General features: G+C 40.7%; 4 protein-coding genes and 4 long non-coding RNA genes across 9 annotated transcripts; 3 read left to right on the top strand and 5 right to left on the bottom strand.

The window, feature by feature from the left end:
- Positions 1-13,717: 13,717 nt before the first annotated feature.
- On the bottom strand, positions 13,718-14,320 carry LOC125380000 (keratin-associated protein 5-4-like). The gene has a single exon (XM_048395963.1). The coding sequence runs from the start codon at positions 14,318-14,320 to the stop codon at positions 13,718-13,720; it is 603 nt and encodes a 200-aa protein (XP_048251920.1).
- A 19,397-nt stretch (positions 14,321-33,717) lies between these two features.
- LOC124135000 lies at positions 33,718-42,431 on the bottom strand. Its single transcript, XR_006861190.2, has 3 exons — positions 42,362-42,431; positions 41,368-41,501; positions 33,718-33,770 (listed from the first exon to the last, which is right to left on the bottom strand). It is a non-coding gene; the product is annotated as an uncharacterized LOC124135000 (long non-coding RNA).
- Positions 34,933-80,638, top strand: LOC124134999 (Fanconi anemia group J protein homolog). Its single transcript, XM_048396077.1, has 32 exons — positions 34,933-35,084; positions 35,841-35,957; positions 36,074-36,185; positions 37,331-37,375; positions 38,045-38,176; positions 39,759-39,844; positions 41,115-41,314; positions 42,283-42,372; positions 47,039-47,132; positions 48,768-48,890; positions 50,744-50,839; positions 52,950-53,085; positions 53,910-53,956; positions 55,274-55,423; positions 55,780-55,940; positions 61,621-61,666; positions 62,669-62,705; positions 66,681-66,742; positions 67,273-67,410; positions 68,620-68,739; positions 69,372-69,443; positions 70,746-70,869; positions 71,149-71,246; positions 72,091-72,126; positions 72,684-72,811; positions 74,140-74,207; positions 74,669-74,780; positions 75,421-76,567; positions 77,458-77,515; positions 78,128-78,259; positions 79,308-79,456; positions 79,570-80,638. Exons 2-32 carry the CDS (start codon positions 35,859-35,861, stop codon positions 79,603-79,605), a joined length of 4,134 nt encoding a protein of 1,377 aa, XP_048252034.1. The 5' UTR covers positions 34,933-35,084; positions 35,841-35,858; the 3' UTR covers positions 79,606-80,638.
- A 1,526-nt stretch (positions 80,639-82,164) lies between these two features.
- Positions 82,165-83,647, top strand: LOC125380035. Its single transcript, XR_007221009.1, has 2 exons — positions 82,165-82,465; positions 82,579-83,647. It is a non-coding gene; the product is annotated as an uncharacterized LOC125380035 (long non-coding RNA).
- Positions 83,648-86,406: 2,759 nt separating this feature from the next.
- LOC124134998 lies at positions 86,407-92,220 on the bottom strand. The gene is made up of 2 exons (XR_006861189.2): positions 92,082-92,220; positions 86,407-86,544 (listed from the first exon to the last, which is right to left on the bottom strand). It is a non-coding gene; the product is annotated as an uncharacterized LOC124134998 (long non-coding RNA).
- A 19,314-nt stretch (positions 92,221-111,534) lies between these two features.
- Positions 111,535-115,240, bottom strand: LOC124135038. Its single transcript, XR_006861194.1, has 2 exons — positions 114,973-115,240; positions 111,535-111,667 (listed from the first exon to the last, which is right to left on the bottom strand). It is a non-coding gene; the product is annotated as an uncharacterized LOC124135038 (long non-coding RNA).
- A 3,942-nt stretch (positions 115,241-119,182) lies between these two features.
- LOC124134997 (cell cycle checkpoint protein RAD1-like) lies at positions 119,183-132,287 on the bottom strand. Of its 2 annotated transcripts, XM_046500146.2 has the most exons (9): positions 132,093-132,228; positions 131,173-131,353; positions 128,950-129,105; positions 125,334-125,428; positions 124,327-124,438; positions 123,048-123,170; positions 122,477-122,541; positions 120,310-120,454; positions 119,183-119,502 (listed from the first exon to the last, which is right to left on the bottom strand). In XM_046500146.2, the coding sequence occupies exons 3-9, from the start codon at positions 129,079-129,081 to the stop codon at positions 119,464-119,466; spliced, it is 711 nt and encodes a 236-aa protein (XP_046356102.2). In that variant the 5' UTR covers positions 129,082-129,105; positions 131,173-131,353; positions 132,093-132,228; the 3' UTR covers positions 119,183-119,463. The 2 variants fall into 2 exon arrangements, with proteins under 2 accessions (XP_046356102.2, XP_046356101.2); XM_046500145.2 differs by lacking the exon at positions 131,173-131,353 and having other exon boundaries at positions 132,093-132,287.
- A 239-nt stretch (positions 132,288-132,526) lies between these two features.
- LOC124134996 (zinc finger protein 883-like) lies at positions 132,527-143,856 on the top strand. The gene is made up of 6 exons (XM_046500144.2): positions 132,527-132,637; positions 134,119-134,236; positions 135,939-136,015; positions 136,868-137,062; positions 140,692-140,947; positions 142,027-143,856. The coding sequence occupies exons 1-6, from the start codon at positions 132,617-132,619 to the stop codon at positions 143,499-143,501; spliced, it is 2,142 nt and encodes a 713-aa protein (XP_046356100.2). The 5' UTR covers positions 132,527-132,616; the 3' UTR covers positions 143,502-143,856.
- The last annotated feature ends 323 nt before the right edge of the window (positions 143,857-144,179 follow it).

Raw genomic sequence — 144,179 nt, 5'->3', positions numbered from 1 at the left:
CACGAGTCGGACATCTCTAAATACTCCGTGCAAACAAATACTGACATTGTACAGGTGTACTATTAAAGTAATGAAAACAAAGCATTGTATTACAAAACAAAATTAAAACGGTGTTTTTCGTCATTACAAATGTGCAAAAGGAGACACATGACATATTAAAATCCTTGTTTGGGAAATTCTTGTATTAATGTCTGTATTACGTTAATAATGTTGTCTGTATTACGTTAATAATGCTGTCTGTATTACGTCAGTACTGATGTCGGTATTAGGTCAATAATGTTGTCTGTATTACGTCGATGATGATGTCTGTATTAGGTCAATAATGTTGTCTGTATTAGGTCAATAATGTTTTCTGTGTTACGTTAATAATGCTGTCTGTATTAGGTCAATAATGTTGTCTGTATTACGTCAATTATGATGTCTGTATTACGTCGATAATGCTGTCTGTATTAGGTCAATAATGTTGTCTGTATTGCGTTAATAATGCTGTCTGTATTAGGTCAATAATGCTGTCTGTATTACGTCAGTACTGATGTTTGTATTACGTCGATGATGATGTCTGTATTAGGTCAATAATGTTGTCTGTATAACGTCAGTACTGATGTCTGTATTACGTCAATAATGATGTCTGTATTACACCAACAATTGTGCCTTCTTTGCCTCAATAATGCGGTTTGTATTACGTCAATAAGGATGTCTGTATTACGTCAATAATGTTGTCTGTATTACGTCAATAATGATGTCTGTATTACACCAACAATGGTGCCTTCTTTGCCTCAATAATGCTGTTTCTATTACGTCAATAAGGATGCCTGTATTACGTCAATAAGGATGTCTGTATTACGTCAATAATGTTGTTTGTATTACGTCAATAATGATGTCTTTATTACACCAACAATTGTGCCTTCTTTGCCTCAATAATGCTGTTTCTATTACGTCAATAAGGATGCCTGTATTACGTCAATAATGATGTCTGTATTACGTCGATGATGATGTCTGTATTAGGTCAATAATGTTTTCTGTATTACGTCGATGATGATGTCTGTATTACGTCAATAATGTTGTTTGTATTACGTCAATAATGATGTCTTTATTACACCAACAATTGTGCCTTCTTTGCCTCAATAATGCGGTTTGTATTACGTCAATAAGGATGTCTGTATTACGTCAATAATGATGTCTGTATTACGTCAATAATGATGTCTGTATTACACCAACAATTGTGCCTTCTTTGCCTCAATAACGCTGTCTGTATTACGTCAATAATGTTGTCTGTATTACGTCGATGATGATGTCTGTATTAGGTCAATAATGATGTCTGTATTACGTCGATGATGATGTCTGTATTAGGTCAATAATGTTGTCTGTATTACGTCAATAATGATGTCTGTATTACACCAACAATTGTGCCTTCTTTGCCTCAATAATGCGGTTTGTATTACGTCAATAAGGGTGTCTGTATTACGTCAATAAGGATGTCTGTATTACGTCGATAATGCTGTCTGTATTAGGTCAATAATGTTGTCTGTATTACGTCAATTATGATGTCTGTTTTACGTCGATAAAGCTGTCTGTATTAGGCCAATAATGCTGTCTGTATTACGTCAGTACTGATGTCTGTATTAGGTCAATTATGATGTCTGTATTACGTCAGTACTGATGTCTGTATTACGTCAATAATGATTTCTGTATTACGTCGATAATGCTGTCTGTATTAGGTCAATAATGTTGTCTGTATTACGTCAATTATGATGTCTGTTTTACGTCGATAAAGCTGTCTGTATTAGGTCAATAATGCTGTCTGTATTACGTCAGTACTGATGTCTGTATTACGTCAATTATGATGTCTGTATTACGTCAATTATGATGTTTGTATTACGTCGATGATGATTTCTGTATTACGTTCAATAATGTTGTCTGTATTACGTCAATAATGATGTCTTTTTTACACCAACAATGGTGCCTTCTTTGCCTCAATAATGCTGTTTGTATTACGTCAATAAGGATGTCTGTATTACGTCAATAATGATGTCTGTATTACGTCGATGATGATGTCTGTATTAGGTCAATAATGTTGTTCTGTATTACGTCGATGATGATTTCTGTAATACGTCAATAATGTTGTCTGTATTATGTCAATAATGATGTCTGTATTACACCAACAATGGTGCCTTCTTTGCCTCAATAATGCTGTTTGTATTACGTCAATAAGGATGTCTGTATTACGTCAATAATGATGTCTGTATTACGTCAATAATGTTGTCTGTATTACACCAACAATGGTGCCTTCTTTGCCTCAATAATGCTGTTTGTATTACGTCAATAAGGATGTCTGTATTACGTTAATATTGATGTTTGTATTAGGTCAATAATGTTGTCTGTATTACGTCGATGATGATGTCTGTATTAGGTCAATAATGTTGTTTGTATTACGTCAATAAGGATGCCTGTATTACACCAACAATGATGCCTTCTTTACATCAATAATGATGTCGATATTACTTAACAATGATGGATTATGTCCCTTAATAATGTTGTCAGTATTGCGTTAACAATGATGCCTTCTTTGCGTCCATAATGCTATCTGTATTACGTAACAAGGATGCCCTTTTTACGTCAATAATGATGTCTGTATTACTTGACAGTGATGCCTATTTTGCCTCAATAACGATGTCAGTATTACGTCAGCGATGATGCCTTCCTTGCGTTGGAAATGCTGTCTGTTTTACGTAACAATGATGCCTTTTTTACCTCAATAGTGCTGTCTGTATTACGTAACAAGGATGCTGCCTTTGTCTCAATGATGTTGTCAGTATTACGTTAACAATGATGTCTTTTTTGTCTTAATGATGTTGTCAGTATTACGTCAGCAATGTTGCCTTCCTTGCGTCGGAAATGCTGTCTGTATTACGTAACAATGATGCCTTCTTTACGTCAATAGTGCTGTCTGTATTACGTAACAAGGATGCCGCCTTTGTCTCAATGATGTTGTCAGTATTACGTTAACAATGTCAACGAACCCGTGAAGATCCCGGGTTAGAATTGGTCTCCAGCAACCTTGTCGTAAGAGGCGACCAACGGGATCGGGTGGTCAGGCTCGCTGTCTTGGTTGATGTATGTCATCGTACCCCAATTGCGTGGATCGATGCTCATGATGTCAATGACTGGATTGTCTGGTCTTGACTCGATTATTTACAGATTGCCGCCATATGGCTGGAATATTGCTGTGGCCGCCTAAAACAACAAAGAAATGATGCCTTCTTTGCGTCAAGAATGCTGTCAGTATTACGTCAACAATGAATTGTATGCCCCTTTTATAATTCGTTTTATTAACTACATCGATAATAAAACCTAAAAACTCTTCTTTTGCTCATTGTTCCTTTTTGGGTGTTGTGTAACTTTGGATTGCAGATTTTCTGCAAAATATGTTTCGGGATAATGTATAACATAGGTAGAAATCTGTCCCTGTATGTATGATGGATACTTCTTAATTATTTGCCACGCTTTTATTATTTCAACAATGACAACCGTTATCATGTGCCTCGGTAACACTGGTACTAACATGAAACAGTTGTCTTTACCTTGAATGTCTTGCATAAGCAGCAGGGATAGTGACGTTTGTAAAGTAAAGTTATTATTTATTGGTGGCTAACTCACATTCATTTCGAAGTAATGCAGTATTGCACGCCAACATTTCAACAACGTCACACCAATAGCTCTGCAACGTCACAGCAGTACTTCCACGTTGCCCTTGCAATGCTTAAGCAACGTCACAGCAATATTTCTATAATGGCACAGCATTAACAGTGTTTAAAATTACCGCAGTGTTCGTGTTTCACATTACCACAACATAAGTGCTTAACATGACCGCAACATTAGTGTTTAACAATCACCGCAGTGTTTAACAATACCGAAACATTACAACAGTTTCCAAAAAAGTTTAACAGTACCGCGGTATTGCAACCGTTTAATTCAGACTCTCTTTTAGTACATAACAGTTATTTTAAAACAACTTAAATATATTATTTTATCAAAATCGATTGAGCAGTGGTAAAATGGCATAAAACGGCTTGCGTTGCTCACCAGAACAGGGAATGGTGCTTCAAAACTTGATACAATATACGCATATACTTATGACTAAACACAAGACAGCAAAGTGTATGAAACGTAGTATCTCCCTCACCACCCTATCTTCATTTCTGTTACGATAAACTTATTCAACGTTCAGCACTGACATCAAAGCAATGGGTTTAGGGTGATGGAAATGCCATGTTTCAGGTTTAATGATAATGCAACGGTTCCGTGGCGTTACATTTACTGAACGAATTCGTTGCAGCGTTAAAATGTACTTTACAATTCATCAAAGTCCCTGCCCAGTGGGCCTCGAACATATTCACAATCAAATCTGTTTAATTGCAAAATACATCAACTACAACAAACGCCTTTGTTTTAAATCGTTCGTGGGGGTTGCTTGATAAAATGATGTATGAACATTTTACACAGCCTCAAAGTAGCTGAAAGTTGTTTGCCATACAGTCCATCATGGCCATATAGCTATCGCCATACAGTTCATCATCGCTGTACACTAGTCCCGCAACACGAAAACTGATGAAAATTCGTGGGAAAATGTCGTTATGATTAATTGTTTGTTTTCCGCTAGCTTGCTAATAACTAGAGGCGGGCAAACACGACAGTCGCAATCACACGGTTGGAAGTGGTAATGAAATCGCCATTGGACAAGCAGTTTCACAAAGCCTTGTTGACAAGTGCTTTTATTTCGCGATACGAGCGTGAGTTTTGCCATCTAATATGGCTGCCACATGTTCACACGGAGACAGTGATGTATTCAGCTGATTAACGTGCAACGCTGTTAAACCCACACGTGTCGATCCCTCAAGGTACGAGAGTCACCGGCGTAACTGACTTCTGGCTCCACTTACGTTTAATGCTTGTTTCTGCAGAAACATCGCAGCGTATCTGCCTCCGCTTACGTATAATGCTTGTTTCTGCAGAAACATCGCAGCGTATCTGCCTCCGCTTATGTATAATGCTTGTTTCTGCAGAAACATCGCAGCGTATCTGCCTCCGCTTACGTATAATGCTTGTTTCTGCAGAAACATCGCAGCGTATCTGCCTCCGCTTACGTATAATGCTTGTTTCTGCAGAAACATCGCAGCGTATCTGCCTCCGCTTACGTATAATGCTTGTTTCTGCAGAAACATCGCAGCGTATCTGCCTCCGCTTACGTATAATGCTTGTTTCTGCAGAAACATCGCAGCGTATCTGCCTCCGCTTACGTATAATGCTTGTTTCTGCAGAAACATCGCAGCGTATCTGCCTCCGCTTACGTATAATGCTTGTTTCTGCAGAAACATCGCAGCGTATCTGCCTCCGCTTATGTATAATGCTTGTTTCTACAGATACACCGCAGCGTATCTGCCTCCGCTTACGTATAATGCTTGTTTCTACAGATACAGATACACCGCAGCGTATCTGCCTCCGCTTACGTATAATGCTTGTTTCCGCAGATACAAATACACCGCAGCGTATCTGCCTCCGCTTACGTATAATGCTTGTTTCTACAGATACAGATACACCGCAGCGTATCTGCCTCCGCTTATGTATAATGCTTGTTTCTACAGATACACCGCAGCGTATCTGCCTCCGCTTACGTATAATGCTTGTTTCTACAGATACAGATACACCGCAGCGTATCTGCCTCCGCTTATGTATAATGCTTGTTTCTACAGATACACCGCAGCGTATCTGCCTCCGCTTATGTATAATGCTTGTTTCCGTAGATACAGATACAACACAGCGTATTGGGGTAACGAATATATACAACGCGATGTATTAGGGTTTGTTTTTTTATAAAATGTAAGGTTTTACAATTAACGACGTGTAACAATTGCAAGTACAAAGCGCAGCGTATCGATAGTAACAGTAATATTAATGGATATAAAACTTAAATAAATATACAGGGAATAAATTACAAAATTGCAGTTAGATACAGGGTAACGTATTACACGTAATGGTTTTAACGGGTATAGATACAACACTACTACGCTTTAAATTGCGCATCGACGATGTAGATACAAGGGTTTGTATTGTGCTTATCGGTTATAAATATACTGAGTCAAATTAAAAACTTCACATTTTTAAAAGTAATCCCATATATGATATACAACGGACAAATGTATCAGAGAAGGTAATTTTTAATCATTAATGTCCAAAGAAGGATTTTAATTAACGGTGGTAACCATAATTTGTTCCAAGCACATACGGTATTCGGTAATAACATCAACAGTTTAAATCATAAGTCCCAAGCACGAGAATCTGATGGCACACAAGTTCAGTAGCGTGTATGGCCACCATGCGCGTTGACAACTGCCACAAAACGCCTCCGCATGGACCTTGTGATGCTCGTGAACACATGATTCGGAAGACGACGCCATTGTTGCTGCAAAATGGTGCCAAGATCTTGCAAATTCTGTGGTTGGATCTGGAGAGTGCGCAGACTTCTGCCAAGAGCATCCCAGACGTGTTAGATGGGATTGAGGTCGGGAGACCTTGACGGCCAGTCCATGACGTTGACTCCCGCATTCTGCAGGAAATTCCTTGTCAAAATTGCTGTGTGGGGTCTGGCATTGTCGTGAAGATCAAACCGGGTCCATGTGCTGCCATAAAAGGCAGAAGTTCTGGAGCAGCGTTGAGGTTGCCACGGATGACAAGAAGCCTGGAACGTGCATTGCCACAGAAAGCACCCCACACCATGACACTTCCGCCTCGAAATCTGTCAACTTCCTGTACACAACACTGGGCGTAACGTTCATGACGGTGCCTCCACACCCACGCCCTACCATCAGCAAATCGAAGATTAAATCGGGATTCATCACTGAAGACGACTTGATTCCAATTCCATCGTAAGTGTCGCTGTGCCCACAATTGACGTTGACGTCTGTGTAATTGAGTCAGAATCGGCCCGCAGTATGGCCGTCGTGCTTGAAGGTGAGCAGTTCTCGGACGGTTTCGAACAGTTTGCGCACTCCGTCTACCCCTAAACAGTTCCTGGTTGATGTAGCCGTCAAAAATCGGTTACGGAGGTGACCTAAGACAATCTGACGATCCTCTGCATGTGACGTCACACGTGGTCGACCTGGCCGAGGGCGATCAGCGGTGGTACCCGTTTGCTGTAGACGCGTCTGTAAATCATAAACAGTCCGTCGACTACAACCCATCATCCTTGCGACTTCAGCTACGGACGTTCCCGTCTGCAACATGGCGATGGCACGTTCACATTGCACATTTGAAAGGCGTGGCATGACAAATGGCCGTAAAGACTTGTTTTCTTGTGTTTGTTTTTTTGTTAATGACTGCTAACAAGTATGGCTGAAAACACGTGCGTTATTATGGCCACGTGACCAGTTGCACGTGAAAAACCACTATTGCCACTATAGTGCTGTGCACATGATTTTGATCGATTCACCTGCACAAAAACGGGTGTTATCTCAAGACAATACGTGGCCATTACTGTTTAAATACACAATAAGGGCCCACAATGATAACTGGTCAAAATGTTAAAATTTTAGAATTGTGAAGTTTTTAATTTGGTTCAGTATACAATGCTTTGAATTTATTTTGTCGGCTATAGATACAACGCTTTGAATTGATTTTATCGGCTTTAGATACAACGCTTTGAACTGCGCATCATAGCTGTAGATACAGCGCTTTGAATTGATTTTATCGGCTATTGATACAACGCTTTGAAGTGAGCATCATGGCTATATATATACAATGCTTTAAAGTGTGCATCATTGCTGTAGATACAACGTTTTAAACGCATGACTACAGGTAAAAGGTGATGCATTGACAGCAACTGTTATACAACGCTTTAACGTGCGCATCATGGCTGTATATACAACGCTTTGAAGTGCGCATCATGGCTATAGATACAACGCTTTGAAGTGCGCATCATGGCTATAGATACAACGCTTTAAACGCATGACTACAGGTAAAAGGTGATGCATTGACATCAACTGTTACACATGTGTATTGCTCTTAAATGTAATAAATACGCCACTCCTTAGTGAACGTAACCATACAGATGCAAAGCTGCGCATTGCGAAAAAGACTATTTGCACCGCTGTATAGTGTTAGCCCAATCTGGATACAATGTAATGGTATTGCCGATGTTTATGCGAAACAGTGATCCAACAAAGTGGATTACATTAACCGTTGTTTATATGGTCACTGATAAATCATAATGGTTATCTCATCCAACTTTCACTGGAGGCGACCACAAATAAATAAATATTTCTTTTTTTTACCCGAACATGGCACGGCGATATCTCCATTGGCCCTTCAACATGCAATGTATAAGGCGCCGCAAATCACTGTGAAGAGTTGCGTCCCTTTGGTATGTTAGTCATATGACCCTGCTCTTGGGGCTTCATCAAAGTGGTAAACGTAAAAGAACTCCATTACTTCGGGATTTTCTCCTACATTAAACTAACACGAAATCTCCTCGCACACTCGCATAGTAAAATAACACAAAAATAAAATAAATTGTAATTATTTATAAAATATATAACAACAATCTGACTGTTGTATGCTTAATATTTGTCTAGTTTTATTGATATATTATAATCTACACTATAATGTATATAAACATTTAGCAAGTGCATTTTCAAATTTCTACAAAGACGCATTATCAGTCATTCTAGTTGATATTTTGAAATCCAAGATGGCAGCTTAATGGCGTCCAATATCACGGGCTCAATGGAATTTTGATTCTTCAGTATTCGATGAACAAAATTAAACCAAAAAATATGACCTTAGCAAAAATCCCTGCAAATCCATTTTTTGGGACATTTCGCCCCATACTATACGTTAATGCCCCATGTTACAGCGTCTGATCTGAGGTTATTCCGAGTTCCCTCTTTATACTTTTTTTTGAGTAGGGGTTAAATTTATTTCGTTGATGAATTGCAATTGTTAAGGATTTAATTGTAATTGTTTGTTTTGGGTTTTTTAAAAAGTGGAGTCATTTAATAATTTGTCGCCCATTTGTTTCTGTTTCCCTTTACACGTTATCAAAATAAATAAGAGCCAGGGGGATGCTATGTTCTTCTTGTGCTTGTCATTGTTAGTTTGGTTTGTTGTAAACAACCAGACAAAAAGTAGTAAACACTCATGTTTACTGTTGGCTAAAATCAACACCAACAAGACATGGTTATTCGATGGCGTTGTATCTTACACGGGTGTCATAGTTATGTTTTGGACCTTACGTTTGCAGTGTTTTGGCAACTGTTTTCAGTGTAGTAACGAACGATAACGTTTGTAATTGTTTGGTCGCATCCAATTTTCAAATGTATGCATTGTTTTACCTGGCAGTTTATATTCGTTTTGGTTATGATGATGACGTCATGCTTTTTTTCGTTCCCCCATCTCCAGGTAATGAAATCTCTACTTCATTCTCATTCTTTATTAATCCCTTTCGATGGTCTAGATGTTATTCTGGACTGTACCTTGAAGAAGCTTCGTGAAGACTGTCACGTACTGACATCGTTTCCAACAGAAATAGACTTCTCCAACTTGGAACAGTCACCGATCCTAATAACCAAGCGGAAGTGACCAGGCAGCTACTCACATTCGGAATAACTCGTGTCATTCCGGACACGAAATCAAACGAGATGTGACGAATGCATTAATTCCGGTTCATCCAATCCGAACATCCCGTGCCGTCCTTCACCGCAGGTGATACGTTGTAGTCGAGCGCATTATCGGATTATACTATCGTGTCCTCTTCACCCGCATTTCGTGACAAATGGGGGTAAACATCTTCAGCTCCCTCCCCCAACAGGCCCGCCCCACCCTCGGGTTAATTGTCTAGGCAGGTGGCGCGTGGCCGAGTGAACAGACGGCCATCGGCAGTATCTCTCTGACAATGGGAATCCGAGGTTATTTCACAGATAACTCCGTTATAAAGACAAAAGTGGTATAGTGGAGCTCTTGTAACCTAATATGGTTGAACAGTGATTAGGATTACGCTTGTTTCGATGGTTTTGAATTCATTAGATCATTTTCGATTTTTTTAATGATGGGTCTAGCTGTCTGGCTTGAAATCCCATTACAGAACTGTTAAATCAAATATTTTAGTGAAAGTTCAGCCTGTGATCAATACAAAACATGTTAGCTTCATTCGACTTAAGGTAACAAAACGACATCCCTTTTTGGGTACAAGCCTCGACGAAACATTTGAAATACCACAGGCTTTCCAAGGTGAACTCGGAGTTTAAGTGAGTGAATAGACACTTTTTATTGTTTGGGTTTTTGAAAACCTTTTAATTTGTTTTTGGGTAGGGTGGTTTCGTATTCCACACGAAATATACATGCGGGATCATAGATATAAGTATAGCTTCCCGAAAGTTTAACCGCCATGGTCAGCATCAACCCTACACCAACAGTACACCTAGTCTCCTACAGTACACCCACATCCACACTGTACACTCCGGAATCCCACAGTACACCCCGGTACTCTTCAGTACACTCCGGTACTCTTCAGTACACACCGGTCTCCTACAGTACACTCCGGTCCCCTGCAGTACACTCCGGTCTCCTACAGTACACACCGGTCTCCTACAGTACACTCCGGTCCCCTGCAGTACACACCGGCCTCCTACAGTACACTCCGGTCCCCTGCAGTACACTCCAGTCTCCTACAGTACACTCCGGTCTCCTACAGTACACTCCGGTCTCCTACAGTACACTCCGGTCCTCTACAGTACACTCCGGTCCCCTACAGTACACTCCGGTCTCATACAGTACACTCCGGTCTCCTACAGTACACTCCGGTCCCCTGCAGTACACTCCGGTCTCCTACTGTACACTCCGGTCTCCTACAGTACACTCCGGTCTCCTACAGTACACTCCGGTCCCCTGCAGTACACTCCGGTCTCCTACAGTACACTCCGGACCCCTGCAGTACACTCCGGTCACCTACAGTACACTCCGGTCTCCTACAGTACACTCCGATCTCCTACAGTACACTCCGGTCTCCTACAGTACACTCCGGTCCCCTGCAGTACACTCCGGTCTCCTACTGTACACTCCGCTTCCCTGCAGTACACTCCGGTACTCTTCTGTACACTCCGTTCTCCTACAGTACACTCCGGTCCCCTACTGTACACCCCGGTACCCTGCAGTACACTCCGGTCCCCTGCAGTACACTCCGGTCTCCTACGGTACACTCCGGTCCCCTGTAGTACACTCCGGAACTCTTCTGTACACTCCGGTCTCCTACAGTACACTCCGGTCCCCTGCAGTACACTCCGGTCTCCTACTGTACACTCCGGTCCCCTGCAGTACACTCCGGTCCCCTGCAGTACACTCCGGTCTCCTACGGTACACTCCGGTCTCCTGCAGTACACTCCGGTCCCCTGCAGTACACTCCGGTCTCCTACGGTACACTCCGGTCCCCTGCAGTAAACTCCGGTCTCCTACTGTACACTCCGGTCTCCTACTGTACACTCCGGTCTCCTGCAGTACACTCCGGTCTCCTACAGTACACTCCGGTCTCCTACAGTACACTCCGGTCCCCTGCAGTACACTCCGGTCTCCTACAGTACACTCCGGTCTCCTACAGTACACTCCGGTCTCCTACGGTACACTCCGGTCTCCTACAGTACACTCCGGTCTCCTACAGTACACTCCGGTCTCCTACACTACACTCCGGTCTCCTACAGTACACTCCGGTCCCCTGCAGTACACTCCGGTCTCCTACAGTACACTCCGGTCCCCTACAGTACACTCCGGTCTCATACAGTACACTCCGGTCTCCTACAGTACACTCCGGTCTCCTACGGTACACTCCGGTCCCCTGCAGTACACTCCGGTCTCCTACTGTACACTCCGGTCCCCTGCAGTACACTCCGGTCCCCTGCAGTACACTCCGGTCTCCTACGGTACACTCCGGTCCTCTACAGTACATGCCGGTCCCCTGCAGTACACTCCGGTCCCCTGCAGTACACTCCGGTCTCCTACAGTACACTCCGGTCTCCTACGGTACACTCCGGTCCCCTGCAGTACACTTCGGTCTCCTACTGTACACTCCGGTCCCCTGCAGTACACTCCGGTCCCCTGCAGTACACTCCGGTCTCCTACGGTACACTCCGGTCCTCTACAGTACACTCCGGTCCCCTGCAGTACACTCCGGTCTCCTACAGTACACTCCGGTCTCCTACTGTACACTCCGGTCCCCTGCAGTACACTCCGGTCCCCTGCAGTACACTCCGGTCTCCTACGGTACACTCCGGTCCTCTACAGTACATGCCGGTCCCCTGCAGTACACTCCGGTCTCCTACTGTACACTCCGATCCCCTGCAGTACACTCCGGTCCCCTGCAGTACACTCCGGTCTCCTACAGTACACTCCGGTCTCCTGCAGTACACTCCGATCCCCTGCAGTACACTCCGGTCTCCTACAGTACACTCCGGTCCCCTGCTGTACACTCCGGTCTCCTACAGTACACTCCGATCTCCTACAGTACACTCCGGTCCCCAGCAGTAGACTCCGGTCCCCCACAGCACATCTTTGCCCGCACAGCAGACCTGATCCCCCATTGCACACTTGATTCCCCACAGCACACTTGATTCCCCACAGCACACCTGGGACCCCCACAGCACACCTGGGACCCCCACAGCACACCGGGGACGCCATAGCACACTCCGGTCCCCCGAAACAGCTGGGACCCCCACAGCACATATGGGACCCCTACAGCACACCCCGGTCCCCCACAACACACATGGGACCCCTTCAGCACACCCCGGTCCCCTACAGCACACCTGGGACCCCCACAGCACACCTCGGACCCCATAGCACACTCCGGTCCCCCGAAACAGCTGGGACCCCTACATCACACCCCTGTCCCCCACAGCACACCTGGGACCCCCACAGCACACCACGGTCCCCTACAGCACACCCCGGTCCCCCATAGCACACCTTGGACCCCTACAGGACACCCTGGTCCCCCACAGCACACCTGGTCCCCAACAGGACACCTGGGACCCCTACAGCACACCCCGGTCCCCCACACCACATCTCGGACCCCACAGCACACCTGGGACCCCCACAGCACACCTGATCCCCCACAGGACACCTGGGACCCCTACAGCACACCCCTTTCCCCCACAGCACACCTGGGACCCCACAGCACACCTGATCCCCCACAGCACACCTGGGACCCCTACAGCACACCCCTTTCCCCCACAGCACACCTGGGACCCCACAGCACACCTGATCCCCCACAGCACACCTGGGACCCCCACAGCACACCTGGGACCCCTACAGCACACCTCGGTCCCCCACAGCACACCTTGGACCCCCACAGCACACCTGGGACCCCGACAGCACACCCCTGTCCCCCACAGCACACCTGGGACCCCCACAGCACACCACGGTCCCCTACAGCACACCCCGGTCCCCCATAGCACACCTTGGACCCCTACAGGACACCCTGGTCCCCCACAGCACACCTGGTCCCCAACAGGACACCTGGGACCCCTACAGCACACCCCGGTCCCCCACAGCACACCTGGGACCCCACAGCACACCTGATCCCCCACAGCACACCTGGGACCCCTACAGCACACCCCGGTCCCCCACAGCACACCTGGGACCCCATAGCACACCCCGGTTCCCCATAGCACACCTGGGACCCTCACAGCACATCTTGGACCCCCACAGCACACCCCGGTCCCCCACAGCACACATGGGACCCCCACAGCACACCCCGGTCCCCCACAGCACACCTGGAACCCCATAGCACATTCCGGTTCCCCACAGCACACCTGGGACCCCCACAGAACACCTGGGACCCCCACAGCACACCTGGAACCCCATAGCACATTCCGGTTCCCCACAGCACACCTGATCCCCCACAGCACACCTGGGACCCCCACAGCACACCTGGGACCCCTACAGCACACCTCGGTCCCCCACAGCACACCTTGGACCCCCACAGCACACCTGGGACCCCCACAGCACACCCCGGTCCCCCATAGCCCACCTGGGACCCCCACAGCACACCCCGGTCACCCACAGCACACCTGGGACCCCCACAGCACAGTTGGGACCCCCACAACACACCTGATCCCCAATAGCACACCTGGGACCCCCACTGCACACCAGGGACCCCATAGCACACCTTGGTCCCCACAGCACACCTGGGACCCCTACAGCACACCCCGGTCCCCAACAGGACACCTGGGACCCCCACAGTACACCCGGGACCCCTCACGAAACGCAAAACCATGTAAACCATGTTTGAATTAAACAGTGAAATATATTCACTGAAGAAAAAAGTTAAATGATCATCACATATGTTGAATCTCAAGAACTGGTTATAATTCTTATGACAAACCCCGAAACAAAGTCAACACAATTGTCTGTAACCGAGAACCTGTCCCACGTCATCAATCAGACTAAGGGCGACAACTCTCAGTAACTGTCCACCGCGTTACGTGCTAGAAGTATTTACATAACATTGCTAGCATCATACGCGAGCTGCCTTCCTTCCGGGGTGGTCTTATGCGTCTCGCTAATAGCTGCTATTACCGGCCATTGTGTCGCGTGGCTTGTGTACATATTCTTTCGCCTTTTTCTTGATAAAACGTAGATAGATCAGTTCTTAGAGAGAAAATGGCGCTGATTTCGATGGCCGAACAAAGACCCGGGGCAGATCAGGATGATTTATGGCCGTACGCCTTTCCGGCTATCATTTTTGTATATCAAATCACGGTAAATGCGCCACTTTCCGTTCTCAATGTGTAAGGTAGCCAGCGAAGGCTCTTAACTGTCAGTCGTTTGTATGCACAATCGCGCCGAGCCGTTCGCGTAGTGTCAAATTTCGGGCCAATATGTCTAGGTACAAACTTAGGCCCAGCTAAAGGCACTTACGGGCATTGATTTTTCATTAAGTATATTTCGACATGTCATTTTCCCCAAAGGATAGGAGAGCAGTTTCAATAGCCTTGGTTTACCTTCGCCAAATTTTGTCGCCACAGTGTTTACCAGCCATACGGACTGGTGTAATACAACACCAGCTTGGCATAGGGCTGGCCGTTGGTGTTTGCGAAATAATTAATTACATCAAGGGAATCGCCAAGGTAATTTTCAAGCTGTTTACATACTTTACTTTATGTGCCAAAATTCGAAGTGTGTTAGAGATGTTATCGCAAATGATAGACACATCAATATCACGCGGCGAAGAAAATTGAAAGCGTTTTTCACTCTTATAAGCATGGCGTCATTTAAATGTATGTGCGAATATAGATTATATGTTTTACGTGCCCTCGTGAATATTTTTCACAGCCACCGCGGCAAAATGTAAAATTATTGACGACTTTCGATAACGATTGAAAAGAAAAATCAAATTTTTACAACGAGCACTGTTTGTTTTCTTGTTAGAAACTGTGCCTGTTATCCTTGTTGATTAGAAAACATTGTTTTGTTGGAAAATACTCATGGCCGGTCGATGTACTGCGGATTGAATAGCTAAGAGACATAATAGCTGAATGTAGCGTCAATGATACGTGATACGCGTGCATTAAGACTCTGGATAGTGTTAACAGGATTCAATATTTTGGAAGTAGTTTTATCAGGTTCGCTGGCGTTGCAGCTAAACCTACACGATATGTCCTGTTGTTCTGAATGGGTGAATGGCGATAGTTTAACGCGCATTCATATTCAAGAGTCAATAGTTTTCAGAGCAAAAATGCCACCCTAACGTAGATTGATATTAAATAAAACACTTTTGTGCTTGAAACTTTATGAGTCATGGATTCTATGCCACTCACTGTCAAGCGTCTGTGAGAGCACTGATAATCTACCTGCCAGTCGCTGTTCGCTTTCCTTCCACATTGGGCGTCTGCGCGATGTAACTGAAATACTGTTCAAAGCGGTTTTAACTGTTCGAAGCGTTACTCACTCAGTGTTCCCGGCCTTTCGAGCTAGTGTGAGAGGAAATCCCACAGTGGCGCAGGTTGCAGAGTGTTGGATTCGAATGTACGAACAGCGGATCCTGGCATGACTAAGGGACGCAACACTATTAGTTTGGTTGGTTTGTTGTTTAACGCCGCACTCAGCAATATTCCAGCTATATGACGGCGGTCTGTAAATAATCGAGTCTGGAGCAGACAACCCAGTGATTAATATCATGAGCATCGATCCACGCAGTGGGGATCGATGACAAGCATCAACCAAGTCAGCGAGCCTGACCACCTGATCCCGTTAGGACAAGCATAGTCGCCTTCTACGGCAAGAATGGGTTGCTGAAGACCTATTCTACCCCGGATCTTTACTAAATAGCGAATTACGCGTCTGGACTATACGAGCTCTTGATAAGTTTGTATTTCCAGAGCGATATTCAGCATACCCTGCCGATAACAGAGAACTGGAGACAAAGTTCCAGCGTTGATGTTGGTCGCTGTACGGAGTTACGTCCCTTAGGCGTGTCGGGATCTTATGATCGTGCGTTTGAAAACCAGATTCGCCATGATTAAGATCATTGAAACAACAGGAGAGAAATGTGACTCAACTGTCAGCGCCAAGAAGGTTATCAAAGGTTGAATTTCAACGTTAACAAAGATACAATTATGGATAGCAACTTCTTTATTTTACTGTATCAGCGATCTTTGGTATAGATCCTTATACTGTTGTCAAGCAAGGATTGACAAAAATATAGTTGTTATCCCTTAATTTTGTCTGCTTTGTCATCCATCAAGTTATAAAAAATGCCACTGAAACAAATCAAATTTAATGTCGTACGACGGATGGTTGCGAAGCTACTGTTCAGAGATGGGCAGCGGAGTTCAAGAGTGAGTGAGTGAGTGAGTTGGGTTTAACGCCGCTTTTACCAGTATTCCAGTTATATCGCGGCGTGTCAGCTTAATGTGGGAGGAAAGCCCGAAGTGATGCAGGTCTCAGACGTTTACCACTTCGGTGAAACCCACGAGCACGGGTATGATGCTAACAAACTTAGAAACACAATCGGGGCGAACCTGGATTCGAACCCACAATCATAGGTTTCTGGCATACCCAAGGGACGCAACTCTGCACAGCGAATCGCGGCGCCTTGGACGACTGGGCCACCCGTGTCCCCGCGGAGTTCAAGAGAGGAAGAGGAGATGAGGGCGCCTAGATGATGACCGAATATCAGGGAGACCTTCAACTGAAAACATATACTACATGATGTGATTATGGATAATCGACGACTGACCACAAGTCACATGGTCAATACAATAGGCATCGGTCACGAGAGAGTTGAGAATATTCTTAAGAATGAACTGGGCATGACAAAAATTTCGGCACGCTGGATCAGAAACGCTCCAGGTTAAGCATCTCTTTTGAGAATGTACGTCATTTCGAAGCAGACCCAGCTGGTTTTCTTGAGCGATTTGTAACCATGGACGAGCCTTGGGTTGACCACTATAGGCCAGAGACTAAAGAACAGTCAAAGAAATCTAACTTCTCCGACGACGAAGATGGCAAATCTGTTTTATCAGCTGAAAAATGTGATGGCTTCGGTTTTCTAGGATTCCTACTGGTTGATTACCTTCGAAACGGTCAGACCATGTGTGGCCATTATTATGCTAATCTGCTAAGGCGACTGTGAGCGAATATCAAGGCTAAACGGCGTAGAAAGCTAACTAAAGGTGTGTTGTTCCACGATCATTCTCCGTATACACCAGATTTGGCACCGTCAAAATCTCACCTCTTCTCAAACCTGAAGAAAGAAATGTCTGGCAAGCATTATGCAAATGATGATGACGTTACTTCTGCTGTGGAGGGCCTTTTACGTCACCAGGAGGAAGCCTTCAACACCAGTGGGAGGGATCCAGGCACTCCAGCATCGTTGGCAGAAGTGTGTTAAACCCGGAGGGGATAATGTTGAATAATTAGAAACCACCACCATCATAATTAGTGTCAGAACATTTCAGCCTCCTCGTATCAAGGATCATTTCATAAAACAGGAAGACAATGTAAACTTTGCTTTTGTAATGGCTGAATAGTGCGTTCTTTCCGCGAGTAAAGGACCCGTGAAGATCCGGGGTAGAATAGGTCTTTAGCAACCCATGCTTGCCGTAAAAGGCGACAATGTTTGTCGTAAGAGGCGACTAACGGGATCGGGTGGTCAGGCTCGCTGACTTGGTTCCTCATATTAACAACCACTGGTTTGTCTGGCCCACACTCGACTGCTTACAGGCCACAACGAAATAGCTTAAATATGACTGACTGCGGCGTAAAACAAGATTCACATCAGTTGTCAGACCAGAATTGATTTTTGTACAGGTGGTCGTGATGTAAGCAGTACTTTTGCTCACTTATTTTGCTGACCGTAGCGTAAATTTATATTTTCTCACGGATTTAGGACAAAGACTTTTGTGTCCCTGGATGAATTAGAAGGTCCAAGAGACGTAACGCATTGACGTTTTCTGCGTGTGCCATGGCTGAAAAATGAACATGGCTGCATTAATCTTGTGAAAAGTTAAGTTTTATCTTATATGAATATTCCGTCTCGTAATTTTATGCTTCCATTTGAAGGGCGGTTATGTTTATTATGTAGTATTAATAGAAAATTGAGCTTGTGTTGACTTTTGTATTGTCGCAGTTACTGTTTAACGGTGTATATTTTGGCGTTTAACGCTGGTTGTGGCGTCGAGGTGACGGTGGCGGTTGCCAACTTCTGCTCGATTGCAGTAAGTTGAATTTAATGTTCTTTGAACAGCATTACAGTTGTATTCGTGGGACAAATGCCCGGCATGAAGCAGGCGTTAGGCGATTGCAACCTATGATGCTGACAAGCAAAGGACCATACTCAGAGATTCCAACCATCGAACATCGGATCCTGGCACGACTAAGGGCAATTGTAGCGCCTTAGATGACTGGGTAGCCTGTGTGTCCTGTGTCCACAAAATGGTCACAGCGCTGCGTTACTCCCAGTATAAGACTCCAGACATCCGTAGGATTAACATTTCTTTGTTAGAAGATCTATTTTGGAAGGGTTGGTTACGAAGAAGATAGTTCTTTAAAAAACGAAAACACACACACACACACACACACACACACACACACACACACACACACACACACACACACACACACACACACACACACGTGCATGCACGCCCCTACTTAAGTGTAATGATCTTGAACGCGCCGTTGAACCCCATTTCCCCACCGTATAAATTAATCTTCTTGTATTAAATTTTGTACACGTTTCCAGTATCCAAATATGTTAACCAATATAAGTATCACGCGAGGTATTTTGCTGTGTCTTTGTGGGGCTCGAACTGATTATGAGAGAAATTATTCGTGTATGTGGACATAAAATGGAGCCACATATTTCATCAGTCGGACATCTTGTCAAAAGGAATTAAATCTCGTCGCGACACGAGAGTCTCACGAAATACTCATCAAATCGTACCTTCACATCAAAAGAGCGCGTGTCAAGGGATACAACCGTCATGACGAAAGGTTAGCCCTAGGGATTACGAAGTAACAGCGAGTTGATCTTAGCGTTAAAGTTTCATTGTGTGGGGCACGCGCGGTGCTAGATATGGACGTTAGTCTACCAAGGAAGTGTGAATAAATAAGTTTTGTGAGAACCAGAAAAAGATGTATGACAAGCATTGTCATCGAGGTGTCGCCAATGCAGCCATTAAGATAGTGCGGGTTTGGTTTAAGAGCCACTCGCTCTGATTTGGACTTGTTCGGGCACCGCATGTGACATAAAATGAAGCTTCGGGCACAGATGCAGTGATTTCGGAATGAATATGATGTGTTTATGGCATTTATTTGCAATACTGGCGTAAAAGACCCACTTATAGGCAACTGTGTATATATAGTTGTCCAGGAATACAGGATCGACACACTGTGGTGAACTCTGAACTAGTTTATATCGTCACGCGATCCATCATGGATCTTAAGTGCCTATAGGTAAATCACATTGCATAAATTACACCAGGTGCTTTAGCGCGATACGAATTTGTCAGAAGTAGTAATTTCTAATGATTTATCAGAAAAAAAGTATCCTCAACTGGCTCTAGAGAACATCTGCAACTGGCATGAAGCAGCATTGAGAAATTAAAAATACATATAATTTCCGAAGATAATTGTATGACATCTAACACGTTGATATTTTCTATCTACAGTAACTTTTGTGGTTTTGTTTGTCGTTCTTTTTCCTGTTCTGGGTGACGTTAAAACTTATTAATGTTCGTTTTTGTCTGTCGTACATAACGAACGACTTATTGTGTCGATGAATATTAGGGACTTCTTTTCAACGTTGTGTTGTGACAGTTTATTTAAATTTTATTATTTGAATAATAGATTATACTTAAAGAATAGACAATATTAACACAATATTCATAATGACACTTGAAGGATTTGATCTTATTCAGATCGATTGATATTTATTAATTTGTGAAATGTTATTTTCAATATACCTGGTAAATATGATATATATTTTCATAAAAAGCAATTCTTATAAAGTATTATTTTGTATTCATGTATATTTATTTACGTCTGGGGAATATGTTGGTGAAATGGACAGAACATGTAATTGTAAATTCGATTCAGTTAGACAATCACAGCAAGTTTATTTTCTCAATAGGTTTCAATAAATGCTATTTGTAGGTAAACTAGCTTTACCTGTATAAATGACCCGGTTCAGCATCAGCCTGACTACTAAACCACTCAGTCAAAGTCACCTCCTTCGGCGCCATAGAAGAGGGACGTTGTAACGTCTTCTCTTTACTTTTCGAATATATCAATGTCTCGCGTCTGTATGAGACATATTCACAATTTTGTGGCCCGGAATCAGAGTCTCCGTGTTAACTTTACGAGACAAGACGGCATAAACGTCAAGAGGTTTACATTATGAGCCAGTGGTCCTCAGTGAGTGCTGTTATTATATGTATGACGCCAAAATGGACATACCTTTTATCCTTATGAGGGCATGAAAATATATTTCTCTTGCTCGTTTGTGACACACATGGCGGTGTTAACTACAGTGATGTGTGACAAAACAGAAGAATGCACTTGAGAGCGGTCTGAGTGTACGATGATGGTCACCTGGTGTTGACTTACTGCCCTGAGTGCGGTACGCTCAACTTTGTCAGCGCACAACGATGAAAGTAAGGGGATAAGAGAGCACCTCTGCCACACACCTAAATCGTTAACAAATCTCACCGTAACCTACTTTGCAGCATGCACTTGCAAGTGTTACAGTGAGGGAGGGAGTATGGTTTTACGCCGCTTTTAGCAATATTCCAGTAATATCACGGCGGGGGACACCAGAAATGGGCTTCACACATTGTACCCATGTCGGGAATCGAACCCGGGTCGTTTTAACCACTAGGCTACTGCAACTGTTACAGGGTTTCAAGGTGTTGATGACGATGATAATGATTATGCGTCATCCTCATATCAGAAAGTTAAATCACGAACTCCAAAGTTATCATCGGTCGACGATGATAAACAAAAAAAACATGAACAAATATGTTCAGTATGACAAACAGATGACAAGGAAACGAAGCGAATGTGTAGGTAAAAAAACAAATAAAACTGTCTTGAACAATATGCTTTCATTGATGTAAAATATGCCAGTTACATTATGACTTATCACAAACACGGTGTATCCGGCATACCAAATTCGATGTTTCCGTCATCTCGTCATGTCGTAGATGCTTTCAGTCCTTAATTACAAAGGCTTCACGGATTCGTGTGCCTAGGTGAACTTTGGAGAGACAGGAGGGCAGTTTGTCATGTGCGTCAGCAGCACCCGTCTTGGCTAGCCGTCTCCTTACTTCCATTATCAGGCGGCGTTTTGTATTACTTGGGGTACGAATCCACCGATCCTAACTTTCACAAATGTGTAACAAACTTAAAATTATGTGGTCATTTTTCTTATTTTACTGAAAATGTTAATATCGCGGGCACAGGTCCTTTAATGTTTCCCGCAACTCAAATGGTGTAAAGAGAGTAGGTCTGTAATATGTTGATCTTACTGGTTCCGGGGTTGTTTCCTTTGCTTTACAAGTCATGTGTTTTCTTAGTTTACCATACCGTACTTTTTACTATGGATGGTGACCACTTTGAAAAAAACAGATTTTGCAATTTTGGTATATTTTATATTTTCGTTTCGACAACCGACCGCGTGTTTTGCGGAAACAACTCACTAATCAATTAACAAAATAAAGAGTCTAATAACCGAAGTGGACGTCGGAAAACGATTTTGGTCATTGTTAAAGTATGGTGTTTCCTCTTGTCCTGAAACCAGATGCCAAACATGCTTTGGTCACGACATATTCCTTTACTTTGAACTTTGCGCTAAATGTAAATAAACGAATCGTCACATGCATTTATTTAGTTTGTTTCAAAGAAATGTTTTCCGAATGTAGATTTATTGAACACTAAGACATTTCACTCTTGTGTAGAATGACATGTACTAATATTATATATTATATAGTTTAAGTTTAATATTCAAATTTATCCTAAGTTCATATATTTTGTGTAATGGATTGCGATGTATACAGTCAGTATCATTACATGGATCACAATATGGAGTTTATAGGCCCGGTACTATTAGTATGAATTTTATGGATCACAATACGCTTATATCCCCATACTGTAAGTATCAATGACATAGATCACAACATGGAGTTTATAGCCCCATACTGATAGCCCCATATCAGTTAGATGGATCACAACATGGAGTTTATAGTCCCATACTGTAAGTATCAAATTACACGGATCACAATATGTTTATAGCCCCATACTGTAAGTATCAATTACACGGATCACAATATGTTTTTATCCCCATACTGTAAGTATCAATTACACGGATCACAATATGTTTTTATCCCCATACTGTAAGTATCAATTACACGGATCACAATATGTTTTTATCCCCATACTGTAAGTATCAATTACACGGATCACAATATGTTTATATCCCCATACTGTAAGTATCAATTATACGGACACAATATGTTTATATCCCCATACTGTAAGTATCAATTACATAAATCACAATATGTTTATATCCCCATACTGTAAGTATCAATTATACGGACACAATATGTTTATATCCCCATACTGTAAGTATCAATTACATAAATCACAACACCGAGTTTATAGCCCCTGTGCGTTTAGTATCAATTACTTTGATCAAAATATGGAGTATATGGCCCCATACTGTAAGTATCAATTATACGGACACAATATGTTTATGGCCCCATACTGTAAGTATCAATTACATAAATCACAACATGGAGTTTATAGCCCCTATGCGTTTAGTATCAATTACATTGATCACAATATGTTTATATCCCCATACTGTAAGTATCAATTATACGGACACAATATGTTTATGGCCCCATACTGTAAGTATCAATGACATAAATCACAACACCGAGTTTATAGCCCCATACTTTGAGTATCAATAACATTGATCACAATATGTTTATATACCCATACTGTAAGTATCAATTACATAAATCACAACACCGAGTTTATAGCCCCATACTTTGAGTATCAATAACATGGATCACAATATGTTTATATCCCCATACTGTAAGTATCAATTACATAAATCACAACACCGAGTTTATAGCCCAATACTTTGAGTATCAATAACATGGATCACAGTATGTCTGGTGACAATGAGCAAGAGCTCATTACTGTTAAGGCATTTTTCCGTTCATATAATTTTCGGATTAACGAATCGTAGTTATTTCTATTAAAAGTGTAATTTAATATAAACATTCCAAAAAGTTCGGAAATGGTTTCCGGACTAAAGAGGTTTAGCCGAGTGTACTGTAACACTATGAGTCAGATGTTCCTTTTTCATGTATTCCCTTGTGTAACAGATTATTGTGACAACCCGGATGCGTCCATGATATATACCTGTCTCGTGTGTTGGTGACGTGCAAGTAAGTATTTAAACATAGACATCCTCCCTGTCAGGGCAATCTGTGAGTCGATTTGAGAATGAAATACGCCATCTTAATGTCTCTTCTGGCAACCATTCTCATTTAGTTTCGAAGTTCTCCCATTTTTTGCGGATATCACTTTCGACAAATAGTTTTTGAAAACATCGAAATATGTGACAAGGGCCATGAACATACAACGGATTTTGTTTCTTTTAATGCTTCATTTAATGCTTCATTTCAGACACATTGTAACTTAGCTATCACATGTGATTATTTAGTTAGTAAATTAGACAGCTTTTACAAAGTGAGTGGATTATGTTTTACGCCGCAGCCAACAATGTTGTTTATAATTCACGACAGCCTGTAAATGTTTGAGTTGGTGCGGACAACCAGTGACATGAGCGATGTTGTAGATGAATCCCATTATATATTTATTTTTTCCATTTTTTAAACACCAACGAAAAAAAATGTCCCAATTCCATAAATAAATAAGCCTAAAAATGTTTAAATTTCAAGAATTTTTTAATTGTAAAAAATAAGTTAACCTCTGTACATTCTGTAATGTCATAATTAACACTAAAAGGTCTTCCATGTAAACCATCCAGACATCTTATGTATATACTGTTTGTAAATTTGAACCTCATATGTCGAGTATCCCGACCTGAGTGAAAAAAATATGTTTTGTTCTGTTGCTTTTATGGTGGTTATGTTTTAATGTTGTTTTAGGCCGCAGTGAGCAATAGTCCCGGCATATATATCACAGCAGCCTGTAAATACTCTATCCCCAGACAGGTGCTTGATAACACGTGAGGACATCGAACAGGGGTCTTCGGTGTGGCGAACGCTTTAATTTCTAGGCTACCCGACGACTCGTTTAACACTGCTCTAACATCGCTGGCAGAAGTGTGTTGAACCCGGAGGGGATAATGTTGAATAATTAGAAACCAACACCATCATAATTAGTGTTAGAACATTTCAGCCTCCTCGTATCAAGGATCATTTCATAAAACACGAAGACAATGTAAACTCTGAAAAGTGCGTTCTTTCCACGAGTAAAGGACCCGTGAAGATCCGGAGTAGAATAGGTCTTCAGCAACCCATGCTTGCCGTAAAAGGCGACTATGCTTGTCGTTAGAGGCGACTAACGGGATCGGGTGGTCAGGCTCGCTGACTTAGTTTGGTGCATGTCATCGATCCCAATTGCGTAGATCGATGCGCATGATGCCCCTGGATTGTCTGGTCCAGACTCGATTATTTACAGACCGCCGTCATGTAGCGGGAATATTGCTGAGTGCGGCGTTAATCAACAAACAAAAAAACATGACCAACGCCCCATTTTATGTTAATACCGTACCAAGTTCATTGTGATTCCTGGTGGCATATGTGTTATGTAAGTGCCTGTGAATCTGATTCGCAAATCTAATGTCAATATACATTATAACTCTTATCCATATTTGACTTGATACCCAATGATATGCACTTTATTTGAACATGTTTAGAATATTTGTGTAATACACAATGATATGCATTTTGTCGTAAACATGTTTGGACTTTAAAATTCTAAACATGTTTAAATGTGTTTAAAGTCAAAACATGTTTAGCTCATTTAGAAGTGATACATCTAAGTAAGAGAATTTATGGATGTGATACATCTAAGTAAGAGAATTTATGGATGGAAACTTCTCTATTATGATGAACACAACGTTTTGGAGTATATGCTTACTCCTTCATCAGGTGAATGAACCTGATGAAGGGGTAAGCATGTACTCCAAAACGTTGTGTTCATCATAATAAAGAAGTTGACATCCATAAATTCTCTTCCTTAAAACATGATTAGTATGTAAACTTGTTTAAATTCTTAACTTGTTTAGATCATGTGGATGTTGTGTTTAGGTGGTGTTTAGGCAGTGAGACGATAGCTCATTGCATGTCATTGCACACCAAATGTGCATTCATTTCTAAACATGTTTAGATCTAAACACGTCTTGTATGTGTTTCCACTCTAAACACATTTTCACAGTAAACGTTATAAAATTGAAGTCCAGATTATAAGTATAAGGTGTGAATTTCTGATAGGTTTCGATTACTGAAACTAAAAACAGGTCATCAAACATCTGTTTTGTCATCTTCTGGTTTGTTGTTCGCACGCGTAACTAGACAAGCGCAAACAATGATTTGTCAGTAGACGGGGCCCCAGTCTGGCAAACTAAGGGGCGTCTAGCGAAGTAGGAGAGCACTTGTGGTTGCTGTTGAAGCGAAAGTCAAGTCCTTAAGACTCTCTCCAGTTGTTTGTTTTGCCCTCTCTCTTTTTTATACACGCGCGACACTCTGTCGCCGTTCGTGTCAGCTGAAACTATCCATAAATTGAGCATATCCATTGCGTATACACCCAGTGTTATAATACACACTCTGTGTTTGCTGAGTTGATCTGTTTTCCTGTCCAGAATGAAGGTGTCGCCCATTAAGAAAACGCTCATGTTGATTTCGTTGGTGTTCGAGTTGATAAGACAACCATACTGGTGCCAGAGTTAATATGTTCTAGTGTTTAACTATTCTGTTGCCAGATACACATAAGCATTGTCCATTTGCCATGTACGGAGTGTAAGTGGTTTTGTAAATTTGGACACCTTTGAACAAGACAGCACCATGACTTTGGAACTGTCCAAAAAATGCGATGCCTAACATTTGACATTCTGCAGGGTGACGTTATATTTCCACTTCTTTTCATTGAATTGTATAACTTTTTTTAATTTTTTGCAGATTATTTTCAAGGAATATTGTGCAGTGCCAACATATCGTTCCATATTACTCAATGATGCTCATATAATAATACATTAAAAAAACATAATCTGATACTGATTGTTTGAATTGAAATACATGATTAAGACTTTGGAGAATCATTTTTATCCTTTTAAAAAAACACGATCTATTTTCCCATCACTTAGTTCACCTGGATATTTTCTATTTGTTGTAGAATCAGTGTCTAAGTTTAGACTTTCCACTGAAATACCTTTTCGTACTCAGTCCGTATGTTCGTCCTACACGACCTGGGCTCTTCACGATGTCATTATGACCTTTGACCCTCCCGTCAATCAAATTAACGCTGTCCATTTCTACTTATCGCTACCATCACGAATAGTGGCGAATGTGCCTGTGGAATCTGTGAAGACTGTACCTATGTGTACATCAAAACGTCACCCAGCGTCTACCGTCGGCACCAGAGAGGGATGAAGGGGGAGCGAAGAGTGCTTGAAGAACGCTCACGAGCTCCTTTACCCCTCTTTGTCCCTAAGTAGAGGGGCTTGGACCAGCGGCGTTCTGAGTGTAGACTACTCTGTTATAAACGAGAAAATTGTCTGACAAGATACTTGAGAACTGCAGCCAAAATTTACAACTGCTAAGGACACTTCGCTAGTAAAAACTACCAAATACCGATGGCTGTTTATGCGGGACATGTTTTGTTAGGCTTCGCGAAGACACTGTCACCGTTACTGAAAACGTAATGCATTTCTATTTCATATGTTAACATGACATTATTTTTAAGCAAGAGAGCCACAAATTCGAAAGAATGCATGGTCACTTTTGTCCATGATAATGTATTAGCATTGTTTCAGATGTTTAAAGGGCAAGTTCACACGGAAATGAACCAATTTTTCTTGTACTTTTTCCACATTAAAAGTGTTAACATAGAAGTGTCATAGACAAAAATATAAAAACATCATATTTAATTAACATATTTTTTGCATTAAAACGATTTATATTTTTCACATTTACCAAGTGTTCTATTTCCATAACAAAAACACCATGGCTTATGCCCCTTGCAATATGACGTCATTGGTGCCAATTGATAAACATTATGACGTCATCATGCTTTGTTAGAGCCGCTTCACGTGGTGTAGGTACAGTTTTGTGATTCTAGCGTCTCAGATGCCAGCCAGAATTGTGTTATGCTGAGTCACTACTGCGCCAGAGTGTGTCGTAGACCATGTTGTTTGACCGCAAACTGGTCCTTGATATCTTTTGCGTTGAGAATAGACAGGGACCCAGTTGAATTGGCACCAATTACGTCATAATCTAAGGGGGATAACTCAGGCCTATTTCGCTCGTCAAACGAAGGCCTCATAACGGCATATCATTTTAACACTATTGTGAGCTTCCTACTTTCACTGTGAAAAAAAATTAGTGTATATTTTCAAACACAGATACTAATTAATTCTAAAATTGCGTTTTGTTTAGAAAAAGAAAGAAAGTGATTTTTGCGTGTACACTTCCCCTTTAAGGTTTAATCACCAGATATGATTCACCGAACAAGGTGGTCCGTGTGACAAGGTGCCCAACATCAGCACCAGACCACCTGTTGGACACTTGTGGGGCCCCTTGGCCCTCATAACAGAGATCTGTTAGCACAGACCCTCCAAGAAGAATGGCGTCGAATCCCATTTCTGTGATCAGACGTCTCACATCTTCTGTCCGTCGTCGAGTTAGGCCGTGCGGTGAACCCCGTGGTGGGAATACACGTTACTGACTGACAAATGTGACATTCTGAAGGATTTAAGGGAGTTGATCGATTACTGAACAACTGTCCCCTTCCTCCAAACTCTGGACACATTGCCTTCATTCTTTATCTCATTCACGTGGCATAACTTGTGATGCTGTGGTTAATTCACGCCCTTTGACAAAAGTATCTTCCTTGATATTAGTCGTGTTCTGTTTTTCGGAACAAACGGAACCAACAAAGTTAGATGGTAACGTTTTTCTGCGGGTCAATTATAACAAGGGTGCCACAAGGACTTGTTTGTTTGATATCAACGATAGTTTCGATTCTTCAGTTGCCCGAACATTATATTACAGTCTGCATACACCCTCAACAAACACCCAAACCAACGTCAGCGTTGATGAGACATGCTCATTGTTTTATTATTCTCAGCCGGGATTACGGGTTAGAGACCCATGAAGATCCGGGGTAGAATAGGTCTTCAGCAACCCATGCGTGCCGTAAAAGGCGACTATGCTTGTCGTAAGAAGCGACTAACGGGATCGGGTGGTCAGGCTCGCTGACTTGGTTGATGCATGGCATGGCATCCCAATTGCGTTGATCGATGATCATGATGTCAGTCACTGGACTGTCTGATCCAGACTCGATCATTTACAGACAGCCGTCATATAGCGGGAATGTTACTGACTGTGGCGTTAAACAACAAACAAACAAACGGGTTAGAATATAGGTCCGCAGTGACCCTGGTTTGTCGCCAGATGGTACTGTGGATCCGCCTTGACAGACTGTAAAATCCCAGATTACAGCGATAAACAACACGTACGCACGCACGCACCCACGCACAAAATCTACGAAAGCTATTCTTCTCGTTTCATGCTCTAACAGAGCCCTGAATTCCGCCATCATTTTTTCAGACTGCTTGTTTAAGAACGGGTAGGAGTGCGGGTCTCGCTCTTGTGACCAAAGGAACATCTCGGCATGTTTACAATGTATTTATTTTGTGGGGAAAAAACACACTTGAGGTGAAATGGGGAGGTAGCATCGACTGGCGTCTCTCTGGGGGAGTGTTTTCCCCACCCAGACAGAAGTCGTCGTGGGGTGTTGCGATCTGCATTTTCCGAAGTGCCTGCGGTCTGCCGTAGGCTGGTGTCTGTTTCGGTACGAGGGGAAAGGACCTGGTTGGGGTGAAAGTTAGGGCATTGCGAGGATTTGCCTATCATCCTAAACACGTGGCTCTTGTAAGGTGTTGAGGTCTAAATTCACTGTAGTGTCTAAAACCAAGCAACACTTGTCCGTCTGGGGGCTGATGGTGGTGGGTGTTCTCCTGCTGAGGAAGTCTGCGTTCTTTGCATTCGGATGCACTCGTGCCGTTCCGGGACATAACAAATCGTTTACGGAAAGGGGCGAAGAGTTCTTTATCGAGGACGTGTGTGAGCGTGCCAGTTTGTTTTACAACACATGTGGCAAAGGAACGGATTGTCGAAAGGAGGTCAAAGGTGACCTCGGACAAACGATCAACATCACTTGAATGAAGAATATTGCAGATTGTTAGGGAACGGTGTTATTCAACAGTTGGTTCAGGTGCTGATGGGGAATGTGATGTGATCATTGGCCATGATAAAGATAACCAATTTCGGTCTCGTAGGGAGTGGGGGGTAGCCTAGTGGTTGAATTTCGTCAGGCAGAAAGCCTAGGTTCTATCCCACGCGTGTGACGCTAATTTCTGGTGTTCCCTGCAATGATATCGCTGGAATATTGCTCAAAGCGGCTTGGAATCATACTCTCTCACTCACATATACAGATACCAATGATTTTCCAATACGCAAAAATTAATTTTGTCCCCAATGCCAGGTTTGTCCTATAGACACATTACTGCGTTGTCCCCTAGCCAGATACCAGTGTTATGGTGAGACGACCATAAATGATGTTCCCATAGACAAGTACCAAGTTTTCCCCACAGGTGAATAGTAATGTTAGTTTATAGAGAAACACCCATGTTTTTTTCCTTGGCAGTTGTCAGTGTTCCCATAGACAAATATATACAGACGTGGTCACAAAGAGGAAAAACAAGGTTACCCCATAGATAAATCCAGACAAAGACACACGCGATAGATGAGAACCAGTGTTATTTCAGTTCTGTTCTGGAAGACAAATACCCAACTCTGTTGCTAAGAGACACACCAATACTTTTGCATAGGCACACAGCAAAGTTATTCCATAGACAAGCACCATTTGCTTTTTCCATAAAACACCAGTGTCATTCCATAATGCTTTTCCACATATATAAATGTTATACCATAGACAAACACCATTTGTTTCCCACGCGTACATGTCACTGCGGAAGAGGTGCACTTTGGTTGCACCGACAGCTACTGTTATCTATCGGTAAACACATATTTGATTAAGTATGTATAAATGATATGTATGACGAAACATACAACAACTGAAACAAATTTGCACAGATGTAATATACATTTTCAATACCAAATTACACCTTTAAGAAATGCACATGTGAGTAAAACCGTTTCTATGGCAACTTCTGAATGCCTTTATGCTTAAAGCGACCAACCATTTTGGGGGTGGGGATGTGTTTGTCGGGGTGGGGGTTTGAATTTGGATCGAGATTAGATATTTTTCAGCTACAGATGCTTACCAGTTAATTAAAAAAAAACTATGAGCCTAAAAAATAAATAGAAACACCTTGCAACATTGAAATTATTGTGGCAGACAAAGTCATTTTCTTTTCAACTGTCATTTCTTATGTATTTACTAGAAAGTTGGGGTGGGGGTGGGGGTGGGGGTGGGGGTGGGGGGGTGGGGGGTGGGGGTTTGGTTTTTGATAATCTATAACCATTAGCCCCATGTACTGCCTGGCACCTTCTGTCTGAACGAAATGAGAGCGCGGGTCACAAGCTGGGGGATGTTCAAGTCTGCTGTGCATGTGTAAACTGTTGCAGCGTCCTCAGCTGTTGCAGAGGCAGCAGACATTGAAGCTACAAATTGTGTTGTAAAGACAAGCAGTGTCCGCTAATGAGTGCTTCTTTTGAGGTTGTGTCAAATAGCCAAATATGTTCCCTCAGATTGATTGCGCTGGTGCACACGTGAACACGTTGTGTTGTTTAAACAAATGAACCAAGGGCTCTTAAAGTGTTGTCTTTTTCACATTCCTCCGTTTCTTCAAAAACGCCACTTTTCCAATCCGACAACTCTATTCGGTGGTTTCAAGCCGTATCTATTTATCACTCAAAACATTACTTTTATGATGATTTTTATGTGATAGGATCCAGGACCGCGGTTTCATTCGAGACAAACTTGTCCCATTAGCGTCAATGCCAGTAATCCCCTGTCATTTATTTTAAAGGAAAACGCGTCCGGCGTTCTTTGATGGCGGTGCTACTGATGACACATGTGGAGTGCGAAGAAATTCATTATTTCACTGTATTCCATTCTTTATGAAACCTCCTTATTCATCTCCTGTACCACTGGTCCTTCCGTTTAACCTTACGCAATATATCAGTTGCTGCGTTTACGAGCAAAAAAACACCGAATGCTCTCCGAATTTGATTTGTGAGCGAGTGAGTGAATTATTTCAGTCGACAATAATTCATCACAATATCTCAACTATATCATGGAACATTTGGGTAAACAAGTCTTCGAATTTCCCATATGTCATATATATTCAAGATGCTATTTAAGACACATCGGGACTTAAGGTATTATACAGTATGATTGAACACATTTAACTGTATGTTAGGTATATGTTTAGATGCAAAAGGTATGTAAAATCAAACAGTATTCCTGAGGGATTCTTTGACGGAAGTACTTGATATCACACGCTCATTTTGATTGGTTTGTCGTATTTTCGCACATGACATTTATCGATAGGGGGACGAGTCTTCTTGAAGGTTACGGAAAGGGGCGAGTGGTGACGAATGTTCTACGACAAGCGAGAGGCACTGGGTTGGGGACCAATTGTGTTTCGGGTCCCCACGGGGTTCCAACTTGTTCACCGTTTCCAAGCGTGGATACAGCTTGTTGAGAAACCAAGGTGGGGTATCTTCCCGAGGCAAGAGAGTTAACTGACTATAAAAGTCCAGTTTCCACCCTTGCCGAACTAGGCGGGTATAATGGAGTTACTGGACTAACGAGTCTATGCATAGTCCAATCAAAATCGCGCAACGAAATCGAAATCCGGTTCGTAAACTGTCGTGCAGATTTCGGTCGATTGCAGGATTTGCAAAACATGTGCACCGCCAACTCGTTGTCAACAGATATTTTCCCAATCTTTTCATGTTTTTAATCAAGGTGCTCACGTGATTTGATGCACTTCGCGATGTAAGACCTGTCACAATATAGATCTTGGTTATCGGCCAGATCGTCTTGACTGGGCGCCGTCGTTTTGTTTTAAACAAATGCAAGTCATACGAGAGGTGGAATCTGATTGGTCCATGGGAGAGGCTAAAAAGGGACATAACTCGTAATAACCACTGGTGGCGCTACGATCGAGCCCAGGAATTCCAGCCAAGTTCGGCAAGGGTGGAAACTGAACTTTTAAAGTCAGCTAACTCTCTTGCCTCGGGGAGATGAAGGTGGGGAGGGTCACGTACCATTAAAGGAGGTAGATCGTGATGAATGCAAATAATTCGGGACCTAATTTGCGCTAAAAACATAACATCAAATGGTTCAGTTGATATTTGTTGGGTTTTTCAGTATGCTTCAAAATGGGAGATCCGCGTATGATTTCCTTTGTTGTTTCTTTTGTTTTTTTTCTGCTTTTTCGTGTTCAGGGCACCTGGGAAGTCGTCTTTCAGTTGCCAGGATCCGCTGGTCGAGGGTTCGAACTCCATATCTGAACTATATCTCTCCCGTGTCAAAACCATGTCCGTGTTTGGATATTTCGCTGAGAAGCCGGGACGCCCTGATATATCTCATGTACTGTGTAAGGGGGCTGACTTTTAAAGTTTGGAACGTTAGTATATTGATATTCATTTATAAACAAATGGCCATATATTCAAGATATTCGGCATGAATACTCACTGATCAAAGCCAATTTCGAAAATGTGAATATACTTTACTCATTTGCATATTTGCATATTAATTTAGGCAATCCAATATGGCCGACCTTTACTTTTAATGTATGAAAGGTACCTAACTTCCGACGTCAAACGGAACTCTCTCATTTATGTTCATCCAAGCATCCTCTCGACGGCTATCATTGTCCATGTCAGCACCATACCCATCACTGTGTCTTCCTCCAGCGTACACCACGCTGACTGATAGCACTGAAATAGTATTCACATAGCGACGTTTAACCAGAGATAGACACCAGCCCCTTAGTCCGAAACTTATATAAATTAAGAGGGACTAGATATTTACTAAAAAATTCGTTCACCTCGTTTTCGAAGCAAACTAATGTTGATGTATGACAAAAAACATTTGACTTAAACACTGAAGGCTTGTTTTCAACAAATAACTATTATTTTGATATCCTTTTGTCTGATAAACGCAAATCGTTTCCTGAATTATGTGCTGGCACTTGGTATTTTTAGTGCACTCTTACCTCTTTTCGAAAAACTGTATCCCCTTTGTTATTCTGTTGTCTAACAAACGCATTCCGTATTGTTGGCAGACACTTGCTTCAAAGCGAGGAGCTCCTGTGAGACTTTTCTTGTTCTCCCTGATCAAACCACTGCACCCAATGCAATGTTCCCTAAGTACTCACATTCAAATCTGCTTCATCTTTTTTTATCACACTATAGTGCAAAATTCTAACCAAAAATATTCTGGAACATTGTATTTCACTATCACAAATTACTATTTTTCACGGACTTTCATTATTGAGCATTTTTTTTCAGATATACGTTTTAAAGTCATGCATATATATACAAGCATGAAAACACAATGTTTACAAGACGTCGTTACTCGAAATAAGTGTATGGTCGACTGAATCAGCATGACACATGTAAAAGTTTTTGATTTATCGACAACAATGCCAATTGCTGCTACTTTTAAGGTCTTCGTCTATTCACCCGCAACTATTTTGGCGATACGCGTGGTCTAAGGGAGGTAATTCAGGAAAAGTTATGATATTCTTTCTGAAAGTCACAAATATGAGTTCGATTCTGGCTTTGACCATATTGTGTATTTACGACAGATTGAAGTAGATAAGATTAAAACATTATTTTTTGTTGTATAGACTGAATTAGTTCAACAGTATTTCAGTGATGGTAAATCTTACAATTCTTTTAGAAAGTTGTCGAGATATTCTTTTACAGCAATTGACAGAAACGAGGGCTCGGAAATTTATTTAAAAATTATGAAAAATGAAAATAGCTGCAACAATCTTTGTTTCTATCTTGTGTCTCCGCTTTTCATTCTTGCCAAAGGTTTAGCCTACCTTGTTTCGTTTTAACCGGAAGATATTTTGTAACGACCGGACCCGGAAGTTGATATTTGAGTAAAATGGCGCTAAAGCCTAAGGTGAATCAGATTAATCAATCAAAAATGAGTCTGTAAATAAACACATGATGATGGCAGTTTGAAACAAAAGGATAACATAAAGCGATATACATATTGGATTATGTTCAAGACTTGATGTAAGTATTACAAATTAAATTTATTGCTGATGCTGCCATGAATCAAGTCAATTTCACCATGTCATTGTCATAACATAAGCTAATACGGCTCATTCATTCGTCTTCGGAGAACAAATAGATCGCATTCAAACGCCCGGGCTACTGGTATGTATAAGATGCGTATAGATTATGTATACTGGTATTTTAAATCGGTTGTCAACATGAATTGTTCAACCACCAAGACACTAAAGTTACATGGTCGTACATGTAATTTAATACTATTCCGAAACAGTATGCTATTTTTATGCAATATTCGCATTTTGAGCAAATGACATGTGGTCTTGGGACTTCATTACTTGTAAAAAGCTTCCCCATATGATGTGCTTATAGTGATTCTAAAGGAAATTACCCATGTTGTCATGATATTGATGACTGTATTTGCGCTGAAGGGGTCGTTGTCGACATGGGTACTACAGATATGTACCCAAAGAAAGCTTCTGTATACAGAAATGCATCCTAGCCAAAATCAGAAAACAGAAAGGTAACTAGTACCCTTAACAGCGAAGGGTCCATACTCCTGAACCCGAAACTGGACGAGGTTTATGTTGTAGCTCCGGTTCCACTGATTACGAGTGCAATCCCTTCAGCTGCATTTGCAGTTACAGAAAATGTACAATGTAGTGTACACCAAATAATGTTTATGTTTTGATGAAATAACTTGTCACTGATTCTAAATATGGCAATCATTTAGTGATTAGAACAATGAACCTTTTTCAGTAACAACAATCCAGCACAATGACTACAGTACCAGGCAACCAGCAGTACAAGATCGGGGGTGTGTCTGTACATTTCCCCTGCAAGCCATACCCCTCCCAGTTCAGTATGATGGACAAGGTAACTACTTCACAGACTAATATCATCATGCAAATTGGTTTCCAATGGGCCAGGTTTGGATTCGTTAAACCCCTTTTAGAGTGATCCTCACTTTGTCTGTGTGTTTGTGTTGTCAGATAATCAAGGGTATTGAGAGGAGACAGAACTGTTTACTGGAGAGTCCAACAGGAAGTGGAAAGAGTCTTGCCCTGCTGTGTTCAGCCCTAGCCTGGCAGAGAGCCGAGACAGGTGGGTAGACAGGTAGACAGAGTAGACAGGTAGACTGATAAGTAGGCAGGGAGAGTCCTGCCCTGCTGTGTTCAGCCCTAGCCTGGCAGAGAGCCAAGACAGGTGGGTAGACAGAGTAGACAGGTAGACTGATAAGTAGACAGGGAGAGTCCTGCCCTGCTGTTTTCAGCCCTAGCCTGGCAGAGAGCCGAAACAGGTGGGTAGACAAGTAGACAGAGTAGACAGGTAGACTGATAAGTAGGCAGGGAGAGTCCTGCCCTGCTGTGTTCAGCCTTAGCCTGGCAGAGAGCCGAGACAGGTGGGTAGACAGGTAGACTGATAAGTAGACAGGGAGAGTCCTGCCCTGCTGTGTTCAGCCTTAGCCTGGCAGAGAGCCGAGACAGGTGGGTAGACAGGTAGACAGGGAGAGTCCTGCCCTGCTGTGTTCAGCCTTAGCCTGGCAGAGAGCCGAGACAGGTGGGTAGTCAGGTAGACAGAGTAGACAGGTAGACTGATAAGTAGACAGTGAGAGTCCTGCCCTGCTGTGTTCAGCCTTAGCCGGGCAGAGAGCCAAGACAGGTGGGTAGACAGGTAGACTGATAAGTAGACAGAGAGAGTCCTGCCCTGCTGTGTTCAGCCTTAGCCTGGCAGAGAGCCAAGACAGGTGGGTAGACAGGTAGACAGAGTAGACAGGTAGACTGATAAGTAGGCAGGGAGAGTCCTGCCCTGCTGTGTTCAGCTCTAGTCTGGCAGAGAGCCAAGACAGGTGGGTAGACAGGTAGACTGATAAGTAGGCAGGGAGAGTCCTGCCCTGCTGTGTTCAGCCCTAGCCTGGCAGAGAGCCAAGACAGGTGGGTAGACAGGTAGACAGAGTAGACAGGTAGACTGATAAGTAGGCAGGGAGAGTCCTGCCCTGCTGTGTTCAGCTCTAGTCTGGCAGAGAGCCAAGACAGGTGGTCAGACATTGAAGTAGACAGGTAGACCGAAGAGTAGACAGGTAGACTGATGAATAGACAGTGAGAGTCTTGCCATGCAGTTTGTATCCTTCGAATTTTGGGAATTAATCAACCTTATTTCATGAATGAAGTATTTATCACTGAAAGTTTGCATGAAACCTGGGGATTTGTCACCCTGTGAAAGTTTATTCTATTTTCTTGTATTGACAGAGAAGCGAGATCAAGAAGAAGCAAGAAAGCAGAAAGTTCTTGAAGGTGAGGTGTCCTCTTCTGTTTGAAATACAATATTAATCCAGCCAACCCAAGACTTTTGCTACTGAACACCACAGGACAAGTAATCAGTTTGTTTTGTCACGAACGTATTTCAGGCAATGTGTCTCCCTAATATATGAACTTCTGTTTTGCGGAAGATAGGTTTATATAAATGTAGTTCAGTGTAATCGTCTCAATCATCTAAAACAACTACTATCCATGCAATATAACACGACATCTATTGGAGGCCAAGGGTCTATTCTGTTTAATGTTAGAAATGTGAAAACCTCTGACTGAACTTTCAAAAGTGATGTGAAAACCGCATATCCTTCACATGCCATTTCCAAAGACATGGAGATACCGGAGTGAAAGGGAGTAAGCTTTACCTGCCATAAGTTAATGTGATGGGGATCATTAATCTCATCAAGTGATGTACTCTCCATCTAATAAAGGTTCTACTTTTTGGACCACTTTGACCTTGCTTCATTTAGAGGCCAGCGTGTGTCGTTGTCTCAGCTTGTAATAGTGGTATGATTAATGAGTCATTTAACCTTACATGTATTGTAACTGTAGTATCATTATGCTATGATTTATTGATTAGATAGGGTATTAACCCAATGAACCATTGCTGGTCATGTTTCCTTCACATTCAATATTTATATATATTTTTAGATGCAGCAAATGGAGTGTCTGGATGTTTGTGCAACTGTCATATAGATGCAGCCAAACACAAGTCTGAGGGAGACTCGACGTCGGCCTACTTCCCCCCTCCGGAAGGGGCTGCAGCAACACCTTGTGCTAAAGGTAACTATGGTAACACCTAGAACCCTCCCTTTCTCATACTTAACCCATATGGTTTCTCATCTTGATTCCCCAGAAATTTGAATAATATTTTAATTTTTTTAACTTATCCTTATCTCACACTATGCAGTACTTCTTTCTTCGTCATTCCATATGTTCTACCCCATCTCATGCTGTTAGGTCCATGTAGCGTATTTGGATTGTTTCACCAGTTCTTGCTGTGTTTTCCTGCTCACAAGTTATTGTCATTTACTACACTGGACAGTGTTCTAATTTATTTGTTTTATTTCACTGTTTGAAACCAGCTTCCTCGTGTTGTCTCACGGTTGTGAGGCTAGGTCGTTCAGGCTAGGATCAAGCTTGGGTATCTGCGCCCACATTCCAGCTGAGGGATAAATGCATAGTGAGATGTAGGATATGTTTAAAAAATTTGAAATTTTCTTATAAATTATATATTTATATACTTATTCTATCAGTTTGTAAGAAAATTTCCCATTTTACAATTTCTTGGTTGATAGGAGGCTTGATATTCACTCTGTCATTAGCAATCACTGTATCGTCCGTTCAGACTTGGTAAGTAATGTCTGATGGTGTACTTATGTACATATAAGGAAGGACTGCCCCTGTGGTTTAGTGGAAGCATGTAAGATCAGTGGTTCAATCCCCGGCTGCATCATACCAAAAGACTTAAGAAATGGTACTTGTTGTTACCCTGCCTTGCTCTCGGCATTTAAGGACTAAAGGAAGGACTTGTTGGCTTTGAGACAGTATACTGAGTATGAGTGGGGTAGCACTTTAAAATTGGCATTAGTCCGGACTAGTAAAAGTAGCCATGCACATACGCATGCATACTAGTCGCAAGTGTAAGTGCAATAATCTTGGACACGCAGGCCTCAAAGTTTAAATTTTTACCAAGAAGCTATGGCTACGAGTATATTTTTCCAGGTAGCCGGTGGTAAAATCAAGAAGTCAAGCCAATATTGTAGTAGCCAAAAGCATTTGAAATTATCTTTAATCAAATGACTATTATAATATGTACAAGTTACAGCACTAGTTTTGAAATTGTATCTAAATGGAAACTGTACTTGAATTTTGTTACTTGTGACTTGAACAATGATGCAATTTATGTTACTAGATTATATACATGATATAGGTATATCCTCGCTTATCCAATGAGCATTGTCAACTAAAATAAAGTACTAATTACATTTATTTTTATGTATTTTGGTTCATATGTCGACTTCAGGAGGAATTATTTGAGAGTACAATTATTAACATTGATTAGGAAATGTGTTTTCTAACATCAGCTGTTATTGAAACAGAATTTAGTTGCCACAAGATATTCTTCTTGGTAGTCATTTGGCTACCTCTGAATTTTAGACAGTAGACTAACTGAAATTTAGGTCCCATTGGCTACTGTTTTAGTAGGCCTGACGCAACATTAAACCCCATTTCACCTCACCTCACATTTCAGGAACTATTTTACCATTTTGTCTTGGCATTTTCTAAGTTGGAAAATCTGTTGCTGTTTTTGGCCATTTGCAGTGTGTTTTTTAGTTGTGTTTGTTGTCTTGTGTAATTTCAGAGAAAGATATCATCTGTGTTGATGATGATGGTGATGGTGATTTTAAAGAAGACTCCAAGACTTTCAGGACTCCTGGCACCCACCAGGTTTGGCTATAATAACTCTCTCTTAACTGTCAGGACCCGTGAAGATCCGGGGTAGAATAGAATCAGCAAAAGGCGACTATGCTTGTCGAAAAAAGGCGACTAACTGGATCGGGTGGTCAGGCTTGCTGATTTGGTTGATGCAATATCATCGTATCCCAATTGCGTGGATTGATGCTCATAAGGACAATCACTGGATTGTTTGGTCCAGCCTCGATTATTTACAGACCACCGTCATATAGCTGGAATATTGTTGAGTGCGGCGTTAAACAATCAAATAACAAAATACTTCCATGTGTGTCATCCTCTTTGGTACAGGGATACAAGGATTTATACCATAAGACCTGGCTGTGTCCTCCTGCCTCAAAGAGGGGACAGTCATAGGTTCATTGTACTGTGAGAGGTTGACTTTATCTGTAGGGCTGGGATGATACACCAACTGTGCCATCCAATATGCACATGATTCCTTGCGTGGATTGATGCTCATAACGTCAATCACTGGATTGTCTGGTCCAGACTCGATTTTTTACAGACCACCGTCATATTGCTGAGTGCGGCGTTAACCAAATAAACAAACAAATACTACCATGTGTGTCATCCTCTTTGGTACAGGGATACAAGGATTTATACCATAAGACCTGGCTGTGTCCTCCTGCCTCAAAGAGGGGACAGTCATAGGTTCATTGTACTGTGAGAGGTTGACTTTATCTGTAGGGCTGGGATGATACACCAACTGTGCCATCCAATATGCACATGATTCCTTGCTCGCGAGCCGATGCACGATACTTGCATGTGCTCTTATCCGTGGTCCCTAAGCCATTTTTTGGTCATAGACAGAATGGCCAAATACCTGGCACACTGATGATTTACAGTTGGCAGTGTCAAGTATGGCACAATGGATGAAAATACTTCCGTTTTTCAATTCTAATTTTGACTCCTTATTAGTGTTTAGTGTAGCTGTTATTATAAAGCGAACTGTAAAGGTAAGAATCGATATGTTTTATTTAGTGTGTGACTGTGATCGAGAAGTAAAAGTATCGAGAAGTAAAACATTGCTATCCAACGATGCATCGGTGTATCGCCCCACCACTATTTATCTGCCCTCACTCTGGTCAAAATTACTACTGACAAATAGGTGAATTCTGATCCTAGTTTAAAGATGGCTGCCATTATTTCTTCATCATTCAAGTTGGTGTTGTTCATGAGTGATAGTGGATATTTCATCTGTCTCAGAACAAAGGATATATCAATGTCATGATTGTTTCTGTTTCAGCCAAGTTTATCCAAAAAGCTTCGGAGACATGTGATCATTGAATATGATGACTCTCCAATAAAACCAGGCACCATGGACACGCCCAAGGTTGAGAGTATGGAAGTCAACACGAAGATAGAGACAGTCAATATGGTGTCTCCCCCCATCACAGACTGCCAGGAATGTGACTGTGCCACTCTTAGCACCAGCAAGAAAAAAAAGTAAAATATATGTGTCTTCTTAGGGTTTTAGTTTAGAAATATGTTTAGCTCACCTGACTGAATTCACTTCACTGAAGTGTGACACTAAAGTGTGACTTTTCACATGCTTGTTCCCACCATTGATGACACCTTGCTTGATTCAAGAGGTTTGAATCTGATTTTCAATATGGCCGCCACGATAGTTTACCTATAACAGGGTCAATATAAAGGAAGTGGTTGTAATACAGTCAAGTCCTGTTAATCCGACTTGGTCGCATATAAGTATGTTGGATTAACGAGTATGTCGGATAAACAATTATGTCGGGTAAACGAAAAATTAAGTGGTATCATCATACGTGATTGAAAATCGGACTACAATGATAGATAACGATACAAGCAACTAATAGAAAAATGGAAAATGAAATATTCATATTGTTATTATATATTGTTAGCAGAATTTGTTTCCTTATCATGCTAATCATACAACCTCTAAAGCTTAGCAAAAGACTACAGTATCGGGCTGTATGACTGATTCAAAATACATTTAAAAGCATAGTCTGGAATGGCAGTTGCCAGTTTGAAACTAGTGCCGCAAAGTCTAGAAAGCTGCATTCTTAGTGGCTATGTCGACTTCCCTCTAGTAATTTCATTGGTCTGTCAATGTTCACAAAAGGTTGTTCTTGATGACATCGTATATTGGATAGCATTATTTTTGAGAGGGGATTGTCTAGTGAGTTGTTCCCCATAGATGTAGCTTGGCAACACAGATAAATGCGATGGCTGAATGATCACATCCAAAAGGGTGAGAGATATGACAATCATTATTGGAAGAAGGGCTGCTCCCTTTATGGTTTATTCTCCCTGCAGTGTTTTATTGTACGATAAACAACTCCTACTCATCATTTATTTCTTAAATAATGCCATCTTTTCTGATTCAGTTGATTTCAGATCACCAACACTATTTCACAGGGAATGTGTTTTTTTTCCAGAATCCCTCGAATCTACTTCGGAACCCGCACACACAAACAGGTAGCTCAGATTGTCCGGGAACTGAAGAAAACAGCCTACCTTGACGTCAGGTAATGAGTTGTCAGTGTCCAGAGTTAATCATGAAGGTCTAGGGGTCCTTGCACTTTCTGTAAGCGACACCAAAGAGCAGTAAGACACTGTTATCAAGATTGTCCAAACTTACATTAGCACTGTTACATATTTACAGACAGTCCACGTCACATTCAAGCATCATGCCGGTACTGACATCTGCCATTGTACAACTCTTTGGCTCCTGTTTGTTTGTTTGTTGTTTACCCCCGCACTCCGCTATATGACGGCGGTCTGTAAATAATCTTGTCTGGACCAGACAATACACTGATTGATATCATGAGCGTCGATCCACGCAATTGGGCTCGATGACATGCATCAACCAAGTCAGCGAGCCTGACCACCTGATCCCGTTAGTCGCCTCTTATGACAAGCATAGTCGCCTTTTACAGCAAGTATGGGTTGCTGAAGACCTATTCTACCCCGGATCTTTACAGGCCCTTCGGCCACTGAACACACGAGTAATGATTGTGATGAAAGTATACTATGTATACTTCAGGTATTTTACACAAGTGATTCAGACCAAGTGAAGATCCAAAGCTTGTCGTAGGAGGCGACAAACAAGATCATGTCGTCAAGCTTGCTGACTTGGTTGATTCATGTCATTGTATCAAAATTGCATAGATTGATGCTCTTGATGTCAGTCACTGGATTGTCAGGTCCAGACTGCAATTCCACAAAATAATGGTTTTGTGCACGCTTACAAATTGCAGGTGATATCTGTACCCTGTATATACCTGTTCTTGGTATTAGATTGATTTGTCTTTAAAAACTTTATTGTTGACATGTGTTTTGGTAAAATTTTGTCAACTGAAAATGCAGGATATCTTGACCATCAATTATCACTTTAACAATCAAAAGACTTTCAAATTAAGTGAACAAGGATATGATTTTCCATCCTCAAGTATCCAGTCAGGGATTCATGTAGACATGCTCCTGGGCTCATAGTCACCCACAAATGTCAGTAAAACTTCCAAAGTTGGAATTGAAAAAATCCAAAATTCATTTTGGTAGAGTAATGGCAAGAATACCGAGGGAAAGGCGTTTACTGACTTTTAAAGTCCAGTTTCCACCCCGGTGCAGAATGTGGTCGACTGCAGGAATTGCAAAGCATGTGTACCACCAACTTGGCGTCAGCAGATATTTTGCAAATCGTTTCTTGTTTTTAACCAAGGTACTCAAGACTTGATACACTTTGCGGGATAAGACCAGTTTTATTACAATATATTTATTATCGATCAGATCATCTTGACTGGGCGCTGCCATTTTGTTTGGAGCAAACACATGTGATATGAGAGGTGGAATTTGATTGGTCAGTAGGAAGGACACAGAACCTGTAATAGCCACTGGTGGTGAGACGATCGAAAATGAAAATTCCAGCCTTGTTCGGCAAGGGTGGAAACTTGACTTTTATAGTTAATTTATTGCCCTTGCCTTGGGAAGATGACAACAATAGAGGCTTTTGTTTATTATTGCATTGAATGTAATGTTAAAATACAATGTTTAAAGTGACCTCTGAATTTAAGAAAATACAAAGTTTGGAAAAAACCCATATTTTGAGAATGGTGAATGGAAAATATTTTTAACTAAATCCCTTGCAGTGTGTGCATTATTATGCCTCAGTTGTATGATGATAAATATCCTACACATAGTAGTGTTTCAGACCACAAAATAGGTATTGAATTACTCATCGAATTCCTCATCCAAATTGAATATATGGTCTGTAATGGCCGGTGTGGTGTGATCCTGGTGTTTCTGTAATGGCCAGTGTGGTGTGATCCTGGTGTTTCTGTAATGGCCGGTGTGGTGTGATGTGATCCTGGTGTTTCTGTAATGGCCGGTGTGGTGTGATCCTGGTGTCTCTGTAATGGCCGGTGTGGTGTGATCCTCGTGTTTCTGTAATGGCCAGTGTGGTGTAATCCTGGTGTTTCTGTAATGGCCAGTGTGGTGTGATGTGATCCTGGTGTTTCTGTAATGGCCGGTGTGGTGTGATGTGATCCTGGTGTTTCTGTAATGGCCGGTGTGGTGTGATCCTGGTGTCTCTGTAATGGCTGGTGTGGTGTAATCCTGGTGTTTCTGTAATGGCCGGTGAGGTGTGATCCTGGTGTTTCTGTAATGGCCAGTGTGGTGTGATCCTGGTGTTTCTGTAATGGCCGGTGTGGTGTGATCCTGGTGTTTCTGTAATGGCCAGTGTGGTGTGATCCTGGTGTTTCTGTAATGGCCGGTGTGGTGTAATCCTGGTGTTTCTGTAATGGCCAGTGTGGTGTAATCCTGGTGTTTCTGTAATGGCCAGTGTGGTGTTATGTGATCCTGGTGTTTCTGTAATGGCCAGTGTGGTGTGATGTGATCCTGGTGTTTCTGTAATGGCCAGTGTGATGTGATCCTGGTGTTTCTGTAATGGCCAGTGTGGTGTAATCCTGGTGTTTCTGTAATGGCCAGTGTGGTGTGATCCTGGTGTTTCTGTAATGGCCAGTGTGGTGTGATCCTGGTGTTTCTGTAATGGCCGGTGTGGTGTAATCCTGGTGTTTCTGTAATGGCCAGTGTGGTGTAATCCTGGTGTTTCTGTAATGGCCAGTGTGGTGTTATGTGATCCTGGTGTTTCTGTAATGGCCAGTGTGGTGTGATGTGATCCTGGTGTTTCTGTAATGGCCGGTGTGGTGTAATCCTGGTGTTTCTGTAATGGCCAGTGTGGTGTGATCCTGGTGTTTCTGTAATGGCAGGCGTGGTGTGATCCTGGTGTCTCTTTAATGGCCGGTGTGGTGTGATCCTGGTGTCTCTGTAATGGCCGGCGTGGTGTGATCCTGGTGTCTCTGTAATGGCCGGTGTGGTGTGATCCTGGTGTTTCTGTAATGGCCAGTGTGGTGTAATCCTGGTGTCTCTGTAAAGGCCGGTGTGGTGTGATCCTGGTGTCTCTGTAATGGCCGGTGTGGTGTGATCCTAGAGTCTCTGTAATGGCCGGTGTGGTGTGATCCTGGTGTCTCTGTAATGGCCGGTGTGGTTTAATCCTTGTGTTTCTGTCATGGCCGGTGTGGTGTGATCCTAGAGTCTCTGTAATGGCCGGTGTGGTGTGATCCTGGTGTCTCTGTAATGGCCGGTGTGGTGTGATCCTGGTGTCTCTGTAATGGCTGGTGTGGTGTGATCCTGGTGTTTCTGTAATGGCCGGTGTGGTGTGATCCTAGAGTCTCTGTAATGGCCGGTGTGGTGTGATCCTGGTGTTTCTATAATGGCTGGTGTGGTGTAATCCTGGTGTTTCTGTAATGGCCGGTGAGGTGTGATCCTGGTGTTTCTGTAATGGCCAGTGTGGTGTGATCCTGGTGTTTCTGTAATGGCCGGTGTGGTGTGATCCTGGTGTTTCTGTAATGGCCAGTGTGGTGTGATCCTGGTGTTTCTGTAATGGCCGGTGTGGTGTAATCCTGGTGTTTCTGTAATGGCCAGTGTGGTGTAATCCTGGTGTTTCTGTAATGGCCAGTGTGGTGTTATGTGATCCTGGTGTTTCTGTAATGGCCAGTGTGGTGTGATGTGATCCTGGTGTTTCTGTAATGGCCAGTGTGATGTGATCCTGGTGTTTCTGTAATGGCCAGTGTGGTGTAATCCTGGTGTTTCTGTAATGGCCAGTGTGGTGTGATCCTGGTGTTTCTGTAATGGCCAGTGTGGTGTGATCCTGGTGTTTCTGTAATGGCCGGTGTGGTGTAATCCTGGTGTTTCTGTAATGGCCAGTGTGGTGTAATCCTGGTGTTTCTGTAATGGCCAGTGTGGTGTTATGTGATCCTGGTGTTTCTGTAATGGCCAGTGTGGTGTGATGTGATCCTGGTGTTTCTGTAATGGCCGGTGTGGTGTAATCCTGGTGTTTCTGTAATGGCCAGTGTGGTGTGATCCTGGTGTTTCTGTAATGGCAGGCGTGGTGTGATCCTGGTGTCTCTTTAATGGCCGGTGTGGTGTGATCCTGGTGTCTCTGTAATGGCCGGCGTGGTGTGATCCTGGTGTCTCTGTAATGGCCGGTGTGGTGTGATCCTGGTGTTTCTGTAATGGCCAGTGTGGTGTAATCCTGGTGTCTCTGTAAAGGCCGGTGTGGTGTGATCCTGGTGTCTCTGTAATGGCCGGTGTGGTGTGATCCTAGAGTCTCTGTAATGGCCGGTGTGGTGTGATCCTGGTGTCTCTGTAATGGCCGGTGTGGTTTAATCCTTGTGTTTCTGTCATGGCCGGTGTGGTGTGATCCTAGAGTCTCTGTAATGGCCGGTGTGGTGTGATCCTGGTGTCTCTGTAATGGCCGGTGTGGTGTGATCCTGGTGTCTCTGTAATGGCTGGTGTGGTGTGATCCTGGTGTTTCTGTAATGGCCGGTGTGGTGTGATCCTAGAGTCTCTGTAATGGCCGGTGTGGTGTGATCCTGTTGTTTCTGTAATGGCCGGTGTGGTGTGATCCTGGTGTTTCTATAATGGCCGGTGTGGTGTAATCCTGGTGTTTCTGTAATGGCCGGTGTGGTGTGGTGTGATCCTGGTGTTTCTGTAATGGCCGGTGTGGTGTAATCCTGGTGTTTCTGTAATGGCCAGTGTGGTGTGATCCTGGTGTTTCTGTAATGGCCGGTGTGGTGTAATCCTTGTGTTTCTGTAATGGCCGGTGTGGTGTAATCCTGGTGTTTCTGTGGACAGCATGACGATACTGGGGAGTAGGGAGCACACCTGTATCCACCCCGTGGTGTCCAAGATGGCCAGCAAGAACGAGGGCTGTCAGGAACTGTTGAAGGTACAGCCTTATATCATTTATTATCCCCCGCCGCGCGAAACCGTCCGTGTGTCCGTCCGTACGTCCGTCTGTCCGTCCGTACGTCCCACCTGTTTGTTGCCGCGATATCTCAAGAACTAAACACTGGATTGTCTTCATATTTGGAACTATGGTGTATATACAGACTCCGCAGACACCAGTCGGTTTTGGTGACCTTGAACCCATTTTCAAGGTCACAGCAGACAAATCTGCTTTTAGAGTTGGAAAACGGTGTTGCCGCGATATCTCAAGAACTAAACACTGGATTGTCTTCATATTTGGAACTATGGTGTATATACAGACTCCTCAGACACCAGTCGGTTTTGGTGACCTTGATCCCATTTTCAAGGTCACAGCAGACAAATCTGCTTTTAGAGTTGGAAAACGGTGTTGCCGCGATATCTCAAGAACTAAACACTGGATTGTCTTCATATTTGGAACTATGGTGTATATACAGACACCGCAGACACCAGTCGGTTTTGGTGACCTTGACCCCATTTTCAAGGTCACAGCAGGCAAATCTGCTTTTGGAGTTGGAAAACGGTGTTGCCGCGATATCTCAAGAACTAAACACTGGATTGTCTTCATATTTGGAACTATAGTGTATATACAGACTCCGCAGACACCAGTCGGTTTTGGTGACCTTGATCCCATTTTCAAGGTCACAGCAGGCAAATCTGCTTTTAGAAATGGAAAACGGTGTTGCCGCGATATCTCAAGAACTAAACCTCTCGATTGTCTTCATATTTGGAACTATGGTGTATATACAGACACCGCAGACACCAGTCGGTTTTGGTGACCTTGACCCCATTTTCAAGGTCACAGCAGGCAAATCTGCTTTTGGAGTTAGAAAACGGTGTTGCCGCGATATCTCAAGAACTAATCGCTGGATTGTCTTCATATTTGGAACTATAGTGTATATACAGACACCGCATACACCTGTCAGATTTGGTGACCTTGACCCCATTTTCAAGGTCACAGCAGGCAAATCTGCTTTTGGAGTTGGAAAACGGTGTTGCCACAATATCTCAAGAACTAATCGCTGGATTGTCTTCATATTTGGTACTATGGTGTATATGGCGGGGGATATTTCGTCACTCTGTGACAAATACTTGTGGTAACAAGTTTTCCAACTGATCTTTTAAAAGTAATTTCAATTTGGTATCAATAAAGAAAAAATGAAAGTTCCTTTCTTTTCACAATTTACTGACAGTTTTTAACATGTACAGTAAACTATGGTTATAACAAACACAAAGGGACCACCAATTTCAGTTTGTTATAACTGTAGTTCATAATAAGTATAAATACAGCATAACTACTACAAATAGTAGGGATAAAAAATAAGTTTGTTATAAGATTGTCGTTATAAACGTAGTTTAACGTAGTAACTAATTGTCATAATGTAATTTTCCACTCATATCAGACAGGTGGTTTATGTATACTTGAAACTGGGGAGAAAACAACCATTCCCTCTAGATTGTCACCTCTCGCGGCAAAAGGCCAAATGGCAGTCCCTCAGGTTTCACCTTGACCTACAACACTAGAGGTCAAGGGTCCACCAATAATCGTTATTAAGAGTCCCTACATGAAGTCTGAGTGTTACCTCGTTCCAATTAGGGTCCTGGCTGTCGGATGAAGGACCGGGCCAAGTCCATCTCAAGCCAGGAGGGCATCCGTCGGATGGGGCTGATGACGGCCTGGGACCTCGAGGACATGGTGAACATGTGCAAGAAGCAAAAGGTAGGACTCAGGGCAGTGTATGGTGGAGCGATCCTAGCGCTACGACTGATCCAGCTCCAGTCCTTTAACGTTGACTGATGATCAGACTGGTGAGATCGCTCTGCAGCACTTGGGATCCTGGATTAACCATGTGTACAGTGTTCATGATCTGATTCCTCTCCCTAGGACTCTGTGGAATACTGGGTGAGGTTAGGTCCCCAGTACCCCATGCTTGTTGGTTGGTTGGTTGGTTTGTTGTTTAACGCCGCGCTCAGCAATATTCCAGCTATATGATGGCGGTCTGTAAATAATCGAGTCTGGACCAGACAATCCAGTGATTGACATCATGGGCATCGATCCATGCAATTGGGATCGATGACATGCATCAACCAAGTCAGCGAGCCTGACCACCAGATCACGTTAGTCGCATCTTACGACAAGGATAGTCGCCCTTTATGGTAAGCATGGCTTATAATACTAGTCCAGAGTTCCAATTTGTAGCAAAATCGAGACCTGGTTCAGAATTATAGCCCTAGTGCTACTGGTCAGTGTGGACAACCATCATTGGATTTTTATTAGTTTTCTCAGGCTAGGGGACAAGCATGAAGTGGGAAGACTCATGTGTGATCTGTGTGATTGTGTTTCATCATACCCTGACGACATGGCTCATCGCTTGTGCTGTCAATAAGAGTGGTTGGCCTGCCCCAGACATACAGGCAAGCGTGAAGCTGAAAAAATATTGCTGGCATCGCTCAATCAAAAGACTCATTGCCCTCCAATTCAAACAACCCACCAACTCACCAACCAAACCACTCTATTCCTCTATCATGCACTCTCCATCTTCCCAAGGCAAGGGAGTTAACTGACTGTAAATGTCCAGATTTTTACCCTTACCAAACTACACTGGAATTTCGTGGCTCGATCATAGCGCAACCAGTGGCTATTACGAGTTATGCCCTTCTATGTCCCTCCTATTGACCAATCAGATTCCACTTTTCATATAACTTGCTTTGGCTTCAAACAAAATGGGGGCCCCCAGTCAAACCGAGAGTATCGATAATCAAGGTCTATATTGTAATAAAATGGGTCTGAACTCTCAAAGGGGATCAATTTACTGGAAAAGACATGAAAAGATTTGGAAAAAATCTGTGGACGCTGTTGATGGAACACATGGTTTGCAAATCCTGCAATCGAGTGAAATCTCCACGGCAGTTTATGAACCAGATGTTGATTTTGATTGAACTATGCATAGATTCCAGCCAAAAGATAACTCCGGAATTTCAGCCTTGTTCAGCAAGGATGGAAACTAGACTTTAATAGTCAGTTAACTCCCTTGCCTCGGGAAGATGCTCACTCTCTAGCTAGTAACCAGACACACAAACCTGGACTACATGTGGTCAGTCAGCCTGGCCCAGCCCTGTTTTTTTATTTCTACGGATATAGTGATCAACATGTCTGACGCAGAGCTCCAAAATCGTTTACGGTAATATTTCTGGAATAATCTTGCTATACAGATTTATCTAGTGGTCAACTGGAGCCCTTTGATGATATGGGATTTTTGTCTCTTTTATTTTTTTATGTTTTTATCACAACAAGTTGGACTGATACTGAAAATGAGGGAAATGCTCATTTCCGGAGAAGAACTCTAAAACCGTCAAATATTTCTTGATGAAACTTGCTATGCAGATCAGTCAAGTGGTGAACTGGTGTCATTTGATGATTTTGGATTTTTAAAAGTACTGAAAAGCTACTTATAACCAGTAGCTTAACTCCTTTTCCAAATTGCACCAAACAGGGGGATATGTCATCTCCTTGTTTACTGCTGGAATATGTGTGACTGGGTGTAAGGTAACATTCTCTGGATCCTCCTTCAGGCCTGTCCCTACTTCCTGACACGAGCTCTGAAGGAACAATCTGAGATCATCATCTGCCCCTACAACTACCTGGTGGACCCTATCATCAGAGAGAGCGTAAGTACAGCATCATCAGAGAGAGCGTAAGTACAACATCATCAGAGAGAGCGTAAGTACAGCATCATCAGAGAGAGCGTAAGTACAGCATCATCAGAGAGAGCGTAAGTACAGCATCATCAGAGAGAGCGTATGTACAGCATCATCAGAGACAGCGTAAGTACAGCATCATCAGAGAGAGCGTATGTACAGCATCATCAGAGAGAGCATACGTACAGCATCATCAGAGACAGCGTTAGTACAGCATCATCAGAGAGAGCGTATGTACAGCATCATCAGAGAGAGCGTAAGGTAATCATGAGAGACAGTGTAAGGTTATCATGCGAAACAGTGTAAGGTAATTATGAGAGACAGCGTAAGGTAATCATCAGAGACAGTGTAAGGTAATCATCAGAGACAGTGTAAGGTAATCATCAGAGACAGCGTAAGGTAATCATCAGAGACAGTGTAAGGTAATCATCAGAGACAGTGTAAGGTAATCATCAAAGACAGCGTAAGGTAATCATCAGAGACAGTGTAAGGTAATCATCAGAGACAGCGTAAGGTAATCATCAGAGACAGCGTAAGGTAATCATCAGAGACAGTGTAAGGTAATCATCAGAGACAGTGTAAGGTAATCATCAAAGACAGCGTAAGGTAATCATGAGAGACAGCGCAAGGTAATAATCAGAGACAGCGTAAGGTAATCATCAGAGACAGTGTAAAGTAATCATGAGAGACAGTGCAAGGTTATCATGAGAGACAGTGCAAGGTAATCATCAGAGACAGTGCAAGGTAATCATCAGAGACAGCGTAAGGTAATCATCAGAGACAGTGTAAGGTAATCATCAGAGACAGTGTAAGGTAATTATGAGAGACAGCGTAAGGTAATCATGAGAGACAGTGTAAAGTAATCATGAGAGACAGTGCAAGGTTATCATGAGAGACAGTGCAAGGTAATCATCAGAAACAGCGTAAGGTAATCATCAGAGACAGTGTAAGGTAATCATCAGAGACAGCGTAAGGTAATCATGAGAGACAGCGCAAGGTAATCATCAGAGACAGCGTAAGGTAATCATGAGAGACAGTGAAAGGTAATCATGAGAGACAGTGCAAGGTTATCATGAGAGACAGTGCAAGGTTATCATCAGAGACAGTGCAAGGTAATCATCAGAGACAGCGTAAGGTAATCATCAGAGACAGTGTAAGGTAATCATCAGAGACAGCGCAAGGTAATCATCAGAGACAGCGTAAGGTAATCATCAGAGACAGTGTAAAGTAATCATCAGAGACAGTGCAAGGTAATCATGAGAGACAGTGCAAGGTAATCATCAGAGACAGCGTGAGGTAATCATCAGAGACAGTGTAAGGTAATCATCAAAGACAGCGTAAGGTAATTATGAGAGACAGCGCAAGGTAATCATGAGAGACAGCGCAAGGTAATCATGAGAGACAGCGTAAGGTAATCATGAGAGACAGTGTAAAGTAATCATGAGAGACAGTGCAAGGTTATCATGAGACACAGTGCAAGGTAATCATGAGAGACAGCGCAAGGTAATCATCAGAGACAGTGTAAGGTAATCATCAGAGACAGCGTAAGGTAATCATGAGAGACAGTGCAAGGTAATCATGAGAAACAGCGTAAGGTAATCATGAGAGACAGTGCAAGGTAATCATGAGAAACAGCGTAAGGTAATCATCAGAGTCCCATCATCATCAGGGAGAGAGAGGTCCATCATAGGAGAGTTTTGAACTGTAAAAGTGTCTGTTGAAAATGAAACAAACAGAAGCCAATTCTTAATGCAAGAGGTCATGAACAATTTACTCTGATGATTTAACAGTGAACTTGATCCTCAATGATCTATGTTTCATCATTGTTCATGTGCCAGCTGCTGGGATCATGCTACAGCCACTCTTGGAGCATGATTGTTTGAATCTAGCATGTATTTACAAGTCAGATTACCAAGAGTTTGCAGTTGTCTTTCCATCTGTTAAACAAGTAACTAATTTGATTGAGCCTGAGGCTAGAAAATCAAGACAATTGACTAGCAGCACCCTCAAACAGAACTGATGCTTTTCTAAGAATTCTCACAACATTGAATTTCTACTGTTATTTCCATTATATTTACAGATGGAGATAAACTTGAAGGACCAGATAATCATCCTAGATGAGGCTCACAACATTGAGGACTCGTCACGGGAAGCGGGCAGTCAGAGCTTGAGACAGGAGCTCATACAGAAGGCCATCACAGAGCTGCGAGCCATGGGTAGGTTGGGCCGGGGCAACAGGAATACCACTGACATCGGGAGAATTATTATTGATAGTTCAGGACACTGGACAGGGGAGATAGTACTATGGATAAACAACTTCTTTATTAGTTATATAGTACTGTGTTCCCTGGCTATCGGGCCCTTCATTATAGCACTAACTTGATTGTAGCGTGTCATAATGCTTGGCTCCCAAAATTTACTTGCATTTTTAATCAACTCAAGTTTTACACAAACAAGTTTTTTCCTCATCTCAAAAAACATAAGCTGATCACCACGAGCACACAATTTGATCCCATTATTATATTATCTGGTTATAAAAATGATTCATTGTATATCTGGACTTATGTTTGTAATATAGTTAATTAATTTTATTTAAAATTTCATTCAATATTGTTTACATTAATTTCGGCGCATCAAACACCGGGAACCGGTTTTAACCCCAGTGAGGGGGATCCCCTCAGTGGGGGAATTTTGAGGGGGACAATTTTGCCTGTTGTTCTTTATTGTCTGTTTTACACTATTTCCTTTTTCAATTTTAATTTTGTTCAAGCATTCATTATTAAGTATGCCCTAAAGTATTATAATCTGCAAAGTTGCTATGTTGACTTTACTTACTCTTTAAAGATATTAGGTAAGACACTGTTGAAATTATGAAATTTGTAGTACTATTGCAGAAAGGGGTGTGATGATTTATCACACTATCGATGCATCACAATTGATCTAGGTTGAAAAAAAAATAACACGTGACCATGAGCATGATAAGTCCCAGACTATACCTGCTTTGGGTACTACCCACTTAAGACTGTGTTCTTTCCTTCAGTGAACGCTGGAGTAGATGCATCAGACTCAATGTTGCTGGAGAAGGTGGTAAGTCAGATGAGAAATAAACTGAATCATCATTAATTGAAATGATGCCATTTGATTTCACTCAGTGCACTAACAGTAGCGCTAGACCCATGTGTTGATTCCAGAATTGGTTTGTTTGTTTGTTTGTTGTTTAACGCCGCACTCAGCAATATTCCAGCTATATGACGGTGGTCTGTAAATAATGGAGTCTGGACCAGACAATCCAATGATTGACATCATGAGCATTGATCCGCGCCATTGGTATACAATGACATGCATCAACTAAGTCAGCGAGTCTGACTACCCGAACCCGTCAGTCGCCTCTTATGACATGCATAGTTGCCTTTTATGGCAAGCATGGGTTTCTGAAGACCTATTCTACCCCGGATCTTCATGGGTTTCAGAACTGGTACTCGGCAACCTATGCTTGTAATACACGATGACTTTATGGAACAGGTAGTCCACCTTCCCTAGGCAATGGATTTAACTGACGATAAAAGTCCAGTTTCCACCCTTGCCGAAGTAGGCTGGAATTATGGAATTTATAATTAATGAGTCTATGCATAGTCCAATCAAAATTGCGTAAAGAAACCGGCATACGGTTCGTCAACTCCTTGCAGATTTCCGTCAGTTGCCGGATTTATAAAGCATGTGTACAGCCAACAGATATTTTCCAAACCCTTTCATGTTTCTAAGAAAAGGTGCTCACGTGAGACCCATCTTATTACAATATAGATTTTGATTACCAATCTGATTGTCTTGACTGGGTGCCGCTATTTTGTTTGGAATCTGATATGTCAGTAGAAGGGACATAGAGGGGACAGAACCCATTATAGCCACTGGTGGCGCTACGATCGAGCTGAGAATTTCCAGCCTAGTTCGACAAGGGTGGAAACTGGACTTTTACAGTCAGTTATCTCCCTTGCCTCTGGAAGAAGCAGGTGGTCAGGGTCTGTGACTCTTGGTTTTGAGAAAGCACCTCATCTATTGATGATCACTCATGAATGACATTAGAAAATTATATTTTAAGAGCATTCTTTCTCAACACCCTTATGTAAATAACAACACAGAAAATAACAAAAATCATACATGGTATTTTAGTGTAGGCTTCTCTACAACAAAAACACACCTAAAACATTGACAGCCAAATGCCAATGACTTGTCTGCAGAAATCAGTAAAATGAACTTATGTAGTTTTAAAAATAAATGATCACAGGTTGTATGATTGATTAATTTGTTGAAATCTGAAACTTATCCATCGTCATTGAAATCCATTGATTGCAACAATACTGTATTTAAACACAGTATCATTAATGGTAATATAATTTCCATCATCAGATGACTGGACTGGACCAGTTTGTACACCTACATTCAGACAAACTGGAACAGAAGGACTTTGATCAGTCGTACAAGATCTGGTCGGGGTTCGACATCGTGGCACAGATGGATTGTATCGGACTGGGCCCAGTGAAGTATCCCGAAGCTAAGGTGTGTCTTGGAAGTCAGACACTTGAGGAATTGTTCAAACCATTCACACAGGCTTGAAAATAGATAATAGGCATTGAAAAGTACCCATCTCAAGTAATTACATAAACATCTTGTCATAGTTGGTCACTGTTGAAATCTCAAAACATTGAAGAAAATGATTTGTATACGATCTATTTCTGGTTGTTACCATGGCAGTATCTCCCTCCCAATGATCGTCTCCTACATAATATGCCTAACAAACAAATTGAAATGAAAAGCTATGTATTGTCAAACTTTATAGTTGAGCCTTGAAAGACCTTAGAAATCTGAAACTGAAAGTCAGAATGAACGGTCAGCCTGCATATTTTGTGGTACAGAAATCGTTTGGCGTGTTGGTTGAGGATAAAGACGAGGTGGTCCGGAACGCCCTGGGTGAGGAAGTCAAACTGAGTCCTCCAGTGAAGACCCTGATAGAACAGCTCCTGGTGGCGCTGGACTACCTGTACCGGGATGACATGAAGTTCGTGGAGGATTACAGGTGAGGGAGGCACACTGAACCACTTCTCACGTACCACTCCTCGTTCGTGACCTGTAATGGGATGTCCTCAGATCTTTGTTTAGCGGCAGCAAGAACTTAGGTCTGATTTTATTGAGATTGAGATATTCCAAACTCCCCAGTTTGGTGTTGGAATCTCTGAAGGAGCTTGCCATGGAGATTTCAGGTAGAAAAGCTCCCCCATGCCCTGTGTGTGGATAAGGACGATGTGTTGTTGCAGCATGTGATTGTATGTCATGGTACTCAGACAGCATGTGATTGTATGTCATTGTTCTCAGACAGCATGTGATTGTATGTCATTGTACTCAGACAGCATGTGATTGTATGTCACGGTACTCAGACAGCATGAGATTGTATGTCATTGTACTCAGACAGCATGTGCTTGTATGTCATGGTACTCAGACAGCATGTGATTGTATGTCATGGTACTCGGACACCATGTGATTGTATGTCATGGTACTCAGACAGCATGTGATTGTATGTCATGGTACTCAGACAGCATGTGATTGTATGTCACAGTACTCAGACAGCATGTGATTGTATGTCATGGTACTCAGACACCATGTGATTGTATGTCACGGTACTCAGACAGCATGTGATTGTATGTCACGGTACTCAGACACCATGTGATTGTATGTCACGGTACTCAGACAGCATGTGATTGTATGTCATGGTACTCAGACAGCATGTGATTGTATGTCACGGTACTCAGACACCATGTGATTGTATGTCATGGTACTCAGACAGCATGTGATTGTATGTCACGGTACTCAGACAACATGAGATTGTATGTCACGGTACTCAGACAGCATGTGATTGTATGTCACGGTACTCAGACAGCATGTGATTGTATGTCACGGTACTCAGACAGCATGAGATTGTATGTCACGGTACTCAGACAGCATGTGATTGTATGTCACGGTACTCAGACACCATGTGATTGTATGTCATGGTACTCAGACAGCATGAGATTGTATGTCACGGTACTCAGACAGCATGTGATTGTATGTCACGGTACTCAGACACCATGTGATTGTATGTCATGGTACTCAGCATGTGATTGTATGTCATGGTACTCAGACAGCATGTGATTGTATGTCATGGTACTCAGACACCATGTGATTGTATGTCACGGTACTCAGACAGCATGTGATTGTATGTCATGGTACTCAGACACCATGTGATTGTATGTCACGGTACTCAGACAGCATGTGATTGTATGTCATGGTACTCAGACAGCATGTGATTGTATGTCACGGTACTCAGACAGCATGAGATTGTATGTCACGGTACTCAGACAGCATGTGATTGTATGTCACGGTACTCAGACAGCATGTGATTGTATGTCACGGTACTCAGACAGCATGAGATTGTATGTCACGGTACTCAGACAGCATGTGATTGTATGTCACGGTACTCAGACACCATGTGATTGTATGTCACGGTACTCAGACAGCATGAGATTGTATGTCATTGTACTCAGACAGCATGTGATTGTATGTCACGGTACTCAGACACCATGTGATTGTATGTCATGGTACTCAGACAGCATGTGATTGTATGTCATGGTACTCAGACACCATGTGATTGTATGTCATGGTACTCAGACAGCATGTGATTGTATGTCATGGTACTCAGACGGCATGGATTTTTGTCATGGTACTCAGACAGCATGTGATTGTATGTCACGGTACTCAGACACCATGAGATTGTATGTCAAGGTACTCAGACAGCATGTGATTGTATGTCACGGTACTCAGACAGCATGTGATTGTATGTCACGGTACTCAGACAGCATGTGATTGTATGTCACGGTACTCAGACACCATGTGATTGTATGTCATGGTACTCAGACAGCATGAGATTGTATGTCATGGTACTCAGACAGCATGTGATTGTATGTCATGGTACTCAGACAGCTTGGATCGTTGTCATGGTACTCAGACAGCATGTAATTGTATGTCATGGTACTCAGACAGCATGTGATTGTATGTCATGGTACTCAGACAGCATGATATTGTATGTCATGGTACTCAGACAGCATGTGATTGTATGTCACGGTACTCAGACAGCATGTGATTGTATGTCATGGTACTCAGACAGCATGTGATTGTATGTCATGGTACTCAGACACCATGTGATTGTATGTCATGGTACTCAGACACCATGTAATTGTATGTCATGGTACTCAGACAGCATGTGATTGTATGTCACGGTACTCAGACACCATGAGATTGTATGTCATGGTACTCAGACAGCATGTGATTGTATGTCACGGTACTCAGACAGCTTGGATCGTTGTCATGGTACTCAGACAGCATGAGATTGTATGTCATGGTACTCAGACAGCATGTGATTGTATGTCATGGTACTCAGACAGCATGTGATTGTATGTCATGGTACTCAGACAGCATGTGATTGTATGTCACAGTACTCAGACAGCATGTGATTGTATGTCATGGTACTCAGACACCATGTGATTGTATGTCACGGTACTCAGACACCATGTGATTGTATGTCATGGTACTCAGACAGCATGTGATTGTATGTCACGGTACTCAGACAGCATGTGATTGTATGTCATGGTACTCAGACACCATGTGATTGTATGTCACGGTACTCAGACAGCATGTGATTGTATGTCATGGTACTCAGACAGCATGTGATTGTATGTCACGGTACTCAGACAACATGAGATTGTATGTCACGGTACTCAGACAGCATGTGATTGTATGTCATGGTACTCAGACAGCATGTGATTGTATGTCACGGTACTCAGACAGCATGAGATTGTATGTCACGGTACTCAGACAGCATGTGATTGTATGTCACGGTACTCAAACACCATGTGATTGCATGTCATGGTACTCAGACAGCATGAGATTGTATGTCACGGTACTCAGACAGCATGTGATTGTATGTCACGGTACTCAGACACCATGTGATTGTATGTCATGGTACTCAGCATGTGATTGTATGTCATGGTACTCAGACAGCATGTGATTGTATGTCATGGTACTCAGACACCATGTGATTGTATGTCACGGTACTCAGACAGCATGTGATTGTATGTCATGGTACTCAGACAGCATGTGATTGTATGTCATGGTACTCAGACAGCATGTGATTGTATGTCACGGTACTCAGACAGCATGAGATTGTATGTCACGGTACTCAGACAGCATGAGATTGTATGTCACGGTACTCAGACAGCATGTGATTGTTTGTCACGGTACTCAGACAGCATGAGATTGTATGTCACGGTACTCAGACAGCATGTGATTGTATGTCACGGTACTCAGACAGCATGTGATTGTATGTCAAGGTACTCAGACAGCATGAGATTGTATGTCATTGTACTCAGACAGCATGTGATTGTATGTCACGGTACTCAGACAGCATGAGATTGTATGTCACGGTACTCAGACAGCATGTGATTGTATGTCATGGTACTCAGACAGCATGTGATTGTATGTCATGGTACTCAGACAGCATGTGATTGTATGTCATGGTACTCAGACAGCATGGATTTTTGTCATGGTACTCAGACAGCATGTGATTGTATGTCACGGTACTCAGACACCATGAGATTGTATGTCAAGGTACTCAGACAGCATGTGATTGTATTTCACGGTACTCAGACAGCATGTGATTGTATGTCACGGTACTCAGACAGCATGTGATTGTATGTCATGGTACTCAGACAGCATGAGATTGTATGTCATGGTACTCAGACAGCATGAGATTGTATGTCACGGTACTCAGACAGCATGTGATTGTATGTCATGGTACTCAGACAGCTTGGATCGTTGTCATGGTACTCAGACAGCATGTAATTGTATGTCATGGTACTCAGACACCATGTGATTGTATGTCATGGTACTCAGACAGCATGAGATTGTATGTCATGGTACTCAGACAGCATGTGATTGTATGTCACGGTACTCAGACAGCATGTGATTGTATGTCATGGTACTCAGACAGCATGTGATTGTATGTCATGGTACTCAGACACCATGTGATTGTATGTCATGGTACTCAGACACCATGTAATTGTATGTCATGGTACTCAGACAGCATGTGATTGTATGTCACGGTACTCAGACACCATGAGATTGTATGTCATGGTACTCAGACAGCATGTGATTGTATGTCATGGTACTCAGACAGCTTGGATCGTTGTCATGGTACTCAGACAGCATGAGATTGTATGTCATGGTACTCAGACACCATGTGATTGTATGTCATGGTACTCAGACAGCATGAGATTGTATGTCATGGCACTCAGACAGCATGTGATTGTATGTCATGGTACTCAGACACCATGTGATTGTATGTCATGGTACTCAGACAGCATGTGATTGTATGTCAAGGTACTCAGACAGCATGTGATTGTATGTCATGGTACTCAGACACCATGTGATTGTATGTCATGGTACTCAGACAGCATGTGATTTTATGTCACGGTACTCAGACAGCATGTGATTGTATGTCATGGTACTCAGACACCATGAGATTGTATGTCATGGTACTCAGACACCATGTGATTGTATGTCATGGTACTCAGACAGCTTGGATCGTTGTCATGGTACTCAGACAGCATGAGATTGTATGTCATGGTACTCAGACACCATGTGATTGTATGTCATGGTACTCAGACAGCATGAGATTGTATGTCATGGCACTCAGACAGCATGTGATTGTATGTCATGGTACTCAGACACCATGTGATTGTATGTCATGGTACTCAGACAGCATGTGATTGTATGTCAAGGTACTCAGACAGCATGTGATTGTATGTCATGGTACTCAGACACCATGTGATTGTATGTCATGGTACTCAGACAGCATGTGATTTTATGTCACGGTACTCAGACAGCATGTGATTGTATGTCATGGTACTCAGACAGCATGAGATTGTATGTCATGGTACTCAGACACCATGTGATTGTATGTCATGGTACTCAGACAGCTTGGATCGTTGTCATGCTGTCAACCAGTGTTGGAGGTGATGGTAAAACCAAATGAGTTGACATTTCAGTCGTCATACTGTCCATAAGTCGGACCGTGTTGATTTTTAATGAGTGAACAGGCGAATAGTATTTCTTATATATCTGGACTATTGTTGATGGTTGTATAACATTTGCCAATAAATAATTTTGTCTGGATCAGGCAAACCACAGGTTCAGATTCAAATTCTTTTGGTATTGCTGACCACATCTCCATTTACTCAATCCTAGTTGACCACAGTGTAACATGTTTTTTGTTTGTTTGTGTTTATTTGTTTGTTTGTTTGTTGTTTAACGCCGCACTTGGCAATATTACAGCTATATGACGGCGGTCTGTAAATAATCGACTCTGGACCAGACAATCCAGTGATTGACATCATGAGCATTGATCAACGCAATTGGGACAGATGACATGCATCAAACAAGTCAGTGAGCCTGACCACCCGTTCCTGTTAGTTGCCTCTCACGACAAGCATAGTCGCCTTCTACGGCAAGCATGGGTTGCTGAAGACCTATTCTACCTCAGGTCTTCAAGGGTGGAGTGTAACATGGAACAGGTGTCAACTCATCTTTTTCAGACCTGTGAAGTTTTCTGTTCATTAGACCTATTCAATATTATATCAATGTTCAAGAGGCAATTCATTTTCTTGCAGGGTCTCCATCGTCAAGACAACAACATTTGTATCAAATCAACCAACGGTTCGTATTACTGATATCACATACTTGGTACATAAATACTTGGGACAAGGGATACCATAATGTCATTTCTTCTCAAATAACTGAAGACAGAAGTTATCAACATGATCAAGCAACACCTACATCAATGAAGCAACCTTGCATGACAGAATTGCATCTTTGCTAAATTACATTGAATCAGTTCTGATAAGATGTTTATTATGTGAAGCATTGAGCACAGATGTAGTGACTTTAGTGATAGTCTTTTGTCGGTTAGGCCACGCTTTGTGTTTCATATTTTATGTTTCACGGACTTGTTCCAGCTTTTCCACACAAGGTCTGTCGAAATAAAAGTAGAAATAAATAGCTGTGTCATTTTATTTATTTATTTATTTATTTATTTATTTATTTATTTATTTATTTATTTATTTATTTATTTATTTATTTATTTATTTATTTATTTATTTATTTATTTATTTACTTATTCATTCATTCATTCATTCATTCATTCATTCATTCATTCATTCATTCATTCATTCTGCCATGGAGTTAAAACTGCAGCTAGCTTATTGAATCACTGATAGTTATGTAGACATGGAGATTATATGTAGCATTTTTCTTTTGAGGTTCGATATTACTAGCGTGAGACAATAAAATTATATATTTTTATGTTTAATTTATTTCTTTTCTAGGCGCTTTTCAGTAAGGGCAAAGCCCGTGAAACAAAAAATAAAAAATGTGTGGCCTTTAAGTAGTTTTTCATTAGCAATTGCATTGTATTGGGGGACATTTTGATCTGCTGATCATACAGAATTACAGTAATTAAAAATCCCGGTCCTGGTAACGTTTCACCAGTCTTGATTTGAAATACTTTTTGGTGAATATTAAACATAAAATACTTTAAACACCTTCAGATCCTGATCCTTGTTATCACTTAAACATAGACCTGGTTGTCATTAGAGAACATTCACTCACCATAGAACCTACATGCTGACTAAATGTTTAATCTGAGATAAATTCTTTCAGAATGGTGCTTGGTTGAATCCGAGGCAAAGGCATGGAGGTAAGAAACCCTGGTGAAACTTCCACTACATCATGTACATGTTAACATGGGTGTAAAATGGATGGGAGTGTGTGCTGCAGTCTGGTTGGTTGAAAACATGTTACATGGGATTGGATCATGGAAACCTTTCGAACTTTTTCTCTGTTTGTGAATACTTTTATTGATAAGTATTAGGTTTTTTTCAATCCCAAATTTGAAAAAACAGGCCATCTGGCTTCTTGAAATTGATATCATGTTAACTAAATATTACAATGGATCCATGTTTATTATCCCCCGCCACGAAGTGGAAGGGGGATATAGGAATGGGTGCCGTCCGTCCATCCTACCGTCCGGCCGGCCGTCTGTCCGTCCGTCACATTTCGTTTCCGGAGCAGATCTTGAAAACCGTAACATATTTCTTCACCAAACTTGGCACATAGATAGATCTAGTGGTGAACTGGTGCCTTTTGATAGTTTGGGATTTAAAAAAAATTATTTTTTGAGTTTCCATGGCAACGACTTTGATCTAGACTGAAAATGGCAGTAGTCCTCGTTTCCGGAGCAGATCTTGAAAACCGTACCATATTTCTTCACCAAACTTGACACATAGATAGATCTAGTGGTGAACTGGTCCCTTTTGATAGTTTGGGATTTAAAAAAAATTATTTTTTGAGTTTCCATGGCAACGACTTTGATTTAGACTGAAAATGGCAGTAGTCCTCGTTTCCGGAGCAGATCTTGAAAACCGTACCATATTTCTTCACCAAACTTGACACATAGATAGATCTAGTGTTGAACTGGTGCCTTTTGATAGTTTGGGATTTAAAAAAATGTTATTTTTCGAGTTTCCTTGGCAACAACTTTGATTTAGACTGAAAATGGCAGTAGTCCTCGTTTCCGGAGCAGATCTTGAAAACCGTACCATATTTCTTCATCATACTTGGCACATAGATAGGTCTAGTGGTGAACTGGTGCCTTTGGATAGTTTTGGATTTTTTTTTAAAGTTATTTTTCGAGTTTCCATGGCAACGACTGATTTAGACTGAAAATGGCGGTAGTCCTCGTTTCCGGAGCAGATCTTGAAAACCGTACCATATTTCCTCACCAAACTTGGCACATAGATAGATCTAGTGGTGAACTGGTGCCTTTTGATAGTTTGGGATTTAAAAAAAAAAATTTGGGGGGGTTTCCATGGCAACGACTTTGATTTAGACTGAAAATGGCAGTAGTCCTCGTTTCTGGAGCAGATCTTGAAAACCGTACCATATTTCTTCACCAAACATGGCACATAGATAGATCTAGTGGTGAACTGGTGCCTTTTGATAGTTTGGGATTTAAAAAAAAGTTATTTTTCGAGTTTCCTTGGCAACAACTTTGATTTAGACTGAAAATGGCAGTAGTCCTCTTTCTGGAGCAGATCTTGAAAACCGTACCATATTTCTTCGTCATACTTGGCACATTGATAGGTCTTGTGGTGAACTGGTGCCTTTGGATAGTTTTGGATTTTTTTTTAAAGTTATTTTTCGAGTTTCCATGGCAACGACTTTGATTTAGACTGAAAATGACGGTAGTCCTCGTTTCCGGAGCAGATCTTGAAAACCGTACCATATTTCTTCACCAAACTTGACACATAGATAGATCTAGTGGTGAACTGGTGCCTTTTGATAGTTTGGGATTTTTAAAAAAATTATTTTTTGAGTTTCCATGGCAACGACTTTGATCTAGACTGAAAATGGCAGTAGTCCTCTTTCTGGAGCAGATCTTGAAAACCGTACCATATTTCTTCGTCATACTTGGCACATTGATAGGTCTTGTGGTGAACTGGTGCCTTTGGATAGTTTTGGATTTTTTTTTAAAGTTATTTTTCGAGTTTCCATGGCAACGACTTTGATTTAGACTGAAAATGACGGTAGTCCTCGTTTCCGGAGCAGATCTTGAAAACCGTACCATATTTCTTCACCAAACTTGACACATAGATAGATCTAGTGGTGAACTGGTGCCTTTTGATAGTTTGGGATTTTTAAAAAAATTATTTTTTGAGTTTCCATGGCAACGACTTTGATCTAGACTGAAAATGGCAGTAGTCCTCTTTTCCGGAGCAGATCTTGAAAACCGTACCATATTTCTTCACCAAACTTGACACATAGATAGATCTAGTGTTGAACTGGTGCCTTTTGATAGTTTGGGATTTTAAAAAAAATTATTTTTCGAGTTTCCATGGCAACGACTTTGATTTAGACTGAAAATGGCGGTAGTCCTCGTTTCCGGAGCAGATCTTGAAAACCGTACCATATTTCCTCACCAAACATGGCACATAGATAGATCTAGTGGTGAACTGGTGCCTTTTGATAGTTTGGGATTTAAAAAAAAGTTATTTTTCGAGTTTCCTTGGCAACAACTTTGATTTAGACTGAAAATGGCAGTAGTCCTCGTTTCCGGAGCAGATCTTGAAAACCGTACCATATTTCTTCGTCATACTTGGCACATAGATAGGTCTAGTGGTGAACTGGTGCCTTTGGATAGTTTTGGATTTTTTTTTAAAGTTATTTTTCGAGTTTCCATGGCAACGACTTTGATTTAGACTGAAAATGGCAGTAGTCCTCGTTTCCGGAGCAGATCTTGAAAACCGTACCATATTTCTTCACCAAACTTGACACATAGATTGATCTAGTGGTGAACTGGTGCCTTTTGATAGTTTGGGATTTAAAAAAAAAATTATTTTTTGGGTTTCCATGGCAACGACTTTGATTTAGACTGAAAATGGCAGTAGTCCTCGTTTCCGGAGCAGAACTTGAAAACCGTACCATATTTCTTCGTCATACTTGGCACATTGATAGGTCTAGTGGTGAACTGGTGCCTTTGGATAGTTTTGAATTTTTTTTAAAGTTATTTTTCGAGTTTCCATGGCAACAACTTTGATTTAGACTGAAAATGGCAGTAGTCCTCGTTTCCAGAGCAGATCTTGAAAAACGTACTATATTTCTTTACAAAAAGGCCCAGTGAACATAGTTCACAGGAGCTAATGCATTGCACACACACGACATGTCATATTGGCGGGGGATGTGAGTATTTCATGCTTGTTTAACTTTGATTTGGTTGTTCTTTTTTCAAGTTCTGCTAACCAGGCAGGTTTAGTTGTCACATAAGCATGTGACTTCATCCATTGTAGCATGTGACTTCATCCATTGTAGCATGTGACTTCATCCATTGTAGCATGTGACTTCATCCATTGTAGCTTGTGACTTCATCCATTGTAGCATGTGACTTCATCCATTGTAGCATGTGACTTCATCCATTGTAGCATGTGACTTCATCCATTGTAGCATGTGACTTCATCCATTGTAGCACAACGTCATCACATTCAAGAGTGATATCATGGCCCACTGAACTGAGGACCATGGTGATGTGTACACTCAACTTCTGGTGTTTGTTTCAGGGCAGAGGAGTGTTCCCATGATGATGTGTACACTCAACTTCTGGTGTATGTTTCAGGGCAGAGGAGAGTTCCCATGGTGATCTGAGAACTCAATTTCTGGTGTTTGTTTCAGGGCAGAGGAGGGTTCCCATGGTGATCTGTACACTCAACTTCTGGTGTTTGTTTCAGGGCAGAGGAGGGTTCCCATGGTGATGTGTACACTCAACTTCTGGTGTTTGTTTCAGGGCAGAGGAGGGTTCCCATGGTGATGTGTACACTCAACTTCTGGTGTTTGTTTCAGGGCAGAGGAGGGTTCCCATGGTGATCTCGACACTCAACATCTGGTGTTTGTTTAAGGGCAGAGGAGAGTTCCCACGGTGATCTCGACACTCAACATCTGGTGTTTGTTTCAGGGCAGAGGAGAGTTCCCACGGTGATCTCGACACTCAACATCTGGTGTTTGTTTCAGGGCAGAGGAGAGTTCCCACGGTGATCTCGACACTCAACATCTGGTGTTTGTTTCAGGGCAGAGGAGAGTTCCCACGGTGATCTCGACACTCAACATCTGGTGTTTGTTTCAGGGCAGAGGAGAGTTCCCACGGTGATCTCGACACTCAACTTCTGGTGCATGAACCCTGCAGTGGTAGGTTGCTGGTCAACATGTCACCAAACCAAATGACATAATATCAATGGAGATGTGTGTAAAATATCATGTTTGTTTGTTGTTTGTTGTTTAACACTGCACTCAGCAATATTCCAGCTATATGACGGCGGTCTGTAAATAATCAAGTCTGGACCAGGCAATCCAGTGATTGACATCACAAGCATCAATCCACGCAATTGGAATAAGATAACATGCATCAACCAAGTCAGCGAGCCTGACCACCAGATCCCGTTAGTCGCCTCTTACGACAAGCATAGTCGCCTTTTATGGCAAGCATTGGTTGCTGAAGACCTTTTCTAACCTAGATCTTCATGGGTAGTAAAATATTATGCAATTTACAAAGATAAGGAAGTGTTCATTATTTTGTTCAAAGATCATTTTTGAAGTCTTATGACCTAAGACAGCTTCCTATCAGGTTCTAAAAAGATAAGTATCAAAGAAAGTAATCATTTTATGAGAACAATCTCTGTTGAATGACAACCTAGTAATAATGCCAATCTCTGTTGCAGGCTTTCTCAGACTTCCAGAACTGCCGCAGTATCGTGTTGAGCAGCGGAACGCTGTCACCGATGTCATCCTTCTCCTCGGAGCTTGGGATGACCTTTAGTATACAGCTTGAAGCCAACCATGTCATCAAGGATGATCAGGTAGGGAGAGGGAGAGGAGAGGGAGGGAAACAAATGAGTTCTCTGCCAATCAGAGTCAGTGATAGTTGATTGTGATTGTCTTAGAGTGTTAGTGAGATAGAACTAGGCCCAAGGTTGACCAATGCCAGTAAAGTTGATTTAAAAAACGTTCAAGAGTTCTTACCAGCACTCCTTTTTTGGTATCTGGTTGAGTGATCCGAGTGCTGGGTAACTGGTGTCAGGAAATCACTGTGTTGTTTTAGAGTGGGCAATATAAGTTGTAACTTACTGATCAATCCTTTTGATTTTATGTGAATAAATTATGTTAAATCTAAACTCTAATATGAAATTTTTGTCAAATGAAGCGCATGCACAATCGTGTGGAATGACAGTGAGTATTTGAATGTATTCAGTTGATTGTATACATGTTAGTGTTGAAATGGGAATGACTGAAATGAATGGTGGTTGCTTATTAGTTGTCACAACAGGTGTTGTTAATGGAGGTTAGTAATATTTTGTCCCCATTACCCAATGTTGGCCTCGTTTACACAATGGTACCATAATGATTTGTTTGTTGGGGATCCTGCAGCGGTAGACTAGGTCCCCATTACCATGCTTGCAGAGCTCCAGAGCAGAATAGGTCAGAGAAGGTGACGTCTCTCCAGGCAGTATACAGGAATATAGATCTGTTGGCTTTCATTCCAGGTGTGGGTAGGTGCTATAGGTCAGGGCCCCAGTGGGACGTCTCTCCAGGCAGTCTACAGGAATATAGATCTGTTGGCTTTCATTCCAGGTGTGGGTAGGTGCTATAGGTCAGGGCCCCAGTGGGACATCTCTCCAGGCAGTCTACAGGAATATAGATCTGTTGGCTTTCATTCCAGGTGTGGGTAGGTGCTATAGGTCAGGGCCCCAGTGGTTGTCTCTCCAGGCAGTCTACAGGAATATAGATCTGTTGGCTTTCATTCCAGGTGTGGGTAGGTGCTATAGGTCAGGGCCCCAGTGGGACATCTCTCCAGGCAGTCTACAGGAATATAGATCTGTTGGCTTTCATTCCAGGTGTGGGTAGGTGCTATAGGTCAGGGCCCCAGTGGTTGTCTCTCCAGGCAGTCTACAGGAGTATAGATCTGTTGGCTTTCATTCCAGGTGTGGGTAGGTGCTATAGGTCAGGGCCCCAGTGGTTGTCTCTCCAGGCAGTCTACAGGAATATAGATCTGTTGGCTTTCATTCCAGGTGTGGGTAGGTGCTATAGGTCAGGGCCCCAGTGGGACGTCTCTCCAGGCAGTCTACAGGAATATAGAGACCTTCAACTTCCAGGATGAGCTTGGACACCTGGTGCTCCGCGTCTGTAAGGTAAGTGCAGCCTTCTGCCTGATTCAAGGTCTCAAAAACAGCAGCTAAAATATGTGATTATTTATATTTAAATACAGTACAGCATCTCATTTGGAATTTGTTTGCTAAATGATGAAAACACTACAACATCATGATGTCAGTGTGTGACCAGACCCGTGAAGATCTGGGGTAGAATAGGTCTTCACAACCCATGCTTGCCGTAAAAGGCGACTATGCTTGTTGTAAGAGGCTAATAACGGGATCGGGTGGTCAGGCTTGCTGACTTGGTTGATGCATGTCATCGTATCCCAGTTACGTGGATCAATGCTCGTGATGTCAATCACTGGATTGTCTGGTCCAGACTGGATTATTTCCAGACCGCCATCATATAGCTGGAAGTAAGTAATCGAGTCTGGACCTGACAATTCATAGATTGATATCATGATTATTGATCTCCAAAATTGGGATATGATGACATGCATCAACCAAGTCAGCGAGCCTTACCACCCAATCCTGTTAGTAACGTCTTACGAAAAACATAGTTGGCTCTTATGACAAACATGGGTTGGTGATTACCAATTCTCACCTGGATCTCCACGAGTTCCATGTTTCTAGAAGACGTTCCAGTATGAGATGTACATGTTGTTATCCAGACTGTGCCCCATGGTGTGCTGTGTTTCTTCCCCTCCTACAAGTGCCTGGAGAAACTCACCAACAGATGGAAGGTAAGTCTGACAGGTTTTAATACTGACTACATCCTAACAAACTGACGTGATCAAAGTCATGCCAGATTCAGGCAATATTGAGCTGTGTGTAATGTGTAATCTTGATTTCTTCTCACATGAAGAAAGTTGTTTGGGATGATGACCGTTGATGAGGAATGTTCCACTGACCAAGAGTTCAACTTCCTGATTGGTGCCGATTCTAGTACTTGGTCTCTCGGCATCCATCATACCTGTGCTCATGATAAACATGTAGGACCTTCCTCACCTTAGGCTTGCTTCACTTATCACACTTTGTTACTAAGTTATGTTTGATGCAACATGTGTAACATTAAATCCAATCTCACTCACTCTATAACTCACTCTTCGCACAGTCTACCACTCACTCTATAACTCGCTCTATCGCACATTCTATCACTCACTCTATAACTCACTCTTTCGCACATTCTACCACCCACTCTATAACTCACTCTATCGCACATTCTATCACTCTCTAACTCACTCTATCGCACATTCTATCACTCATTCAGTCTACAACTCTCATTCTATCAATCACTATATCACTGTGGGCTAAGTGCCACCATGTCTGGCAGCTGGCCTTGTAGGATTGATTGTTCCCATGTTGTAACTGCTATTCAGGCTACTGGACTCTCATTCTATCAATCACTATATCACTGTGGGCTAATTGCCGGCATGTCTGGCAGCTGGCCTTGTAGGATTGATTGTTCCCATGTTGTAACTGCTATTCAGGCTACTGGACTCTCATTCTATCAATCACTATATCACTGTGGGCTAAGTGCCACCATGTCTGGCAGCTGGCCTTGTAGGATTGATTGTTCCCATGTTGTAACTGCTATTCAGGCTACTGGACTCTCATTCTATCAATCACTATATCACTGTGGGCTAATTGCCGGCATGTCTGGCAGCTGGCCTTGTAGGATTGATTGTTCCCATGTTGTAACTGCTATTCAGGCTACTGGACTCTCATTCTATCAATCACTATATCACTGTGGGCTAATTGCCGGCATGTCTGGCAGCTGGCCTTGTAGGATTGATTGTTCCCATGTTGTAACTGCTATTCAGGCTACTGGACTCTCATTCTATCAATCACTATATCACTGTGGGCTAAGTGCCACCATGTCTGGCAGCTGGCCTTGTAGGATTGATTGTTCCCATGTTGTAACTGCTATTCAGGCTACTGGACTCTCATTCTATCAATCACTATATCACTGTGGGCTAAGTGCCACCATGTCTGGCAGCTGGCCTTGTAGGATTAATTGTTCCCATGTTGTAACTGCTATTCAGGCTACTGGACTCTGGGACAAGATGTTCCAGCAGAAGAAGATTGTTGCAGAACCTCGGGGTTCCGACAAGATGAACTTTGAGGAGCTGATGCATCTCTTCTATGATGCAGTGGAATCCAGGGGAGGTAGGCACCAGCAACTGGCTCAGTAAATAGAAACATTGTGTGTTTGTGTTGGTCTGCTTGAATTTAGATTTAATATTCTTAAAAATAGTGAAATAAAGGTTTCAACTAAATATCTGTTTTAAAATCATAATATCAATCAAAGACTCCTTTTTGCTTAATCTAAGGTAGGTTGTTAAAAAAAACTATAAAATAAATGAATCTAGGCTTGCCATAGAGAACATTGATTTGGGCAAGTTGATGCTGCGTGATTGTCATGTCATGTTCATTTCGGCATATCAGATGAAGACAAAGATGGCGCTCTGTTTCTGGCTGTGTGTCGAGGGAAAGTTAGTGAAGGACTTGACTTTGCTGACAACTTTGCTCGAGCTGTGATAACCGTGAGTGGATTCACTTATGTCTGTTGTTCTCTATTGTAGCTACTGTTATTTACTATGCTTAAGTAGGGCTGAGGGGCTGACGTGAATGTCAAATCTACCGCTTCTCATACTGAAGCCAGTACTGCTACTTTCTGCATGAAATAGAACTCAGGCCTCTTATTTATATTCCCTGATCATATTGCCCTAAATCTGAGTGCCAAATGTTTTAAAACTGTTTTGTTGAGTAACATAAAGTAAAATGAAAGAGTTACCTATTTAGAATTTTCTTTCATAAACTTATTTGTTAAACAGACTTGTATGTCAGAAAAAAAGACTTATTTATGCTCTTCAATATGAGTGATATTTTGGGTGGACACATCAATTACCTAAGTGATTAAGTGTTGCCTGACTGGTAGTACATTGTGTTGCAGGTGGACACATCCATTACCTAAGTGATTAAGTGTTGCCTGACTGGTAGTACATTGTGTTGCAGGTGGACACATCCATTACCTAAGTGATTAAGTGTTGCCTGACTGGTAGTACATTGTGTTGCAGGTGGACACATCAATTACCTAAGTGATTAAGTGTTGCCTGACTGGTAGTACATTGTGTTGCAGGTGGACACATCCATTACCTAAGTGATTAAGTGTTGCCTGACTGGTAGTACATTGTGTTGCAGGTGGACACATCAATTACCTAAGTGATTAAGTGTTGCCTGACTGGTAGTACATTGTGTTGCAGGTGGACACATCAATTACCCAAGTGATTAAGTGTTGCCTGACTGGTAGTACATTGTGTTGCAGGTGGACACATCAATTACCTAAGTGATTAAGTGTTGCCTGACTGGTAGTACATTGTGTTGCAGGTGGGAATACCATACCCAAACTTCAAGGACATCCAGGTACGTCGGAACACTCCCTCTCGGACACTGGTATTTTTACGAAATCATAAGTCATCTTATGATGCAATTAGTTATGCACAGTTTCTTCCCTTGGCTGTGCAAGGATCTGCTGATGTTTGGTTTGAATCCCAGATTGGCCCTGATACATATCTTTGGTCAGTCAGCTCCATTCCCATGCTTGAGTTTCAACAGTTCGGTAAATGTACACAGCTTGCAATGTTTGGGGCTTTTTCTCTCCATTCAAAAAACACTATGTGGATTCATACAGTTTGCGCATCAGTTTTGTTTATCGATACCTCAATGAGCTGAAAAAAGTACACAGTCAATCCTTAATTGACTGTATGTTGTTAAACCTTTGAATATGAACATGATGAAAGACACTACAAATGAAACTGGAGGTAAGGTAGTTACTCCGACTCCTCTCCTGTTTTGTTTTGCTATGTTGTTATATGTAGTGTAAGTATCTGCTGTTAAGATGTTATAATCTCTCAAATAAATAAAAAGTAAATTGTTGTGGGGTTGGTTGATGTTTGATGTTTTATCTTCAATGATGTCAGGTTGAATTGAAGAGGAAGTATAATGACAAGCATAAAGCAGCTCGAGGTCTTCTGTCAGGGAGTGACTGGTACGAGATCCAGGCATTTCGGGCGCTCAACCAAGCACTTGGCAGGTGTATCAGACACAGGTAGGCATTGGCAGGTGTATCAGACACAGGTTAGCATTGGCAGGTGTATTAGACACAGGTCGGCATTGGCAGGTGTATCAGACACAGGTCGGCATTGGCAGGTGTATCAGACACAGGTCAGCATTGGCAGGGGTATCAGACAAAGGTTGGCATTGGCAGGTGTATCAGACACAGGTCGGTATTGGCAGGTGTATTAGACAAAGGTTGGCATTGGCAGGTGTATCAGACACAGGTCAGCATTGGCAGGGGTATCAGACACAGGTTGGCATTGGCAGGTGTATCAGACACAGGTCGGCATTGGCAGGTGTATCAGACACAGGTCGGCATTGGTAGGTGTATCAAACACAGCTCGGCATTGGCAGGTGTATCAGACACAGGTTGGCATTGGCAGGTGTATCAGACACAGCTCGGCATTGGCAGGTGTATCAGACACAGGTCGGCATTGGTAGGTGTATCAGACACAGGTCGGCATTGGCAGGTGTATCAGACACAGGTCGGCATTGGCAGGGGTATCAGACACAGGTTGGCATAGGCAGGTGTATCAGACACAGGTCGGCATTGGTAGGTGTATCAGACACAGGTCGGCATTGGCAGGTGTATCAGACACAGGTCAGCATTGGCAGGGGTATCAGACACAGGTCGGCATTGGCAGGTGTATCAGACACAGGTTGGCATTGGCAGGTGTATCAGACACAGGTCGGCATTGGCAGGTGTATCAGACACAGGTCGGCATTGGCAGGTGTATCAGACACAGGTCGGCATTGGTAGGTGTATCAGACACAGGTCGGCATTGGCAGGTGTATCAGACACAGCTCAGCATTGGCAGGTGTATCAGACACAGCTCGGCATTGGCAGGTGTATCAGACACAGCTCGGCATTGGCAGGTGTATCAGACACAGCTCGGCATTGGCAGGTGTATCAGACACAGCTCGGCATTGGCAGGTGTATCAGACACAGCTCGGCATTGGCAGGTGTATCAGACACTGGTCGGCATTGGCAGGTGTATCAGACACAGGTCGGCATTGGCAGGTGTATCAGACACAGGTTGGCATTGGTAGGTGTATCAGACACAGGTCGGCATTGGCAGGTGTATCAGACACAGGTCGGCATTGGTAGGTGTATCAGACACAGGTAGGCATTGGCAGGTGTATCAGACACAGGTAGGCATTGGCAGGTGTATCAGACACAGGTCGGCATTGGCAGGTGTATCAGAAATTGGTTGGCATTGGCAAGTGTATCAGAAACTGGTCGGCAATGTTTATGTTGCAATGAAATAATCTTTGTATAGATCTGAAATGGAAGTCTCAAGAATTTGTTTATTGTTCCAGACGAGACTGGGGAGCTCTGATTATTGTAGATGAGAGATTTGTGAAGAACCCCCAGAAATACCACAAAGGTAGGTTTACACATTCTTCTGGTGACTTGTCTCAATGTTTAGATAATACCACAGGATACCACAGAGGTGGTATCTTCGCAATCTTCTTGTGACTTGTCTCAGTGTACAGGTAATTCCAATATAAACAGTTGTAAAGCATTGATAGTTGGATCATATGTTTCACATTGTTTATGACAGTGCCTGTAGGTTGTAGTCCCAATACCTTAACACAGGATGTGACAGTGGAAGTGCTATGATCACTTTGTAGAACACGGAAATTTAGTTTCCTTATTCTCAACCTCTTTTTTCCATAACAAGTCTTGACACAAGTGCTGAAGGAGAACAAACTTTTGCCTATCCAGTGTTTTAAATGTTTGATTAACTGTTATTATTTTAGAGTATGAACAGAATAATGTTTGTGTAACTGTAGTAATATAGCAGATGAGATTTAACTTCACTGATATATTGTGTTTGACGTCCAGGTTTATCCAAGTGGGTGAGGAACAAGGCAGTGTCATACAACACGTTCAACTCCGCCATGGACTCGCTGTCCTGCTTCACCAAACTCAGGATCGAGACCATGGAGAACGAGGAGTAAGTCACAAATACATGCTGAACGTTAATGTCTTTGATGCCCAATGCAGTGCTTGCAATATTTTATTAGACTGTATTTGTAAGACTAACTTTAACACATTTGCACACCAGTTAAAAGTTTTTTTGTTTTGTTTTTAAATTCAAGTTTTCAAAAGTATTCAGGGACTCATGCGCCAAATTAAATAGGATATTAAGCAGGGAAATGCAGTTTCTACAAATATTATTGAGATTTCATAATTTATACAACTAAAGTGATTACTGAATATATAATGAGTACCCAACATGTGAGGTACATGTAAAAACAGCTTGGTTTGTATACTCCCAAGGAAGTTGAGAATGATAACTGGAATGCAACCTGATCCACTGGTTGGAGAACAAATGAATCGCTTTTGAGTTGATACCAATACCTGGATAAGTGTGGTATATAATAATAATAATAATATCATGATAATTGAACGTAAAATTGTATGTTCTGATGTTGATAAACAGCCACAATCATTCCAACCCCAAATCAATTTTTAGATACATGAATGATTGTACATGTTAAAGCAATTCTTATATTGATATTGTACAAAAAGTGGGATTTTCATCTGCCAGAAGTGAGTTGTCACTGTATCAATGTTAATGGTCCTTGTTTCAGAGCTGAAGCATCATTTATTTCAAGCACACCTTGTACCCAGTCTGTCAATGAGGCGATGCCCCGGACCCCACTGCAAGACAAGGCAAACATCACGCCCCCTTCTGTGTCTGTGCACAAGGGAGACACCTCAATATATGGTCACATGACTTCTCACTCACCAATGTATCTCACCCCTGACCTTGGCATCAAAACTGAAGCCAGAAGGTCAAAGACAGAGGCAGATGTCAAAGTAATTGGACATTCTGGAAAAATGTGTTTGGAGCAGAATGTTGGTGTGGCTTCACAGACAGGGAAACAGAATATTGTGAACAATATTGTTTTGGGTCAGAAGGTTATGACATTGAATGAAACGCCTGGTAAAGGTGATGACAAGCCTTCTCTCAGGCCTCACCTAGGTGACCTTGGCAAGAAGATGGTGGTGTCCCCAGCTAACCCAGGGTCTGGGCACAATGTAAAACAAACCAAAATTGTTTTCAAATTTGAATACAAGGGGACAGATACTCAAAACAAGAGAGGGGATACAACTCTGAATGAGAACGGTATAGAAAGTCATTTGTCAGATTCAGCGATCACTACTGAGAAACAGAGCTTGGTGGCTGGTTCTAACACAAATGTGGTTAAACAGGAACTTGGGTCGTTTAATCAGAATCTGGAGAAAGATATGAAATCGAACCGCTTCTTCAAATTCTGTCATGTTCCTAGGAGGGACAGTCTGGGTTGTGAGCGTTTAGACCAATCGGTGGACGATGGTCAAGACAGTGGCACCAACCCACCTGAAACAGAACCCCTGGTCAGTGATGCTGCTAAAAGCACAAGTCCTCTTTTGTTTGATGGAAACTCGGATCCTCTCAGTAGTGTTTCAGAACAACACGAGACTGCTACCAAGAAACCACTTTTTAAACGAAAGAGTAGATCAGGTTGTTTAGAAGGGAGCTCTGTTGACTGTAAAGAGATGCTCGAGGACCATGTTAAGGAGAAACATGGCAGCAAGGAAGATACATGTGATATTGATGACCTTGAAGGGTTGATGGTCAAGCGACGGAGTAGCAGACAGAAGAAACGCAAGTCTGATGGTACTGCCAAGCTAGTGTCCAAAAGATCCAGGGGAATAGACTTCCTAGATGAGGTTCAAGAAGATGGCTATCAGGTACATTTTTATATAGCCATGCTAACAGTCTCATATAAAATGCAATTCTATAAGGTTTTTGACAGCTTTTGGTTTTTGTTGTGCATCATAAAGACTAATGTACTGTCTCCATGGTATCGGTGGGATTCCCTTGAAAAGGATATTTTTTCATGGGATCATGCATCTAGTGCATCCTGCATGATTTTTCATAATTTAAGACAAAAATGAAGCATCTCCCACCTTGATCATGTTGGTAACATTCTTTTCAAGGCCAAGGTTGATACAGGCTAAATTGCTGTTTAGTTTGACATTTTCTTGAAAAAGACAATTTAAAACCATGTTTTCATGCACTTTGTTGCCAGGCATGTCCCAATAAGTCTGCAGTTGTAATATTTGAACATGATTGAAAATACAAAACAAATCATTAATTTACCAACATATGCTAATATAACAGGGATTATCTAGACCTGTTCAGAGACCAATATTCAACCCAAAGTCTGCAGCAAATGGAACGTAAAACAGTTCATGTAAACACAGTTGTGATCACTGTTGTGATGGCTTGGTCGGGGTGTATTTCACTGATAAAAGGACCATTGAAGAAGACGAGGAGTTAATGTTAAAATGTCTCTGACATTAAATAAGAAGTTTTAGAAATTCCCAAATGAATTTCTTTTCTTTATTGGCCTGCCAAGGGTTATTACTATGGAATCCTAGATGGCCTTTTTTCTTCAGACTGTGGAACAAATTATTACAGTTTTGTTTCAGTCTCGACAGTGCAACAGAAGATAGAAAGAACCAACTATGTTCAGTAACCTAACAATATATCATTGCCAGATAAGTGAACTTGTATTACGGTACTTTTCAGTATTGGAAAGTTTGTTTTTCCTGAAAGTATATCTATTATGTTACAGAAATCTAAACAGATCACTTGCAGTGAATGTGGCTGTGTTCTTCTTGATGGAGTCAAGGGTTAGTATCTGCCTTGTGGCAGTGTATTAGTAGGCAGATTTTACTGCAAACTGACATACAGCCTGAAGGATGTCTGCACAAAGATGTATTAGCTAAATTTGAATTGACTTGCCTCCGTGGTGTAGTGGATAGAGTGTCTGCCCAGGGAGTGGAAGGTCGGTGGTTGGATCCCCTGGCTGCGACGTACACTAAACAACATTAAATGATGATACTTTCTGTTACCCTGTCTCAGCATTGAAGGGGTAAAAGAAGGACTGGTCGGCTCGGTGTCAGTATTTGAGTGGGCTATCCATGTCACATCTCTGTGGGCTAGCACTATAAAACTGGAATAAGTCTGGACTAGTACAAACAGTCACACGCATAGTTGCATGCATATTGTTGTTTAAGCTAAACACCTTGAATGTGACATTAATCCGGGTTTGTTCCGTTCAACGATCTGAGTGCTACGACTACCATAACTCTCATACTTTAACATAAACGTAAGATGGTCATAGCACATTGTTTGCTTTTGGAACTTTGTTTAGATCAGGACAATACACGGCATGGTATGAAAGTCAGAAAATAATATTCCATGAAATGTGTCTTTAATACATTTAATTTTTCTGTTTGCAGATTTTGAAAAGCGGAAAAGAGTGCCATGTTTCATGAAGTTGCCTGGAGGTACAGGTGTCCCGGATGTGGTGTACCTACCAGCGCAGCCGCTGGGGGACTCTCTACAGGCTTTCTCTGCTGTACTCGAAAATGGTGAGTGGTATCATAAGTGACATCCTCAGATAGCCTCATCACGATATGGCTGAAACATGGCTGTAATGTTCAATAACTCACTCACCACTCAGGTAGCCCAGCAGTGCCAGGCCAGGACAGCTGTGTTGACCTCTAGGGATAGCACCCCAGGACACTCACCAGAACCAACCAGAGCCAAAAGCCATAATCAGAAAATATTTAGCATTAATTTCTAATGCTGCTGAGTATGAAGAGGATGTGGTCAGGATATTTTGCTTTAGGGTGCTGCTGTGCACTTGACTTTAAAGATCTGCTGATGATGAGCTGAATACACGGGAGCACAGCTGATCGATCCTGTGACACACTTTTATGATCCTCCGTGGTCTAGTGGTAGAGCGTCCGCCCAGAGAGCGGAAGGTCTGGGGTTCAATCCCCGGCCGCGTCATACCAAAAGACGTTAAAAGATGGTACTTGTTGTTACCCTGTATGGCACTTGGCATTTAGGGGCTAAAACAAGGACTGGTCGGCTCGGAGTCAGTATACTGTGCCTGAGTGGGGTATTCATGTTAAACTGTGGCATGGTATCTCAGTGTGCTAGCACTATAAATCGTCATCAGTCCGGACTAGTACAAGCAGGCACACACACACACACACGTGCATGCACGTCACTATATAAGTGCAATAATCTTGGACGCGACATTAAACTCAATTTCACCTCACCTCACCACCACTTTTGTGATCCCTCTCACTCACCTTCGACCTGTGAAGATTGTGGGGAGAAATAGGTCTTCAGCAACCGATGCTTGTAAGAGGTGACTATGCTTGTTGTAAGAGGCGACTAACGGGATCGGGTGACTTGGTTGATCTATTTCGTTGTATTCCTATTGCGTGGATCAGTGCTCGTTCTATCAATCCTTGGATTGTCTTGTCCAGTCTCGATTATTTACATTATAAACAACCAACAAACAAAGCAACAAAACACTCACTTTCGCTCCATTTGAGACACAACTGGCTCTGCCTACCAGTAAGTTACACCTGTATCACACACTTCACCATCATGCTGTTACAGGTGTGACGTTGGACTGCCACTGTGATGCTGAGGCTGGAGTAGTTGTCCAGTTTCTCCACTGTAACAAGTGTGGCGGTCAGCCCGACTGTCGGGACGTCCTGGGGTGTCGTGTACTTCTCTCAACAGATTCCCAGTACCAGAGGGGGCAGGTTGGTTCATTAGTTTGTGATGTTTCCAATTTGTTTGTGGTAATTCAGTTGTTTGCATGACTTGCACAGAAGCACCAATTGCAGTGAATTTATAAGTTCTGTCTATGTTTCAGATGTGGCTCAACCTACAGAAGGTGAAGATTAGCTAGCTCCCTGGACACGTGCAATACTGACATTTCACATACTGCTACATAATCTGGGGTTTGAGACCTAGGGGAACCGTCAAGCTAGGAAAAGACTTCAAAGGTGGCTGCGACGGAGTTGCTGATCGACTGAATGTCATACTTGAAACTCCACTTGGCTTGATGGATTCTGTGGTCAGTCCCAAAGATCTTGAGAAAAAGGGGTCTCAACAAGAACTGTATATATAGATGCGATGAAAATATTGTCAGAAAATATCTTGGGTGTAATATGTTTGACGACCTACATTCTAGACTTATGCAGTCTAGTCTATGATTCAGCACCAGAAGTGTGGGAAGTACAAGTGCACTAAAGTGAAGTGTCAAATTAATGAAATAATTATATCAATTCATGAACTAATTAAATTGTATGTAAAATTGTTTGTGCTGATTTGTTACATATTTGTTGCTCTTGTTAAAAGTATGTCAATTATAGTGAAACTATAAGGTCCTTGTTATCTATGTGTTGTACATGACACATTCAAGGATCATTTTCTCAGTTGTCAGATATTGTCAGATATCATCATACGTAAACTTTTGGTCACACCAGTGACCACTGGATGTACAGCATGCTGTGATATTGTTGTTTTGTTGCCAAATATTGGGCGCCATGGGAACCTGTCAGATATGTGCTGTCTCCTTTGGCAAGGGACTTCGTTTAAACAATGTGCCTCTGCTCACCCAGCAATAAATGGGTACCCAGTAGTATGAACTAATGTATAATGCCAACTTTCTAGCAATCATCATAGGTTGTGCCGTTTGAATACACACTCATCAGATAAAGTTTTATTTATACATGCTCTTGGATCTGCACTTATACAGTTGTCAGTCTATGTAAGAAACAAACTTTAATCTACTTCTTCTGTAGAGTTTACATGTAGGGTGCCATATTTGAAACTTACTAGTCTGCTGTAAGAGGAGGATACAAATGCTGTATATGATGAACACGAATTATTACCATTTCAGGAATCAAAACCTGATCCGAATAAATCAGTAAGATTATTGTGATGCGTAGACTTGTTAATTGATGTGTTGTGCTGACCCCAGGAGGAATGCTGCTGATCTTTGCCGTCTGTTTGCCAGACAAGTCAATCTTTTTGTCTTTGTTGGAGTCTACAATAGCTGCGATATTGAAAAAACTCACTTTGGCTGATGCTCAAACAGTATTTTTCAAAATGTTGTGAAATTTGTAGTTCTGTAAGTGTATTTAGCAGTGGGCTTAACGTTTTTGTTGTTTTTCGTGATATTTTAGTTTGACCTTGATTTCATCTTTACACATCAACCCTGCTCTTATGTTCACACAAAATATCCTGCGATTTAGTCACCAAAACACGCTCGCAGTAAAAAAAAGTAATGTGAAGTAATGTAATTAGGGTATTAAACAAATCAGTCATATCTCAACCTTTACTTTTAATTTTTTGTTGTGGTTATCACATTCAAAGGAAACTTCACTTCCAAGGTTTAATTCAACTCTAAAATCCATCTATAACGATACACTGAAAACTATCCATATTTATCGCAATAGTTGCTTGCAATAACAATAGTTATCGCAATAGTTTCTTTCAATATCAATAGTTATCGCAATAGTGATTTCCAGACCAATAGTCACTAAATAGTCACTATTTACTAAAGTGAATAAATAACTCTGCATGAACAAGCTGATTTATCACAACAAATGTAATATGATGCTACAGCAATGGGCAGATCTATATTGCTTTGATTCATTAGCAAAATCAGTGCCAGGCCAGGACAGCTGTGTTGACCTCTAGGGATAGCACCCCAGGACACTCACCAGAACCAACCAGAGCCAAAAGCCATAATCAGAAAATATTTAGCATTAATTTCTAATGCTGCTGAGTATGAAGAGGATGTGGTCAGGATATTTTGCTTTAGGGTGCTGCTGTGCACTTGACTTTAAAGATCTGCTGATGATGAGCTGAATACACGGGAGCACAGCTGATCGATCCTGTGACACACTTTTATGATCCTCCGTGGTCTAGTGGTAGAGCGTCCGCCCAGAGAGCGGAAGGTCTGGGGTTCAATCCCCGGCCGCGTCATACCAAAAGACGTTAAAAGATGGTACTTGTTGTTACCCTGTATGGCACTTGGCATTTAGGGGCTAAAACAAGGACTGGTCGGCTCGGAGTCAGTATACTGTGCCTGAGTGGGGTATTCATGTTAAACTGTGGCATGGTATCTCAGTGTGCTAGCACTATAAATCGTCATCAGTCCGGACTAGTACAAGCAGGCACACACACACACACACGTGCATGCACGTCACTATATAAGTGCAATAATCTTGGACGCGACATTAAACTCAATTTCACCTCACCTCACCACCACTTTTGTGATCCCTCTCACTCACCTTCGACCTGTGAAGATTGTGGGGAGAAATAGGTCTTCAGCAACCGATGCTTGTAAGAGGTGACTATGCTTGTTGTAAGAGGCGACTAACGGGATCGGGTGACTTGGTTGATCTATTTCGTTGTATTCCTATTGCGTGGATCAGTGCTCGTTCTATCAATCCTTGGATTGTCTTGTCCAGTCTCGATTATTTACATTATAAACAACCAACAAACAAAGCAACAAAACACTCACTTTCGCTCCATTTGAGACACAACTGGCTCTGCCTACCAGTAAGTTACACCTGTATCACACACTTCACCATCATGCTGTTACAGGTGTGACGTTGGACTGCCACTGTGATGCTGAGGCTGGAGTAGTTGTCCAGTTTCTCCACTGTAACAAGTGTGGCGGTCAGCCCGACTGTCGGGACGTCCTGGGGTGTCGTGTACTTCTCTCAACAGATTCCCAGTACCAGAGGGGGCAGGTTGGTTCATTAGTTTGTGATGTTTCCAATTTGTTTGTGGTAATTCAGTTGTTTGCATGACTTGCACAGAAGCACCAATTGCAGTGAATTTATAAGTTCTGTCTATGTTTCAGATGTGGCTCAACCTACAGAAGGTGAAGATTAGCTAGCTCCCTGGACACGTGCAATACTGACATTTCACATACTGCTACATAATCTGGGGTTTGAGACCTAGGGGAACCGTCAAGCTAGGAAAAGACTTCAAAGGTGGCTGCGACGGAGTTGCTGATCGACTGAATGTCATACTTGAAACTCCACTTGGCTTGATGGATTCTGTGGTCAGTCCCAAAGATCTTGAGAAAAAGGGGTCTCAACAAGAACTGTATATATAGATGCGATGAAAATATTGTCAGAAAATATCTTGGGTGTAATATGTTTGACGACCTACATTCTAGACTTATGCAGTCTAGTCTATGATTCAGCACCAGAAGTGTGGGAAGTACAAGTGCACTAAAGTGAAGTGTCAAATTAATGAAATAATTATATCAATTCATGAACTAATTAAATTGTATGTAAAATTGTTTGTGCTGATTTGTTACATATTTGTTGCTCTTGTTAAAAGTATGTCAATTATAGTGAAACTATAAGGTCCTTGTTATCTATGTGTTGTACATGACACATTCAAGGATCATTTTCTCAGTTGTCAGATATTGTCAGATATCATCATACGTAAACTTTTGGTCACACCAGTGACCACTGGATGTACAGCATGCTGTGATATTGTTGTTTTGTTGCCAAATATTGGGCGCCATGGGAACCTGTCAGATATGTGCTGTCTCCTTTGGCAAGGGACTTCGTTTAAACAATGTGCCTCTGCTCACCCAGCAATAAATGGGTACCCAGTAGTATGAACTAATGTATAATGCCAACTTTCTAGCAATCATCATAGGTTGTGCCGTTTGAATACACACTCATCAGATAAAGTTTTATTTATACATGCTCTTGGATCTGCACTTATACAGTTGTCAGTCTATGTAAGAAACAAACTTTAATCTACTTCTTCTGTAGAGTTTACATGTAGGGTGCCATATTTGAAACTTACTAGTCTGCTGTAAGAGGAGGATACAAATGCTGTATATGATGAACACGAATTATTACCATTTCAGGAATCAAAACCTGATCCGAATAAATCAGTAAGATTATTGTGATGCGTAGACTTGTTAATTGATGTGTTGTGCTGACCCCAGGAGGAATGCTGCTGATCTTTGCCGTCTGTTTGCCAGACAAGTCAATCTTTTTGTCTTTGTTGGAGTCTACAATAGCTGCGATATTGAAAAAACTCACTTTGGCTGATGCTCAAACAGTATTTTTCAAAATGTTGTGAAATTTGTAGTTCTGTAAGTGTATTTAGCAGTGGGCTTAACGTTTTTGTTGTTTTTCGTGATATTTTAGTTTGACCTTGATTTCATCTTTACACATCAACCCTGCTCTTATGTTCACACAAAATATCCTGCGATTTAGTCACCAAAACACGCTCGCAGTAAAAAAAAGTAATGTGAAGTAATGTAATTAGGGTATTAAACAAATCAGTCATATCTCAACCTTTACTTTTAATTTTTTGTTGTGGTTATCACATTCAAAGGAAACTTCACTTCCAAGGTTTAATTCAACTCTAAAATCCATCTATAACGATACACTGAAAACTATCCATATTTATCGCAATAGTTGCTTGCAATAACAATAGTTATCGCAATAGTTTCTTTCAATATCAATAGTTATCGCAATAGTGATTTCCAGACCAATAGTCACTAAATAGTCACTATTTACTAAAGTGAATAAATAACTCTGCATGAACAAGCTGATTTATCACAACAAATGTAATATGATGCTACAGCAATGGGCAGATCTATATTGCTTTGATTCATTAGCAAAATCAACAATTATTTTGAAATAATATATAACTAAACTAGGAATCAGGGCCTTTTATAAGTTGTTATTCTAGGAAATCTGTTAGATTTACCAAGCAAGCAAAAATGAAAAAAAACCTATCACTGTGGCCTTAATTTTTCTTAATTGTCTTCAATTAAAGGAAACCATGTTTATAAGACACATGTGTATATCTATATATACACATAATTTTACACATAACATATGAACCATGTAAGTTTGAACACTTATAGTTATGTTGTTTTTGTGACCTCTACAGTTGACCTATATATATAATGCTCGTCACAAACCAGGATTATCCAAATAGCATGGACAGAGTACGGGAACTTAGAGGAAAAGGCAATGTTTTGTGTCTAAGCTCATATTTATCTCTGCTTTAAATGAATTCCCACTAGCATTCTGGAATTAATTTGACATGAACTGGCGCAGTTGTTCTATATACGCCACTTCTGTTTCATTCATGGAATTAAGGCACACAAAAAACCTCATGCAGCGGAAAGTAAGATCCTATTGGTTTAACTGGTAACCATGACATCACATGCCAATACGCTAGTGAACACCTGTGTGAAACATACGAAAATTGAGAATTGACATTTGTTTATGTAAAAAATCTGAAAGGACACCAATTCCAAGGTTAGGTCCAGACGTAAAAGCACTTGTGGAAATTTGTCAAGGCCAGTTGTGGGGGCTCGATCCCGACATTTCCTGCGACATGGCTATTTGTGTGTATATATTTCAGTTTGGTGCGTTGATAAATATGTGATCCACAAAATATTTTTTGTTATTTAATGTTTTGAGTTGTTTTTGTAATGTCAGTGGCGATCCTTATATTTTCCTCACTTCAAATGTGGTAGTATTGTGCAAGATGCCAGTTTCATGTTCCATGTGTACCTAATTATGCCACAAACATGTAGAGAAATTATTAGATTTTCATCCCAATTTCTAAAAAAAAATATGAGGAAGGTAGATTTTTATATATATTATTTTCAAGACTTCTTCGCACATTGACTGGCGGCTGTAATACAGATAAAGTATGAATGTAGATGTGCCTGAAACATAGGTCATGATTAGGAAAGTGCCTATACCTGTGTAGGTAATGTTAACTGATTCATGATCTTCTGCTCGGATGAGGACTGAGGGGCAAACTGCTCATCGCTATATATATGCCCCCACCCCACCCATTAATTAGTGTAATTTGATTGGATTGCTATTTTTAGCACTGTGTCATTCGAATATGGTTGAAACTGTGTGTTTGTGAATGAAACAGGCTGAAAAAGAACTATTGGGCAGTTTGGTAAGGACTACAGGACTAGTGCCCATTTCTAATGCTGACTACTGTTCCACCACGTATAAGCTCTGGTATTTACATACAGAACTGTCAACGAGGATTAAACACGTCCAGATGTTCGGCCCCTTTAGGGTGGTCGGGTAGCCTAGTGGTTAAAGCATTCGCTCGTAAGGCCAAAGACCCGGGTTTGATTCCCGACATGGGTACAATGTGTGAAGCCCATTTCTGGTGTCCCCCGCCGTTATATTGCTGGAATATTGCTAAGAGCGGCATTAAACCATACTCACTCACTCACTCACTTGACACCTTTGGCGTGTCCGAATCTCATGACCATGGGTTCAAATCCAAGTTTTGCTGAGAGTACGTTTCGTGCTTTGTCAGTACCATACCGGTGCACGTGGCTTTCACTAAAACTAAAACTATAATCGTCCAGTCCTGCATCCCACACTATGCTAACGAACGACATACTGTCAAAAGCTGCTTTAGACTGGTGAAGATCAGCAAAGGACTAGGTCTTCTGTCCTACCTGCTTGCTGTAAGAAGCTACTCCTGGGATTGGGTGGTCAAGCTCGTTGATGCATGTCATATCGTATCCCAATTGCGTGGATAGATGCTCATGACATCAATCATTGGATTGTCAGGTCCAGAGTCGATTATTGTTCGGCATTAAATAACAGACTCACTCAAGTGATAATTACATCAAAGCTAGAAAGGAGCACAACAGGGCTTCACGTTCAGAGTAGGATTTTATTACAACATTTCACTGGTACTTGTTTATAACAGACGCGATACACATCAGATGGAGACAAAGGCTGCTCAGTGCAACATCACCAGCACGGGGAGAGACAGGCTTCAGATCTTCTTCCTGTGAACGGGCGAAAAGTTATGAATAACCTTGTCTGTGATACAGTAGAGAGCAGATAGCATGTGTACAGACACTGACAGCTTTCTCAAAAGTCTGATTATTGCTGTAGTAAAACTTTATACCGCCTGTCCGGTGTACGTCTAAACTGACCTCCATAACGTTGACTTGAACGTAGTCTTAAACGCCATTATCTGTATTATAAATTTTACGCAGTGTTTGACACAGGACAAATGCCTAATCCATTATTGATACACCTACTAACGTGTTATAACATGGTACATACATATGCATGTCGGCAAGCAGTCAGAAGCGCCAGGTGCTGAGATCGTATCCCGCTAGCGACGTGGTTGTTATTCAGCCTATGAACCAGCACTTACAGGTCTTTACAGTGTTGCCACTACCCCTAGTGGTCAGTATATTCACCTGTGCATTCAAAAGAACCCACTCGTCCGATGACAGATGACCAGACAGTGGAAACACAAATAGTTCACACACCAGAAACACCAGTGTCAAAACGTGTCACTCTGGGCAAGTGACGTAGTTCAAAATGTACCTCTTCACCCAGCGGGAAATGGGTACCCGATATGTGAGGTGGATGTAAGCCATCTAGCCGTAGGCAGCTGGAGTTGTATACTCTCCAGGGAGTTGAGAATGATAACTGGAATGCAACCGGATCCACTGGTCGGGGAACAAATAAACCGCATTTGAGTTGATACTAATACCTGGATAAGTGCGGTATATAATAATAATAATATCATCGTTATTTAACGTAAAATTGAATGTTCTGGTGTTGATAAAACTGGTCTCGACCAACTCAGAGGCGATTGAAATGGAATAGCGTAAATTGTAACTGGGAAGCCATTTTGGAAATTGAGGGGCAGAATAAATTCCCCTTCCACCCTGTTCATGCAGTCAACCACTTGTTTACCTTGTCTAGGTATTAACAGACTGCTTTGATATAGCTGGAATATTACACACGTGTGCATATTCAAAGAGAGACAACAGTATCGGCCAGTATCTTGGTCTCCTTCGTGCTGACATTGCCAGAATATTTCTAAAAACGTAGTGATACCACTCACCAACTGATCCCTAGACAATGATGGCGCCTCTCGCTTAATTTCTAGTGTCCAAGTTTGTATAATTACAAGGGGTAGACACCATTGGAAATTTCCATCTTGTCTCCACCCCACTGACTGAAATACTTCTTAAAGCTGTGAAACCAAACTGGCTCACTCACTCGGCTATGAAACATGAAAATGAGGCTTCATAGGGAGGGTCGCTTAGCCTTGATTGTGGTTTCTATTAGCCAAACACTTTGTTCAGCAGTACTATGACAGAACTAATCTAGGTTTAAATTTGAGCCATATGGCTTAGGGGAGTTAAGTACAATCTCCAGAGATTATATTTTAGAAGAACAAATTGATCCTAGTAGTACAAGATTTAAGTTTGTTTGTTTGTTGTTTAACGCCGCACTCAGCTATATGACGGCTGTAAATAATCGAGTCTGGACCAGACAGTCCAGTGATTGACATCATGAGCATCGATCCACGCAATCGGGATCGATAGCATGCATCAACCAAGTCAGCGAGCCTGACCACCCGATCCCACCCGATCCCGTTAGTCGCCTCTTTCGACAAGCATAGTCACCTTTTACGGCAAGCATGGGTTGCTGAAGACATATTCTACCCTGGATCTTCATGGGTCAGTATTTCAAGTCTATGTTATAGGATAGGAGATTGTATTGTGCAAGCTGGGCTTGCTCTTTATATCAAATATGTTGAGAGAGATGCAAAGAAATCAGTCAGAATCCATAACTATCTGTTGTGACGAGTCGAATGAATCAAGGAGGATAAAATAAACCATATTCTGCACACACAATGCGTTGCTTGATTGGTTTTGAAGAAGTCGTGTGTTATATATATAACAAAAGATAAAAACAAAGGAGCTAGAAAACCAAGACACTCTTTAATAGTTAATACTGATTGCTAATCAAGTAAACCTCAATTAAAACCTTGTCCGAAAGAGCCAAAATGTGGGAATCAAAATATACTGTAATACAAAGATGGTACATTTTTTAAAAATCCAAAAGTACAATTGTCCGAAAGGTCCGAAAAGTAGAACGTCCGAAAGGTCCAAAAATGCCAAAAACATAATATATCTTTTATTTATGATTTAAGGTGATTAATTATTAAATGACACAGCGTCCACGAAGTAGCAAGATGTCACTCTAAGCGTCCATCTTGACACGGAACACTCTCCTCAAGAATCCAGACACACGTGACAGGAAGACTCGAACTGTGGACTGGGTCGGGGTGTCCTCATCATCGAGGTTGATTTCGACGAAGTGAGGGGCATCACGGAGGACGGGGGTAGAGAGAGGGGCAGGGAGAGAGGTGGGAGGGGTGGGGAGCTCTGACAGGGGGTCAAGGATGGTCATGTATCTCCCAGGACGACGCTGACAGGGAGGGAGAGAAGGACATGTAGAGAGTGACAGAAGATGGAAGTAGAAAGTAGAGAAAGATTAGAATAGATGCTGGAAATGTATTAAGGGATATCCATGATCTTAGGAGAGCGTTAGTGATTAATAAAGGTTAAGTCAAACACTGCAGTGTCGAAGTTCAAGGGACCTTTGTAAATACCTCGAGAGGTTCAATACAACCGAAAAATGATAAATACGAAGAAATGTGTAGGGGCCACGTTTTTACTTCGAGAAAACACAACGGTGTTTGACTGTGTGTGGTTATTACTGAATATATATATTAACTCTAGAAAATTACTGATTCCAAAGACACCCACTTGGCGAGGAGGGGCCCAGATGTCAAAGTTCAAGGGGAACCTGATCACGAGGTCAAGAGCTGTCGAGTAAGAAGGAATGAGAGTCAGAAAGACAGGATCAACTGAACAGTATATAACCGAGTTTTAAAAACATTCACAGTTGTTCTGTTGATCCTTTGTCATCATAGTCAAATAATATTACATTCTAAAAAGTGAAGGGCGATGATCACATCAGATCACATCAGTGGATTAAGTCTTAACACTTAAGTGCAGGTTTGAAAAGTAGGATATCCAGGTTGTGGTAGAGACAGGTTACACCCTCACTGATGAGGTAGAATATAATTACACAAACCTTTGGTAGACAATACCATGGTATTCTTTGGGGTAATTAGAGTTGCAAGAGAATTATTTAAGACATGTGATTACATAAGTGATAATTATATGAAGGAATTGTTTACTACAGGTTTGACTGAAAGCAGAAATATATATATATATATATATATATATATATATATATATACACAAAAATGAGGTAAATGTTCACTCGGTGTACATGTAATATATAATAAAATAATAAAGTCCACGTTAGTCCATCATCTTCTTTATATATATATAGATGATGGACTAACGTGGACTTTATTATTTTATTATATATATATATATATATATATATATATATATATATATATATATATATATATTCATGTAAAAGGACAAGAACCTGAAGGTCAGTGCTGGTGTAAATTCTCACAAACATTGTTTTGTTTTGTTTTCTTGGTGAGTACACTTTCCAAATGGCCATAATGTGTACATTTTCAGAATATGACATGAAGAAACATGTCAACTTTAGTGATTTTGTTCTGATATTCATTGAGTCTCCCAGTGTCATGTTAGTGCCTTCAACCTAGACAGCGAAGCTCTCGTAAAAGCAACGTTAGAAATTGGCACTAAACATTTAGTCCTGTAGTCCTTGCCAAACTGCCCAATAGTTAAGATATCACAAGGACATGTAAAAATTTTGCCCTTTCTAAAGGTTTTGCTAACTGTTACCATTATAAGGACTAGTGGACTAAAACTTTTATTTTCTATTGCTGCCTAAAAGCATCATGCTAGCATCACTGTTGAGATTAAACCTTGTTGCAACAGTTGTTGGAAATGTTTCTGATCTATTTATACATGATGGTTACTTCCTTACTAAGACAAGGACACCAGCGGTAGAAACTAACATTTCTAGACCACTTGTCCTTATAATGATAACATATAGCAAGACTCAAAAATGGCAAATTTCTACTAGATCTAGCCCTTATGATACCTTAACTATTGGACACTTTGGCAAGGACTACAGGACTACCAATTTCTAACGCTGGACAGAGGAGCGCTTTTTTCATCTATATGTTACTCCTAACATATGAAGAATTATAGTTAGAAGACAACAGTTTGAGAACTTTCATGATAACACTGAAAGGCATATCAGAATGGATACCCAATAAGCACTGTAGGAAACAACCGGTATGGTTTGTTTGTTGTTTAACGCCACACTCAGGCGTATTCCAGCTATATGACGGCGGTCTGTAAATAATCGAATCTGGACCAGACAATCCAATGATTGACATCATGAGCATCGATCTATACAATGATGATACGATGACATGCATCAACCAAGTCGGCGAGCCTGTACGACAAGCATAGTCGCCTGTTACTGCAAACATGGATTGCTGAAGACCTATTCTCTGCCCGGATCTTCAGGGGTCAACAGGTGGGTTGGAACCCTAAGTTAGTTAAGTTTGTTCATTTGAAGATGTGTCCTATATTCCTTGCCAAATCTGCCCAACAGTTAAGGTATCATAAGGACTAGTAGAAACTTGCCCTTTTTAAGAGTTTTGCTGTATGTTATGATCATGAGGACTAGTGGACTAAAACTGTTAGTTTCTGTCGCCGTGTTACTATAATGATATAATTTGTGTTGTAGACAAAAGTATTCACAACCATCATGATATGGTCTAAAGTACCTTGATATTGGGCTACTACTGACAACTTGCCTGTTATCTAAGAACATACAAAATCCTCACTTTTACAAAAAGATGGCAAATTGTTCTGTCGTAACCTAAAAATGCCCAAGTGAAGTAACTGTTAGGGCTAATAAGATTAAGAGCCAAATATCCTACATTTTGGACAGGAATACGAATTAATAAGAGTTTAAGGAGAGTTAATTAGTGATTCAGAAATTTAATTCTGATAGTAATCAAGAACCACTGCACCATTCATCGCCGAAAACATTATTAGCCTAACTGTCCTTAGACCATTATTACTAACAGACCAAAGTGACATCATATGATTAGATCTAGATCTAAAAGTATTTCAAATTGAAAAGATAAATTAAACAAACTATGAATGTGTTGTTTATTAACAGGGGAGACTGAAAAGGCGATCTTAACTAACGTGAAACGGATCTCAACATAAGACAAAGCACAAGCCGGCAGTATGTTCTGGAAGTTTCCTCTTTTTCATAGGCGAGATCAACTTCAGATTCAGCAAGTAAATAACAGCGGCAGAAACTAACATTTTAGTCCACTAGTCCTTATAATGATAGCATGTAGCAAAACCCTTAAAATAGCAAATTTCTACTAGGCCTAGTCCTTATGATACCTTTACTATTGGGCAGTTTGGCAAGGACTATAGGACTAGTGCCAATTTCTAACACTGAATAAGTCATAAAAGAAAGAAGAAAAGACAAGATAACTAATTCAGAAGTGATGACATACCTTGAGAGTATGAGCTCATAGTGTTTCCAGACGAAGTTGTGAAAAATACGAGGCAAAGAACAGCAGCAACGAAGCAGGATATAGTAGCAGTATGATAATCACAATGGCGATATCAGTAGTGAAACTGTCGTCATGGTGACGTCATAAATCTCGCGAGACTGTCATAATATCACGTGACGGACTGTTTTGTCCCCTGCTCTACGCATGACAGGATCCCAGGTAGTTGAAAACGAACGAATGTTGTATGCATATCAGACAAGACGATAGTGGTGACACAGAGCATCACAATCTAGCCGCAAGTAGGCTTCAGTATAAGTATGATGTCAAAAACGTTTTGTGGACTACACTGGATACACTCTTCAGTAAGTAATTTAACTCTCAAAATTCATATAGGCCTATATGAGAGGCCGTTGAAGTGAAGGTGACCCGTGAAGATCCGGGGTAGAATAGGTCTTCAGCAACCCATGCTTGCCGTAAAAGGCGACTATGCTTGTCGTAAGAGGCGACTAACGGGATCGGGTGGTCAGGCTCGCTGACTTGGATGGATGATGCATGTCATCGTATCCCAATTGCGTGGATCGATGCTCATGGTGTCAATCACTAGATTGTCTGGTCCTGACTCGATTATTTACAGACCGCTGTCATATAGCTGGAATATTGCTGAGTGCGGCGTTAAACAACAAACAAAACAAAAAAGTGAAGGTGAAGTGAACTGGTTAAATGACAGTTATGGTCACCTACCCAAATAATTGTTAGCACGATGCTTACTCGAAGATTTATAGTGAGTCCCATATGCTGCCTTAATAAGGTAAACAAAGCGGGAAAGTGTATTTTTTCTATTCATGATATCTTTCTAAAGCCAAGGCAAAAATACTTTGTCTCTCGTTTAACATCTTCGTAATCAGTGACATTTTTGTATGGGTCCAGGCAAATGCTGAATCTGTGCCTTTTGCTATCGAGTAATATTCATCTTTTTAGTTTAAGCGCTTCCCTGGCAAAAAAATGTAAGACTATTCACAAATTTCACACAACTATATATATACCACCTACAGTATAGGGATAAAGGAATACATTATTTGAAGGTAGCTATCGTTGAGGTGTACATTTACAATACTGTGGCATTGCATCTGAACCGACATCTAATCACAATGAAATTTCAAAATGCATGAAGGGCACGTGGTGCACGTACACACAGACGTCAATACATTTCCGAGACGTATATATGGCGGTTTGTTGGGACGTCAATATCCCAAGTCGCCCGAATGTTTTGGCAAATCAAAAAGTGTCATTTCTCAACTGTGAGACAAGTACCATCAAACGGATGGGGTTGCAATGAGACCTGGGCGTGGAAGGTCTAAAAAACGACACTTTAGTCCTAGGCAATATCATCTCATTACATTAATTGCACTACGCAATAGATTCAAATCTACTCCTGTTATCAACAGAGAATTCCGTACAATAACAGGAAGGCGAATTTCAATATCTACCGTTAAAAGCCGGATAAACCCTAACAGCTATAACCATAGGTGGCAAAGATTGGGATGGGCTAGGTAACACCAGGAACGGGATGTGCGCAAATTAATCGATCAGAAGAGGATTAGCCAAAATCGCAGTTTAATTACACCTCTTACTGACGAATCAAGGTGTTACTCCCGATTCACAGACGGCAGAAAACGTTTTTTGGCGACGTAGCGGCGGGTGGTATGTCAGGGCAACCCATCATCGTTATGAGGGCAGTAGTGTCAGGGTGTGGGGCGGTATCACACATGACAGGCGAACTGATCTGGTTTTTGTAAATGGACATTTGACTGGCCAGCGATATATTGACGACATATTGCGTCCTGTATGGTGGCCGAGAGGGGACATCGCTTTCTCGCTTTCTCGCTCTATCGCTTTCTCGCTTTATCGCTTTCTCGCTCTATCGCTTTCTCGCTTTCTCGCTCTATCCCTTTCTCGCTTTATCGCTTTCTCGCTCTATCGCTTTCTCGCTTTATCGCTTTCTCGCTCTATCGCTTTCTCGCGGTTAAGCAATATCCCCTCTTGACCACTATAGGGGCCGCATGTGATATTTGCTGCAATTGGGAGGTAATGTTGAACTTTTCTCACTATCTGACATAATTTAACTGTAGAGACGTCGGTGATTTTAAAACAATCCACCGAATTTTGCGTATAATATAATTGATTTATTTATAGCCCTTTTCAGTTGTATGTGACCATCTCGCCGTAAGCGCATGGCAGATCATGGCAATACGTTCTAAATAAATCAGGTTAAAATCTAAATATATACTATATATAAAAGTTAAAAAGACTTTGGTTAATTAGTCATGGCTGATTGTTTTGCAAAAATACAATCTTATAATTTTGGATGTTCTATAACTAGTTTTCGGTAGTATATGATGTTACAGTGTGTCATAATTTGGTTGTCCGTAAATGTTCTTTTTGACATTTAACTTGAATTGTGTTTCTTGTCTTGTGCAAATCTACAAATATATGTACTTGCATATAGTAATTTGATAAACACCGCTGTGAGTAAGTGAGTGGGAATGGTTTCACGTCGCTTTTAACAATAATCCAGTAATATCACGGGGAACACCAGAAATGGGCTTCACACATTGTACCCATGTGGGGAATCGAACTGGGTCTTCGGGTTGACGATCGAACGCTTTAACCACTTGGCTACCCCACTGCCCCCATCGCTGTGGCGTTACCACAGTTGATATGTGTACTTGTGTTAACTACACATATGGAAAGACATAATTAGTGTGGCCACATAGTTAAGGTTGATAACAATACGAAATGCATTACTATAATTATCTATAACATATATTAAATCAGCTATCATTATAATATGCTATGTATATCTTAAGTATAGTTTTGTCAAAATTATGTATGTGTGTATGTGTTTGTGTGTGTGTCCGGTAGTAGATAACTACAGAACTCACATCAGAACGCACAATTGTTAACCATACAGTTAAAATGGATAGAGAATTGCTACTTAAATATGTATATTCCTGCCTGAGCCTATACTATAATTGGATATCTAGTCTCTCCTGGCGGGAAAGTTAAACTATATTTTACAAGCACTTTAGCATTAAATTTAATTCCCGAAGACAGTTTGATCGAAAGTCATTATAAGAAACGAGTTGTTTTTAAAAAATATCTACGACGCATTTCATTTCTGTTGTCCAAGGAATGGGGTTACGGGTTAATGACGCTCTCGAAAGTCGTATATATGACTTAAGATAGAGACATATATCTAAAGTATCTGTATTTTGTAAGGGAAACATAACTGTGTACATGTACATCTTTTGTTTGCATAATGTGCATGCAACTTAACTGCATGAACATAATTGTGATCCCGAAATCGGACGAGCATATATTCGGCTTCAATTCCAAATCTAATGACCGAAAAAAATAATTCTTTGGACGTTGTAAAACAATACAAACTGGCTAATAAAACTGACAATTATTTGTCAATATATTATCAGTTTTAAGATTGATGGAGGAATGAGGGGAGGATACTATGAAAAAAAATGAAAATATGAACAGTGACTATCTGTATTCTGTGAATCTTGCTTATTTATTACACTACAAGAAAATATACAAGCTAAACGAGAAAAAATTACGTGTGTATTTTGTAACATATCTATCTACTACAAGATGTTTAAAAAATCTAATCATAAGAGGCAAAATAGCGGTGAGAATTACAGGAATGGATCACTAAATGTCAGCAAAACCGTTTTAATGAACGGCATTATGGGAAGTATCGCTTTCTCGCTCTATCGCTCTATCGCTCTATCGCTTCCTCTAATGACTAGTCATATGAAGGAATCGGGTGTTCTTTAACTTCTTTTGAATAGTATGTACTGTAAATCTTGAAATTAACGTTAGAGTTAATAATAAATGCAAACAAATTAGCGTAGACTTAATTACCGCATTCGACGTAATAAGCGCACAGGGCGCTCTCAAAATTAGAATATTATTTTGGTGTAAAAAAAGTTGAATTGAAAGATGAATTTCTGGGTTTATGCTGACAGCCTGAAATGTTTATGTACGACAGATATATTTTTCCCGAATTTAATTGCCCATAATTAAGTGTGCATATAACGAGTGCTTATTATACGCGAATAAATAAGTCTTGTGTACATTAATCAATCGGGAGGGGTGCTGGGATTGTTCACTAGCCAATATATTAGCAAATAACGCCGTGGGCGTTTATTAGAGCGGGGCGCTTATTACGTCGAATGCGGCAATTAAACTTAGCATTTATGTCGCAGAAATGACTGTTGATAAGACGGCCTCACTGAACACTTTGAATAGCGGAAATACCAACTTGAATATAAAACCAATCAACTATCTATTTCCACATTACGGTTACTGAGAACAATATGTCATCCCAAAACTAGAAATTACATAATGAATATCCGGTAGTATTACCATTGCTTGGGTGAGGACTTCCACTTTGATGACATCTACTCCGCAAACAGAATAAGCATTGATATAAGCGTTGTTTTTAGGAAAACACTATTGCCTTTTAGGAAGTACGTACTTCTCAGCGCTGTTGAGCGGTGTTATTTGCTATTTGTTTCGATACCTTGACCTGGGGGCGGGGGATCCAATAGCTAAATAGGGGCATAAATCAATCAAATCCTTTTGTACGCAGAAATACGTGGATTGTTATAAAAGCACCTATGTCTGTACTGTTAAATTATTTTTAAGTAGATAGTGAGAAAATTTCAACATTCTCCGTCCATAAGTATAATTGGAAATGCGACTTGGAAAAATCTCGCGAGAAAGCGATAGAGCGAGAAAGCGATAAAGCGAGAAAGCGATGTCCCCTCTCAGCCACCATAGTCCTGTCATTGTTCCATTTGCTAGAATTATCGACAGAAATTTTGAACTTCAAAAATGCCAGTGCCAGATCACATCGTGCCCAGATCGTCAACGATTATTTCCGACGAGAGGGCATGTGGACATTGGACTGGTCCACGTATATCCCTGACACACCCCAATTACAGCATCTGTGGGAGGGTACGCCAGAGATCCAGCACCCCTAACGTGGCCCAGTTTGGGGTGGCACTTAAGGCGGAACGGCAGACGATACCAAGGGCAACCACACGCAAGATAATCAACAATATGCCATCAGGTGTCGCGCAGGTATCGCCCAACATGGTGGACACACCAGATATTGATCTACACACACCCGAAATAATTTTAATAGACATTTATCGTCCCTACATTTTCACTATCATTTCATCAGTTCCCTATTTTTTTGTCCGTAGTTTATGAAGCTATAGTGTCATTTGTGTACGCACCAAACAAGTAAAGAGCCTGTTACTGTTTGAGTAATGTGGCGAGGAGAAGTTTATAGTTATAAACTTTGCTGTGGTGGTTAGAATCGTATTTCATCATATGGATTAGTAATTTAGGGGAGATAATTCCGTTGGCCTTTACAGATGATGATGGTGTACCGATAAGAGTTACCTCCCTTGGGAAGACTTTAGATGGTGTCTAACGAAGAAGCTTGTATTGATTGGTTTCATGATATTGGTGATAATTAGCGCCCAAATACGGGCACGGGGTAGACTGCAGTATTTGGGTCCCCACTACGGAAGGAACGTTTTTACGTGTGTACGGAAGTTGTCGAATGAAAAACGCTCCACGCATGCGCAGTTCGTTATTTACGGTCGAAGCGAGAGGATTTGTTGGCCGCCATTTTTCTACCGAACGCTGTCTGCAGTTCAGTATTTCCTTACACAGACAACACACGGGGGGAAATATTAAAGTAAAAATGGGAGGTTACACCCCCCCTATTTTCAAATAAATCGCACGACGGTAAGTTCATTCTGTTACTTGAACAATATATTTTGTTGGGCGGACAACACAGCGGGGTTCAAGGCAGGTACAATCCCACCTTTATGACATTTTTAAAGAAAAATACGGGGGGTAAATGGGGAGGATCCCCCTTTTTCAAATAAATCGCAATATGGTATAACTTCATTCATGAAAGCATGTAAATTTTCATAGGAAAATGATCATCGATAGATACTTTCTCATTCAAACAAATCATTTGAAACGCTGAATTCGTTTTGACTGTCATATAGATTCTAGGACCTAAGTCTATGGATCCATCTAGACCTAGTTCAATTTCTTTTTCTGCTTCTTTTTCATCTTTTTCTTAAACGATCATTTTGCTTCCTAAGTTTAATAAATGTAAACACGGCCGGTGAACTTAGAAACTGATCAATTGAACAACTGAAATATTTCTTTTCTGATGTTTTGAACAAAATAATTGTCATACATTCCCGCATTCGCCCCATACCTATGCAAAGATGTCTTCACTGTACGCCAAGTCGACTCTGTTTTATTTGTACAAGCCACACTTTATGAATTTACAAGTTATGAGCGAAGTTGCTTTCATAGTAACGAGTCCATATAAGGAAAGTCACATGATCAGACACGTGAAGTCTTACGTCATTTATGTCCCGCCCACAAACAACAAGAAGTTGACAGTACAATAATTCGGCTTCACTTTCTATCGTAAAACTCTCGACCCCCACAGGGGCGGAGTTTTAGACCATACTTTTCACGTCCAGCTCATTTTTTGGGTCCTTTTTGCTAAAAAATGCCTCCTAACGGATTTCGGCACGCTTGCGCGTGCGCGCTTATATATAAGTCCCACCTGTATGACATTTTTAAAGAAAAATACGGGGGGTAAATGGGGAGGATCCCCCTTTTTCAAATAAATCGCAATATGGTATAACTTCATTCATGAAAGCATGTAAATTTTCATAGGAAAATGATCATCGATAGATACTTTCTCATTCAAACTCCTCTGGTTTACGAAGTTCTCTTTTGGGATAAGGAGAATGGGTCTAAATCCTCGTCTGTCTGAAACTGCCGAAGGCAGCGGTTGCCTTACGGAAACCCCCGAAGTGGGGACCCAAATACTGCAGTTGACCCATTATGCCTCATGTGGAAGAGTTTTTATGGACGGTTTTTCATAAAGAACCACTGAGATTCCATATCCCTGTTTCTCCAACTTGTTTCCTGAACCTCACAAACATAATCTCAGCAGTAATAGTGTAATTAAAACTCCTTGAAAGGGTCTTGTGTCTTGCTATGCATCTTGAAAAAGAACATAACTCCACATGTTTTTGTTATTATACCATCCGTGATGGCCTTGAAGATCCGGGTTAGAGTAGGTCTTCAGCAACCTTGCTTTAGGCGACTAACGGGATCAGGTGGTCACTGACTTGGTTGATGCATGTCATCGTATCCCAATTGCATGAATCGCTGCTCATGATGTCAGTCACTGGATTGTCTGGTCCAGTCTCAATTATAGCTGTAATATTGCTGAGTGCTTTGTTAAACAACAAACAAATAAACAAACAAACAAAACAAAGACGTAAGTACTTTTGAGGCCAAGTGACCTTCATACAGTACAGGAATAATTTCAGTTTTTTGCTTTTTCTAACCAAAATCCTCTGGTTTACGAAGTTCTCTTTTGGGATAAGGAGAATGGGTCTAAATCCTCGTCTGTCACATGGCACACTTCACATGTTGTCTGAAGCTATCCTAACAAGGTCTTGCAACTTATCCTCTTTTTATTTCTTTTTAGAATCATAGAGCATGGACACTTGTTTTCCAGAAGAAGCAACATCATTGTCAACATCTTCACCTCCCAGAATAGTGGCTAGAGAGGAAAGCATCTTATCTTTCGCAATGGTACCCTTTTGATGAAGGCTGAAGTTGTGTCGCAGACAGTTATTGCATGTATTGCCGGTAGAGCCGTACAAAGTGGATTTGAGAGTGAGTCACAAACTTCATGAACTGGTATAAACCGAAGCTTGTCTGTATTTCCTAATGCCTGATTCACATGGATTATTTGTGGAAAATAGTGAATACATACACAGGACCATGTAACTAATAATAATAATAAACAAACTCGCAAAGGCCTCGCCTATGAGTTTGTTTGTTATTATTATTAGTTACATGGTCCTGTGATACATAAGACCAAAACATCAATATCTGGAGACTTGATAACAACCAACCCATGATGCCTCTATACAAGTTCCACATAACTGTTCATGGCATGAAGCAACATACAAGTATCTGCCTCTTCCTAAGAACAACTCAACTCCTCCACCTGATGACTTCTATCTCATGTGATGAACGTAGTTTCTGAACCATCTTCAAATTCACCAGCTGGAATGATTTTCTGGTTTGATTGGATTCTATTTGGGAGTAGAATTTCCATCTTTCCACACAAAAAACTACTTGTTTGCAGAAACATTAAATAATTTACTCCAGTGTGGAATTTGTGTACCAGGAGTGATGTGATATTCTTTTGTTCCCTCTTCAAGATCATTCAGTTTCTTTCATGGAATCTTGATGGTTATACTGATCAAAGACATCAACTATTGTGTCAGCCTTGCTGAATCCATGTGTGAGGTTATCATGTACACATCCCCCATAAGATCAGGTGTAGCACAATGTGTTGGTTTCATTGCAGGAACAATTGACATGGCATCCCTGATGGAGACTGTACAGCCTTTCTCCCACTGGTGGAGCTGCAAAAGTGAAAAAGCTGTGTGCACTGCCTTCCAAGTTGTGTTCAAGTTCTGCCTCAGGTTTTTCTAGATGTCATGTATTAAGAAATTGTTTGGGTGTAGGACCTCGTGGTGTTCACAAACGAAGATGAGCAAAATATGAGGCAAAGAGCAGCAAAATAGTGGCCATTTGGTAGCAGTATGACGTTCTGACTAAAGTTGGGTAGCTAAGCCAGGTAGAACAAGAGTAATTTAAGTGGTGTTGACAATGTTATTTTAGGGTAATGTTTTTATAGTTGGATTTGGAGGTTAAGGTTTGTTTTTTAATGATACTTAGACACCCTAATATAAGTTTATCATTTAACTAAAGCATTTATCCATGACATAAGCTTATGACATAAAAACATGTATGTCATACCCAAATGACATAAGTATGCAAATGAGATATGCAAATTAGATAACCGGAAGTGGGACTTTTTTCGCCGGTGCACGTGAGTAGGTGTTTACAAACAACATGGATACCTTTGATGTTGGAGACATTATTTCAATTATTCTGCAAAAGTCTGTTTTTCTCTGCGAAGGAATATGTCATAAGGGAGTTAAGAGGTTGTTTATTTTGGTTTACATGGCTGTGGAAAACATGTATCACTACGCACGATCTATACGTAAGATTTCGACAAGTTGCTGATGTTAATATTTAATGCAATTATTCCTTAATTGGGAAGCAAAAATGTGAAAATGATAAATAGAATTCATCACGAGTGTTTTTTAATATGGGAAATATCAACCTCGTCCCGTTAATCGGTATTTAATACCGATTAACTAAGACTCGGTTGATATTTCCCATATTAAAAAACACTCGTGATGAATCCTCTATATATGTCATAGCTTACGTATTTAGATTAACATTGTTTCAAATTATTATTGAATGTTTTGGTTTATGTGACAAAATATTTATGGTTTAATGATTAAGAACATTGCAATGATATTTTGTTTTCATACTCTATGTGTTATGTATCAACTATATTTTATGAATAAGGTTAGGTTAGGTTCATATTTAATGCCCATGATAGCAGTATGATAGTCACAACAATGCCGATATCAGTAGTGAAACTGTCGTCATAAATGTTTAGAGACTGTCGTAGTATCACTGGACATGACGTTACATCTTGACTGGTTTTCTTCCTACTCTACACAAGTGAGGATCCCAGCCATGTTTTCAGTTGTGTCGGGTTGAAAACAAGTGAGTTGTATATGACATGTATGCATATCAAGACAAGCCAAAGAGCATCTTACTCTAACTGCAAGTAGGCTTCTATATAAGTCTGATCTTAAAAATATTTAAATATTTAAGAGGGCAACAAAATAATTAAAAACGGTCCTTGTAGACAACACTTGATACACTCTTCAGTAAGTTAACACTGGACCTTCATGTAGTGGCTGTAAAAGTGAAGACATCTAATGAAAAAAACTGAAGACTTTTAATAATTTTCTGTATAAAGGATGATTTGCACAGAAATAGGGAACTATTGTACTTTTTGTGTGCAGCTCAAGCTTGGAAGAGGCCTGTTTCTGTTTGGGTAATGTGGCGAAGAGAAGTTTAGTTATAAGTGATGTAGCTTTGTTTTGATGGTTATAGTCGTTTTTTAACTTTGTATAAGTAATTTAGGGGAGATAATCCTGTTGGCCTTTATCGATGGTGATGGTGTAACGATGAGAGTTACTTCGCTTGTGGAGACTCAAAAATGGTGTTGTACAATGCAGTTTCTCCCACTGGTGGAGCTGCAAAAGTGAAAATGCTGTGTGCACTGCCTTCCAAGTTGTGTTCAAGTTCTGCCTCTGAGGTTTTTCTGGATGTCATGTATTAAGAAATTGTTTGGGCATAGGAGCTCATGGTGTTCACAAACGGAGATGAGCAAAATATGAGGCAAACAGCAGCAGAAAAGTGGCAATGTGATAGCAGTATGACGTTCTGTCTAAAGTTGGGTAGCTAAGCCAGGTAGAACAAGAGTAATTAAGTGGTTTCGACAATGTTATTTTAGGGTAATGTTTTTATAGTTTGATTCAGAGTTAAGGTTTGTTTTTTATTGATCCTTAGACACCCTAATATAAGTATAATGGCTTACACATCATTTAGAGTAACATTGTTTCAAATAGAGATAATTATTGAATGTTTTGGTTTATGTGACAAGTGTTTATGGTTTAATAATTAGGTGATTCAGAACATTGCAATAATATTTTGTTTTCATACTCTATGCGTTATGTATAAAATATATTTATGAATAAGTGCCATTAAATTATTAAGGTTAGGTTAGGTTCATACTTAATGCCTATGATAGCAGTATGATAGTCACAACAATGGCGATATCAGTAGTGAAACTGTCGTCATAAATGTTGCTAGACTGTCGTAGTATCACTAGACACAAGTAGGCTTCAGTATAAGTATGATCTTAAACATATTTAAATATTTATGACAGCAACAAAAATAATCAAAATGTTCCTTGTAGACAACACTTGATACACTCTTCAGTAAGTTAACACTCGACCTTCATGTAGTGGCTGTGAAAGTGAAGACAACTAATGAAAAGAAATTGAAGACTATTCATAATTTTCTGTATAAAGGATGATTTGCACAGAAATAGGAAGCTATTGTGCTTTTTGTTTTCACCTCAAACTTGGAAGGAGCCTGTTCATATTTGGGTAATTGGCGAGGAGAAATTTAGTAATATGTCATGTCGCTTTGTTTTGATGGTTGAAGTCGGGTTTTTTAAATTTGTATTTGTAATTTAGGGGAGATAATCCTTTTGAATTTTATCAATGATGATGGTGTAACGATGAGAGTTACTTCCCTTGTGGAGACTCAAAAATGGTGTTGTACAATGCAGTCCTTCCAATTAAAACCAGCAGGGATATACAGGTCATAGGCAAATCCAACCATCTGGTCATCACTATAATCTGAATGGACAGAAAATGAGACTCCATCAAAGTCAGAGTCTGCAAAGTCATCCAAACACTCAGGTCAGTGTGCATTCTGCTCTTCCTCCCCATTCAAGACCACCCCATCCTCAATATGTTCAGCAGTTTCACCAGCTGTAACACACATCACCTTGAGCAAGAGGATCAACTTGTGTAAGTGGTTGTTGTGCAGATATCTTCTTGAACTAACCTCTGGCCTTCAGAATTCCAGTAGTGAATGGAAGGTGTGGGATCAAAGTCACTGATCTTGGGGGGAATGCATCTTCTCAGTCATCAGCTTGGTCATTAGCTGGCTTGAGAGTCGATTCATGTTATCAATTTTTGTTTCATGACTTAATATCGTTTGGGCGTAGGACCTCATGGTATTCACAAATGAAGACGAGCAAAATATGAGGCTAACAGCAGCAGAAAAGTAGCCATTTGGTAGCAGTATCATATTCTGACTAAAGTTGGGTAGCTGAGCCAGGTAGAACGAGTAGTTAAGTGGTCTCGACAATGTTATTTTAGGGTAATGATTTTACGGAAAATCCTCTCTCACATTCTGCAGATCAGAAGTTGAAGACAGATGCATTCAACATTTGCACTGTTTGGTTGCCTGACTTGAACCAACAGGTGCACTACGTTTTTGAGCAAATGAAGATTTGTATCCTCTTGTGCCTTCGTGGGATTTTACAAACGGGCCCTTTGAGTGATCTTTATACCACTTCTTTTGAAAACTGCTATCTGTCATTCTTACTCTCTTTGCTTTGAAATAACCTCTTTGTGTGTTTGTCGTTCTTAGCAGGTGGCGGTATATTTGGCAAGGAACACCACATCTTCCCGTCACAAAATGGCCTTATGAAATCTGGGGACGCACAGACAAAGCGTATCCGCTACCAGAAAGAATACTTACGAGCCCTACAGAAGTCCAGTAATGATATCATCAGCAAGTAACTTGATACCCATTGCACGGCGAAGAGTGCAAAACTACCGTTGTCAGATCTCTCTTCTACGTCTGCTTTGCGTCTGTAAATTCGCAGTCAGTGTGACTGATTCACGAGCGGAGTACTTTAAAGCTGGATATAGGTTTCACAAAGGAATCTCAGTATTATGAGTCATTTACCTTTTTTACAGCTTAAAATAAAACGTAAGAGTCTCCTGAAATTTATAAAATAATGCCCGAGAACAATGTCAATTTCAGTTTTGAACATTGTATCATGCTGCTTGGCTAGCTGTTGATTGTATCTGACAAAAAAATGGGATAATCTTTCCAGCTTTGTATTGAGGAAAAGGTAGTATACACCGATTAAGCATCCTCAAAACAACCCATGTCAGATTTTTCTTGGAACTTAGACTCTACAAACTGAATTCAATTATTTCCAGGGGTTTCTCATGTTTCTCATCTTCTGATGATTCAAACGATTTGGCATCTAGGAATATATTCATTACTCGACGTAGTGTTGATGGCAAATGCTCTCTGGATTAATCTGTTCAACTTCAGATTGTCACTTACTGAACGTCACTACACAGAACTGTTGCAGTATTTCTATGAATCTCAGTTGCATGGTTGTTCTGAGAGAGACAGTTTGCAAGATCATCTTCTATAGTGTTGTGAAACTTCTTTCAGCTCTTGTTCACCATGTTTTGCATCGCTCAGTGATATGGTTTTACTCAGAATTATATTTGGGTGTCCTCTTCCTGGAAATGTTTGTACAGTTATTCTGCCATCATAATAACTGGACAATTTGTCTTTGCCGGGACAGTTATGCTGTAAAGTTTTGACTTAAGGGGGTAGCTAGTACAGTATACTAGCATACATAGACTTCCCAGGGACTGAGCATGTTCCAAGGAAGGCATCTTCCCGAGGCAAGAGAGTTACCTTACTTTAAAAGTCCAGTTTCCACCCTTGCCGAACTAGGCTTGAATCACTGGGCTCGATCGTAGCGCCACCAGTGGCTATTACCAGTCACGTCCCTTCTAAGCCTCTCCTATGCACCAATCAGATTCCACCTCTCGTATCACTTGCGTTTGCTTCATACAAAATGGTTAAAATTATGATTAAAAATATGAAAACATTTGGAAAATATCCTCTGACAACGAGTTGGCGGTGAACATGCTTTGCAAATCCTGCAATCGACCGAAATCTGTACGACAGTGTACGAACCGGATTTCGATTTCGGTGCGCGATTTTGATTGGACTATGCATAGACTCGTTAGTCCAGCCAAAATTTAACTCCATAATACTAGCCTAGTTCGGCAAGGGTGGAAACTGGACTTTTATAGTCAGTTAACTCTCTTCCCTCGGGAAGATGAAGGAAGGCGGCTCAGTATCATTTTCCAGCACCAGTTTCTGGAAGGCAGTTTTCTCAGCAAGGGCTATGCTTTGGTGATCAAAGATAACGTTTCATACAGGTCTGGTGATACATGTAGAAACCGTTCTTTGCCATAAAATCTTCACTAAGGATTTTACTGAGGACATTGTTGTCATTGTTTCAACAGTGAACATTTCTTGAGATTTTTCAAATGACTGAATGACATAACTTTTTAACGAATATGTGGTTATTAAAACCACACATAAGACGTTTTTTTCCCAGATAAATGGATTATCACCGTGCAATGTGGTAGGCAAGCAGTGTATGTCAAAGTCACATTTAATAATAGGGGCCAATTCAAGGATTGCAGTTGCCTGCCTCAACAAATAATTGAAATTCTTATCACATTTGCAACTGTAATGCAGATTTATTATTTTTGTGGTGAAATAATCATGTATTATTCCACTACAACTCGGCTATTCTGAATCTGGTGGATTGAAAAGAAGCTATGGCAGAGAAATCAAAGATGACTGAACACAAACCAGTATTTTCAGTTGGAGAAAGTGTATGTCGTTCTGTGTTGGTAACGGTTAGACGAGGAAGCTGAGGCCTTGTACAGACAGGTTGCTGCTATATTGCGGAGATTCTATCTGAAGTACATGTTACACTTTGAAGAAAATGTGATGGACGTCTAATCCACAACAGGGTCCATATCAACAGACTTAGACTTTGAGAAAGTGGCACCTTATGAGTTAACAGTGACAAGTCTGCTGAAACGTTTTTGTTTGTTTGTCGTTTAACGTCGCACTCAGCTTTATGACGGCGGTCTGTAAATAATCGAGTATGGTCTAGACAATCCAGTGACTGACACCATGAGCATCGATCTACGCATTTGGGACGTGGTGACATACATCAACCAAGTCAGCGAGCCTGACCACCCGATCCCGTTAGTCGCCTCTTACGACAAGCATAGTCGCCTTTTACGGCAAGCATGGGTTGCTGAAGACCCTTCTACCCCGGATCTTCACGGTTCCTGTAACTGAAGCTCAAGACACTGTGCCAGACTGTGTTTCAAGTTCAAGTTGTGTTTTGATATAGTTCAGTGTTAGTTAATCTTGTTGATTTAGTGCTGAAGTTGATTGTCACTGTGATGATAGACAGATAATGTACGCACTTGGAAGTGAAAGAGTTTATCATTATTCATGAGCTCCTATGCTTAAGTACAAACGGTGTTTGCACCCTGTATAGTCAAGTTTAACTTCTGAACATGAATGTCACAAACTGACTGTAGGTTCACCATTATAAGGTACCCGTGAAGATCCGGGTTACGACATAGGCAGACATGCCTATGATTATGACAACATGTACTTCTACACTGTGAATATTTCATAAATGATCGAAATGAATTCTTCTCCACCCTCATTGACAAACTGGATATCGAAAGTTATGTTCAAATTGAACTTCTGGAAGAAAATGATAAAATGAAAATGACTATTCTGGGGCTCAGTAAACATACAATCTGGAATTATGAACCAGTTTACATGGGAAAACATATAATTGATATTCTGTGAATATGTCTTAAATTTCAGAAACATATCAGATTAACCTCACATTAATCTGTTGTGTCCTAATAGTGCTCACTTGTGTACATAGTAAATAACGAAAATATATGCGTGTGTGTGTATATATATGTATATGTATTTTAATACTAGCACAATGCATTTGCTCTGAAAATATCAGAGATTTTGTAAATCTTCGGATGTAACTTCTGGAGGAAATAAAGAAATTCAATCATTCATTCATTCATTCATTCATGCTTGCTGTAAAAGGCGACTATGCTTGTCGTGAGAGGCGACTAACGGGATCGGGTGGTCAGGCTCGCTGACTTAGCTGATGTATATCATCGCATCCCAATTGCGTAGATCGATGCTCATGTCATTCACTTGATTGTCTGGTCCTGGCTCTTTTATTTACAATCCGCCGTCATATAGCCGGAATATTGCTGAGTGCGGCGTTGAACAACAAACAAACAAACAAATAAGTATAAGGCTTTGCTTGTTAATGAATGTAACAGTTCCATTTTGTTGAGGAACTTCATCCTTGTGTACCCATTTTGAGGATTTTTACGGGAATGTACTTGAATTGTATTACATCACATTTCTATTGCACCAGCAAAGCATTAATATTAAACCTTTTTCTGTAAGCATATATGTCAAGGATGTTGTTTTAGTACTGTAGTTGCAGTTTTGTTTATGTACAAGGCATTATGATGAAGTGTAGTGACATTGATTTAAAAAACAAACAAACATTAATCTTGCACAGTTTACAGTTTTCATTTCATCATATTATAGAGCCAGTATTGACATGTTTTAGCGTTTTGTAACCGTGCTGTGCAGAATACTGCAACACGATACCAGTATAGTGTAAATTTTAAATTATTATATTTTATATTTGAGTTTTGTTGATTTTCTTTGTTTTCCTTCATTCAGAAATATTTCAAAATGTGTTTTGTTTGAGTGTTTGAAATACAGAGGGTGATGTGGCGAGAAGTTTAGAAATAATTTAAACTTTGTTTAGATGGTGATAGCTTATTTCAACATGTGTATGAGTATTTAAGGAATGGTCCAGGGGAGATAATCACGTTGGTCTCTTCCGACGAGAGTTACTTTCCTTGAGGATAACACAAGTAGAGATTGCTGCAGAGCATCAATAGCTCCCCGCAATATAATGTTATGTGCAGAGGAAATAAGTGTAAGCTATGGGAGGAGAGAATTTGTGTTCAGTACAAATTGGTTGTTATTAATGTACTTATCTTTGGAAAGCACAATAACAGTGTCTTTAATTGGTCAGCACAAAGAAAACCCAGGCAAGAAAACTGGGCCTGTCAGACAAAACTTGATATATACCCATTATTAGTACCAATAAAAAAATCCTATATAGATAACGCAACAAATGTCATTCTAAAGCATGCTTTTGCAGCAAATATCAATATTTCTGGTCAAAATGTTGGTTGGGTTAAATAAAGCAAACTTTTAAAATAGTGAACACAAAAAATGTAATGAATCCACTCATTATATACTCAATAGAGTTCAGTTCAAATGTAAAAATTCACGTGATCATTAATGGATTCCCATTTATCTAGCAGCAAGTTAGGAACATACAGTTTGGTCACGTTATCTATAAATATTGAGAATTATCTTACATATTGTAAAAACAAAGGCCATAGGTCACTTTTCTCAAAACTTCGTTTAAGTAATCACAAACTAAAAATTGAAAAAATTGTAGATATACAAAAAAAAAACAACAACATTTGAACAACGTCTGTGAAACATGTGATGTCTCAGAAGATGAACAACATTACGCATTGTCTTACATAATACAACCAAGAAAGAGAATCACAAATAATCCCCAATCATGATAAAGAATTTGGTACACTCTGTTAAAAGGTGCAGATTCTTAATAAGTTTACCAACAGTTATCCAGAAACAACTTCCAAGATCTGTTAACATATCAACAATTACAAACAAATTCCTTGCACATGTATGTACAACATTACCATAGTTTTGCTCACTTCCCATATTGTTTCCATATCATAATAATACACTTGTTTTACAAATAAAATTGTTATTATGTACCTCTTTGGAATGTTGAATGTTCCTGTGTTTTTTAATTGTCGTTTATTGTGCATGAATTTTGTAGTTTGTGATTGTGTAATATAGCCACTGTTTCTTCATGGAATGTTCCGCAATACATCTAAAACATCTTTGTTGTATAATAGTTTCTTACAGTTGCTTACGGGGGCATTTTTGGCCCAGTCGCCGAAGCCGCTGCAATTCGCTATGCAGAGTTGTGTCCCTTGGGCACGCCAGAAACCTATGACAGTGTGTTTGAATCTCGGTTCGCTCCGATTTTGTTGTCAGCACAAAACCCTTGCTCGTTGGTTTCACCAAAGTGGTGAACGTCTAAGACCTGCATCACTTCAGACTTTCCTCCCACATCAAGCTGACACGGAATACTATTCAAGACGGCGTTAAACCCAACTACCTCACTCACTCTTATGTATGGTTCCGTTTGGTTAACTGGGTTTGTGTTGTGATTGCTTCCGGCTTAAATTTGAAATTTGTTTAGAAGAATGTTACTATGTTCAACCCAAACATCGTGGAGATATCATGCAACCGTATTATCTTTTTGGAAAATAATTGCAAACTACAGACCAACCTGTCCTATGTATCCAGAAGCAAAGAACATATACGGGTGTATGATCTCTGCTGGAATTTTTTTTGTTTTTTTGTCAAATCAATAAACCATGCAGAAACGTAAACCGCCGCATGAAACAGTATGTACCATACATTACATACAGTGAAGTATTAAAAACAATGCTGTGCTCAACTATGCACAGCAAGCGCCATACATGTGATTATGAAGATAACTAATAAAAAAAATTCTCATATCAAACCCGTTGTTTTACATGTGTTGTTTATTGAACAAAGTCATACTTTATAGAAGCCTGTTATTTAATCGTGTTGAAAAATATGTTGCAAAAGCAGTGTGAAATTTGAGTGCGCGTGACAGGCTCCTGGAACGTTTCTCGATGGCTGCCTGAATAACATACGATACATTGCAAAGGTAGTGCGCAATTGAGCTGTTCGGGTAAGGGAGATAATCACTCACTCTCAGTGATACAGCTTGAATAAGGCACGATGTACAGCAATGCAAGGTCAGTGCGTGAATTTACCACATCTATACTACGCCTATAGGTAAAGGAGATAATCGCTCAATGCGCAATGGTTTATTCTTACAAAATATAGACCGGTTAACTTTACCGAAATGGGGTCATTTTGAGCTCTTTTAAAAGCAAAATGAACAAATTTCATGGGTTATCAGCATTACGAAAAGTGACTAAGTCTCAGAATAGCAAGAAGATTTTGAAGTATCTCTTATTGCTGGAAAAGATAAACATCAACATTTCACGCACATTTCACATGATTTGTATGTTTCGTTTCGGTAACTGTGTGGCTTGAAATTTCAAAGAAACCAACATGTCGACTTACATGCTACAAATTTAACCTCTCCCGTATACTTCCCCGCCTTAAGGGCGGGGAAGAATAAACGACCTCCTCTGATGCCTATTTGCTGTTAGATTTTGTTGCTCTGCATCACTTGTCTTGTATCTCCATTCTGTTATGAAAAATATACTCGCTCGTGACTGTAATTTGAGTGGACAGCTATTTGAAGCGTCGTTCAAAAGCTGTTTGCAATGAAAAAGGTTGAAAATGAAACTCTGTCCCCGAACATACTGGACAGAATCAACGTCCTAAAAATTCAAATGTCCTCAGCACTAGACACGCTGGATGTTCTGAAAAAAATATCTCCAAATATAAACACCATTTAAGGAACAGAACCTTACAAGCACCACTACTGTTCCATCGGGTATAAAGCACAATGAAGAGGTGGAGGCGAATGTCACGTACCTTCTTTCCACTGATACTAAGCACTCACTTGGGACTGAATACCACATTATGCTGACAATCGGAGATACTGTCACAAGCAGCGTTATACCCAATTCACTCACTCACACACTCAAGTGACTACACCAAAGCATTTCCAAAGCCTTACAAAGATGCACAACACAGCTTAAGGTTCATAGTAGGATTTTATTCCAACGTTTGACTGATACGTGTTTATAACTGGCGCGATACACATCAGATGGAGACGAAGGCTGCTCAGTGATACATCACTAGCGAGTGGAGGGCTACATATCTTCTACCTGTGAACAGACGGAAAATAATGAATTACCCTAACTGTGATACAATAGAAGCATGTCATCGATCCCAATTGCGTGGATCGTTGCTCATGATATCAATCACTGGATTGTCTGGTCCAGACCGCCGTCATATAGCTGGAATATTGCTGAGTGCGGCGTTGAACAAACCAACCAATCAACAATAGTGAGTAGATAGCATGTGTACTGACACTGACAGCTTTCTCTGGTATACTTCTGGACTGACTTATGGAATGTTGACTTGAATGTACATGTAGAACGCATTACGTCATTGTCAATATTATATATTTATCGCAGCGTTTGACAAAGGACAAATGTATAATCCATTAGTGTTACAATCACTGACATGGTACATGAATATGCATATCGTAATTGAAAGCAAAAATTGGATGTTCTGGTGTTGATAAAACTGGTCTCAAGTTTGGCGATAAACTTAGAGCACCCGCAACTGGGAACCTGGTCCCACTTGCACAAAGCGATCTTAGCGCTACGACTATCGTAAAACATGTTATAGTATGGGAGTAACGATCATCTTAGCGCTAAGATTGTTTAGTGCAAGTGGGCCCTGGTCCATGAAACCAACTCGGAGATTGCATTGCAGAGTAAACTCCCCTTCCAACCTGCTCATGACGTCAACCACTGGTTTCCCTGTTCCAGATTATTGACAGGCAGCTTTAACATAGCTGGAATATTACTGAAGAACCTTGACTCACTCACACACTTATGCATAATACTAGTATTCAAAGAGAGAATACAGTATCGGCCAGTATCTTGGTCTCCATCGTCGTTGTATTGGCCGGAATAGTTCTACAACCGTGTGGGTGCGGTCGAGTAGCCTAGTGGTTAAAGCGCTCGGGTTCGATACCAACATGGGTACAATGTGTGAAGCCCATTTCAGATGCCCCCGCCGTCATAGCTGGAATATTGCTTAAAAACGGCGTAAAACAACACTTACTGACTACAATCGTGTGTAGACCACTCACTAATTTGTCCGTTGACGATGATTGAGATTCTAGCTAAATTTCAGATATGCTGTCCAAGTTGAATAGTTACAATGGACATCTAAGACATGATCAAGGAAGTTTAGGGCATAGGACCAAGGTATGCCTTGGTACTTGACAGTTGCGTCCTTCACCTGTATCTGGACCCCGGTGATCGTGGGTTCGAATCTTGATTCGCCATGACCCTTGTTTTGTTAGTACCCCTCCCTACCCATGCTCTACGACCTTCGTCACTTTGGACTTTCCCCTTACATCAAGCTGACAAACCAAACTTGCTCACTCACTCGGTTATGCAACATAAAAAGGAGGCTCCATAGGGATGGTCGCTAAACCATTATTGTCATTTCTGTACAATTTTAATTAAAAGCAGTATTTAGCTGTACTAGGACGGAACTTATCTGGGATTGAATATGTGTCACTTTAAATCGATCTCCATAACTAGAGTTGAGAGACTGTATGCACAAATATTTTTTTTAGTACAAGTCCATGATAGAAGATTGTATTTTGCACGTTGGCCTTGCTCCATCAATGAAAGAGATGCAAAGAAATTACTTCGATTCCATAACTATCTGTTGTGACGAGTCAAACGAACCACGGAGGATATCATAAACGTTATTCTTCACGTGCAACTGATTGCTTATTTCTTTTTCAAGTTGTCTGATAAGAAAATAAAGTCGTGTTGTATATAACAAAATATGAAAACAAAGGGAGCTGGAAAATCAAGTCAATATTTAATAGTTAATACTGGATGCTAATCGATTTAATCAAGTAAACCTGAATTAAAACCTTGTCCGAAAGAGCCAAAATGTGTGAATCAAAACATAGGTGTTTAAACGTTAAAACGTATAATACAGATATCGTACATTTTTTAAAAACCCAAAAGCACAAAATGTCCGAAAGGTCCGAAAAGTATAAGAAAGTCTGAAAGGTAAAAAGTATGCCAAAATTCTATTATATATTGTATTTATGATTCAAGGCAATTAATTATTATATAACACATCGTCCAAGAGGTAGCAAGATGCCACTTTTAAGCGTCCATCTTGACACGTAACACTCTCCTCAAGAATCCAGACACACGTGACAGGAAGACTTGAACAGAGGACTGGGTCGGGGTGTCGTCATCATCGAGGTTTATATCGACGAAGTGAGGGGCATCACGGAGGACGGGGGTAGAGAGAGGGGCAGGGAGAGAAGTGGGAGGGGTGGGCAGCTGTGACAGGGGGTCAAGGATGGTCATGTATCTCCCAGGACGATGCTAACAGGGAGGAAGAGGACATGTAGAGAGTGACAGAAGATGGAAGTAGAGAAAGGGGAGGGTAGATGTTGGAAATGGATTGATTAAGCATTACTAATTAGAAGAACCTAAGTAGTTTAGGTATGTAGTTATTACTGCAAATATATATTAGTTTGCAAGTCAACAGTATATGTGTGTTGGTTATGTATTGTGTGGTCAAGTCCATACACTCATGAGTTACAAGACCCAAATTCAGTTTTACAACAACTCTAGTAAAGTACTGATTCCTAAGACACCCACTTGGCGAGGAGGGGCCCAGATGTCAAAGTTCAAGGGGAACCTGATCACGAGGTCAACAGCTGTCGAGTAAGAAGGAAAGAAAGTCTTAAAAAAGGTTAACAAGACAGGATAAACTCAACAGGCTGATTGCTAGAAAAAATCTTGGAAACAAACACCACCTTACAGATTAATAGCATGTAAGCAATATCTATATGTAGGGCTACCAATAACCGACTCATGTCTGCTGGCTAACCGCTACAATACAGAACGTCAGGTTTACAAACTGAACGTTAACTGGTACTGAAACGGTCCTAGTAAAGTAGATATACAACTGTCAAGACTAAAAGCCCAATATCCTACGTCTTTGGACAGACAAATGAACCACTAAGAGTTTTAAGTTAAGTTGCATAGTTGGGCTAACAAACAAGAGAGTTAATCAGTAAATCCAAAATTTGAAACAGGAAAATCAAGGACCACTGGACCATTCTCCTCCGGCATCAGCTCTGACACAAGCGGCGTAAGTTCCATTTAGATTTAAATTTAAAAGATAAAATTAAGAAAACACAAACATTTGTTTATGAATAGGTTTAGGGTAGGATTGAAAAGGACGGCCTCAATTAAAGTGAAAATGATCTTATATTGGACAAATGATCATCTTTGATGACAGTATGTTCTGGAAGTTTCTTCTTTTCCAAAGGCTACATATACTTTACATTCAATTCATATGTCATAAAAGAGAGAAAACAAGACAAACTAATTCAGAAGTAATGACATACCTTGGGCGTAGCAGCTCATAATGTTTTCAAAGCAAAACACGAGGTAAACAACAGCAAAATAATAGCCAGATGATAGCAATATGATAATTACAACAATGGCGATCGTAGCGAAACTGTCGTCATGGCGACGTCATAAATCTCGCGAGACTGTCATAGTATCACGTGACGTTAGAGCTTGACTGGTTTTCTTCCTGCTCTACGCAAGCTGGGATCCCAGCCATGTCTTCAGTTGTCGGGTGGTTAAAGTGAGTGAGTGAGTTGGGTTTGACGCCGCTTCTAACAGTATTTCAGTTATATCACGGCATGTCATCTTAATGTGGGAGGAAAGCCGAAGTGATGCAGGTCTCCCAAGTTTACCACTTCGGTGAAACCCACGAGCAAGGGTATGGTGCTGACAAACCTAGAAACATAATCGGGGCGAACCGGGATTCGAACCCACAATCATAGGTTTCTGGCGTGTCCAAGGGACGCAACTCGCGGCGCCTTACACGATTGGGCCACCCGTGCATCAAAATCTAGTCAGTGTGATTTAAGCCGCTTTGAGTACGTAATATTCCAGCAACATCACGGCAGGGGACACAAGAAATGAGCTTCACACATAGTACCCATGTAGGGAACAAACCGACCTTTAGAGTGACCGAAAGAAAGCTTATTATGTACAAGTTATGATGTTAAAATTGTTTGGAACACTGCCACAAAAATAACCGAAACGGTCGTTGTGGACTACACTGTACTTACACTCCTCAGTAAGTTATTTATCACTCGACCTTTATTGAGAGGCTGTAAAAGTGAAGGTCAAACTAATGTCGTTCACTTAAGAAAAGAAGTTAAATCACCTGTTTTATACCTTAACATTGAGGCTGGACTTTGTTTCAAGGGAGTGAGTGAGTTGGGTTTAACGCCGCTTTCAACAGTATTCCAGTAATATCACGGCGTGTAAGCTTAATGTGGAAGGAAAGCCCGAAGTGAAGCAGGTCTCAGACGTTTACCACTTCGGTGAAACCCACGAGCAAGGGTATGGTGCTGACAAACCTAGAAACATAATCGGGGCGAACCGGGATTCGAACCCACAATCATAGGTTTCTGGCGTGTCCAAGGGACGCAACTCTGCACAGCGAATCGAGGCGCCTTAGACGACTGGGCCACCCGTGCCCCCTTGTTTCAAGAGTATTAACCACCTTCTGTGTTGCATTTAAGGAGGACTTTTAGAAATATGCTTTGTGTATAAAAAGTTACTAGCAAAATGCCTATTAGACTGTTCGGGTAATTGCAACCATTTCACTTTATTTTCCATCGATTTAGATGGCTCCTTATTTGATACAGTGTAGTTCAAAAATAAGTGGACTGTTTACTGTTGCAAACATTTTATAACATCATGATTATACTGATGCCAAGATGTGGCTAGATTTTGATCGTCTGCATCGCTATTTTCTTGTTATAGTCATCTGTCAGAGTTTTAATCCATCTTTTTGACAATTGTGAGTCGGTTCCTCTGTGGTAGTCTCTCTCACAGCCCCTTAACCATTATTTCCCCTTCCGCCCAGTTCTTTCTGTAATGCAAACACCCTAAATGAAGCAAGTCTAGTTTCCTCAGGATATGAACCTCCCTTCTCACGGGGGCTCCTTTTCAATTTAAATGGAGTTACTTGATTCTGTCAAAATTAAATATTTTCAAAGACCAAGTGGAAGTCTATTGTTATAGTTGGGTGTACTTTAGAACTAAATGAATGACAGTTGAAAAAGAATACTTTGAATAGTACTTCGAGGATATCTGCCCTTTGTGGTGTTATTGCGCCTTGTAGAGTGAGTAAGTGATCGGGGTTGTCGGGTGGTTCAAATGTACGTCAGACAAGGTAATACAGTAACGACGCAGTGCATCAAACTCTAATCAGTGTGGTTTTAAGCAATCTCATTAAAATCAGACCGCTAGCAAAAACTAACATCTGATTTGATTGAGATTGGGTTTACGCTGTTTTAGGCAATATTCCAGCAGGGGGCACCAGAAATGGGTTTCACATGTACCCATGTAGGGAATCGAACCCGGGTCTTCGGCGTGACGAGCGAAGGCCTCAACCACTAGGCTACCCCAACGCCACGCGTCTTCTAGAAGCGGATGGGACAATGTGATAAAAACTGATTTGAGAATATTATCAAGAATGTAAATGTATGCAGATTGAAAGCATTTTTTGTGGATACCTGAATTTGGCAATTCAACCTACTGTAAATACTACTCAACTGACGTCACATCACTCGTTGTTGCTGCTGTTACCATAGAGTTTGGGTTTAATTTGTCATTGTGTGAAGGAGATAAACCAACTGTTATGAATCTGAGTGGGGTTGATCTGTACTCTCTCTGTTGTCTTGCTAGGATCCGGCTTAGAACAGGTCCCCATTTTACTGTGCACTTACCAACTGACCTATTGGAGCGGATGGCAAGCTCCTCAAGGTTTTTCTCTAACTCCTGTATGACCCATGTTAAAGACTTCAAACCTGATATGCCTTGTATACACAGGATGTTTTGGTTTTGACCTATGACTAAATGACATGGAAAGTTTAGGTCCCTCAAAGTCGACGAAAGTGTAAATCATAGCTGAGTATATTTGAGTGTCAGTGGATGAAACTTAGTATAGGTATATCTTGGGTGACCAACTGTGGTCATTGTAGGTGACCTTCGGTATGAAGTCAAGAGCACTGGAGGTCAAATTTTGAAAGAGCTCAAATTTCGGAAAGTTTTGATAGCACCATGTTCATGAAAAATCAAAAAAATTTCCAGTCAGCTATAATCACTCAATACCTGAGATTAAGGGTCAAGGTGATTCGACCAGAAGTGCTTATAAGCTCCGTGTCCTTGTTCACTGAACCCTGTGTTTGTAGAAGTACCATCTGTTTAGGTCTTTTTGGTGTGAGGCAGCCAGGGGATGGATCCATTGACTTTCTGCTTTATCGACAGACAATCTATCCACTACGCTACAGAGTCGGTTCCATTTCTGCATATGATGCAAACTCCTTTCTCGTACTATAAGCTTATTCCAATCTCATTAAAGTCAGATCTTAGTTCTTGCTACCGCTAGCAAAAACTAAGATCTGATTTGATTGAGATTGGGTTTTACGCTGTTTTTGGCAATATTCCAGCAATATATCCGGCAGGGGACACCAGAAATGGATTTCACACGTACCCATGTGGGGAACCGAACACGGGTCTGGGTCTTCCGCGTGACGAGCGAAGGCTTCAACCACTAGGCTACCCCACCACCACGCGTCTTCTAGAAGCGGATGGGACAATGTGATAAAAACTGATTTGACAATATTATCAAGAATGTAAAGGTATGTAGATTGAAAGCATTTTTTGTGGATCCCTGAACTTGGCAATTTAACCTACTGTAAATACTACTCAACTGACGTCACATCACTCGTCTGAAATTGGGTCTTGTAACTCATGAGTGTATGGACTTGACCACACAATACATAACTAACACACATATACTGTTGACTTGCAAACTAATATATATTTGCAGTAATAACTACATACCTAAACTACTTAGGTTCTTCTTATTAGTAATGCTCAATCAATCCATTTCCAGCATCTACCCTCCCCTTTCTCTACTTCCATCTTCTGTCACTCTCTACATGTCCTCTTCCTCCCTGTGAGCAAGTTTGGTTTGTCAGCGTGTATCTTGACCCCATCACTGCCATCCAATCTTGGCCATCTGTTAGGCATTCCAGAATATTCTTTTGATCAGTTTTTAAATTTGCATTTTGAACTTTGTCAAAATATATGTTATAGATTAGTCAGGAATGGAAGTCGCCAGTTTGAAACTAGTGCTTAATAGCTCGAGAGGCAGTTTTATGACTGGCTAATTTTGACGTCTTGTTCGTCTTCTCATTGGTAGGTGAAAGTTTGCGCAGATGTGACTTATAATGGGATGTCCTCAGATCTTTGTTTAGCAGTAGCGAGAACTAAGATCTGATTTTAATGAGACTGGCCTACTTCCTGCTTATTTGATACAATCCAGACCTTAAAACACATAGTCAGGTGACCCACACGGGTCACAATTAAAACCTTTAAACAATGACCAAAATATGCAACATTTTCTTGTCATGTTGAGATGTTTCCACCAAAACAACATCCTTCCTTGGAATCCAGCTTGTTTTGATTCAACACGTTTTCAGCCAGGAAACTCTGTAAGCAGCCATCAAACCAAAACCAAAATTTGATATATGACTTTTTATGAAAAATAAAAGTACAAATGTATCACATAATAACAAACCATGTAATGTCTCTAATGCTCCTTGACCACACTGCCTGTTGATGTACCCAGGCATCTGAACTAAGATTGTATTGGGAAGTCTCTGGCCATGCAAACATCTGGCTGGGTCTTCAACACTGCTGTCAACAATTCTCCAAGTGTCCCTAAGGTCATCATAGTCACTCATTCATATTTAAGAACCAGCACATCTGTTGACCACACATATACATGGTAGACTCCTGCATCAGTGATCAGGCTCATCCATTTCTTCATCTGGGGCACACTGCAATGAAGACAAGATGTTACCAACTACTGTAAGTATACGACATGGTTCCACATTGAGCCCCAGAAGCAGCTTCAACCTTCAACTTTCCACATGCTTGTCTGCAAATGTCAACATTAATGAAAACACTTGCAGCTATGCTTTGTTTGTTTGTTGTTTAATGCCGCACTTAGCAATATTCCAGCTGTGTGATAGCGGTCTGTAAATAATCGAGTCTGGACCAGACAATCAAGTGATTGACATCATGAGCATCAATCCCTGCAATTGGAATACGATAACATGCATCAACCAAGTCTGAGTCTGACCACTTATGACGGATCTTCACGGGTCAGCAGCTATGTGAGTGAATGAGTGTTCAGCAATATTCCAGCTATATTGCAGCCTGCAATTAATCTATTCATAACCAGACAAACCAGTGATTGAAATCATAAGCAGCTTCCACAGATATGATGCCACGCAATCTACCAAGTGTATCAGATTCACTGAGTCATCTCTTACAACAACCAAAGATTGCTGGGTACTTAAAGGGGGGGGGGGAGGGAAGAAAGAGAGAGAGAGTGAGGGAAGTTCTAAGCAACATAATAAACATTTGCCAATGCGCATGGGTATCGTGCTGGCAAAGTAAGAATCATATTCTGTTTGTTGGACTGGAACACGTGGGCAGATCCGGGCATGCCAAAGGGATGCAACTCTGCACTGCAAATTGCAGTGTCGTGGAGCACTTGGTCACATTTGCTTCAGGCAATAATGAAAAGAGGTAGTCTGTTAAAAACATGCCAAAGTCAAATTTCAAATCATTAAACTCACATAAAATTCTACAAAGCAGACTTGGTTGTCCTCATTCTTGATCATGTACTGTAGTGACAGGAAGCCCCTGTTGTCCGTTCTGATGGACACTCGAGTTGACTGAGCCAGAGCTTTCACTGTCGGCTTCAGCAGGGCTAACTTATACCTGCAACAAAGAAACATAGTCCAAATTAGCTTCCTCAGGCAAGAGAGTTAACTGACTATAAAAGTCCAGTTTCCACCCTTGCCGAACTAGGCTGGAATTCTGGAGTTACATTTTGGCGGGATTAACGAGTTTATGCATAGTCCAATCAAAATTGTGTGATGAACTAGACATCCAGTCAGTTCGTAAACAACATGGATTTCAATGAACAGATTTCAGTCAACTGCAGGATTTGCAAAGCATGAGTACTGCGAACTGGGTGTTCATAGATATTTTGCAAATCTTTTCATGTTTTTAATCAAGGTGCTCATGTGATTTGACACACCTCACAAGGTAAGATCCGTCAAGATATATATCTTGATTATCAATAAGTCAGTTAACGCCCTGGCCTTGGGAAGATGAGTCCAACCAAACACTCATGTTCACACTCAGGAATCAAATCCATCCACAGTTAATACACAGATTCCCTGAGTAGTTTGTGTATATAGAATATCAAATATCTCCCACCTAACATATTTAAAAAACTTGGATGTAGGTGAGGTGAAATATGATCCTGAATGTGCAGTAGGACTCTTGATGCGGTCACAGTCACACGATATCAACATTGCAATGAGCAGGTTCTTGACCTTGGTTTTGTTATGGAATGATATTTTCTTCTTTGAAATGAGACCCGTGAAGATCCGAGGTAGAATAGGTCTTCAGCAACCCATGCTTGCCAAAAAGGGTGACTATGCTTGTCGTAAGAGGCGACTAACAGGATCGGGTGGTCAGGCTCTCTGACTTGGTTGATGCATGTTATTGATCATTGCGTGGATCGATGCTCATGATGTCAATCTGGTCCAGACTGGATTATTTACAGACCGCCGTCATATAGCTGGAATATTGCTGAGTGCGGCATAAACAACAAACAAACAAACAAAATCAGTGAAAAGGGTCTTACGCCTGTCAATATGGTGATAAACAATATTACCACAGAAACCTCTAGGAACAACATCACCTTGAACGATAGCCTGTCATGCTGATAATTACCAATGCATGAACTTATTAGAACTGACACTGAATTTAAATTCAGTGCATATCTAAAAATTGAGGACAGAAATAGCACATCACCTCTTTAGAAAGAGATACAGTACATTGTGTGTCTTGGATTGATACAGACACCTGTGATCACAGCCCTAGTGTAACACTGCATGTGTGAAGTTCATTCTAGGGATTAGAGATTGCCAAAAAATAGGTACATTCTTGAGTGAGTTAGGTCTAATGCCTCTCTTAACAGTATAGTGGTTATATCACACCGTGTCAGCTTAATGTGGGAGAAAGCCCCAAGTGATGCAGGTCTTAAACGTTTACCTCTTTGGTGAAACCCACAAGCAAGGGTATGGTGCTGACCATCTTCCAAAAGCAAGGGAGTTAACTGACTATATAACCCCAGTTTATATTTTGGTCAATGCATAGTCCAATCAAAATCATGTAACAAAATCGACAAAATCGACATCTGTATTGTAAACTGCCACGCAGATTTCGGACGATCGCAGGATTAGCGAAACATATGTACCGTCAACTCTGAGTCAACAGACATTTTCCAAATCTTTTCATGTATTTAATCGAGGTGCCCACGTGATTTGATCAGATCATATCGACTGGGTGCTGCCATTTTGTTTCAAACAAATGCAAGTGATTTGAGAGGTGGAATCTGATTAGTCAGTAGAAGGGACATAACTCGTAATAGCGAATCATGGCGCTACGATCGGGGCAAGAAATTCCAGCCCAGTTTGGCAAGGGTGGAAACCTGACTCTTACACTTAGTTACAGTCAGCTAACTCCCTTGCTTCAGGAAGATGGGTGCTGACACACCTTGAAACATAATCTGGGTGAACCGGATTCGAACCCATGATCATAGGTTTTGGCATGCAGCACAGCAAATTGCAGCACCTAAGACTGGGCCACCTGTTCCCTGCTTTTTTTGGTGCTACAGCAATAATTATGTACCATCATGACTCTACACACAACATGACCAGATCTCACCTGTTGGTTTGAGTTTGCTGACACTGGAAGGATTCAACCATGTCTGAGTCTTTGGGAAAGGCTGACTGAAAATGAAACATCAGCTTACAAAAATGAATGATATCTAGTGGTGTCACAAATAAGACCAGGTCACATATTGAAATGTATCAATATTTGAGTTATGAAACATATGATATTTAGCTGTACTGGTTTTGTGTTAAATTCTCAACATTCCATGAGGTCCTACCAAAAAGAATTTGTTGCTATCAACTGTGTTAAAATTATCAATTATAACCAGTGATATCTCAATGGGCTAGCATTCTGAAGTCCAGACTAGTACAAGCAGTCACACACACACAGAGATAAATGCAGGTAACTAAATAAGTTAAATAATATTGAACATGACGTTAGACCCCATTACACCTGAGATCACCTCACTCACTTTTCCTGCACCTCATCAGCTGTATCGGCACTTGAACCAGCATCGGACTTCAGGCACCTGTTTCCCCCTTGGAATTCATATAACACATTCACCTTTTGCACACAAGGTGAATAGATAAATACATCTTCATTTAAATCTTGAAGAACTTACGTGAGTACTGCCAGCATTGCCGAAGGTCGACAGCTGAAAGTATGGCTGGTCTGGCGACATAAGGATCTGTAATACATCGCTGCTCATATCTAGCTCACTGAAAACCTCCTTCACACACTCCGACTGCAAGGACAATGGAATGTTGACATTCACTGTAACCTTGACCTTTTGACCCTTAAACTCAGGACAAAACGCTATCGGTAAGCTAAAGGAAAACATGTCTATGTAAAACACTAATAATGTTATAACCTTGAATGTCACCTTGTACTTGTAACCCAAAACATCCAGTAAGGCCAGAGCTTTCTTACGTTTGGTTTGCAGATTGTGATAGAGAAAAATTTGGTTGGGGGGTAGTAAATAATTCTGTTTTAGTTATAAAATATCCCTTGGGTTAATCTTACTGGTAAAGGGATCTTTACCATTGGCGGCATATGAAAACCTTGTCAATCTGATTTTATATATTTCTGAATTTTCGATTTCCAAGGTCAGCAGATGTGAAAACAGGGCAAAAGAATACAAGGCCTTACTTAATGACTGTCAATGACCTACTGATGGAATAATGTTTATCATCCACTTGTTTTGGGTCATACAAATGTTGACCTTAGGCTGGCCAATTCTTCCACCTTTCATAATAACCTCAACCAAATGACCTTGACTTGCCACTGACCTTTGACATAGTAGGATTCATGGAGATAGATACAAACATCAAGTTCCATGATACAGGGCTCGATCTAAAGAACTTAACTTAGTGTTCACCAGGTGCCTGTTGACATGGAAATCTAGTGGCACCAGACACAACCAGGTAAATTTATCAATTTGAAATGTGCAAATAATCTTGAAGTACCACGGTTTGACGTCAAGCTCCAGAAGGTATGATAAATTATACATAACACAGGGATTATTTATGTAGTGTGTTACATAAAGCTTAGATGTGTTGAATGTTTTCACAGACCCTTTAAAGTAAGGGTTGACACAAATTTGAAATGTGTTGACATGCACTTGGTGCATGTAGACATAAGCATAAGGATGCATGTTTTAATAATAGGTTGCACTTGTTCATGTCATATATAGCTAAATCAAGCCCTGTGATTATTCAGGTAGCAGAGGGAGTGAATAAAGTTACACACTGCCTTTAGCAATAGCCCAGCAATATCCTCGTGGCTGAATGAGCTGCACATCTGGTACCTCTGTCGGGAATCTCCCCGTTAGTCATGAGGAGAGAAAGCTTGAACCCGAACCACCATTAGTCCCTGCTAGTAGTGAGGCTTACACTACATACCTTCATTATGATCTTGTTGATGACATTTGTACTACAGAAATCAAAGTCCAGGACTTCATCCGGCTCCAGGGTCTTGATGCTGCAGTCGGTCAGAACACCCTCCTCCTCCAGGCTGGGAACATCCAATATAATATACATAATCAGACATAATAATAAAAACACGCAACACACATGATAGTAGTATAACCACAGTTGTTCAGCAATACAAATTGGCACTAGTCCTGTAGTCCTTGCCAAACTGCCCAATAGTTAAGGCATCATAAGGACTAGCAGACATTTGCCGTTGTTAAGGGTTTTGCTATATGTTGTCATCATAAGGACTAGTGAATTAAAACAGTTAGTTTCGCTTGTTACTCCCAGGAGCTTGCTTATAGCACCAAAGGTCACAGATGGACAAACGCCCTTTTTCACCCACTTGAATGGTAAAAGTTGAGGAACACCTTGAAATATTGGCATGAAGATTATAAGAACTAGCTTTCCTACTCTTGCCATTTTTTTAATTCTGACATGATGAGATACATAAGTATGGGTAAAATGATTGATACAGACTGATTTTTCAAACTTTGAATAAAAATCTCAGTATGAGTATCTCAGTCTGTGACTTCAGATGACTTTGTTATCTTATGTTTGTTCTGTTATGTATGAGAGCACTCCAGTAAACCACAGAAGATAGGCATTTATCATGACTTAAGATGATGTTTACTGGTTGAAGGGTAGAGCCCAAGGCCAAGGCGACAAAGTGATTGCCTGTCTTGTGCGCGATCGATCTGACGTCATTGTGGGATGTCATAATACACTCACATCAAACAGATATCACACTCACATCCCACCCATGAAGATGTGGGTTAGAATTGGTCTTCAGCAACCCATGCTTGTCGTAAGAGGTGACTAATGGGACTGGGTGGTCAGACACTATTATTTACAGACTGTCATGATATAGCTGGAATATTGCTGAGTGCAGCGTTAGACAGCAAACAAACAAACAAACAAACAAACATCACACTCACATGAGCACAAGGGGACAGCCATAGCCAGCGTAACACATCTTCAGGCTGGTCGTCACCCTGGGGATATTACTGCTGCCAAATATGGTCAGACATTCCTAGGAAAACAAACATAATATATTACATTCAAGGCTTAGGACAACACAACATTCAGGGTCATCTCAACCCATCATTAAACCCATGGTAGTCTGGTCCCTTAATCCAACAATGGAGGCAAGTCTGTTACCCCAGCCACAAGTCCCATGTTAATACTGTAAAAATTGAAATTAACGCGAGCGTGAATTAAATGCGAAAAATGCGAGTGGTATTTGCTCGCATTATTAAACACCGCATTTATATCAACAATAAGACATTTTGGATTGCAGAAATACCAACTCAGACAGACGCTGAAAACAAACAGCTATGTATTCGACATCAATGTTTATTGAGCAGCACTTGTTACAAGTATATAAACAATGTCATTCAAACACTAATTACATCTTGTGAATTGTCACTGCTGGGGTCAAGACAAAAGTTCTACTCATCATGTCATCACTGATCACACCTGCAAGTCCAGACAGATGCCACCCAACACAGTGTCTTTGCTCTTTGCGATTGTTTTAGCGAAGTACTCTACTCAGCGCTAATAAGCGGTGCTATTTGGTGTGTGATTGGATTAATGTAAGGTTGGATTAAGGTGAAGATTCTCCTGTAAACCTGACAGAGGACATTTTGTTTAGATATAAATCCACTGGTGCTTGAGAGAAAGGGGTGTCGCATTCATATTGAGTCGTATTTTTGGCTAGGAGCTAGCGGTCGCATTCTTTTGGAGACTCATTAATTTCACGTTTTACAGTATATTAAAGTTACAAACAAAATACACTGAACATGATGCCAAGAGACAATTTCAGGCTAGTAGACAATGGTAGACTCTAATGGCTGAGTATTTTGGCAGACACTGGAATGCATTACCATTAAGCACACTTTAACAAAATTTAGATTTAGATTTTCTAACGACATTTTTGGAAGATGAATTTTGGCAATGTTAATATCAAAACCATTTAATTGGTACATTCAGCTGTGCACAGAACAGCTAAAAGCCCTTTTTGTCAATTTCAAAACCAGAATCTAACATGAATTGATGATGTACACTTTTGTTAGGGTTAGCAACAAAACAGTAACAGTAATTTTGTTTATTCTTGCTGTGGTGTGGTATAGCTTTTTTGTCCACAAACTGCAGTATAAAATTGTATACTGTAAAGCTTTACTGGCAAAACATATGGCGAACTATAATTAGCATCGTTAGTCTAAATGTTTTACATTTTGTGAACTTTAGTATACTCAAAGGCAAATGTCACTGCGACATGGTTATTGTTCATGTATAAGGTGAGGTGAAATTGGGTTTAACTTCGCGTCCAAGACTATTGCACTTATATAGCGACATGCATGTACGTGTGTGTGTTTGTGTGGCTGCTTGTACTAGTCCAGACTGATGCCGATTTATAGTGCTAGCTCACTGAGATACCATGCCGCAGTTTAACATGAATACCCCACTCAGACACAGTATACTGACTCCGAGCCGACCAGTTCTCTTTTTAGCCCCTTAATGTCGAACACCAGGTAACAAAAAGTACCATCTTTTAACGTCTTTTGGTATAACACGGCCAGGAATCGAACCCCGGACCTCCCGCTCTCTGGGCGGACACTCTACCACCAGACCACGGAGGTGGTCTATCATTTTAAGGACTAGTGGACTAAAAATGTTAGTTTCTACCCCTGATACTGCTGCCACATGGCTGCTGCAGTCATGGATGGCTTACACAAATGGCTTAGCCCCTTTATGCTGAGTGCCACGCTCTACCACTAGACCACAGAGGCGGTTTGTTCACTTATAAACCATTATGAATTTGGCAAAATGTTTAGGTACTAACTCGAAGAAATGCAACCAAATAATTTTGCTTGCACTGCATGTTTGTATTTGCAAGAAAAAACAATATTCAGGAGAGACTGCTCAAAATGCTCTCAATAAAAGACCAGATATCCATTACCATATCATTGTCATTCTAAGCAATCTTCAGAAAAAAACTCCACTTTTGACTATTTGATGATATTTCACCAAATCATGCCCAAGTGAAAATGACAGATGGTGAAGAATGCTTGAATCTGGTATCTCACAGTGTAATGTTATACGTCAATTCAACGTGAACAGGGCACCTATGCCGATGTTATCAACAGAAGAACCACATCACAGACGATCCCCATAGTGGACACCTACTGGTGCCAACCCCTCACCAATACATATGGTTCAAACCACACATCTAGACACAGGTTCCAGACAGTAACTCTCACAGCCAGTACCAACCCTACATCTAAAGCATCTCTTTGACGCTCCCAGCAAGAAGTCCAATCAACAGCAGAACATCAAGACAATCTCATTAAAATCAGATCTAAGTTCTCGCTGCCGCTAAACAAAGATCTGAGAACATCCCATTACGGGTCAGAACGACCTTTTGCGAATTTTGACCAACCACTGAAATGACTAACAAGAAGTCAACATCAGCCAATTAGAAAGCAGCTTTCTCGAGCTTTACGGCACTCGATTCAACCTGGCGACTTCCATTACAGACTACGCTTGAAAAATATGTATACACAGTTCACGATTAAAATTTTGAAAACTGAACAAACGAACATTCCGGAATGTCTAATATATGGCTGAGATTGTATGGCAGGGCATCCCACGTACTGTGCAATGCCTCCTCCGTTCAAATGTTTATCCCACGGAAGCGATAGACGATATGGGCCATAACTGTCGTTCGGAATACACTGTGTTAACGTTTTCGATCTTGCATGATTAGAAAACACATTCCGACTGTCACTTTCATGATCTGGTAAGCCACGCTTTGATTGGTCGGATGAGGTGAAATGGGGTTTAACGTTGTGTCCAAGATTATTGCACTTATATAGCGACGTGCATGCATGCATGAATACCCCACTCAGACACAGAATACTGACTCTGAGCCGACCAGTCCTTGTTTTAGGCCCTTAATGCCGAGCACCAGACAGAGTAACAAGTACCATCTTTTAATGTCTTTTGGTATGACGCGGCCGGGAATCAAACCCCAGACCTTCCACTCTCCGGGCAGACGCTCTACAGTATTTATTAGACCATGGAGGCGGTCCCACAGTCCTTATCGCCTGCTATAACTTTACCTGTCTATTCACTTGTCACAATAAGCTTCAATTTCTTAAAATGAGAGCCTGAAGAGTTTAGTCAGGGCCTGCAGCTTCCAAAGTCTGTGGGTCCTCATTGCAGCCTACCAATGTTTTGTTTCAAACGTTTACTCCACCCATGGCAATCAAACTTTTGATGGATTCTATTTGTTTGTTTGTATTGTGTTTGTATAACTTTTGCCTTTGAGAATATTAACAAATTATTTGAATGACACATTTACAGTTTTATACATGCTATAGTTTCAACATGACTTTTGCACATCAGGCCATTGTTAAAAACATAATGATGAATGAATTATTCTGTCCAAGCAAACAGTTTTTATAACTTTCTATTTCTGTAAAACTCCATTATTATGGTTATACTTAATTGGATGTAAGGGTGAAGTAAAGTTGAATATTTCATACTTACTAATAATACTGTCAAATTTATCTTGAATGTTATTTGATCTTCTTTGATGGAGAATTCATGGAAGATTGCCTCTTGTATGAATGCATTGGCTTGAACACACTTCGCATCTTCCACTGTCACCTTCAGACCCATAGGACTGGCAAACACAGTGGCTGTCTGAAACAAACCAGAGATTTATCCAGATTTCTAGACTAAATGCTTCTGGCAGGCAAACATGAAAAAAACATGTTATTTTGTTCAAAATTGGGATTTCTTAAAGTTCTTATTTCCTTAAATTCAGACATAGGACAGTTTTAACAATATATTTTGAGATTGCATTCAAAATTAAGCATTAAAATCTCTTCTTATTTATTGGTCCCCTTATCAGTAAAATACAGGTTATTTCTACAAAACCCCAAAATTAGTTATTAGTTATATACTCTGACCCCGTGGAACCACAGCATTCATGGTATCGCGACATTTGTGATTTCCGGTAGTTTACAAGGGACACGCCTCTTAGCGGCTATCTATTAATGTAAAACAGTAACCACGTTACCAGGAAGTGCTCGTTTCGTAAACACTTTCAATTTCCTTGGAATGTTCCGTCTGCTTTAATGTAGGATATATTAACGAGTTGATACTTACTTCTGGCATCTTTTATATATTGCCTGACCCCCATCTATCAATGGACAATGATATAACACACAGTTTCCAAAGTAAACTTCTCTATCGACCTGTACAAAATCATTTGCATATTCATGGCGACTAATAAGATAATGGAAGTTACGTAGTCTGCACATTTTTCCCGCTCTGTGCCCAGAATCTATTAGGAGATCATAAGGGCCATAATGCCATACTTAGAAATACGTTCTTTACTAGTAGCCAAATGATAAAAACATACTAGAATACTGGCATACTAGAAGTGTTTTTTATATCTTTATTGTTAACTTTTAACATTTATCAATTTTTTTACAAATTATTGTCATCCAATTTTTTCAACAAATATCTTAAAATATAAGGGTGAAATCATACACCAATATTCCGATGCATCGCAATACCTGACCCACGATACGATATACGATAGACGTAGGCCCATTTATCGATACGCCACGATATGGAACGCAAATCTCAGCGTTTCCTCGCTATCGCGCCTTTCAATAAACCGCTAACTTGGTTAAAGCGTAACGTACTTACATTTTTAATAAGCTCAGGTTTTACACTGACAGATGTTTTTCCCCATCTCAAAAAAACATTATCAGCTAATCACTGCAAGCACATAACAGCGGAAATACAAGTCAGCAAACTGAACTGAAGTAAGCAATTCAATACCATTATTATACTATCTTGATATTAAAACGTGTTCATTGTATATCTGGACTTGTGTTTGTAATATATTTTATTAAATTTATTCAAAATTTCATTTAATATTGTTTTCATTAAGTTAGGTGAAATTGTGTGTGAAGAGATACAGCAACCACAGGCAGATTACCGCTTTTGACGCATTGAAACAAACTTTAGTTTCTAGAGAATGGATACAAATATTAAAAATGCCATACTTTGACTCGTTAAAAGTCATATTTGTGGCAATTTGGCTAATATATGTCAACATAACGTTTTCGCATACACACATGTTGCGCGTGAAGTCCCTGCGGCGTCTGGTCAAATTGTTCCATACGTAAAAATATCCTGCGACAGCAATCACCAGTGCCAAAATGCTACCCTTGTGGTTCTTATAACTTGAAATATATATATAGTAAAAGCTGCAACTAAAGTAACACGATATTGGAATATATTATTCCTGATAAAACAATAATTGCACATACAATTTCTTCGACCACTGCATCAAAATTCTTTGAAGTTGTATCACTGGTGAAGTACATGAATTATTTTCTGGTGTTTGAACTTTGAATTGTTTTGAAGGAAAGTTAGGGAAAGTTCCACTTTGAAGCTTAACAACTTTAGTATTTTATTATTATAAAATAATTTTGACTGTTCCTAAATCATGAAAGGTTCAATCTTGACATGCTTAAGTCTTGTTTTTTTTATCATTGCGTATCGAGATACGTATCGTATCGTGACCAGAATATCGAGATGCCCATCGTATCGTGACCTTCCTGTATCATTGCAGCCCTATTAAAATATCATTTCTGATATTTTGTTGTTGATTTTTTAAAATATTTTTTTCTTACTTTTCGGTAAATATGCATTGAATACCTATTACTGATAACACATTCAGAATTTTACTTGTGTTGTCTTTGCACTTGTCTGGACGAATCATTGAAGTCTGGCATCGTCATACTTAGTGGTTGGTAGAATTATGTCCTGTTTTTTGTCCAATTCAGACCTCAATACACAACTTTTCACTGTTCCGCGATATGATGGAGTTCTCAAACTAAGCGCGAGGCCTGGGTTTTACTCGGCACTACTAATGTAAATAATGAACTTTTATCAGTAAAATGTGCATAGTTAGATAAAATAAATGACATCTGATATAGAGCACACCAATAATCATAAAGGTTAGTGAGTGCATTTTGTTTCGTTTAGCGTACATAACAAGTACTGCGATACCCCAAGGTTGCAGGCTACATATTAACAGGAATTGGGAAACTTTTAATTCTACTTGGGGAATTGTTAATGACATTTGCTGCAGACTTGGAGCTGTATATTGGCCTCTGACAAGGCCTAGACAACTTCCTGCAAACACACTATATGTTTGATGAAGGACAAAATCAGGGATTTTTCTAGGAAAGTAGGATCAATAAGAAATACATTTTGTGAGAAAAGAACAATCTTTTCAGAATAGGGATTTTCATAAAGTTCTTATTTTCTTAATTTCAGAGGTACATGTATATTAACATTCCAATAAAATGAAGCATTAAAGGCTCTTCCCCTTTTGTCTTCTCATCAGTGAAATACAAAGCACCTTGATCCAAGCCTACATTAACATCAATTGGGAAATGTTTAATTTCCATTTAGGTTGACGTGAGCGGACATAAGATGCTCTATCCACTCCGCTACAGAGGCAGTTGCCAAGAGAGGAATTTTCAATGAGACCTGGGTCAACTATATGTGACATAAAACCATTCAAACATTAATATTTAGATCCTAATACTTAGCACTGAATATAGCAGGTCAATAACTATCACTTCTCGTTTCTGACATACTTCTTTGAAGTTTATCGCTTTCAGTATACTGGAAACATTCCTGGCATTGTCAACTTTTGCGACAAGAATGTTCTGGTTGTCATCATCTCCTTGTTGTGTCGATAGACTCATTGTTGGTTGCTAATTTTGTGATAACATCAGGACGAAATGACAAGTTCTAATATCTGTTTTGTTTTTACCGCCATCTTGTAGTATTCCGAAAGGGAGGTAATTGCGTGGCGAACATATTTACCATCCTGTAAGAATTAATGTCATTGGTCCAAGTATCATAATCCATATCCATGTTTATAAAAGGTAAATATGAAGATATCTGCTGTTGGTTGAGATATCCACTTAAGATTTTCACCTTATCCTACACCCTCTCGTTAATATCGTCATTTCCAATCATAAACCAACTTTTGAGTTGGAGTGGAAACCGTTTAAGACCAATTCCGCAATTTTGATATTTATGAACAGACTGGGTTCCTGTCTACGTAAGCTAAATCCCTAAGCAGTGGAACTAGTTTAGGGCCCCGGCTGCGCAAATGGCGCGAGAACCAGCAATGGTATGTATGCAGAAGTCAAAATAAAAGTCAGTGTCTTATCTTATACATCTAAACGGTCACAGGTGCATCATCTACTCATGACCTTACATTCGCTACGTTATAGCACGACGCGGTTAATTAGAAACTGTAAATCAATAGCTAGCAACAACTGTTTTGATTGGCATTTAGGACGTTGGTGGGTAAATCAGAAAACAAAACGGATAATAACTTCAGGTTTATTGCATATGTTATCAAGCTAGTGGGATTACAACCAAGTAACTATGGGTATATATATATAGAGAGAGAGAAACTACAACCAAGTAACTATGGGTATATATATATAGAGAGAGAGAAACTACAACCAAGTAACTATGGGTATATATATAGAGAGAGAGAAACTACAACCAAGTAACTATGGGTATATATATAGAGAGAGAGAGAAACTACAACCAAGTAACTATGGGTATATATATATATAGAGAGAGAAACTACAACCAAGTAACTATGGGTATATATATAGAGAGAGAGAGAAACTACAACCAAGTAACTATGGGTATATATATATAGAGAGAGAGAAACTACAACCAAGTAACTATGGGTATATATATAGAGAGAGAGAGAAACTACAACCAAGTAACTATGGGTATATATATATAGAGAGAGAAACTACAACCAAGTAACTATGGGTATATATATATAGAGAGAAACTACAACCAAGTAACTATGGGTATATATATAGAGAGAGAAACTACAACCAAGTCATACATATAAATGATATTTTGTGATAAGCAGCAGATTAACAATAACAACAGGTAGGCCAACAGATAACAATTAGATCTATGTACATTACATGCAATAAAAGGTATATATCATTAGATGAAGCCAGATGTACAGAAAGAATACCAAATGGCACACCGGTAATGAAGCCAGATATTCAGTGAGGATTAAGAAGTTAGAAAAGCTGATTGGATGCTAATTAAATTCTTGAACAAACTGATAGGGTACTAATTAAAAGAGTTTTGCTTGATTAGATCTTCATAGGCAGACGGGATGCAATACTCTTCATCTCTGTTGATGCAAGGTTTGTGATTGTGGATTTCTATGGCTTCTGAGAGTTTTCTCTTTGTGACGTCCTGAGGATTTGGACTTATGTCAAACTGGATTTCATGGCTGGGGAACGTTTTCTGGTGGTCTGATTTGCTGTCTGCTTTGGCTGTTGTTTTTATGTTCTTTGATGCATGGACCTACTGGGTGGGAGATTTCACCAATCTACGAGTCACCAAAGTCACAATAAATCTTATAGATCACTCCTTTCCCTGAAGTAAACATTCATCAGCTGTTCAATGTCACGTTAGCCTGGTTCATTGTTGTCAGTACCATTACACTTGCGTCACCTTCCACATTACAAAATATTGTGATACACTTTAAACCTCCAATACACATCCCTATAATTTACACATAAACCCCTACTGATGAGTGTCTGTGCAACCTCTTACTTTCAGAAGAGAAAACAGCCTGGACAAAGATCTTCTAAAGGAAGGAAATGTGCTCCTTTGAGTGGTCGGTCACAGAAGAATTGCATGGATGTGGAGGTTCCTGGTGGTGATGATCAGTTTTTGTGTAAGCCATCAATGACTACACCTGCTATGTGGCTGCGGTATCAGGGGTACAAACTAACATTTTTCCACTAGTCCTTACAATGATAACATATAGTCAAACCCTTAAAAATGGCACATTTCTACTCATCCTTAAGATACCTTAACTAATGGGCAGTTTGGCAAGGACTACAGGACTAGTGCCAATTTCTAATGCTGGTACCGTATAAACCGTGTCTCTGTACTGCAATGTCTATTAGGATCAGGGATCTATTAGGAAAACAAAATGGGACAGTATACGGCCTTGTGTAGCGCCAAGAGATATGTTATTTTGCTGCTGGGCTGTTATTCAACATCTGTTTGTCCCCATGCCTCAGTACATGTATTACATACCTTGGTTATGTGATAAAAAATGTATGGTGATTCATCTTGATTTAATTTGCATGATATTCTCTGCATCCTGGTTGAAAAGAGGTTGTTTTAATTAGTTTGTGTTGAACTCACATGAATAGTTAATTTAAACATATTCTTATAGAATTTTGCAATCAGATTAAGCATTATGTTTCATGATATGCAGTTAGGTAAACTAAGATGAGTCTTCTCAGGCCAGGTTGATGGAAAATATCTTTGGCATGACTTTTTGTATAAATACAATGCGATGGCCTCTGTGGTTGCCTGCCTGGAGAGCGGAAGGTTGGTAGTTCAATCACCTGACCTAAATACCAAAAGATGTCAGAGATGGAACCCTTGTTACCCAGCATTAAGGGAAGAGAAGTAGGAATGGTTGGCTAGGAGCCAGTAAACTGTCACTCCCTGCTGTATTCCGTGATTTTGGTTGCAGAATATTTTGCAGAAATGCCCACTCAGTGCAGAAATGTACTTATCTTGCAGAAAATTACATTTTTGTGTGCAGTATTTTGTGTTAATCTGATGCAGAATGTGAGTTGAAAGCTGGTTTTAAACAGGTAAATGGATATTTATTTCGCTTTGAAGTGAAGTTGACTTTTGTATTATTGCTAACCAGAAATTCATTAGTATATGTTAACACTAGTGATCTCCAGATTCACTTCAATAAGCTATTCTATCTGTGGGTAAGTTTATCATAAAAATGCCTGCCTCAAGTCAAACTGGTGCAAAAACTAAGAAATTCATGGAAACTAAGCTTGAAAGTTTGCAGAATTGTGCCACTGTGCAGAATTATCAAGATTTGGTTGCAGTATTTACAAAAAATGACTGCAGAATTTTGTTTTCTTGGCCGTGGAATAATAGCGGGGAGTGTACTGAGTCAGAGTGTTGTATTCATTTTAATTGCGGGATGGTTTCTCAGTGGGTCTGAGTAGGATAGTGCTATAGAGCCAGGGTAAGTTTTAAATAGTACAGGCAGCTACACACACACATGCATGCATGCATATGTTGCAATGTACAGGCAATAATTTTGAATGCGATATTAAACTCCATTTCACCTCCTTCACCATGAATTTATGCTGGGTAAGCATATTGTGTAGAACTTAAAAGTCTCGACTTTGTATGATATTGATATTGAAACAATATTGGAATGCAAATTATGTTATACAAAGTTTAATAACTCAATTTTCAGTGAATGTCAGTGTCAGGTTGTAAGATATTACAATCCACATATTCATGATCACAATGGTATGCCTGCATACTAATTATTTAATAATTCATAGTGATGAAGAAATTGATTAATGTGTCTATTTGTACATCAGATTGTGAGGACTGCCACAAAGAGTATGATGGGGACTGTTCAGTACATGGACCTCTTCTCATGGTCACAGACACAAAGGTATACAGTCAAATACACAAGACATTGTTATGTGAACCTCGCTTGCAAAGAAAGTAACTGGATTACAGAGGTTTATGACCCGTGAAGATCCGGGGTAGAATAGGTCTTCAGCAACCCATGCCTGCTGTAAAAGACGACTATGCTTGTCGTAAAAGGCGACTAACAGGATTGGGTGGTCAGGCTCGCTGTCTTGGTTGATGCATGTCATCGTATTGTAATTGCGTGGATTGATGCTTATGATATCAATCATTGGATTGTCTGGTCCAGAGTCCATTATTAACAGACCGTCGTCATATAGGTGGAATGTTGCTGAGTGCGGCGCTAAACAACAAATAAACCAAAAAAAAAGTATTTGAACGTTGGCATACCAGAAATGACATTTAAATTGGATGACAATGTCTACATGTATGGCAGTGTGAGCATGATGAGGTAATCTTTTGGTTTGTACATTTCAGAAAATAATGGAAATTATTTGGCAATCATTTAGAGAGATGATACTGCTGGTAGATTAACCTCACTAAATTGGATATGTAAAGTGTGGGTAACCTAACTCTTGAAAACACAGAAGGCTTATTTTCAGTCTACCATGACAAAATTAGAAGCAAACCCTTTGGTATCAGCATAGGTACTCCATGACATGTGATTTGAGGTTGTTATGTCAAGTGTTTTGAGTGGATTGTCAATCTGAATTTAAAGACCAATAGTAGCCATTTAACAAAGGTTGGTGCATGGTATATGCACAAACACTGTTTTAACATCAAATTGAAATTTAGACAGTTATAAACATACAGACATGCTCCTAATGAATTCTAAAGCATTTACAATGACTTCTCAATTATGGGATCATTTTAGGAAAAACGAGGAAGAGTAGGCAGGGCATGGAAGACATTGCCTGTTGGTCTGGAGATTGAAGAATCCGGTATCCCAGGCGCTGGTCTTGGAGTTTGGGCATCTCAGGACTTTGTTGCACGCACCTGCTTTGGGCCGTATGAAGGAAATATCATCCAGAATAAAAACGTTGTTCATGGATCAGGATACACTTGGCAAGTAGGTGTCGTACATGGCATCATGGTTATGTCTATGGAAAATATCAACATGCAGCTGAATTTAAAGCAAAGTGCCTTTCAGCTCACAGGTGAAAAACTATTTCTTTGGAATGTTTAGTAAGAGTTTGGAAGATGCTGACTAAAACTTCATGTTGTTCAGGTATACTTTGACACAGAGGATCGGGGACGGGTTATTATTGAAACACAATTTTTTAGTTTAATAGACCATGGAAACATTGATCATGCTAGTTGTGTTATATTTTTAAATATGCATATTATTTGTTTGGGTCAAAGAAACAAAACATGATTTTGATGACATATAATTTAGAAATGTGGTAGTTAGGCTTCCAATTTTTCAAAAATATTGCTCCTGTGTTGGAAAACTACTGTAAAATTAGCAGTGTTTGCAAGGGCCTATCCAGGCAGGGTCTGCAACATACTACATTTGGTTTTCAAAAAGGGTGGGGGGTGGCTGGATACGCCCATGGTTTGGCGAATATATATTATTATATTTGCCTGATTTGTTTCGTCACAAACAGGGAGTACCACAGTACCACTACAAAGAGAGTTTTGTCTGTGCCCTTGGAATTAGGATCTGTTGAGTATTAATGGGAACTACATTGTTATCCTTAAACCATTATTCCAATAATTTGATCTCTAATATAGCAAATATTCACAAAAACATTCAAGTGACTTCATTTAATATCTCTTTCAAGACCATGAATACTGCTATAGTTTGTAGGGAAAACCTGACAAATGACACCTAAAAGAATGTAATGTTTGCCCACGGAGGTTAGATATAAATAGGGATTGGGTGACCTGGCAAGGTTAGACATTTAGAAAAATGGTTTGCGAAGATCTAGAAGCACACTATGTCTCATCTCAGTGTCCCCGTTGGGTTTTGAAACCGCAGGTCCTAGTGGACTGGCAGCTCTAAAAATTACCAGTCCCCTCTAAGTTTGGTAAGTCCCAACTTTCAACAAATAAATGCAGTGACGTCATCTCTGAAGTAACTTAGTTAGATCTACACGTCATTCACACAAAGTTCAGTCACAATGTCTCGGGTTTTTGGGTTGTTGTTTTTTGTATTTCGAGACTAAGTCACTACAAATATATATTTAACCTCAAAGCAAAGCGAAATGTTATCTCCTTGCACACAAAATAGAAAAACAGGAAACCCTGATGGTAACAGACAAACTGACTGTTCGAAAAATATACATATCTGAATATCACTAATGTTTTGTTCAACAACAAAGATGTATAAGGTACTTTATTTGCCGGTCCACAGGGACTGGCAGTCACATGAATTACCGGTCCAAGCCTAATTCTACCGGTAAACGGGAACACTGCATCTGTAAAGTACACAACAGACTTTGTCCAAACTATCTCTGTGATTGATCATATGATAATGTGGGATCAACCATATGGTATGACCCATGAAATGCTGTAATTTATTAGTGTTTGACACTAGATTTAAATATCCTAAAACTCTTTCGATCAGCTATCAAAATAGGGAATAATTTATCACTACCTCTCAGGAACAGGAATTCCATGTCTACATTTGAACCAATCTCTTTAAAATCAGATCTAAGTTCTCGCTGTTGCTAAACAAAGATCTTAGATAGAGGGTATGCACACAAGTAAAGTGCACATGTTGTTTTGATGACAAATCATAACATTTGATGAAATCATACTGCATAAAAAATGGGCCTAGTTGCCCGAATAACTATAAAACTTTAAATAATCATCACAGTCAAGACTGAGATAAAGGCATAGGAAGACTTAAAATGCATGTGGACCATTAGTAGATATTGTATGAGAGCTTTATTACTTTATTACATTTTATTTTGTAATTATATCTACTGCCACATAATGGTATATAGATAGCTAGTCAGTAGATACAAATATACTCACAGCTTTAGTTACTTGTGTGTTAACATTACTATACCACTGTAGTTTGAGTAACATGCGCACCCAGGTATAATGCACATCTGCCTCGAGGGGATTCCGTTTTTTTTGGCAAAAAAGATTTTTCAAGTATTATGTGCTGGAAAGAATTACACTGTACCCCTTCAGCAAATTCAGGTTAATGAACAGGTGATTAGAAACTTGGTCAATACATGTTTAAAATTTGAGATAAAAAATCACCAGACATGTTGATTTACCGTTTAAATTGTATTTTCTGTTCTGCGTTGTTTCACATACAGAGTTTAAGATTACCATGTATTTTTTCTCATAAACTAAGCCAGAAACAGCAATCAGATGTACACATGTTTTCTTGGAATCTACCGGTGAATGAGTTAAAACTTACCGAATGACATAACTTTAAAGAATTTTGATGCAATGATCGGAAAAAATTATATCTGAAACTATTATTTTATCAGGAATAATATATTCCAATATCATGTTATTTTAGTTGCAGCTTTTACTATATATATTTGAAATAATAAAAACCATAAAGCATAGCACTTCGGTCCAGATGATCGCTAATGACAGATATATTTTATTTTTCCTCATCTGTCACCGTCGAGGCTTGTGATCACGAGAACTATATGTTGACATAGAATCTTCAAACTACAACAAATATGACTTTTAACAAGTCAAAGTATGGCATTTATGATATATGTATCCATTCTCTGTCAACTAAAGTTTCTTTGAAGGCGTCAATAGCGGTAATCTGACAGTATGTGATGTACATACTAGTGAGTAGTGAGTAGTGCGATATACCGATCACTTCACACACGATTTCACCGAAATTAATTTAAACAATATGGAAAGAAATTTTGAATAAAATTAACATTTGATTAATGAAATAACTTACAAACATAAGTCCAATATATGGTGAACACTTATAACCAGACAGTGTAATTACAAGGCTATATTGTGTACTCCAGTACTGATTTGTTGACATTTATTTCTGGTGTTACGTGCTCACGGTAATGTCTTTGCATTGGGGAAAAAAACCATCAAAACACACCCCCTTCCACACAGCTGTGGGGTTGTTTTTTTTTAAAGAAGCACGCACTATACTCAAGAAAATACGGTACACAAAAGAAGTTAGGGACCACCGAATTTGAACTGGCAATATTCCCCCCTAATTGCTAAAGATGAAAATACTTACAATCTCATTTAAATCAGACCTTAGTTCTCGCTATGCTAAACAAAGATCTGAGGACATCCCATTATGGGTCACGTCAGACCTTCCGAACAACAATTAGGGGTTTTATTATTATATCCATACAATCTAGGCCATCTATAAGCCATTCCAGAATGTTTTTAATCGAGAATACGTCAAAATATGTTTCGAAGCGTAGTCGCCAGTTTGAAACTAGTGTCGTAAAGCTCAAGAAAGCTGCCTTCTGATTGGCTAATGACGATTTCTTGTCAGTCATTTCATTGGTCGGTCAAAATTCGCGAAAGGTTGTTCTGACGTGACCCGTAATGGGATGTCCTCAGATCTTTGTTTAGCAGTAGCGAAAACTAAGATCTGATTTTGATGAGATTGAAATACTTATGGAATATCAACAATCCTCTTATGTGTAGCACTGACTATGGATGCCACAGACAGAAAGTACTTAACCCTGTGATGTGTAGGATAATGTAATTGGTAATGTAATTCCTTTCATTCAGATATGTGCAGATGGACAACCTTCCCACTTTGTAGATGGCCAACACTGCAACACAGCCAACTGGATGCGATATGTCAACTGTGCTCGAACAGAGGAAGAACAGAATCTGACAGCATTTCAATACAATGGACATATCTACTACAGAGCATACAAGAAGATTGATTTTGGTTCTGAGCTGCTTGTTTGGTATGGACACAAGTATGCAAGAGACCTTGGTATCGAGAGACAACTAAAATTACCTAAAGGTTATTTAAAAGGTAAAGCAATAAAGAGTTTACTCGTTATGCTTGGTGTCGTGGGGTCAATTTTCTAAACTGTTCGAATTCAATCAGAGCATTTAAGACCTGTGTTTACACATTTATTGTATTTTTTTTTCTTTTCACAGAAGTGTAAACTCATTATGCTCACCATTAAAAAAAGACTTAAATGATGGATGTTCATGATGGCAATGTCAATGATAAAAATAACTTCTTTAAGCTAAACAACTCCATGGAACTCTATCCCTTGTTAATGATAAAAGTGTTGCATTAAATAATATGCCCTTTAGATGAGGTTACGTGGGGTTTAATCATGCTGCAGTTTAACATGGATAGCCAGAGAGGCGACTAATGGGATCGGGTGGTCATGTTTGCTGACTTGGTTGATGCATGTCATCTTATCCCAATTGTGTAGATCGATGCTCATGATGTCAATCACTTGATTGTATGGTCCAGATTTAATTATTTACAGACCGCTGTCACACAGCTGGAATATTGCTGAGTGCGGCATTAAACAACAAACAAACAAATTTGTGGTAAACATGTATAGCCTCTGACTTTCAGTTCCTCCTTCACGTGAAGCTGACATGCTTTGATATAACTGAAGACCTGTTCAGTGCAATGTCAAATCCACATCACCAACTCATCATTATCCAGTTAGCAGATCAAACCATCTTGGGTGTTTCATAGATCTGCATTGGAGCCCTCGTTACTTGTCTTCTCATCGGGGGCGGTGGGGTGGCTTGTGGTAAAAGCATTCGCTCGTCACCTCAAAGACCCGGGTACGATGTGTGAAGCCCAGTTCCCCCACCATGATATTGCTGGAATATTGCTGAAAGTCGCATAAAACCATATTTACTCACTCACTGTCTTCCCGTGGGCATTCAAGGGCAGGATCAGCACTAACCCCTGCTTCCAGAAGAGACGTCTATAATATGGTTAAGATTGGCAGATATGTATCCATTCTAATGGCATGGGTGTTGCTCAGTTTATCAACCTGGCCAAGACTTCATTAATACCGACTGCAGTGTAAAACAACACAACAAGTTTGACTTTCGAATTCTGAATTTCTTTTCCAGGAATGTACCCATGTGACAGTTGTGACCTGGGGTTCTCATCTTTGGTGTTCCTGTGGAAACATCTGAAGAAGATACACGGAGGAAAACTGACAGCTCAGTTGAGGTTCATAGTGAACACTCAAGGCTACTGCATTCGTGACTTGATTAAACGCCTAGAAAGCCTGGCACTAGAAAACAACCACCTCCCTTTGAAAGACCCAAACCGTGGAGTTGAGGAAGCAGTGATAAGAAGTGATCCCAAGAGAGACAACATTCAGTGTGAGAGTGGAGGCCAGCTCTATCAATGTTGTAAGTGTGGGGAAGTTTTAGAAACATCAAGCGACCAGAGAAGTGGCATCCAGTGTCCCTGTGGGGTGAAGCATCATCAGTGCAGCCAGTGTGGGAGAGTGTTTACGAGAGTCAGCAGCCTGCGGCGACACATGATACGTCACACCGGAGTCAAACCCTATCAATGTGATGACTGTGGGAAAGAATTTACGAGAGCAGGCACCTTGCAGACACACATCCAGGGTCACAATGGAGTTCGGCCTTATGAATGTAGGAAGTGTGGGAAAACCTTTGCACGTTCGCAGAACCTGCACAATCACATGAGATGTCACAACGGAGTCAAGCCTTACCTGTGTAGTAAGTGTGGGAAAACATTTTCACAATCAGGGGACCTGCGGAAACACATGAGATGTCACAGTGGAGACAAGCCTTATCCTTGTCGTGAATGTGAGAAAGCATTCACATCGTCAGGTAACTTGGATGCTCACATGCGGTGTCACACTGGAGTGAAGCCTTATAAGTGTACGGAGTGTGGGAAAGCCTTTACACAATCAGGGAACCTGCAGACACATATGAAATGTCACCATGGGTACGGCGGAGACACGAGTGCGACAAGCGTCGAGTCCCACCAGTGTAGTGTGTGTGGGTTAACCGTTAAAACATCAGGCAGCCTGCGGACGCACATGATGCGTCACAGAGGTGAAAGGCCTTATGAGTGTGCTGTGTGTGATAGGGCCTTCACAGAATCAGGTACTTTGAGTAGACATATGAGGTGCCATAGTGGCGCCAAGCCATATAAGTGTAGTCAATGTGGAATGACATTTACACAATCTGGTAGTCGACAGAGACACATGAAAATTCACAGTAGAGTCGAGCCGTATCAGAGTAGTACATGTGAGACAGTTACCCAATCAAATCAACAGCAGAGGGCCAAAAGGAGGACCAATAAGGACAAGCCTAGTCTGAGTCAAGAGTCTGGGAAAGCATTCACAGAATCAGCTGGTCTCAATACTCGAGTGAAAAGACATGTTATGGCTAAGCCTTATCAGTGTGGTGTGTGCTTGAAATCATTTACAAAGTCAAGTGTCCTGCAGGAACATGTGACTTGTCACAGTGGAGTTAAGTCATATCAATGTGGTAAGTGTGGGAAAGCCTTCACAGGGATTGGACTCCTTAAGAAACACCTGCTATGTCACAGGCGTCTGTAGTATTCTAATGTAATCACTTCTAACAACCTGGGTTTTTCTAGGGTTTCACCAAAGTAGAAAATATATTGACTTTCCACTGACATGAGGGGTCATAATTTGGTGTGCAGAGTTGTGGCCCTTGTGCAAGCCAGGAACCTATGATAGAGAGTTAATGGATGTCATTGTCCACTTCATTATTCAGAGGAACATGGGTGAATATCTCACTTGGGACACAAAACACTGCCTACAGTTGAAAAATAACAGAATGTTTCCGTATTTTATACAAGTTGCAAGAACATTGCTTGCTATCAAATTCTTCCTATTGTGTAGTTAGCAGAGCTGGATATAAAAGAATTTGTATGTATGCTAGATTTAATAGATGGTTGTGGTATCCTGAATTCAATTACATGAACATGAACAATTACATGGACCAAAAGAGCCCCCATAATAGAAATTATTACTTAAAATAGAATCTGAATTGCGTAGATCGATGCTCGTGATGTCACTCACTGGATAGTCTGGTCCAGACTCCATTATTTACAGACTGCGGTCATATAGCTGGAATATTGCTGAGTGTGGTGTTAAACAACAGGCCAAACAAAAACATCAACTTATGATCTTGATAATAATAGTATATGTTCAGTAAGGTATGAGGTTTTATCATCCAAAACTGGCTCCCACAGGAGATATCGCTTAGGT

This window comes from Haliotis rufescens, unplaced genomic scaffold, assembly GCF_023055435.1.
Source record: "Haliotis rufescens isolate VD_foot unplaced genomic scaffold, xgHalRufe1.0.p SCAF_15, whole genome shotgun sequence".
In the NCBI taxonomy this organism is placed as follows: Eukaryota; Metazoa; Mollusca; class Gastropoda; order Lepetellida; family Haliotidae; genus Haliotis; species Haliotis rufescens.
Note: the sequence above shows the minus strand (reverse complement) of the source record. Positions and strands in the feature narration are given on the sequence as shown.

Excerpts from the sequence above, each read along its gene's own strand:
- LOC124134996 (XM_046500144.2), top strand. The coding sequence starts at position 132,617 with ATGGCGCGAGAACCAGCAATG. Across the intron at positions 132,638-134,118 it reads TGGCGCGAGAACCAGCAATG|AAGAGAAAACAGCCTGGACA; the intron begins GTATGTATGCAG and ends TCTTACTTTCAG. Across the intron at positions 140,948-142,026 it reads ACCTAAAGGTTATTTAAAAG|GAATGTACCCATGTGACAGT; the intron begins GTAAAGCAATAA and ends TTTCTTTTCCAG.
- LOC125380000 (XM_048395963.1), bottom strand. The coding sequence starts at position 14,320 with ATGGTTTACATGGTTTTGCGTTTCGTGAGGGGTCCCGGGTGTACTGTG.
- LOC124134999 (XM_048396077.1), top strand. The coding sequence starts at position 35,859 with ATGACTACAGTACCAGGCAACCAGCAGTACAAGATCGGGGGTGTGTCT. Across the intron at positions 70,870-71,148 it reads TGCAGTGGAATCCAGGGGAG|ATGAAGACAAAGATGGCGCT; the intron begins GTAGGCACCAGC and ends TCGGCATATCAG. Across the intron at positions 74,781-75,420 it reads GAGACCATGGAGAACGAGGA|AGCTGAAGCATCATTTATTT; the intron begins GTAAGTCACAAA and ends TCCTTGTTTCAG.
- LOC124134997 (XM_046500145.2), bottom strand. The coding sequence starts at position 132,203 with ATGAGTCTATCGACACAACAAGGAGATGATGACAACCAGAACATTCTT. Across the intron at positions 125,429-128,949 it reads TAAATTTGACAGTATTATTA|GAATGTCTGACCATATTTGG; the intron begins GTAAGTATGAAA and ends TTGTTTTCCTAG. Across the intron at positions 120,455-122,476 it reads CAGCAAACTCAAACCAACAG|GTATAAGTTAGCCCTGCTGA; the intron begins GTGAGATCTGGT and ends TCTTTGTTGCAG.